Raw genomic sequence first — 144,179 nt, 5'->3', positions numbered from 1 at the left:
GTACTATTGGCACTAGATAAAATGGATAAGAAGTGAGCGCCAAAGACAACTAGCAGCTAATGCACCAAAGGCAACCTTCAAATACCTCCTAAAACACAAATAAACATGGAGGTGCAGCACTAAATAAATATAATAAAAACAAAACAAAAAAAAAAAAAAAAAAAATATATATATATATATATATATATATATATATAGCTATGCATAAATAAGTAAAAGTGCCCATATATAGTACAAAATAGCATAAATAAAAGTGCTGTGCATGCTATGATGAGGAAGATATATATCACACACAGCTCTCCTGTTAGGAGACAACGTAACAGTTCAAGAGATATAAGTGACTGATGTGATCAAAACAGTCTCTAGGTGGTAATCCGTGTGTTCATGGACATTCACTCAGGTGATGTGTCAAAAGAATTGTATGAATTGCACACTCACCAGATGGCAAAGCATAATACGCAATGTATATGATAATAGCCGGAGGTCCCCCTTAAAGGAGGTAAGCAGCCTGGTCTGGTCCAAGAGATCTCCTTCCTCCCTGGTACTCTGCTACTCAGCTACCGTCCTGCAGGAATGGGCTCTAGGTTGGTGTTTGGCTCATATAGAGCCAAAAAGAAGAATGCCCATAGTGTAGTATTTTCCAATCAAACACATTTATTGTGGGTGAAATAACAGCAAAAAACAGCACAGGAGTTTAACACTGACCATATGCAAGATGGCCGCCAGACCTCCTCGTGGTCACAGCGGCGTGACGTCACCACGTATGGCTCCTCCTCTACGTGTTTTGTGCATGAGCACGTATTCATGAGGGGTATGCACATAGGGCAGGAGACGTCAATGAATTCCCTTTATAGGCAAGGCGGTGCGTGCGCATAGACGTACTATTGGCACTAACTGGGAAAGGGGTTAAAGGATAAGTTCACATTTTGACCAAAAATAATAAATGCCCATTTTTTTGCAGGTAAAAATATCTGCATTTAATATTTTGGTTTGTAGAAGCCTATAAAGCATTGCTCCAGCGATCAGCAGATCGCTGATGCCATGCAGGTTTCCTGGAGACCTGTCAGTATATCTGCTTTCCTGTACAGGATGAACTACTACGGCGCTCTCAATGAGAACTACAAGCCAAGAGCAGCCAAGACTGTCGGAACTTGTAGTTCATTCACAGAACACAGAACAACTGTCTCGACCATGTGGGTAGAGCCCCGGACGGCCGCGTTGTTTTTAAAACCTGACAGCTAGTATGGGGAACTTCTCTCTGCACTTCTATCACAGGGAGGAGGGGGGATCGGGCAGCAGCTGCAGCACTGGGAACATGTTATATGTTCCACCCTAAAATCGGGGGTAATCTGTTACCAAAGGTGAGCTACCCTTTTGCTGCCAGAGCCGTTTTTGCACACGTATGTAAAAAATCATTTTAGGCCTGCAGATTACACAAAACCCCCAAACATTATATTTTTTTTGAAAGCAGACACCTTGGAAAACAAAATAGTGGTCGTTCAAATTTTTTTATGTCACACAGTATTACAGAAAAGGTCCAAGAAATGGAAAATTTCAATAAAAAACACACTAAAGTGAATTTTAGGGCAAGCACATGCAATCTGGCAAATCAGGTCTGAAGAAGAAGCGGAAGCTTCAAAACACGTTAGTGCCCGCGTTTACATCATTACGTTTCCACGTTGGTGTCACGTCTGGTCCGGCGCCACCTTGTGTTCTACGCTGGCTATCGTGGCGGTCGGCCACTCCTGGAAGCTCCAGCGTAACAGCTCAGAGATGTGGAGACTACCCTCACCACCAGGAAGCAGGAACCAGCAGGGTATGACTTGTAGATATGTCTGCCTTTTTTTTTTTAACCTTCTAGTGAGTTGCTTATTGTATGTGTTCAATAAATCCCATTAACTTTATGCTGCACTTAGTCCGGCACCCCTCTGTCTCCATATTTCCCGCCTCTTAAGGGTGCTGCTGCGGATGCTGCATTGTGTTCATTCTTTTGAACTTCTACATGGACTTTTATTAATTATAACTAACAGTCCTCCAGCGCCAATTTATATATATTCTCTTCTGTTAAAGCTGGTGGAGACATACTCAAAAAGACTTGCAGCTGTAATTGCAGCGAAAGGTGGTTCTATAAAGTATTGACTCAAGGGCTGAATGCAAATGCACGCCACACTTTTCAGATACTGATTTGTCAAAATTATTGAAAGCCGTTTATCATTTTCCTTCCACGGCACAATTATGTGCCACTTTGTGTTGGTCTATGTGAAACATTTCAAGGAGTATGAATACTTTTTCAAGGCACTGCATGTACTGTGGGTGGTCTTAAAGCAGTTAATTGAAATTGTTTGCTGCTGCTGCAGTTTTTTTTTGTTTTTTGATAACTTTTTTTGGTAACTTCTTATCATTCTTAAAGTGATTGTAAAGTCAGATTTTTTTTTTTTAATTTAAATAGCTAACATGTTACACTTGCCTGCAATTCCACTGCACAGAGTGACTCCAAACCTCCTCCTTTTAGGTCCCCCACTGGTGCTCCTGGCTCCTCCTCTTCTTGGTGGTAGCAACCTGCTTCCTATGGGGTACCACCTGCGGGTTTAACCACTTGATGACTGGGCTATAGCCGACTATGGCGCGGTCATCTAGTTCTGGGAGGGCGTCATATGATGTCCTCCAGAACCGCGCCTCCCACACACCCCCGGCGTACCCTGTGATTGCTGTGTCCTTTGGACACAGCTAATCACATGACATGGTAAAGGGCCAATCACAGTGCCCTTTTACCACGTGACCAGCTGTTTCCAATGACACAGCTGATCACAATGTAAATACAGTTGCCGGTTATTGGCTGCACTTTCCTCACGCTGTCACAGCATGAGGAGAGACAGTAATCTGCAACTATATTTACACATCAGAGTAAATCAGTGAAGCCCCAGGGCAAACTCAATGCAGCCCAACAGTGTCCATCAGTGTTGCCAGTCCTTGTCCCAAGCCATGCTGTCTGTGTCCATAGACACAGCGAGTGTGGCTCAGCCCCGCCTCCAGCTCCCTCACCACAGGATATGACTGACAGCAGCGGGAGCCAATGGCTTGCTGGAAGCTGCTACAGATTGGCACATCAGGTAAAGATGCAGGTCAGGATAGGGGGTTGGGGTTCAGGAAGTGATACTGCTACTTAAACATACTTTACCTTAATGCAGGGAACGTATTAATGTAAAAAATATTTAGGCTTTAGAACCACTTTAAAGCTGAAGTTTAGGTATGGCAATTTTGCATCGCTAGAGGTCCAGCTTGGATATATGTGTCATGGAAATCACTGCAGAAGGCACTGCTACTACAGTGACTGCCATTAGCTTCTGGGCCCTGTGCCAAGCGGTTGCCTTGCTGTATTGTGCCCACAGGAGGTCACTGACTTGGCATGGGAGCCATTCAGAGAAAACTTTGCATTTTCTCAATTATTAATTTTTTTGGATTGTGGATGGGATTGGATGAAATGGGGCAGCAATAACTTTATTTATACCTTGTCCCAACCAGAGAACACTTTGCATTCATTGCGAAAAAGCAAAGCATTCCCTGAATTTTGCCTATGTCAAGCGAGCTCCTGTGTTAAGTAAACGGTGGGGCAGCCACTCGGCAGAGGTCACAGAAGTTGGGATCTTCTGGTACTGTGGGAGTTAAAACAAGCCCTGGACCTGTGACAGGCACTCAGCAGTTAAACTATGCCTACATTTTTCAGCCCTTTCCTCCATTCATAGAAACTGTACTATAGCCTCTATGAATGGAGGGAGGCAGACCTTTTATTAATTCGCTCATCCTCCATTCAGAAACCATTTTTCATTTAATCTTGATGAGTGACAGTCACAGCTCCAGCACTGGTATTAGCCCCCGCAGCACTGCAGGATACGGGAAGGGAGCAGAGGTTTTCAGATTTTCACTTTTGTTACACACCAGCACAAAGGACACATTAATTGTAAGTAACATTATTTTTGCTGATTTGTTAAAAAATAAAATAACCGTAAATGTAGGCTTTACACTTACATCAGGCCAGCTTGGTTATATGTAGTTATCTATGGTATCACATTAGGTGGGAGGCTGGGGAAACAAAAATTTACTGAGTAGTCTGTGCTGCATACAGTCAGTCCTGTCCTGTTTCAGGTGCTGCTAATTGTAGTCTGTATACTGAACATAGGAATTCACTCACTTAGTACTTCCTCCACTTAGAGAATATCTTGTATTTTTTTTTCAATAAACACAAGGCGTTCTGTAATTGGACAAGGTGGAGAAGAGAGGGGTACGATATCAAATTCAATTAGAGAATGCACTGTATTCATTTTAAACAATGCAACATGTTTGCCAAATGGTGGAGGTTTGGGAGTAAGCAACCCCGTGTCCAGTATGCAGACGACAAGTTGTTCAATAAGCAGCACCCGGAAGAGAGTAGCACTGACTACTAGAGTGAATTTCTGTAGTAGTTAAAGCTCTTTTGGCCCTCCTTCTGTGGGTTACAGGAGTTCACTTAGTTCTGCACTCCTGTGACCCAGATTTAGCTGACAGTGGGCTAAACTCCTCTGTCAGCTGATGTCACGTAGCCACTCCATACTCTTTAAGGATCCCAACTTTAATGTTAGGAGCCACTCGGATACCTGGACCAGAACTGGGTCAACCTCTCAGTGCACTACTGGGAGCCTGAGCCAGCTGCTGTCACCCCCTCCATAGCCCGGTGGTGAAGTGAGCGCTGGAGGGGCAGAGCAGAGAGCCGGTGACTGTCAGTCACAAACTCTCTGGTCACTTAAGATCGAGAACTGAGGGATCTGTGGTCTTTCATTGCTCAACTCTCAGTCTTTGAGGTGGGGGGGGGGGGGGGCAGCTACAAAGACTGCAAAGAGGCCAAAGGAAATCTGCAACATTGATTTGCAACAAAGGATGGAAAACCATTGAAAACAAGCCTTCCTCTCCTTTTTTTCTTTATAGTGCACACATGCAAACAAAATGTCATTCAGCTGTGGTACAGACCTACTTTATGCAGGGCCATTGTCAGCATGCTTTTATTAGTGTCTTACCAGTTTTGTAGTTTTACTGGTACTGTGATATGTGCCGATCAACTAACAATAAACAGCTTGTTTGTAAGGGATCTGATGAAACACATCTTGGCAAACAGCAGAAGCCACACTGAAAAAAAAAATCTTTTAGCCCCCACTATATGGTGTTCAGTTACACCACAATAAAAAAAAAAAATTGGGCCCAGATACGGTTCAATAAGCTACAGTTGTGACCAAAATTATTCAACCCCCACTGAAATTGAGTGTTTTGGCCAGTTTGACATTGCTTTTGATCATTCAGTCATCTTGCTTACATTTACATTAAAGAGGCACTTGTAGGTCAGACAAATATAACATAACAGTTATAATGAAATAACCACAAATGTCTTTTCTGTGCTCACAGCATTATCAGTTTTATTCAACCCCCAAGTGACATTCAATCTTAGTACTTAGTACAGCATCCTTTTACAGTTATAACAGCTTTTAAACGTGAAGCATAGCTTGACACAAGTGTCTTGCAGCGATCTACGGGTATCTTCGCCCATTCTTCATGGGCAAAGGCCTCCAGTTCAGTCACATTCTTAGGCTTGCGCACTGCAACTGCTTTCTTTAAGTCCCACCAGAGGTTCTCAATCGGATTTAAGTCTGGTGACTGCGATGGCCACTCCAAAATGTTCCAGCCTTTCCTCTGCAACCATGCTCTAGTGGACTTGGAGGTATGCTTGGGATCATTGTCCTGTTGAAAGGTCCAACGTCTCCCAAGCCTCAGGTGTGTGACGGACTGCATCACGTTTCCATCCAATATCTCCTGGTACTGAAGAGAATTCATGGTACCTTGCACACGCTGAAGCTTCCCTGTACCTGCAGAAGCAAAACAGCCCCAAAGCATGATTGACCCTCCACCATGCTTCACAGTAGGCAAGGTGTTCTTTTCATCATAGGCCTTGTTCTTCCTCCTCCAAACATAGCGTTGATCCATGGGCCCAAACAGTTCTAATTTTGTTTCATCAGTCCACAGAACACTATCCCACAACTTTTGTGGTTTGTCCACATGGCTTTTGGCATACTGCAGTCGACTCTTCTTATTCTTTGGAGACAGCAAGGGGGTACGCCTGGGAGTTCTGGCACGGAGGCCTTCATTACGCAGTGTGCGTCTTATTGTCTGGGCTGAAACTTCTGTACCCACATCTGACAAATCTTTTCTCAGTTCCTCAGCAGTCACACGGGGACTTCTCTCCACTCTACGCTTCAGGTAGCGCACAGCAGTCGAAGTCAGCATCTTCTTTCTGCCACGACCAGGTAGCGTTTCAACAGTGCCCTTTGCCTTGAATTTGCGAATGATGCTTCCTAAGGTGTCTCTTGGTATGTTTAACATCTTTGCAATCTTCTTATAGCCATTGCCCTTCCTGTGAAGAGAAATCACCTCTTCTCTTGTCTTCCTGGACCATTCTCTTGCCTTCACCATGTTTGTAACCACACCAGTAAATGTCTAGAAGGAGCTGAGTATCACAGTCATTTTAAAGCTGCCTAATTGGTGCTTATTATGCTTGATTGCTGCTCGGTGACATCCACAGGTGTTTTCAATACCTGATGGAAAGCACCTGTATGAACCTCTGTTCTTCAGAGTGGTAGTCTTTAAGGGGTTGAATAATTGTGGCAATGAAGAAACCACATAAGAACCATTTACTACTGTATTACATAAACAATTGATGTCATTTTAGTTGCATTTGGGTAGTTACAACGTCCTTGTAGGATTTGATTCTGAATACAATTCCAAATGTACACTATAGTCCCTAAACCCCTTTACAGCATTGGGGGTTGAATAATTTTGGTCACAACTGTATGCTTCTTTATAACCACAAGATGGCTCTGTCACATAGCAACTTTTTCTGCAGAGCTTCCAGAAAAACCATTAGGCCTCAAACACACTGCAGCTCAAAGAAACTGCTCCTACAGAGGTTTGAGCTGTTTTGATCCTTTATTTTTCTCTGCCCGTTAGCTCCCCTCCATGTTAGCCTATGTGTCCATGCACACTATAGGTGCTTTCAGGAGTTTAGTGGCAGGGGGGTTTACAGGCAGAAAAAAAAGAATCCCTGCATTCAGGAGAGAAGCTTTTTGAGCTTAAAAACTCTCAAAAGCGGAAAAAAAAAAACACGTTAATGCAAGACACGTTAACTAGTGTTCCCACATTAATGCATTCTAATGACCCAAATTCTGCCCAGAAGGAAGACCCAGAGAAAATGGAAGCACCCACCACGGACAGGAGCTCGTTTGATGCTGCAGCACAGGAGGAGATTGCTTGCAAGATGAGTTTGCCATATTGTGTTACTATGCTGCAAATACTATTATATTACGGCTAAAAGTTCCTGGAGCCCACTTTTTAAATAATTTTTTGAGGTTTAATTGCACTTTAAATACAGAGATAAATTTGCAAACCCTTTTTTATTTTTTTTTTTTTACTATACCGGCCAAAGGGATTTGTAATTGTGCTCAGCCACCATTGTCATGCATGTTGTCCTGCCAGACAAACCACCCTGCTGATATATATAGGCGTGCATACAATACTTACACAGTATATTAAATACAGTATATAAGTATATGTGTAAAGCTTTCTAATGACAATTCCAGTAAGGGATGGGATTCCAAAAATAAATGCAGCTCTTGTGACCAGTCTGGGAAGGATCCACTCACATGGTAGAAAAAAGAACACAAGCGGGTTGCTGGGGTTAGTAATATCAAAATTGTACCATTTATTGAAAAAAGCACACTTGCATGTAAAAAGCTCTATCCAGCTTGGGATGGAGCTAGGAACAGGCAGCAAACCACTGGCATCAATGCAGACTGTGGTCTATAATACAGCAGTGGTGGTATATGCAACGCTGGAAGGAGTTGGGAAGGCAGGCAGACCAGTGGTGTCTATGGCCACAAGCAGGGACGGCCAACTGTCAAAACTGGAAGGTGATGTCAGATGTGGGCGAGCCACAACACATTTTAGGGGCTGCTACTTTGCCAAGCCAGACATTTCAAGAAGAATTCCAGGCAATGGCAGGGGTGGACTAACAACTCATGGGGCCCCTGTGTCCTCGCCCACACTCAAACCACACCCAAAAAAGCCTATGAAAGGTACCAGGGCATCTTATGGGGCCCCCTACTGACCCCGGGCCCTCGGACAGACAGTGCCCGAGTGCTTGAATGGTCAGTCCTTCCCTGGGCAACTGTATGCTATACATAGTTATGTTGGTCCAACTTGGACCAATCTAACACATGGCTGATACCCATGGAAACTGGATATCACTGAAGTAGACATTGCTACTATTTTCACTTGCTTCATGCACCTTGCTGAGTTGCTGGCCTTGATGTCTTCTGAATACAGGTGGTCAGCCTTTTGGCCTGGGCACCATTCAGAGAATGATTTGCATTTTCTGAAAGCATGCAATGCCTTCTCTGGTTAGATGAGGTGGAGAGGCAGGGCAGTGTCATCACAATGCAGGAGAGCAGCCTTGCGGCACAGGACACAGAAGCAAGGGAAGATCATTGAGGTAGTGGTGTCTACTTGATTTCTATCTTTCAGTAGCATTAGCCAAATAGAAAATATATTTATATATACTATGTGCATGTGTGTCTGTGTATACTTTTATCTTCTTAGAAGTAATTTGTATTAGTTTGGTAATGTTTTACAGATTTGTTTGACCGCAAAGAGAATCTAAGGAGTTAGCAATCAGTAACGATGCTGAGAGACACCATGAAAACGTGGAATGAAAGTTCAGATATATACAGCAGTGACCAAGAAGAGGAGGAAGAAGAGATGATCTTTGGAGAAAATGATGATGATCTTGAAGAACTAATGGATTTTAGTGACCTTCCAACATCTCTGTTTGCATGTAGTGTTCATGAGTCTGTCTTTGAGGTAGATGAGCAGAAGGTATGCAGGACCTATTTGTCATGTTTTAAATGTACAGTAAAACTAATCAGACGTTTTGTACATTAAAAGTAAAGTTGAAAACATTCTAAAGTAAAACTCTAGTTTTGTTAAAAAAAAAGATCCCTACTAGGTTTGCTATATGTCAGCTTTGTCTGTCGTGCACATTTTAACATAGGCTATAGGTACACTTCCATAATCTGTAAGTGCTAAGCAGAGCATTCCCGGGGGAATTAAAAAATCCTCACCAACACTTTTCTGATGCTGCGGTCCTTTAAAATGGTTTTCACCAGTTTAAAAAATTCCTGCTGCCCGCTTTGGTAACTTTGTTGACTTGTGGTAGATTTGGGTAGTTCTTAATCGTGCCACTTTTCCCAAACTGCACTATTAATGCACCAAAGTCCAAAATAATTATGCTTGTAGATATATGGAGGTAATTAACACCAACTGTAGGTTGGCATACAGAGAGAAGATTGGCTGTTCCTTAGCAGTGTAAAAGAGTGACACATGTGCCACCCCTACCCTCCCCTGTCACTGGTTGGTAAGGCTTTACAGCTTCCAATAGCCAATGTTACTGCAGTGGGCAAAGTCTGATAGGGAAGCTGAGACACTTGTTCCCCATGAAGTCTGCTCTGTTTTTGTGATTGACAGCAGGCAGTGGGCAGATTCTATAGCCACTAGCAGGCAGTCTATTGGCTAAGAATCTGTTCACTTCTTGCTGTTACAAAGGGACCAGATCTGAATGGGAAACTAGTGTCTGCTAAAATTCATCAGGCCCCACTCACCCAGATGCAAAACTTCACGCCAATGCACTGTCTGTGTAAAAGTTGCAGCAGACTGAGAGTACAGCTGTATTGAGATCAGAGTTTCTGTATAGACATTCCGGCATCAATGCACCTCCCCACTCAGTGCTTGTCCCAGATTCATATACTTATTTACAAGTACATGAATCTGTCATGCGCACCGACATTTGTAACGTGGTGGCACTATGGAATTCTAGAGCGTAACTGTGATAATAAGATCGCTTTCAGTTATTTAGATCTATAGTTTATTAACAAAGCTGAAGCTCCTGTGCAGTATACCTAAGAACATTGCTGGGGATGACTGTAATGTAATCTCATGATCTGTGAATACATTTGAGAGAGTGGCACAGCTATAGCAGACTTTTAACATTTGCAATTATTCTCACACTTCATCTTGCATAACATATACCTTATATACTTATTGTGCTTTTCGTGTAGGTTACCGTTAATGAGGTCCACATAATCTGTGGGTGATACATCAGGAAACACAAAATATTTATTCCAGAATATGACCATTTCTTCTTCTGAACATAGGTCTAAAAATCAGTCAATCAATTCCCTTGACATGCTTTCTGTCCGCTTTTTATTAACCAATAGTAGCACATACTGTATGTCTGTACCACTATTCTAAACTGAGAAAATGGAGCAGATCTTTCTTTGGGGTGCAAGTCCAGCAATCTGCTCCCTGTTCTATGCTTTGTCTGTTACAGACACAGCACAGATCAGTTTGCCTAGAACTGCATGCTCCAAACCCCCCTCCTCTACATTCCCTCCTTCCTCCCACCTCCTTGCTAAGCTGAGTGCGGGAGGCAGGAGGAGGGTTGACTGCTCGAGTAGAGAGAGGAGTGTGAGCTGTCTGCAGACAGTTCACATATTTCTGACTTATATACTAAAAACTGCTGCAATCCATTTGTTACATAAGAAAGGGCTCTGCGCCAATTTTTGTTATACTCCAAAAAAAAAAAACTGGCCTGGGTGGGGCAAAGATACCTGAAATAGGTCTTTCTGGTTACTTAATGTGGCCCGCACCACAGATGCTAGTTTCCTCCGTCATTACATTGGTGCATAAACCTTTGTTAATATCCCTCTAGGGTGTCATAGACTGAATACTCGCTCCATAGCCTTTGCAAAGAAAGGACATGCCAGACTAGAGGTTATTTTACATTGCTTTTTTAAAGAAAGTAATTTAATTCCCAGTTTCTTTGTTTCCTTACAGGAAAGATTCAAAGCTCTCTTCACTATCTATGACCATCAGGTCTCCTTTCAGCTGTTCAAAAGCTTTAGAAGAGTTAGAATAAATTTCAGCAATCCAGAAGCTGCAGCTAGAGCGAGAATTGAGTTGCATGAATCTGACTTCAATGGAAAGAAGTTAAAGTTATATTTTGCACAGGTAAAGCATACTGCATACAACTTATACTTATATGTGACTTAGAAGAGATTTAGAAAAATGCTTTAAAATACATGTGCAAATCCTTCAAAATCCAGTCTCTTATTACCTGGCTTTCTATAGAATTTCCATCCCTCCATTACCTAGGCCTAGGCCTAAAAACACTACTCCATTTTTAGTTGTCAATCTTTTGACAGCCCTATGTTACTGTAAATTTTAATGGCAATATACAAAACATTCAGAATGTAAGGCTGTGTAAGTATTACTATGTTAATTTCTGATTCTAAACTCTATCTATTGAATGGGTATTTGTGAATGAAGATGTTGCAACTTTGTTTTGGTATTTAGACAGAGCTCAATTTTAACCAATTTTTTTACTTTAGTTGGAGTAGAGAATAACAGTAAAAATAGACAGAGGTTTCCAATTCAACCCCACTCTCAAAACAAACAAAAAAAAGTTTTTGGATTGACATAAACTTTAATGTAAAACTCCTGCTTTGTTCAAGCATTTACAGTGCTGATCTGATCTGTCATGGTTCAAAGATGATAGCCTTTGTTTTGTCTTATAAGCCCCAGTTCACACTGTCACATCGCATGTGAATCACACAGGAATCACACCACATTCCTGTGCATAATTACTTGCCATTCTGTGTGTTGCGAAAAGAGCCCATCATTATGTATGGCTCATCAGTGTGAACCGGGCCTAAAGCAGTTTCTAAATGTCATATTGTAAAAATATCAAAACTTGCAAACAGGAAACTGTTCTGAGATAAAGTTGGGTAACTTTCTTTACATTATTTTTGAATTTAGAACCTGCTTCTGTGAACATGTAATATCTATAAATCACTTATGTACTGTCCAGTAGATTTTTGCTGAATTACGCTGTCTGAGTTCAGTCAGGGCTTAAACTTCATTTTTTGAGGTGTTCTGTACTATCAACTGTGTACAGAGTGTCTCCAGGTTGCCATATTGTATTTAATTTTGCATAAAATTGCAGCACAGCAGATTGAAAGGGAAAAGTAATTTTTAATAACGTTAGATTAAAACCTGGCCATATACTGTATATATGTAAATATTATATTTTTTTTATATAGTTTTTCTACGAAAGTTGAGTTACCCTTTAAGCTGAGCCTTTAGCTGAGCTGCCTCCTTTATTGAATCCTCTATGCAGCTGAACCCCTAGATGGTGCAAAGCAAAGAATTAGTCTATGGTGCTCATTTGTCAACTGTTGGAGCAGCAAAAATTCATTCAAGGCAACTGTTTCTGTTTTTTAAAAAAGACTTTATAAATAGTTATATTTTCTTAAATCGGTAGTAATCCATGACCTTTAAAAAAACAAATCCTTCAAGACAATGGCATAATGTGCTAGTATGCATCGCACATTATGTGAAACCTACCTAAAACAAAGCCCTCCTGCAGCAAGCTGTCACTGCTGCCAGGGCTCCCATCTTCACCGGGTCCTTCTTCCAGGTTCGCAGGCTCTGGCAGCTTGAATGGCCGAGTCACAATGACTTCAATTCCGCGCATGCGCACCGGAGTAACTTTTTACAGCTCACAGCTCCGAAGGAATGGCAAAGGCATGCCATTCCTTCAGAGCACATGCGTCGGTGTTCCTTTTACAAGTAGATAGCTTCTGAACAGTGCACGTTTAGGAGATAGTTGCAGTACCTACAGGCAAGCCTTATTATAGGCTTACCTGTAGGTAAAAGTGAAAAATACAACCTTACTACCTCTTTAACAAATACATTTATGTGAGGTTGAACCTAAGAATGAAATTAGAACAGTTATGATGAATATTGCTGGTGGCTTTGATTCCACTTGATTTAAGTGTTCTTGTTTCTTGAAGAAAATCCCAAATCAGCACCATGGTAAGTTACTAAAACAGCATTAAACATGGGGGTTGATTTACTAAAACTGCATGGTATAAAATCTGATGCAGCTCTATATCGAAACTAATCAGGTTCCGGGTGTTTGTTTTTTTTTTGTCAATGATCAAACTGAAATTAGAAGCTGATTGGTTACCATGCACAGCTGCACCAGATTTTGTACTCTTCATTTTTAGTAAATCAACCTCATGGTCTGGTTCTTTAAAGTGTTCCACTTCTCCGAATAAATGATGTACAGAAAAAACTGTCCAACATGAACTTGGCATATCAGAAAGTGGCATTTTTTTTAAATGGTGCTTTTTTCATTTTGTGAACAATTATTGTTGAAACAATTATTGACATGGTAACACCTATGCCAAACACTACAAAAGTGGCATAATTTTGTTAGAATTGCAATATTCACCTTTTTTAAAAAGGTGAAACTAAATGTCATCTTGAAAAGTCACAAAACACTCTAGTTCTGGCATTAAACGGCTTTCTGCAACTAATTGCACCAACATATATGGTTACTTGTGGTAATAGTGGACTGCAGAATTTTTTTTGATAACAGATGGGCAGATCTTGAGCATTTAAATCATATGCATGATAAGTTTAGCCAGCCTGGTTGTGCGAAGAAGACGATAAAGGCATACATTTATAAAGGAATGTATATAGATAAATAATCCAGCAAATTACCTAACTTGTATTTGGTATGGAAAACTCCCCCTAGGTCATTATGTACTTTGGTATTGAACCAAAGGTATAGAAAGTCTGGAGAAATGAGTGTACATGATTTGCATGTAACCATTGTAATTTCTGTTCTATTTGGCACTAAATGTCCAGATCATAGATTCACTATTCGTGTGTTTCTGATAAAGGTTTAGCTGCCTAAAAGCCTTTGCATTCAAGCCAGACCTGTGGATTGCGACCTTCAATTTGCACAAATTCATGCCAATTTATGAAAACTATGATTTTAATTTAGATATGTAACATTTTAAGCTATCACTTGTTTTAAAAACTAACAGAAATCTTAATATATAACAGAATAAAAAGAAGCTATAGGTTGCATTGACATTGGTTTGTAGCTTTTCTCTTATGAGTCAGAAATTTGGTGGGGGTACTAAACATCCATACCAGTTAGATGTAACCATAATTGTTCATAACCAGTTGTGTTAGAGGTCTGTTCTTTTATGTGTTATTTAAACTTTATTAGGATATAGTGTCAATTATCATTATGTATACAGTGTTTTTTTCTAAGAGCTTGCACTGATAGGTGGGTTGATATACAGCGGGAAAAATAAGTATTGAACATGTCACCATTTTTCTAGGTAAATATACACTGCTCCAAAAAAATTAAAGGAACACTTTTTAATCAGAGTATAGCATCAAGTCAATTAAACTCCTGGGATATTGATCTGATTAGTTAAGTAGCAGAGGGGGTTGTTAATCAGTTTCAGCTGCTTTTGGTGTTAATTAAATTAACAACAGGTGCACTAGATGGACAACAATGAGACAACCCCAAAAACAGGAATGGTTTTACAGGTGGAGGCCACTGACATTTTTTCCCCTACTCCTTTTTTCTGACTGTTTTTCACTAGTTTTGCATTTGGCTATGGTTAGTGTCAGTACAGGTAGCATGAGGCAATACCTGGACCCTACAGAGGTTGCACAGGCAGGCCAACTCCTCCAGGATGGCACCTCAATTTGTGCCATTGTCAGAAGGTTTGCTGTGTCTCCCAGCACAGTCTCAAGAGCAATGAGGGGATTCCAAGAGACAGACAGTTACCCTAGGAGAGCTGGACAGGGTCGTAGAAGGTCCTTAACCCATCAGCAGGACTGGTATCTGCTCCTTTGCGCAAGGAGGAACAGTATGAGCGCTGCTAGAGCCCTACAAAATGACCTCCAGCAGGCCACTGGTGTGAATGTCTCTGACCAAACAATCAGAAACAGACTTCATGAGGTTTGCGGTGTCTCCCAGCATAGTCTCAAGAGAATGGAGGAGATTCCAGGAGACAGGCAGTTACTTTAGGAGAGCTGGACAGGGTCTTAGAAGGTACCTAACCCATCAGCAGGACCAATATATGCTCCTTTGTGCAAGGAGGAACAGGATGAGCACTGGCAGAGCCCTACAAAATAACCTCCAGCAGGACACTGGTGTGAATGTCTCTGACCAAGCAATCAGAAACAGATTTCATGAGGGTGGCCTGAGGGCTCGACATCCTCTAGTGGGCCCTGTGCTCACTACCTGGCACTATAGAGCTCGATTGGCATTTGCCATTGAACACCAGAATTGGCAGGTCCACTACTGGCGCCCTGTGCTTTTCACAGATGAGAGCAGGTTCACCCTGAGCACGCGTCAGATGTGGAAGGGTCTGGAAAAGCCATGGAGAACGTTATGCTGCCTGTTACATCATTCAGCATGACCGTTTTGGTGGTGGGTCAGTGATGGTCTAGGGAGGCATATCCATGGAGGGACGCACAGACCTCTACAGGCTAGACAATGGCACCCTGACTGCCATTAGGCATTGGGATGAAATTCTTGGACCCATTGTCAGACCCTACGCTGGTGCAGTGGGTCCTGGGTTCCTCCTGGTGCACGACAATGCCCGGCTTCATGTGGCGAGAGTATGCAGGCAGTTCCTAGAATATGAAGGAATTGATTCCATTGAATGGTCTCCACGCTCGCCTGACCTAAATCCAATAGAACACCTCTGGGATATCATGTTTCGGTCTATCCAACGCTGCCAGTTTGCACCTCAGACTGTCTAGGAGCTCCCTGATGCCCTAGTCCAGATCTGGGAGGAAATACCCCAGGACACCATCCTTCGTCGCATTAGGAGCATGCCCCGATATTTTCTGGCATGCATACAAACATGTGGGGGCCATACAAACTAATGAGTACCATTTTGAGTTGCTGCAATGAAATTTCAGCAAAATGGACTAGTTTGCTGCATCATTTTTTCATTTTATTTTCGGGGTGTCTTTGAATTCAGTCCTCTGTAGGTTGATAATTTGCATTTCCATCAAACGATAGGGCATCGTCACGTTCCTAACACATTACCCAGTCCATATCAGTATAGATATCTAGCATGATAATTTTTCCCATTGAGATCTGATGTGTTTTCAAAGTGTTCCTTTAATTTTTTTGAGCAGTGTATTTCTAAATGTGCTATTAATATGAAATTTTCACCACATGTCGGTAACAACCCATGCAATCTATATATACAGATATCAAAACAAACTAGAAAAGCTAAAAATTCTGTGGAAATTGTGTGAAGTGTTCTTGCCTCCACCAGTAGTCTACAACTCACACTCTAGCTTTTGTCTCTCTGCTGCCTGCTCACACACCTGGGTTCCTATGGCAACTCACTCTACAGCAAGGGCAGAGAAGAGCGGTTAAAAACAAACTGCTCCAACTTACTTCACTGGCGATGTCATCTTCAAACGGTTGTAGCTTAAAAATGATAAATCCTACACAGAAGAGCTTTATATTGTGAGAATCACAAGACCCAGACCTACATTTTGATGCATAGTATGTCTCTGAAATATTAAAAATGAAGGCACAGTTGCAGTTTAGAAATTGCCCTTCAAATTTGAGATGGCTAGAGTGCAGTTTCAATGAATGTCAATGGGCGGCTTGAGTTGCAATCAAATGGTCATATTATGAAAACTATGAGGACTATGGCTTAGCCGTGGACATTTTTAGTGGCAGCAGGGATAGCTGAACGTTTTCATATGTGATTTGTGTAGGTGGGCTTGAAAATGAGGGAGTGATGGCAGTTTAGAAATCATGTCCTGATTTTTCAGCTCACACTCTAGCCTTTGTCAGCTCCCACTCTAGTTTTGAACATTCTGTAATTCATTCCTATGGGATCAATTTCACCACAAAAACGCCGATATTTTGTGAAACGTTCCACAAAGTAATAGCACACCGATCGGGAACAATCTGCACGTTTCGGTATATTACTGTCTATGTAGTGTAAAAACTGTGGGAGGAGTTAGGGTGGTATATTTGGCTATAATAAGAATATATACAGTGGGGCAAAAAAGTATTTAGTCAGCCACCAATTGTGCAAGTTCTCTCACTTAAAAAGATGAGAGAGGCCTGTAATTGGCATCATAGGTAGACCTCAACTATGAGAGACAAAATGAGAAAAAAAATCCAGACAATCACATTCGCTGATTTGGAAAGAATTTATTTGCAAATTATGGTGGAAAATAAGTATTTGGTCAATATCAAAAGTTCATCTCAATACTTTGTTATATATCCTTTGTTGGCAATGACAGAGGTCAAACGTTTCCTGTAAGTCTTCACAAGGTTGGCACACACTGTTGCTGGTATGTTGGCCTATTCCTCCATGCAGATCTTCTCTAGAGCAGTGATGTTTTTGGGCTGTCGCTGGGCAACACGGACTTTCAATTCCCTCCAAAGGTTTTCTATGGGGTTGAGATCTGGAGACTGGCTAGGCCACTCCAGGACCTTGAAATGCTTCTTACGAAGCCACTCCTTCTTTGCCTGGGCGGTATGTTTGGGATCATTTTCATGTTGGAAGACCCAGCCACGTTTCATCTCCAATGCCCTTGCTGATGGCAGGAGGTTTGCACTCAAAATCGCACGGTACATGGCCCCATTCATTCTGTCCTGTACATGGATCAGTCGTCCTGGTCCCTTTGCGGAGAAACAGCCCCAAAGCATGATGTTGCCACCCCCATGCTTCACAGTAGGTATGGTGTTCTTTGAATGCAACTCAGCATTCTCTCTCCTCCAAAAACGACGAGTTGTGTTTCTACCAAACAGTTCTATTTTGGTTTCATCTGACCATATGACAATCTCCCAATCCTCTTCTGGATCATCCAAGTGCTCTCTAGCAAACTTCAGACGGGCCCGGACATGTACTGGCTTAAGCAGGGGGACACGTCTGGCACTGCAGGATCTGAGTCCCTGGCGGCGTAGTGTGTTACTGATGGTAGCCTTTGTTACGTTGGTCCCAGCTCTCTGCAGGTCATTCACTAGGTCCCCCCATGTGGTCCTGGAATTTTTGCTCACCATTCTTGTGATCATTTTGACCCCACGGGATGAGATCTTGCGTGGAGCCCCAGATCGAGGGAAATTTTCAGTGGTCTTGTATGTCTTCCATTTTCTAATTATTGCTCCCACAGTTGATTTGTTCACACCAAGCTGCTTGCCTATTGCAGATTCAGTCTTCCCAGCCTGGTGCAGGTCTACAATTTTGTTTCTGGTGTCCTTCGACAGCTCTTTGGTCTTCACCATAGTGGAGTTTGGAGTGTGACTGTTTGAGGTTGTGGACAGGTGTCTTTTATACTGATAACAAGTTCAAACAGGTGCCATTGATGCAGGTAATGAGTGCAGGACAGAGGAGCCTCTTAAAGAAGAAGGTACAGGTCTGTGAGAGCCAGAAATCTTGCTTGTTTGTAGGTGACCAAATACTTATTTTCCACCATAATTTGCAAATAAATTCTTTCCAAATCAGCCATTGTGATTGTCTGGATTTTTTTTCTCATTTTGTCTCTCATAGTTTAGGTCTGCCTTTGATGCCAATTACAGGCCTCTTTCATCTTTTTAAGTGGGAGAACTTGCACAATTGGTGGCTGACTAAATACTTTTTTGCCCCACTGTATGTGAGATAACAGTAAGTGGTCTTGCCATGCAAGAACACTTAATAAGTTCAGAAGTTAAGTTATGTGTAATAAAATGGAATAACACAGGGAAAAAGTATTGTACACATAAAGAAAGGAAGGTGCAAAAAGGCATGGAAAGCCAAGACACCAGCTGAAATCTATCAGTAATTAGAAATCAATCCTGCTCCTTGTCAGTGCAAATTAATATCAGCTGGTTCAGTCTCAACTGAGAGGTGTCTCATTACCAAAGTGTCATACAAGAAACCTTTCATGATGGGTAATAGCAAAGAGCTCTCTCGAGACATTTGCAACCTTATTATTGCAAAACATACTGATGGCATTGGTTACAGAAGGATTTCTAAACTTCTGAATGTTCCAGTGAGCACTGTTGGGGCCATGATCCAGACATGGAAAGAATATCATTACACAGTAAACTGGCCACGACCAGGTGCTCCTTGCAAGATTTTTGACAGAGGAGTGAAAAGAATTATCTAAAGAGTTGTCCGAGAGCCAATGACCACTTGTGAAGAGCTTCAGAAAGACCTGGAATTAGCAGTTACAATTATTGAAAGAAAACAATAAGTAATGCACTCAACCGCCATGGCCTGTATGCACGCTCATCATGCAAGACTGCATTGCTGAAGAAAAAGCATGTTGAAGCTCGTTTAAAGTTTGCTGCGCAACATTTAGACAAGCCTGTGTAATACTGGGAGAATATAGTCTGGTTAGATGAGACCAAAATATAACTCTTTGGATGTCATAATACACACCATGTTTTGAGGTCAAATAGCACTTCACATTACCCCAAAAACAGCATACCAACAATGAAGTGTGAAGTGTGGAGTTGGGAACATCATGTTGTGGGGCTGTTTTTCAGCATATGGTACTGGCAAACTTTATGTCATTGAAAGATGGATGAATGGAAAAATGTACCAAGACATTATTGATAAAAATCTGCTGCCATCTACCAGGATGATGAAGATGAAATGAGGGTGGACATTTCAGCAAGACAATGATCCCAAACACAAAGCCAAGGATACTCTCAACTGGGCTCAAAGAAAGAGAGAAAATACAGTGTATAGTCCGTAGGGTGCTCCTGCTGGAACCAGAACTCTGTAGCCACTAGGGGGGTGTGCCAGAATGGATATCAAGGATAGGGAAACCAAACAGACACTGAGGCAGCTCTCCAGAGTTGGAAACAAAGCTCTAGTGAAAAAATACAGTTGTGTTCAAAATAATAGCAGTGTGTTGAAAAAAGTGAATAAAGCTCAAAATCCTTCTAATAGCTTTTATTTCCATACACACAAATGCATTGGGAACACTACACATTCTATTCTAAATCAAAACATGAAGAAAAATATATCAAAATTGTGTTGTTCCTCTAAAAAAAATTGAAGAGAATATGAGACTGTTCAAAAAAAATAGCAGTGTTTGTATTCTTCTTTACAAACTTAAACATTCACTATATAAACTGAAAAATGTTTGAAAATTTTGCTTTCCTTTGAATCACTTAATGAATATTTAGTTGTATAAGCACTGTTTCTGAGAACTGCTGTACATCTGTGTTGCATGGAGTCAACCAACTTCTGGCACCTGTGAACAGGTATTCCAGCCCAGGATAATTGGACTACATTCCACAGTTCTTCTCTATTTCTTGGTTTTGCCTCAGAAACTGCATTTTTGATGTCACAGGTTTTCTATTGGATTAAGATCCGGGGATTGGGCTGGCCACTCCATAACGTCAATCTTGTTGGTCTGGAACCAAGATGTTGCACGTTTACTGGTGTGTTTGGGGTCGTTGTCTTGTTGGAACACCCATTTCAAGGGCATTTCCTCTTCAGCATAAGGCAGCATGACCTCTTCAAGTATTCTGATGTATTCAAACTGATCCATGATCCCTGGTATGCGATAAATAGGCCCAACACCGTAGTATGAGAAACATCCCCATATCATGATGCTTGCGCAACCATTCTTCACTGTCTTCACAGTGTACGTTGGCTTGAATTCAGTGTTTGGGGGTCGTCTGACAAACTGTCTCCGGCCACTAGACCCAAAAAGAACAATCTTACTTTCATCAGTCCACAAAATGTTGCGCCATTTCTCTTTAGGCCAGTCAATGTGCTCTTTGGCAAATTGTAACCTCTTCAGCACATGTCTTTTTTTCAACAGTGGGACTTTGTGGAGGCTTCTTGCAGATAGCTTGGATTCACATAGGTGTCTTCTAAGTGTAACAGTACTCACAGGTAACTTTAGACCTTCTTTGATCTTCCTGGAGCTGATGGTTGGCTGAGTCCTATTGACTGCTATTATTTTGAACACAGCTGTACATGTGTTCCACTTGCGTTCCACGGGTCACACTGCCGCTGGACAGCCGGGCAGCCCTTAACGGAATAGAAAATCTATGGAAAGAAATAAAGATCAGAGTTCATAGAAGAGGCCCAGAGAACCTTGAAGATTTGAAGACTGTGTGGAAGATTGAGCCAAAATCACACCTGAACAATGCATGCGGCTAGTTTCTCAATACAGAAGGCATCTTGAATCTGTCATTTCCAACAAGAGATTTTGTATGAAGTATTAAATTTCAGCTAGCATGTTCAATATTTTTTTCCCTGTGTCATTCCATTTTATTACACATACCTTAATTTCTGAAGTTATTTGTTTTGATTTCTTTGTATGTATGGATTGCATGGGTTGTTACCGACATGCGGTGAAATTCTCATGTCAATAGCACCTTCAGAAATATATTTGCTGAGAAAAATGGTGACGTGTTCAATACCTATTTTACCCGTTCTACAGTGTGGAAAATAATTAGATAATAATTTGATCCCCTGCAGATTTTGTAAGTTTGCCCACTTACATTTTTATCATAGGTGTATTTTAAATGATTAGGACAGAATATCGACCAAAAATCCAGAAAAAACACATGATACAAATGTTATAAATTGAGTTGCAATTCAGTGAGTAAAATGTTTGATCCCCAAGCAAAACATGACTTAGTACTTGGTGGAGAAGCTCTTTTTGACAAGCACAGAGGTAAGACATTTCTTGTAGTTGGTTACCAGGTTTTTTGCACTCATCTCAGGAAGGATTTTGGTCCACTCTACAGATCTTCTCTAAATCCTTAAGGTTTCTTGGCTGTCGCTTGGCAACCGAAGTTTCAGCTCCTTCCATGAATTTTCTATAGGATTAAGATCTAGAGACTGGCTAGGCCACACCATGAGCTTAATGTGCTTCTTCTTGAGCCACTCCTTTGTTGCCTTGGTGGTATATTTTGGGTCATTTTCATGCTGGAAGACCCATCCACATCCCATCTTCAGTGTTCTGACTGAGGAAAGCAGGTTCTCATCCAAGATTTTACAGTGCATGGCCCCGTTCATTGGCCCCTCAGTGTGGCAAAGTCGGCCTGTACCTTTAGTAGAGAAACAGACCCAAAGCATGATGTTTCCACCTCCGTACTTCACTGTAGGGATGGTGTTCTTAGGGTCATAGTCAGCATTTTTCTTCCTCCAAACATGGCAAATCGAGTTAATGTCAAAGAGCTCAAGTTTGGTCTCATCTGACCCATGGTGGTGCCCAAGAAAGTGACTGTGGACAGGTGTCTTTTGTACACATAACGAGTTGTCATTAAGAGCACCTTCCTAAATTGACAGGACTAATCTGTGTACCACAACAGCACATAGCCAGTCTGCGGGAGCCAGAATTATTGTTGGTTGGTAGGGGATCAAATACTTATTTTACTCCTTTGAACTGCAACTCCATTTTTAAAATTTGTATCGTGTGTTTTCTGGATTTTTGGTTGATAGTCTGTCTTTGTCATTTAAAATATTCCTATGATAAAAATGATAGACCCTTCATTTCTTTGTAAGTGGGCAAACTTGCAAAATCTTCAGGGGATCATATAATTATTTTCCCCACTGTATATTTCAGTAAAAGCACTATTCAGTAAAGACAGCCTTAGTGGCCCTTGCGTGAAGGAGACCTGTCGTGCAGCACCAACTTTCATCACAGAAGATGCCAAGCGATACGTTACACAATACCTTAAAGTTATCCTTGCATCTGCAGTTGACCTCTACAGCAGCCACAAATTATAAAGACCTTCTTGTCTCAAGGCAGAATTTTAGTACATTGTATAATTCAAATGCAAAGTAGATGTTAGTTTGACATCTATAAAAAAAAAAAACCCTGCACATTTACAGAAATAAGTAATTTCCCCAAATTGCCAGAAGTTTTAAGCATTGGGGTTGAATTACTAAAGTTAAATAGACTGTGCACTATGCGAGTGCAGTTGCTTCAGAACTTAGTAAATGGGCAAAAGCTCTAATGACTTCCATCATCTAATAATGTTTAAGCAAAAATGCCATTGTTTTATTTTCCTTGCATGTGATTGGGTATTCTTTGCAAAGTGAAGCTTTACCTCATTTACTAAGCTCTGGAGCAACTGCATTTGCAGAGTGCACAGTCTATTTGCCTTTAGTAAATCAACCCAAGTGTTTCTTAGTACAGTCAGTCTACACAGCCTTTCTGAACCTTTTTACCCCAAAGGAAACCTAGAAGTAACTTTGTAGTTTCAGGGAACTCCTAAAACCAATTCATTGAGGGTCAGTTGGAAAAATGCCACATATATTGGTGACCAGTTGGAAAAATGACACATACATTGGTGATCAGTTGGTAAAAATGTACACCTTACAGTGGTGGTCAGAATGCCCACTTACAAACAGATAAAAAGATCATTGGTGCGATGCAATGGCTTTGCCAAGTGGTGTTGGCCTGGAACTATGCAGAAGCCATCAAATTGGAGATCAGTCAGCCACAACTCAATGAATCCCTAGCAACCTCTGGAGAACCCTAGGGTTCCATGGAGCCCTGGTTGAGAATTGCTGATCTATGGACATCTGCAGATGGTATAAAATTGCCCAATTTGTTTTATGTGTGATTTACAAAGCTCTAAATGACTCTGATCCTTTTTTCATTTTGATATTGAAAACATCTTGACAAAAGGATGGAAGGTATATTAAATCTTTTGAATAATGTATGATTTTCGAATATTACCACTAAGTGCCACTGCCCGTACATGTACAGGTGGTGAACAACAAATGGAAATACACGGGTAATGAGTGAAGTGGCTGTTGTCACCCCAGGTGAGTTTAATGCATTCATTTGAATTGCACTATATCTCCTATCTTCCTTGCACATGAAAATGCATGGCTAGTACAATTTTTGGGTGTGATATTACATAGTTGTCATACTTTGCCTTATGCTCTCATAGCACCATCATACATTATCATTGATGTTGAAGTAAAGATAGCATATCTGTTTTGGTGAATTAAGAGCTGGAACGTCACACCCAACAATGGCTCCTGTTCAAAACCATTAAGGCTTTATCTAATAGCCTCAACAATAAGTTTGCCTTACCATTTCTAAAGCCTTGCCTTGTGCATGCTGAGATGCTGTTTTTTCCTGCTTCATATCCTGAAAGCAGCCTTTTTGTAACTATAATCATCAGTGACATTAATGTGGTGCCTTAAAATATGTGTTTGCAGCATAAATTACTGAGTATTTTAAGGGAGGAGCGAGCAGAAAATAGATACTGGTTTTATCTACATAAAGGTTGTAGTGTATTTACGTGAGGTGATATTAATCCCTTTCTACTGTAACATAAAGGTGGATTTCTTCACATTCCCATGTTCTTATGGTAGCTCTGAGGTGGATAGATTGTTTGAAAGTTTGATGCCACTTGTAATATAGCTGTAAGATGTTAAATAATGGCTATACCTATCATACCCAATGTTACCATGCCAGATACTGCCTTGGCAACAGGCAATGGCATGACACGCAGGACTTGAAAATACCTTAAATATATATTTTTAAAAAAAACCCCTAAATCTTTCCATAATAGAGGAGCCAGTTTGTGTCTCCACTTCGTTCCTTCTTTACAGCATTATACTCACTGGAATCCAATTTGTGCATTATGAAAAATTATTTAAGCTGTACCTTACGTGAAGAAAATCAGGGTGCCTTTGTGGAATATCAGGTTTTTAATTTTTGGTTTGGAGTCGTGAAGGGTTAAAGCTGCTTTAATATTGTGTTTTAGCAGACTGTGTTGCATCTGGACAGGGTCCCCTTTATTTCCAGTCTCTTAAGCCTGGTACACACGGTACGTTTTTTTTTTTTTTTTTTCCGTTCACCCTCACAGGCTGAATGGGAAAAAAACTGAGAAACTCAGGAGGAGGTCACTGTACTAATGATGCAATGTTAGTGCAGTGATCTTACCGCTGAACTATTGTGCTCTGACAGGGGGACTGTTCCCTCACCAGAACACACCAGTCAGTACTCACAGCCATTGGCCGGCAGAATGATCGGCTTCTGTCAAATTAGGACTTGTGCACACAGGCCAAATGTCAGCTGGTATCTAATGTACCAGCTGATTTCCACAGATTTTCAGCCTATGTGTATGGGGCTGTAGAAAGAGCACAAAGTTAAGCTGGCCATTGATGGATTGAATCTTGGCTGGTTCAGCAGAGACCAGACGAGATTTGATCCTTCTATGAACAAGCTGGTTGTACTGAAGTTGATCCATCGATGGATTTCAGGACAACCAGCCTATCATTTTTCTTGCGTGTGATTGCTGCCGGTGGATATAGCCACCAGCAGTAATTGTGTTCTGCCAGCACAGAAGGCTCTCCATTGTCAAAACACAATAGTGCTGCAGGAGGGATTCCCCCATCAACACTGACTGTGTTGATGGGGGAATCGAGCAATATTTTTTTCCAGGAGAGAAAATCGCATCATCTATGGCTTGCCTAAGAGAGAAAATCTCTTAAGTGAGAGAGTCTCTACTGTACAGTTGTCACTGGAAGGAACAGGTATTCCCATTGGAAGATTTTTTTTTTCCTGATCTGGTGGAAAGTGTAAAATTTTGGATTTCCAATTACATGATAGTGGTCATCAGGACAAATGAATTTTCTCACTGGGGACATGGACTGCAATAAATTACCGAGGCTCTAACCCTTCACTTCTCTTTTAAAGACTGGCTTTAGATACAAATATAAAGCTAGATCCAGTGTATCTAGCACTTCATCTACCCAGTTTAGGAGACTGATCTCTGTCTAATCCTAGATTGATCCTAGTCTGAACAGCTATAATCATGCAAGCGCAACTACATCATCATGCACATGTCTGACCACATCATGCATATACACTAAACCTTGTATTTTCAGAGAGGACAGAAACAGCTGATACTTAAGACACATAAGTGCACGCAAATCTTACATCAGATGTTGAGCCAACAGAATCTGGCTGTCATTAAGGCGCTAGAGCCTAGCTATAAAACCCTAATAACACACAAAACACATCAAAGCTTTGCTGGGCAGACATTTGCTGTGAACTTTACAAAAACAGTGGCAGCAGAGGATTGCTTGGCTTTATTTTGCTTTTGGATCTTTTTATTTGCTTAAAGTGGTGATTGTAGGTATTAAGAATTGCTGATCACATTATGTATAATTACTCCTATACTACCGCTTTACTTAATGTACATTTGTATTAATAACATGCTCAATGTGGTTGACATATGTAGTAAAATGTAGCCTATGTCTAGGAAATGTTGACTGTTTGAAGTGACTTTGTGATGGTGAGAAAAGTATACAAAGGAGAGATTGTATATTTGTTTAACTAGCTTTGTATTCAGTGATGTAAATAGAGCTCTGTTTTTCCATAGGTGGTCTACATATCATGTATAGTTCACAGAGCTGTGGCACAGATCAGCATGTACTGTCCTAGATAATTATACTGTGGCATGAAATCAACATAGTTTCCATTATATTTTTCAGGCTTTTGATATTTCTGACTGCATGAAAAATGCTCCATATTTTATGACATTGATTACAAATTTTAATTGACATAGTTTGTTACATCATCATTCTCTCATGAAGCAAATACTGAAAATGTGTTTTTATTTAAGTTTACATAACAAGGCCAAATGCCTAAATGCAAGATCGCATAAAGAAGGGGGGAGGGGACTGCTGGATTTATGTGTCCTCATCAGCAGACCCAGCTGTGAACCCGCTGGATTATAACTGTAAATGTATATGTTTGCCCATTGATTAGGGTGCTTTAGTAGTATGAATATATGTATATCTTATAAAATCTTTATCCGTAATTTAACTGCTCAAAACTATGTAGGCTGCCACATTGTTAAAGTATTTTTTTTCTTGGAGTACATTCATTCATATCATAAAAATAATGGGAAAATATTATTTTCCCAGGTTTTCCTAGTTCCCAATCGATTAGCATGAAATTGCCTTTAAAAGTGAATTTGACTTAGCTAAAATTCTTTCCAACAATGCTCAGCAAGTAATTGTGTTGGTCTTCAACCCAATGCCTTGAAATCCCCTTGAATCCTAGGCTCAGCCTAAAGCCTCTAGTTCTGACCTGGCCAAGTCAAGATAAAATCGAACCCTGTTTGCAGTAGTACTAACTAAAAATGTAATAAAGACTCCTGTATGGGAAGAAAAGTATCTTACTCCATTTTCCTACAGGGAATGGAGAGTACTCCAAGCCTTGTGAGATAATGATGTAGCACAGCGCTGGTAGCATCTTCTCAGCAATGTTTGGGCTACTCTACATTCCCCAGATCTCATCGGAAGAAGACTGCCACCCTCTTCTAGGCAGCATGGGGGGAACCCAGAGGAGAAGTAAGTCAGTGAGCTCTTGATTAAAGCCACCAACATCCACGTACTTTTGAAATAGCAGTTCAGTGAATTTATTCTGACTGGGAAAGTATGCATGTTTAGTTTCTACAAATTGCTTTGCATGTTGAGATTTATTTGGATGAAATCTATGCATTGATGGAAAGCAGGATTGAAATATTTGCATTTTATGTTTAAGCAAACATTAAACTGGTCTTTCAAAAGCACAGGTTTAGTTTAATGCTCCTCTCCCCAGCTGCACATACTCCTTTTTTACTTTTTCCCCCCCACCCCTTGGTTCCAGGTCCCTCCAGTCAAAGAAAGTCTCCCCCCATGTGACAGCAGAGGGTCATTTACCTGTGAGAAGGAATTATTCAGTTTTTCCATACGTGGAAGTACTGAGTTTTTTTTCCTGAAGGGTCTGTTGTAAAGGAATACTGCAGACACCTCTTGCTGAGGAGGGGGACATTAAAGCAAACCTTTGCTTTGCCCCGCTTAGTCAAAGCTCAGTTGCTTACTTTAAGATACAGTGCTGTTCTGTGGGGACTATTATATATGAAGGGAGCCATGTAAAACAATAGGAGTTCTTTAGCTGTTCACGGCTTTATTCTACATTGATGTATCAGAGAAGGATTTGCTAAACAAGTATGCAGGGGTCATCAAAGAGGGGCATATGCCCTAGTCCAGTACTAAGAGACTTTTCAGGCCATTAAAACAAAAATTCCCCAAAGAGTATATGTCATGAAAAACTCTTTTGACCCCTCTTTGAAATAGGAATTTTATTTTTTAAACATAAAAAAATGTTAACTACTCAAACTCTGTGTCATTTAGTCCCTCCAAAGGGCAGAAATTAATTTAAAGTGTATTTTTACTTTTTTCTAGGTTTAGATAGAGCAGTGTAGTTTTAGACCCTCTGTCAAATTTTTAATGCTGTATGTGTCCCTATTGAGGAGCTTCACTCCTGTATTTGTCCTGGTGACCACTATTGTAGGAAAAGAAAGTGAGGGGAAAATTAAAATTTTAGCGTTGTCCCCAGAACAAGAGGTGAGGGAAAATCGTCCAATGGTGATACCTGACCTGGGGACAACTTTACAAGAGGGGAATTCCCCTCACTTTGGGAGATTCTCTCTAATATCATTTTGCATTTATAAGACAGAAGTGAAGGGGACATTTCCCCAATGGAACTTAAGCAGCAGAAATTTAACCAAGATGATTTTTTTACCTTCCCTTCTCTATCCAAAACTATCCTTTCCCTTAAAAGCCTAGTAATTATAAACTTGTATTATTATTGCTTGTGTAAGCAACTCTTCTTCCTTCCTTCAGGCCCAGGTGTCTAATGAGGAAGGAGAGAAGTCTTTTCTGTTGCCTCCACAGCCAGTGAAGCAGTTTCTAATCTCCCCTCCAGCATCTCCACCAGTAGGATGGAAGCAAAGTGAAGACCCAACTCCAGTGATCAACTATGATCTTCTGTGTGCTGTGTCAAAGCTGGGCCCAGGTACGTCGTCATAGATAAAAAATGCATACAACCCAGTCCATTTTTGTAATTTTTTTTTTTACTATTGAAGGAAATGTTTACATAGCAAAGGTACAGAAAGACATACCTAAAAGACATAGAAGTAGGGGTATGCACATACATGACATCATTCCTAGTGATACTATAGGACAGGCTCAGTTCTTTGTTTTTATTTTGTGGTTTTTTTTGGGTTTTTTTTACACATTTAAATGCAATCGTAAGCAGATCTCAATCTGGATTGATGGTAAACAGTGTGTAAAACACAAAATACAAGGTTAAATAGTAGAAACCATGATATCCGAGAGCTAAACAGGGTGAGTAGATAAAGTTTTATGGTGGGTGTCAGGTATATGGTGGGGGTTTGCTGATGGCGTGGGACACATGGGACAATTGGTAAGGGACTTCCTAAGAGTCAGTGGCTCCATCTCTTCATCAATCCATAGTTGGATATTGTTTTTTATGAGTTTGCATAGCAATCTGTCATCACCTGGTTTTAGTGACCGCTTGAACCAGCTGATGATGGATTACTGTACAAGCTCGCATCAACATTATTGAACTATTAAGATTGATTTTTGAGTCCACATACACTGTTTAATTCTGGGCAAAGTCTGATGAAGGGGTCAGAAATACAGCCCATAAAACAACATGTTGGCTTTGGATACATGCTACTATTTGAAAAAACTTTTTCAAAGCGTGTGGACTTGTATATTACTGTGTGACACTTCAGTTGCTAATTAATCATCATCTATATCTACGGCAATGATGGTCCCTGCAAGGTTTTTTGTGTTATACCATACGGAATTCTTAAAAACTGAGACAAGCTGTTAATTTGTGTTTTTCCAGTCTAGTTTATCTACAGTATGTGGATAAATTTATAGTATGTATAAAGTTTTTTGTTTTAGAAGGGTTAGGTAGTAGCCAATTACGTAGAGTACACGATTTAGCCACTAGTATACAGAGATGCTAAAACTTTCTAAGTAGTGTTAGAGTCTTGAGTCTTATCTGGGGCTGAGTTTGCAGTTGTTTGGAAAAGGACAAGCATAGGAAGAGCTTTCTTTTTTTTTCGAATTCTTTATTTATGAGTAAACAAAGTCCCATATACATCAGTAGAAAGTAGCCTAGTAAATATTATACAAGTAAGCAATAACTGTGTCCAATCAAGCAGTTTGTCATATCATTTCTACATAGATGTATATATGGTTAGCTTTAATTGCAAAAAAATGACACATATATATATATATATATATCTATATCAGTAATTTTTTTTGCGATTAAAGCTAACAATATATACATCTATGTAGAAATATATATACTTGCAATCCAAGTACATCCAGTACAGTTGTGTTTTAAAGCAAAACAATTAATTTGGGAGTTGGGTTATAAACTGGGGAAGGGGGGACCATCTGGGGGTTGTCCTAGAGCTGGTATTTTCAACACTCAAGCAAATAAAGAGGGAGGGAGAAATGGGGCAATGGAAATAAAAGGGGGGGGGGGGGTAGGTCACTCAGAGGAGTAAGCGTTAGATAATAACAGTATAATAGGAGGGTTGCGCATTTGCTGGAATGGGCAATCAATGTTCATTCAGCTCCAGCTTTCCTTTCCTCTGAGAATATGAACCTGTGCCATGGTCACTATATTTTATGAAAGGTATCCAAGGTGTTTGTTTATGAGTGGATTTATTTCTCCATCCTTTTTAGGTTTTATGCCTTATTAAGCCACATCTGAATGGACGGAAAGAGGTCTTCTCGCCAAAGGGCAGAGATGTAGGCCTTGACATAATTTTATGAGGTGTCTTATAATCAATTTTGTTTGGGAATAGCGTTGTGATGGAGGAGAAAGAATTTGGTGTAGTGTTCAGCTCCCTTTCCCATGTCGTAATAAATGATGAATGAGCCTTGCTTTGGAATGATTTTTAGAGAGGATACTGTAAGTGATACCCTCTATAATGCTTGGTGTACTAGGAGTCAAACTTAATTTTGCACCACCTCTTTGCCATGCGCAATGATGGCCTTATCACAGTAGGTTGTCCCACTGGCCAATTGAGAGATACAATGAGTGGGAAGGTTCATGGCCATCTTTGATTTTTTTTTTTTTGCAGAAGTAGAGATTTGAATACCACCTTGTAGGTGTTGGGGCTAAAGGAGCAATCGGGTAGGGACCTAAACATTCCTGCAAGTGCGTAAATCCATATTAAACCCAAAAGTAAATATTTGTTATATTGCAGCTTACCAATTCATAGATGTGATTGCTGATTTATTTTAATTTTTTAGGCTTTCTTTCTTTTTTTTTTTATTTGGTGAACTGGCCAGTAAGTCTGTTTTTTTCAAAAGAACAAACTGTCCTGCAAATGCTCAGCTTTTATGTATATATGTCAAACATTTACCCCAAAAGGAACATAACTGTAACTGCTTATAAAGTGTTAGCTGGAGTTTGGATTCAATTAGTTAGTGTGTTTAAATTTGCTGGTACTAAGACTCCACTCCCCCAAGTGGGGGCACTCTAATACAGGAGGTATGTTACTGGCTAGATCAACAGGTGAAAATAGAGGGGGAAAAAAAGAATGCAGTCTATTGATTGGAAAGCTGCAATATATTAAATGTTTAAGTTTTGGGTTTCATACCATTTTAAGGCTATAAAGAGAAAAACAAAACCTTGCTGAACATGACAATTTACTCAAATCAACGCCCTCTCCATTTTCAAAATTTCACATATTTAGTATGTTTTTGAAGGAGATACACTTTAAATCTTTAAGACTTCTCAGTAGTACTGGTTAAACTTATGTTTTGATACCGAAATAAGTTGAAAATGTTTTATAAACTGTAACCACTTTTTCAGTAGATACAGCTAATTGGGTGGTTGATAAATGTTTCCGTACATGTTGTACATATGTTGTAAACATTAAATAATAGTTTTTCTACTATGCACCTTAAATTAACATTGCTTGTTTGAGTAAGACCTGTAAAATATATTGCTTCTGTCTTTACAAGATAAGAATGTGATTATGGTCTATTTAATCCCTTTATTACATACATAATATTTGGTTCCTCTATTTACTTCCGAGATCGAGCTAGTTTGGAAATAAGCTTCGGTTATTACGTAATCTGGGTTTTACCAGAAAATTTTGCAAGATCATGACATTTGTTTTTTAATTTCCTGTTAGAGGATTTGTCTTAAAAGTGATATTACAGTTATAGGTAGAAATCTGCCTGCAAAAAATCCAACTCCGCTCCTGTCTACCTGGGAGTTTCAGGTGTTGCTTCCCACCTTTGTGTCCTCCAAGATTTTTTTGCATAAAACTAATTAGATTAAAAAAAAATCCATCAGATAGAGTGGGACCCCCTCGTTATGGCCATAGGTGTACAAACCTGGAACCATAAACTCAGAAACCTCACCAATAGAGTGTGTGAGAAATATAGGACATTTTCAGGAGGCTTAAAATGTTACTAGGCCCACATCAGTAAAATCATCTGTATATGCAGTAAAGCACGCTTGTTATACTCACTGTGGAACCTAAGGAGTTAATCCTCTGCATTGTGCAAAAAAGCTGTTTGACCCTGTCTTCTCTGACCCTCCCTTTCTTCCACAGTCTCCAATGCATTTGCTGATAGTACAGAGTTCTAGGAGTCACTCAGCACATGCTCAGTTTAGTGTGTATTTCTAAATTTTTCTTTTCTTTGGGAAGGTGCATGTAATCAGCACTGGGCCAATCAGCACTGCCCAGAGAGAGGGTCAGGGGTTATGCAGCCTCATAGGACAGTCAGAGCAGAATAAAAACTCCTCCTACAAGCTTTAACCAGTGCTCAACTGAACACTGATAGAAGTCACAAGACTGCTATATACTGCTGATGAGAAAAGGTATTTAGCAGTTTATAGGTACTAAAATAATTACACTTCCATTTTCTGTGTACTGTAGGAGACCAGAATGAATGCAAACTCCTGGATTTTGTAACGCTTTAATTCTCTTGCATCTATTAAAACCTAATATGTGAAGTTTGGGTGGACTTACCCTTTTCATAATGCTTGGTAGTGGTGAATAATTTGATTGTGAATGTGGCCTATCTGGACTGTGTATAATAGGTGCATGAGCGGGGATAAAAAGCTACTCAAATGTGTGTTTTTAATTAATTTGATGGTTTGTTGTGTGTGAAATGCACAACCAACTTTCTCGGCTGTTACTGTACACACACACACAACCGATGTGCAGTGCACTGTGGTGCAGCTAAATTTTTTTTATTCCTGAGATTGTGTAGGTTTCCTCCGGGTTTCTTCTCAAACTCCAAAGATATGCTTGGAAGGCTAATTGGCTCCTGTCTAAATTGCCCTTAGTATGTGTATGAATGCATGTGTGAATGTACAGTATGTAAAGCGCTGCGTACATTGGTGCTGTAAAAGTATTTATAATAATTAAAAATATAATAACTGTACAGTGTAAATGGCCACAGGTGTTGCATTAAGTAACGTGAAACAACCAAGCTCTCATATATGTGTGTTGCAGCATGGTGACCATTTCTTTGGGGCGAGCAAGCGCACTGCGTTCAGGCACACACACCCGCATGGCTGTCAAATTAGGACCAGTGACTGTGTCTGTGCAGCTACAGCATCCCAGTAGGTATGAATGGGACTGCCTGCATGTGGGTGCATGGAAAACCTGTGCTTCCCATGCAGGTATGAACGGCCCTTTGCAAGCATGTATGCATAGGTATTGCCTATGTGAGTCTTTATTGTATATGTCTTCTGTATAAAGAAGCCCTTATTATCTCCTAGATTGTAAGCTCCAAGGAGCAGGGCCCTCAAACCCCTCGTGTATCGCATTGTATTGTTATTGTACTGTCTCGTGTATTGTCTCCCATTGTAATGTACAGCGCTGAGCGAACTGTTGGCGCTATATAAATACTGTGTAATAATAATAATAATTTTTGTTGTAGACCATTACTATGTTGCATTCATCTCTTTTGTTTCTTCCTAGGAGAGAAGTATGAGCTACATGCAGGGACTGAGTCCACTCCTAGTGTAGTTGTTCACGTATGCGAAAGTGAAACTGAGGAAGATGAAGATGACATGAAGGGACCAAAACAAAAGATAGTTCAGACAAAGCGCCCTTCGCTTCCCTCAGCCATTCTAAACTAGTATGTCGCCTTTTTTTCTGTAAAAACTAGATTTGAAAACACATATCTTCAAAGGGAAATGTAGGTCTATTCACTATGTATATAGCTAATGACAATCTAGGTCATGTATTCAGAAGCTGTCTTAAATGCTGTCATTATTTTCTTTTTTATGTTTTTCCTACAATGTGCGTGTTCTAATTAATCAGTGTTTTAACTCTTTTGCTATAAGCAAAATGTTTTGACTGCAGCAGAATATAGCTTGTAGCCCATACCGTTGATTAAAATGCAACAATCACATGAAGAATGGAACATATTCAATATATAGTATGCTGGTTCATCAGGACAGTAAATATTTGTTGTCCTCTTTCAGCTAGGGCTAGATTTAGGGTTCACATATGTGTGGGCTGGTTTTGACAGAGCAGTTTCAGCCCCCTCCGGTGCAACTTTGTTCAGCAGTTCACGTGCGAAGTGTATGAGGTTGCACCTGAGGTCGCACCTGAACCTGGCTCAAATTTGTTCCGAACTGTTATTGAAAATGCGCCGCAGCCAGCCCGCACATATGTGAATTGGTGCCGTTGAAAAGGCTGCAAGTTCACGTCATGCGAATAGGATGCACTGCAAAATGCATGCAATTTGCATATATGTGAACTGGGGCTTAAAGCGATTCTAAAGGTTCGTTTTTTTTTGTTTGTTTTGGAAAATAGCAAACATGTTATACTTACCTACTGTGTGCAGTGGTTTTGCACAGAGCAGCTTGGATCCCCCTCAGGCTCTCCTGGCCCCTCCCTGCTGTCGGCTGCCCCCACAGCAGGCAGTTTGCTATGAGGGCACCCGCTGCTCCGTATGTCCATTCACACACACACAGCCGCGGCTTGGCCCCACCTCCTCTCTTCCCTCATTGGCTGACTGGCTGTGATTGACAGCAGTGGGAGCCAATGGCTCCCATTTGCTGTCTCAGCCAATGAGGAGGCAGAGACCCGGGACAGCCGAGGCTGTCATTCACATCGCTGGATCGAGATGAGGCTTAGGTAAGTATTGAGGGGGCTGGGGACACTGCTGCACACAGAAGGTTTTTTTACCTTCATGCATAGGTTGCATGAAGGTAGAAAACCTGCAGCCTTTACAACTATTTTAAATAATTTGGTTGTAATCCTAGGGTAATAAAATGCCCCAGGACAGGTACAAAAGAAAACATGGAAAACTAGGCACAAACACAACAGGTTTTCTGTACAAGATTTTTAATAGCATAGAGTGCACCACTGACCGCATGCAAAGGGGTTAATGGGGTTTACTCTGCAGCCCCATGCTGCTACTTTCTTCCCTTTCTCCTCCCCAATAGTGCATGCTGGGCAGGACGTGAAAGCCTGCCCTGGCTATACCTAACATACCACATATGAAAGTTTTTACAAGCTCAGTAGAATACTAATATTTCATTAGAACAGCACTGGAAGACAGCTGAAGAATGTCTGTTCAGTTAAAAAAAAAAAATGTCATAAGCAATCCTCAGAAGCATACACCAACCCGCACATACTCTCAGACACTTTAGACCCACTGATAAATGACAGGCTTGGGTGGTTGTAGTCTAAAGCTTCCAGTAGTCCATTAAATACTCATTCATTTGTGCTGATCACAAAACCGCATGAGATAAAAAAAAAAAAAACACCTTACCTTTATTGCTATCTCTGTGATCAGAAATAGGCACATTGCTGTCAAGTGTAAATGACAGTTTGGAAGGATGATGAGGGCAAGGTGTGGGAGGTTGGAAGCACCGCAGCACTGACCTTAGACCCTTTGCTACCTATGATTTTCTTTTTTTTTTAATCTGATAGGAATTGCTTCTCTATGCAACAATGGCAAATGAGTTTCTAACAAATGCTTGTTTGTTAAAGTGTATCTAACCCCCAAGAACCAAAATTGTATTTTTCAGCTTACCAGTTCTTAGATGTGGTGGCTGCAGTAGCTTTATTTTTTAAGCTGTTTTGGTTTTATTTTCACCTTGTGTTCCTGCCAGTAACACACTTCCTGTCTTAGGGTGACAACGCTCACTCTCTGTACTGTATCTGTGGAGGTGCAGCATTGTTACCCTAGAACAGGAAGTAGAACACTTCCACCTGACCTCATCTCCATAACATGGGAGGGGTGTTCTTTTTTTGCTCAGACTGATAAAAAATATTTGGGATTTGAGTGCAGTAGGGTAAAAAGTGCACAGGACCAACAGGCATTTTTCTGGACATGCAGCATTTTTAGAGGCCACATCATGGGAAACATGCCTGTATTGTTTAGGGGGATTTTTAATTTTTTTTTATCTCCCCTAGACACTTTAAACCATAAGGCCCCTTTCACATGGGGCAGATTCCGTTCCAATCAGCAAGGGGATCTGCGCACAGATCCCATGCTGATTGGAGCAGAGCAGGTAGATGACACATCCATGTCTACTCTGTTTCTGCAGAGCGGACACCAATGGAGCCTGCTCTGCTCTATAAGCGACTGGGAGTAAATAGACTCCGCTGTCCGTTTACACCTGACTACCCTCTGATCTGATTCATCTAAGCTGAAGAAAGCTGATCCCCTTCGGTTTTTTGGGGGTTATTTTGCAGACCTGATCAGACCCGAAAATAGGTGGGTGTAAACGGATACTAGTCCATTTACACCCGCCTGCCCATATGAATGCATAGACCTTCTGATCAGATCTGCCTGAAAAACTAACAAGCGGGCATAATCGGATCAAATCCATAAAAGGGGCCTAAGAAAATATGTATCGAATGCTTGAAGTGTGTCTTTGAAGGACTTTAGGTGAAGGAAATTGCAATCCTAAATGATAGTAGGTGAAAACAGTTATTAATTATTTTACCTTGCAAATATTTAGCCACACACATTTATATAAGGTATATATCACATTTATATAAGGTATATATCACAAATATAAATAAAATCTGAAATCTTGAAACTGCAGGAATAGATCACATCATGTGATTGGTGATCAGTTAATGGATGTTTTGTAAAAAAAGAAAAAAAAAAGAGCGAGAGCTTGTTGAAAAAGCATCTCTACTAGCGCTAAGCATTTCAGAATCTACTGAACTCACTTATTTTTTAATAAAAAGATGCCTACATTTCTGTTACACTCTTATATTTTTGAATGTTTAAGGTTTTACTAACTGACATGTATGCAGGAGTGCCATCTTTTCTTCAAAATTAGCTGTCCTTTAAAAAAAGGTAATTAGGAATATTCATATTCCCCAAAAGTAATGTAAAAGACTTGCCAGCCATTTGAATATCAGCCTATTACAGTGTTATGATCATATTACTCCGACTCAGGTGAGAATAGGAGATGTGCCCCAGAAAATGCAGACTTCCCTGTATGTCAAAGTTCAAGTCCATTGTGTCTTATGCAGGCCATAGACGGTTTGTTTTTCGGCCGAATTTTCAGCTGAAAAACGAAACATTGGTCGTTCTGTTGCCACCAATGATTACGAAAATTGGCCGTTTTTCGTAAATTTTCCAGCATGAGCGATCAAAGAAATGAGGAGGAACCGCAAAAATCGGCCAATGACATTGCCCCACTAAAGGCGCGAATAATCAGGCGATTATTCTTTCGGACGAAATTCGGCTGATAAAACGTCTATAGACTGCATAAGTTTAAGAACTAAAATTACATTAGCAGCCAAAAGACCAGTGTACTTACTACATCATTTAAAATGTAACTATCATGTGCTTTGTTGTTATCCCTGTTGACCAATATGCAGTTGGAGAGTGCAGGTACTTGAGTACATGTTATGTGCCTGTAGCACCTCTTTCCTGGCCTGTAGGGTACTGCTGAGTCTGGCACACACAGGTTGGCAGCAAGGACTCACCAGGCCTGAACAAGAGGAGCAGCTGCCCACGCAGGGAAAGCTGTTACACTATTCAATGACTGTTACAATGACTATTAAAAAGTGCACCCCATATATATAGCATGTGTTTTAGGTCTGAAGGGCTTAGAACTTTTTGATATTTGGCAGAGAATTTACTTTGCATGTTAGCATATAAATGACTTTTGCTGGCGTTCTTCTTTAAAGACCAATTTCCTGCAAAATTTGTGTAATAGTTGTACATAAAAGTTGTGCTGTATCCTCAGGCCTATTCATGAAAACTGGAGAAAACAAAGCATGCACAAGTAGAGCTGTGTTTATAGTGACTGATTGGAATTTTTGTTTAATGTAGAATTCCAGGTTTCAATGCACTTTACAAAGTATTTGTGGGCCAAGCTGGCCCAAACAACCTGTTTCCATTGCTAAGCAATGCGGCCATTATGTGTGATGTAAATATACTATAATAGCATTAAAGTGGTTGTAAACCTCAGTCATGAAATATCAAAAAAACATATCCCTATATAGTGTGTACTCAATTAAGAGCATTAAGTGTTATTTCTGTCTGCTGCTTCATTCCTCTGCAATCAGCATGAATCACTTCTGACAAGTTTTCCTGACACCAAAAGAAAAATGATGACGGGAGGGACCTCCGGCAGATTGACAGTCTCAGTTCTTTTCCTGTGAGCTGTGTGGACGGAGGTGTGTCCCCTCACTGAGCTCTGAAGTGTGTAATTTTAGCTGTCCTTCTTTCTGAACTCTTTAGACAAGCTTTATAAATTCAGCACTTTAGATGTAGAGAAGACTGTAGGTAAACAGGTACAACTAATGTAGGAGAATTTGTTTCATCTCTGCGTATCACCTGAAGCCAGTCATTTTGCTGGTTATATGTGAGGGTTTACAACCACTTTAATTACATACAGTGAGTGGCACTGTGTTTCGTCAGCAGTACAAGTGATTTCCAGTCTAAGTGAGTTGGGCTGAATGTTTCTCTGCCATTCATGAGTAGGTTACATTTTTATCAGTTAATACAAGGGTTCCTCTTGTTGGCTGATGTGGAAATTGTGGCATATTCCCACCTCTCCACCTCGGCCAGTCAGAGGAACTTTTAGCCCAACTCTTTTTAATTTTGGCAGCAGACAGGTATTCGCCCATATTGCTGCCAGAATACAGCACCACATGCTGTATGTATTGAATACCACTACAATATATTAAAGCAGACACCGCAGCCACATAGTTATGTAATCAAAATAGTTCAGTTGGGCTGGCCTGGCAGAAAATTGGGAACAACACTGTACCCACCCCGCAGGTTTCTGCTGTACGTACCTCAGATTGACAAATTAGAATAGCTCTGATCCATCCTGGAAGTGCTGCAGAAAGAGGAGACAGAAAAGCAGGGATTTCAAAACCCCTGCCGTTCACTGACAGCTCATCACCTATGGAAGTAAGTACAGTGGAGGGTGTACGGTGCTAGTTCACCTTTTCGTTTTTGCTGAAGAGGTCAACTTACACTTTAAAGCACATTAAAACCTGGAATTCAGAAGGATGAAAGGTGATGCCTGATTGGTTGCTATTAGCAACAGTTCCATTTGTGCTCAATTGCTTATCTCCTTTTTTCATGAATCTGTTAATGAATTGGCCCCTGGTATCGTATATCTCTTTAGAATTTTGGAATTCCCCTGTAATTCCTCCCTCCTTCCAGTAGGTGCCCTTACAAAACCAAATGGTGGTGTTGTGCTCTATGGATGACCAATTATGGAGAGTAAGTAAATAAGGGGTTTATGTACTAAAGCTGGTTCACTCAGAATCTCGTGCACTTCTGCTTAGAAACCAATCCGCTTCCAGGTTTTATTGCTACAGCTTAATTGAACAAGCTGAGATCAGAAGCTGATTGGCTATCATGCACAGTTGTACCAGATTCTGAGTGAACCAGCCTAATGCAGGCCATAGACGGTTCGTTTATCGGCTGAATTTTTGGCCGAAAAATGAAAAATCAGTCGTTCTGTTGCCACCAGTGATTACGAAAATCGCCCGTTTTTCGTAAATTTTTCAGAATGACCAATAAAAGAAATGAGGAGGAACCGTGAAAATCGGCCGATGACATTGCCCCACTAACAGTGCGAATATCGGCCGATTATTCTTTCGGATGAAAATTTGCCCAATAAATTAACCGTCTATGGCCTGCATTAGTAAATAAACCCCTAACTATTCAATTCAGCTGGCAAGAGAGTGACACCTTCATGTTGGTTAAACACGTTGACAGATGAATAAATGTGTATATATACCCAGTTTTGGATGAAACTGGTGTTTTTAGTGTAAATATATAAGATCATCATAAAAGAGTAAGAGCCTCACATAGATATTTGTTATTCAATGAACATATTTGCAACACCATGAGGTGATCATTGTATTTTGCAGAAAAATGGCTGCAAGTGTGTCTTATTTGTTATAAAACTCTGCCTTGTTATTAGTTTAAAATTTGAAACAATATGTTACCTGTTGCACATGTGTCGTAAAATACAGAAGAAATAATTGTATTGGAAATGGGAAAATATGAACTAGCACGCCTTTCCCATTACTGTGAATGTATTTCAAAGCCGAAAAATATAAGATTCATCCTTTTTAAAAGGCACTTTACATTTCTTTTTTTTTTTATGTATTACAGCACTAGTATATAAATGACAATAGCCTAATGTTTTCTGTGTTTAGACAAGCCATATTTGGTGAATATTATGTCTTGTATTATGTTGATTGTAAGACGTGCAATGGCTTTAGGGAGAATGACACTCTTATCTGCTTTTCACTGTAGAGTGAGTAAATAAATGGTTTATGTAATACAGAAGAGATTATTATATGTATGTGAAAAACTGATTATGCTGAAAAATGAGGTTCCTCTCTGCACTGACTTCTGACCAAGATGGAACAGAATAAGCTTTGCATTAAAGCAGATCCAAATTCTTCTATTTCCCTTACACCTGCTGTTCTCTACCCTAAACTAGACCAAACTCAGCTGTACTGAACCTTCGAGCTTACACTGTCAACAGCTGGTGCTTCTAGGACATGGTTGGGGGCAGGATCTGACCCTGATCTCTAAGGCTCTGTCCTGGAAAAACTAGCCAACTGATAACCAGGCAAATGCCAAAACTCCCACAAGGTAAAGTATACCTAAACCCTGACTGGATGCCATTTTTTTCCTGTGCACTGTGTATCATAATTGCTATGTTTTCGTTTTCAGAAAATACTGTTTTTAACTTTTTATTTTAATCTTTATTTTTAATCTTAGTGCTGCTTATCTCCATCAGCCTCTTTTAGCCACTTACTGTCAATATCCTGTTGCTCCAGTGATGGCTGTACAATATTGCACTGGACCAGCTTCCTAATGGTGACAGTAATAAATCATGCTTGTGCCATGCGTCAGCGTAACTTCATATGACATAGTGATAACACAGTAGCACAATTGGGAATCAGTAGTCACCCTATGACAGGAAGGGGTTTATTTACTAAACCTGGTTGACTCAGAATCTTGTCCACTTCTGCATAAAAACCAATCAGCTTCCAGGTTTTATTGCTGAAGCTTAACTGAACATGCTGAGGTTAGAAGCTGATTGGCTACCATGCACAGGTGCCCAAGATTCTGAGTCAACCAGGTTTAGTAAATAAACCCCGAAATGTCTGAGCAAAGATCTTCATGGAAGGATCACCAGGTATTAATAAAAAGCTTAGGATTTAAAAAGATTAAACATTACTTTTGAAATTACAATAACGTGCTAAATGATTGGGTTTGGCTTTGCTTTAAGGGTCCATTTAAATCTTTCCAATTTGGTATGTTATGTTGCCTGTTTATGTGCCTTGCATTAAGGCAGCCCATTCAATTGAACTGCCTGCCAATGCACCATAATGGATCAGAAAATGAACCTTCAGTGTTTTTTTCCTGCCATGTTACACCAAAATTCACAGCAGCGCTTTACAATGCATTGTGGTATGCTGCAGCAGAGGTACATCAGAGATCCATTCCTTTAGAGTGCTGGGGTGCTATTCAAAATAAATAGTAGTGCTCTTGATATCATAGTAGTGATTAGATTAGGTTAGGGAACAGCAGGTGAAGATGATAGAGCTAAAACTCGCTCAAAGGTTTGGGTCCACTTTAAGAGTTGATTGTAAATCCCTACTCGCTTCTTCTTCTTTATGGAGATTTCTGCATTGCTTTTTTTAAACAGCTGAACCGTTTTTGCACTGTTAAGTCAGCCATACATGGATCAAAATTCAGCCGATTCGGCAGGGATTGGCGGAATTTAGATACATGTGTGGGCTGGCTGGTTGTACAGAAGTTGATCTACCAACTGACTTCTGTATAACCAGTCTGTAGGGTTTTTCCCAGACAATCAATGGTCACCAGCTGTAGCCGGCAGCACTGAGGTGTGTATTCTAATTGCTGGGAGACATAATAGCACAGTAGAAGTGATTCCCCCTTCCACCTCGAATATGTGGATGAGGGAATCAGGTGATTTGTTTTTTTTTTTCCTCGTTCAACCTGCCGGTTGAATTAAAAAACAATGCTTAATGTATGGCCAGCTTTAGTTTCATTATACATTGGACTGACCTCCATGATCCTTGTTGCGTTGTACTTGAAATTGGAGATACTTCCCAACCACCGCCAGTCAGATTAAAACCTGTACTTGAAGTTTGAGTCTGAAAAAGCGATTGTAGACACAAGCAGAAATAAAAACCTCACAAAAGGTCTGACCCTTCAAAAGTGTAAAGTTTGGGCTTTGATGCAATATAAGGTTACATTGGGAAATTGCATGAGAAAGGGACTTCTCCCTTTGCTAAATGAAGGATTAAAGTTGGATGTACAATTTCTATATAAGGGGTCTACTGATGGTATATTGACTGATAGGGGTGGTGCTTCATCATATCCCTTGCCATCAGTAAGTTGAATAGAGCCACCAGCCAGTTTTTTGCTTGCGACTGCTCTGAGCTGTTCAGCTTTATCCTTTGAAACCAAGTTTAGGCAGTGGATGATGATTATCCAAGCCCAGGCCAGGTGTCATGTTGGAAAAAGCCAATCCACTTGCAGAAGCTTTATTTCTACAGGGGTATGTGCAGAGCTACCTGTAGGGGGCCTTATTACACACTGTTCAGAGAGGATTTTCACCTTAGACAAATGTGGAAATCTCCTTTTTAAAGTAAAAATCCCAATAACATGAACAAAGACAAATCATGTTTGGATACCCACATCGGTTTTGGCTAGTTGCCGTGGGTTGATGCATGTCATTGCTTGCTGCCCAATGTTTTAACTAGAAGCTCTGAGTGTAGAGAGGAATTGTCCTCTCAGCTTACAAAAAGTAGCAAATTCATGTTCTATTGTGTCCTGTTATGTCCTGTTAAGTCCTTATATGACAAATGTTATATTTTTGAGAATATGGCAAAATACTATAATATTGGGTGCTATTGATTTACTATAAAATTATTTTGATGTAATGCCAGACTGCTGTCATCACCTGTATTCACTGTTAGATGCTGCTGTTTGAATATATTGTTTAAATATACATTTCTTGTCTTCTTTATTATATGTCACCGTTGATTTTTCACTTTGTTTATATATATAGCATATTTTGCGGTACAAGTCTATACATTTTATGTGCAGGTAAACTTTGAATGGAGTGCTACTACTAGTAGCCTTGTTAAATGATAAAATTAAAGGGATGGTAAAGCAGCAGAGCAGAGATAAAAATGGACAAGGGTGAATTCAATTCCCTGTAAGTCAGATTGGTTAGTGCAAAAGTTGTTTGAATCAGTAGCCTTTTAAACCTATGGGGTACAGGGAGAATTGATGTGGTTACCTACCCTCTAAAATCAAAACAAGGTATTACCTTGTCACAGTCAGGGTCCCGGATTTAATAAGCTGCAAGATCCAAACATTTGCATGTGTAAGAAAAACTTTGCTTGATTCAAGAAAGTTGCTAAAGCTCAATGCCATCTTCATTGTACCCCCATATCCCTCCCTCAACCTTAAACAAAAAAAAAAACACACACACCCCCACACACCATTGGGAAACCCCTCCAAATCATTGGATTCAGGTGTTCACCTCCATGGCCACAGGTGTATAAAATCAAGCACCTAGGCATGCAGACTGCTTCTACAAACATATGTGAAAGAATGGGTTGCTTACAGGGGCTCAGTGAAAAAAAAGCATAGTACTGTGATAGGTTGCCACCTGTGTGATAGGTCCATCCGTGGAATTTTCTTGCTACTAAATATTCCACAGTCAACTGTTAGTGGTATTATAACAAAGTGGAAGCAACAGGGAACAACAGCAGCTCAGCCACAAAGTGGTTGGCCACGTAAAATGACAGAGTGGGGTCAGCGCATGCTAAAGCACACAGTGCGCAGAAGTCGCCAACTGTCTGCAGAGTCAATAACTAAAGACATGCAAACTTCGTGTGACCATCAGATTAGCACAACAACGGCGCATAGAGAGCTTCATGGAATGGGTTTCCATGGCTGAGCAGCTGCATCCAAGCCTTACATCACCAACTGCAATGCAAAGCGTTCAATGCAGTGGTGTAAAGCATGCTGCCACTGGACTCTAGAGCAGTGGAGACATTCTCTGGAGTGACGAACCATGCTTCTCTATCTGGCAATCTGATGGACGTGTCTGGGTTTGGTGGTTGCCAGGAGGACGGTACTTGTCTGACTGCATTGTGCCAAGTGTAAAGTTTGGTGGAGGGGGGATTTTGGTGTGTTGTTGTTTTTCAGGGGTTGGGCTTAGCCCCCTAGTTTCAGTGAAGGGAACTCTTAAGGTGTCAGCATACCAAGACATTTTGGACAATTTAATTCTCCCAACTTTGTGGGAACAGTTTGGGGATGGCCCCTTCCTGTTCCAACATGACTGCGCACCAGTGCACAAAGCAAGGTCCATAAAGACATGGATGAGCAAGTTTGGGGTAAAGGAACTTGACTGGCCTGCACCTCAGTCCTGACCTCAACCCGATAGAACACCTTTGGGATGAATTAGAGCGGAGACTTTGAGCCAGGCCTTCTCGTCCGACATCAGTGCCTGACCTCAAAAATGCGCTTCTGGAAGAATGGTCAAACATTCCCATAGACTCACTCCTAAACCTTGTGGACAGCCTTCCCAGAAGAGTTGAAGCTGTTATAGCTGCAAAGGGTGGGCCAACCCAATATTGAACCCTACGGACTGCTGCTCTGTGTATTATCCAGGACAGTCTGCCACTGGGAGAGGACTGAGGATAAAGAGTACCCAGTGCTTAACATGGTCATCCAGAAGATATCAGAAAAGGGAAAGGGGACTTTGGAAAAGTAGAGCATGGAATCCGGAGTTGAGATTTAAAACAGCTAAAAGCTAGAGTTGGGCTTTATTTTATCATAAAGATATTCTCTTTGCAGTGTCACATTATCAATGAAATGATTATTCACATTGAGATCACTCTTTGTCATCCTTTTCTGAAGAAACCTAATACTTCACGTCCCGGTTTCTTGATAATAATCTATGTTGCAACATGGGCAGTTGCAGGTACAGAATTGTGTTTGTTGTCCAACTTCCTGTTACCTTCTCTGTCACATAAAAAAAACAAGATAGTGATGTTTTTTTCAGATTTGTCTAGAGCAGCCCTCACTAAATGGCGGTCTGTGAACGGCACCAGCAGCGCTGCCCCCCGGACCGCCAGCCTGCCATGACAGATCTGCTGCAGAGCAGGGTGGTTTTCACGGCAACGTGACATCACATGTGCACCCCTTTCACTGTTTCTCAAGCTCCAGTGCCGTCCTGTGCCACACTGACAGGTCTGACTGGCACCTTCTGGGAGTCCGGGGCTGCCCCCCTCCAGCCACACTGACAGATCCGTCCCTTTCACTGCACGGAAAACGTCCATGCCGTCCTGTGCCACACTGACAGGTCTGACTGGCACCTGCCTCCTGTGGAGGAGGAGGAGGGGCGAGCTGAACCATGCTCAATGTAGCTAAGGTGAGATCACATGCAGAGCACACACTGGTGGGACCTTAACCCCCACAATGCCGATGGGGGAGGCAGTTTCCTGCACTAATGTCACTTCACTGCTGATTTACTATCCCAGTGGCTTCCATTCTAATGTCATCCTATAAAAACAGGGGCCCCTGGACTGGAGGTAGCAGTCCCTCTATGGAGGGGCCCTGGAACCCTGAACTGGAGGTAGCAGTCTCCCTACTGAGGGGCCCCTGAACCGCATGTATCAGTCTCTAAAGAGGGGCCCCTGGACTGGATAGCAGTTTCTCGGAGTGGAGAGCCTCCATAGAGAAATTGCCTCCTCCATTCTAGAGGCCCCTCCATAGAGAGACTGTCACCTCCAATCCAGGAGTCCCTTCATAGGGAGATTGCAACCGCCAGACCAGGGGCCCCTCAAAAGGGAGACTGCTACCTCCAATCCAGGGGCCCCTGCATAGTGAGACTGCTACCTCCAGTCCAGGGGCCCCTCCATTGAGATATTGAAACCTCTAGTCCAGGGGCCCCTCCATAAGAGAGACTGCCACTTCCAGTCCAGGGGCCCCTCTATAGGGAGACTGCTACCTTCAGTCCAGGGGCCCCTCCATAGAAAGATTACAACCTTCAGCCCCAGGGCCCCTTCATAGAGAGACTGCAATCTCCAGTGCAGGGGCCCCTCCATAGAGAGACTGCCATGTTCAGTCCAGGGGCTCCTTCATAGAGAAAGTGCCACATTAAACTCCAGCACCCAATAAGTAAGTGGTAATGATGAACAGTAACCAATCAGTGAGTGGTAACAATGTGCAGTAACCTCTAGCAACCATCAGCAAGCAGAAATGTGCTGGAACTTCTAGCAACTAGTGAGCCATAATGTGTGCTTTAACCTCTAGCAACCAATCCGTGAGTAGTATTCATATGATGTCAATCAACCGCAATCTCTGCCTGATCTGCTACAGTAAACTGATTTTGAGTCTGGCTGCTATTTATTGTATGTCTCAGAGCAGGTGGAGAGCAAAATTGCAATGTGGGGGGGCCCAAGAAAACAGCTTCCCAGGGTCCAACCAATATTAAAGACGGCCCTGTCCGGCTCCTGCTTCCTGCCTGTACACAAGCATCCTTCAGAAAGGATCCCGGCACAGCTCCTGTCTGCCCTTAAGGTAGGGTGTAGTCTTACAGGGGCACTCTGATGGGCACAAAATAGAATGTGCCCCTTAACATAACATGTATCCATCAGAGTGCCCCTTAATATAAATGTGCTCATCAGAGTGCCCCTTAATATAAATGTGCTCATCAGAGTGCCCCTTAACATAAAATGTGCCTATCAACATGCCCCTTTTTTATGTTAAGCGGCACTCTGATCTGCACATTTTATATTAAGGGGCACTCTGATGAGCACATTTATATTAAGGGGCACTCGGATGAGCACATTTATATTAAGGGGCACTCGGATGAGCACATTTATATTAAGGGGCACTCTGATGGGCACATTTTATGTTAAGGGGCACAAATGGGCACATACTTTGGAAAGGGGCGCTCTGATGGGCACATGTGATGGAAAGGGGCACTCTGATGGGGAAATATGATAGAAAGGGGTACTTTGAGTGTAAGGGGGCACTTTGACAGGAATACCTGATATAAGGTGGCAATGTGATGGGGATACCTGATGTAAAGGGGCACTCTGATGGGCACACCTGACGTGATGTGAATACATGATGTAAAGTTGCACTCTGATGGCGACACCTAATATAAGGGGGCACACTGATGGGCACACCCTATTTGAACCTTGGCCTGAAGAAAATTTTAGTGATCGGACCTCCTTGAATTTTAGTTCAATACTCCTGGTCTAGAGCCTATCAACCTTTTAAAACAGTAGCAGACGAGTCAGTGGGATGCCCATATACAGACAATACTTCACCTTAATAGTAATAATACAGGTCTGCAATTAATCTGTATTTTAACATAAAGTCCTGTAGATCATGGCTAATGCACAATGTTCCCTATACATAAAGCAATAGGGTGTGTGCTGGATGATGGTAAGGACATCTTGGTGAAAATTTGCAGAGATTGGACCTGAGGAAAGGAATCACTAATCCCACATGGGTAGTGTACACTACTACAGTCAGGAATTCTTGTAGTAATGACACCCTAGATTGGTACACAGGTGTGTTAGAGGTGTATCCAATGTTGGCAGGGCCAAGGTTACAGCATCAATCTCCCCAGCAATGACAGATATTCCTGCTCAGTTGCCCTCTGCTAGTATTCTCAAACTAAAAAATGAAAAACTTTTATCTATCGAGAAAAAAGCTTACATTCTACAGAGAATTTACAGCTGTTAGTATTCTTAGGATATCATAATTCATGAACATTCTGATATTAAACACCAGAAGAGGTAATAGAAAATTACTTACAAATTCATTATTGGTTAAGCAGACTCAAATTATGCTGCCCATTGATCCCCCAATCATAGGGCCTTGTTTACACTTATAATCAGGGAACAGTAAAAATGGGGTTGAAAAATACTGCTCCCCCTAAAACTGCAAAGGCAGCGGATGGGTGAAGGGCACCTATATAAAGGGGCTCTGTTGCAATCACCTAGCATGTGGCTGTAGCGTGGTGGTGTAGGTCTTTCAGGGATAAAATAGGCGGTGAGAGGACAACACCTTTTTACTGCCAGTCAAACTACTGCAAGTGTAATTGAGCCTTTATGGTCAGGAAGATATCTTGCCGTCTCTACTTACTTTGATTTCACTGCATACTGTGTGCTTCTCCCAGTGTGCATTAGAAGCTTCAGCAAGTCTAATAGAGCCTTCCTCATTTCCTGGTGGGAGGACACCCAGCATTATCGCTTTTTCTCCCCACTTTGACTGTCACTGACCCATCCCTTTCATTCTTTAGATTTCTGTTCTTTTTTTATCTTCTGTTCTTTCATGTTTTGCGTCACATATGGGTGTTACCTAAGGAAATTTACATCCAAATGCAGCCTACCTAGCAATACCCATTCCTATAAACCAGTGTTTCTCAACCTTTTTTCAGTCGAGGCACCCTTTAAAATTATGGACAGTCCTGAGGCACCCTTTAAAATTATGGGCAGTCTCGAGGCACCCCATTCTAAAATGTTAAAAACTATTCTAATAGTTTTATAGAACTCAGCAACATCCACACATGTAGGACACCCAACATTAGAGGTGATTTATGCTTCCAAAGCAAAAACACTTTTGCACACTGGTACTGAGTAGTATTCCAATGTTTCTTTTCTCCCTCAGTTTTTCTCCATCACTGAGCTAATGTGACCCCAGCACTGATGGAGAGGGACAGGGAAGGGTCAAACTAGGATGCTGTGCAGGCAGCTGACATCCTCCTTATCAACTGATGATGTCATTGGTTGTCAGGATGCCGGCGGCTAGTAGGTCGTGATGGTGCACAATGAAAACCTAAGGCTTTGTGTAACTAAAAGGTAGGCTTGTTCCATCCACTTGTATACAAGTTTTGGGCAATTTTTAGACATTTTGCCAAGGCACCCCTGAAGAAGCCTGGGCACCCTGTTTGAGAAAGGCTGCTCTAGACTGCCAATCACCTATCAAGGTGCTTTGATAGTTATAAAACTCTACCCCAAAGCCAGCTCACTGCTTCCAAGAGGACACTTGAGAGGAGTACTGAGGCATGATATTGTGATGTTTTCAGGAAGCTATGTACAGCACCTTGCTAGCCCCTCCCACCAGCCATAACCTGCCTGCATTGCATAGAATAGCAAAGAGACCAGTTCCCTGGCTTTACATCCCCCAACATTTCTGAACAGTTGTGTATGTGCAAGCTGGCCTGGAATATATTTTTTTATTGTAAAACCCAATAAAAACATAATGAAATGAGCAGGCAGACCCCTCCCCCCATGACATCACTGGGTCTACAATAAGGTATGTAAGGACAACAGAAATATTTTATTTATGAAAATCATTACCATGTTGATGAATGGGGAATAGAGGAACCATAGAAAGCAAAATATGAACGTGTTAAACTTTAACTTTAAATCTGATGGTGACCCAGCAAGCATAAAGCTAGCAAAATGTACTTCCCAGTGGGAGATTATCTGTGAATTTTGGCTGCAGTGGATTCCATAAACCCTAAGAAAAAAGTAAACAGAATAGACTTCCTGAATTTAGCATAGCTGGGGTTTTTCCTGGGCTGCAATAGCAGCTCACCAACTGGTTTCACATGTTTCCTTGAATTGCTCTTTAAATACTTCCACAGAAGAAAGGTTGTTTCAGGGATATGGCTGATTGCCCTTTGCATAAACTATTTCTGTGGTTTCAAGTTCTTGATCCATAGTAATTATCCAGGCATCTGAAAGAGATACTCCATCGTAACTGCTGAAAAACATACTTGTCATCTCCAGCTAATGTTAGGTGGCAAAACACGTTAGAGCACACCTGTGATCATTTTCTTTAACTGGACAGTTTACCTAAATAAGAAAAAGCACACATGGGAGTTGGGATCAGATGCCCAGGCTTTGCCCATATAAAAGTCCCTGTTTTCGCCCCTGCATTTGGTGCTTTGCCAGCCTGAACAGGCAGTATGGTTCATTTCAAACCTGCATGGAGGCTTTCAAAGCTGACCTCCCCATCTGAAAATACTATAACTCAAGCTATCATGATGATCCATAGGCTTCATAACTTTCTCATTCCCTGACCTGAAAGTATGCAAATTCAGAGCTCTGATTTTCAGAATATGCATACCTGTTGCAGTCAGTGCCTGACAAAAGATTGAAACCAGCCAGGCATATAGTATTTCCAGGTGATCAGCAATGACACACTGCTTATTCCACTACAGTCAGGTCCATAAATATTGGGACATCGACACAATTCTAACATTTTTGGCTCTATACACCACCACAATGGATTTGAAATGAAACGAACAAGATGTGCTTTAACTGAAGACTGTCAGCTTTAATTTGAGGGTATTTACATCCAAATCAGGTGAACGGTGTAGGAATTACAACAGTTTGCATATGTGCCTCCCACTTGTTAAGGGACCAAAAGTAATAGGACAGATTAATAATCATAAATCAAACTTTCACTTTTTAATACTTCGTTGCAAATCCTTTGCAGTCAATTACAGCCTGAAGTCTGGAATGCATAGACATCACCAGACGCTGGGTTTCATGCCTGGTGATGCTCTGCCAGGCCTCTACTGCAACTGTCTTCAGTTCCTGCTTGTTCTTGGGGCATTTTCCCTTCAGTTTTGTCTTCAGCAAGTGAAATGCATGCTCAATCGGATTCAGGTCAGGTGACTGACTTGGCCAATGCATAACATTCCACTTCTTTCCCTTAAAAAACTCTTTGGTTGCTTTTGCAGTATGCTTTGGGTCATTATCCATCTGCACTGTGAAGCGGCGTCCAATGAGTTCTGAAGCATTTGGCTGAATATGAGCAGATAATATTGCCCGAAACACTTCAGAATTCATCCTGCTGCTTTTATCAGCAGTCACATCATCAATAAATACAAGAGAACCAGATCCATTGGCAGCCATACATGCCCACGCCATGACACTACCACCACCATGCTTCACCGATGAGGTGGTATGCTTAGGATCATGAGCAGTTCCTTTCCTTCTCCATACTCTTCTCTTCCCATCACTCTGGTACAAGTTGATCTTGGTCTCATCTGTCCATTGGATGTTGTTCCAGAACTGTGAAGGCTTTTTTAGAAGTCTTTTGGCAAACTCTAATCTGGCCTTACTGTTTTTGAGTCTCACCAATGGTTTACATTTTGTGGTGAACCCTCTGTATTCACTCTGGTGAAGTCTTCTCTTGATTGTTGACTTTAACACACATACACCTACCTCCTGGAGAGTGTTCTTGATCTGGCCAACTGTTGTGAAGGGTGTTTTCTTCACCAGGGAAAGAATTCTTCGGTCATCCACCACAGTTGTTTTCCGTGGTCTTCCAGGTCTTTTGGTGTTGCTGAGCTCACCGGTGCGTTCCTTCTTTTTAAGAATGTTCCAAACAGTTGTTTTGGCCACGCCTAATGTTTTTGCTATCTCTCTGATGGGTTTGTTTTGTTTTTTCAGCCTAATGATGGCTTGCTTCACTGATAGTGACAGCTCTTTGGATCTCATCTTGAGAGTTGACAGCAACAGATTCCAAATGCAAATAGCACACTTGAAATGAACTCTGGACCTTTTATCTGCTCATTGTAATTGGGATAATGAGGGAATAACACACACCTGGCCGTGGAACAGCTGAGAATTTAACTGTCCCATTACTTTTGGTCCCTTAACAAGTGGGAGGCACATATGCAAACTGTTCCTACACCGTTCACCTGATTTGGATGTAAATACCCTCAAATTAAAGCTGACAGTCTTCAGTTAAAGCACATCTTGTTCGTTTCATTTCAAATCCATTGTGGTGGTGTATAGAGCCAAAAATGTTAGAATTGTGTCGATGTCCCAATATTTATGGACCTGACTGTAGATACAATTTTCCCACACTGAGCAGGGATTGTTCTATTAACATCTAGAGCATGGCTTGTACTGGCCACACTGTTAGGCACTTAAAGTGAATGTTATGCATAAGACTTTTTCACTTTTTTTTAAAGAGTTATGAAGAACTGTCATGTTTTTACAGCTATTGTTCTGGAAACTAAGAACTGCAAGTGTGATAGCTGTAACTGCTCCAGTTGTGCCAAGATAGCTGTAACTTATGGCCCCAGTAGAATCAGCAGTGACTCGATCCAAATGACATCCTGCAGATTGTGGAAAGCTTTTTAATCCAAAAACTTGTGCAGATCATAACATATGAACATCAGGTAGGTGGAAAAAATCATATTGTGTCTAGCTCCAGCAGAATACAATACATATGATGAATGGAGGCTAAGGCATGAAAAAGATAGTAGGACTAACTACATAGTGCACTCCCCAGCTATGGAGTGAGGTAGGGACAAATTTTATTTAAAACAAGCAACAATGTGTATGTAGCATAATAACCATCCAGGACTCCATTAGAGAAATTTCTTATCACTTCTGATAATAATTTCACCAGACATGAATGAAGGAAAATCTGTAGCAGGGACACAGACAAATAATTTTTCAGGGATTTCAGCCTTCCCCTACTCTACCAAAGAAAAGTATTTTTATTTCTGTCTGTGTTACGAGTTCCCCTCACTTCCTGCCTAGTAAAATTTTTACAGGAAAGGAAGATGTGATAAATATATTTAACAGCCTTGAATTGCGTTCAGATCTAGCAAGGGGCTCTATCCCTTCCTCGCTCTATCCAAAACTAAGAAAAAAACGGCTGTATATACACTTTTATAGACACAACTCTTTTCAAAAGAGAATCTCCAGGAATGAGGGAATGGAAGCTAACCTACGTTCAGTCGTGTATAGGGGAATTTAAAAATAAAATTGAAATCTCTCCTAAACATGACTGATGTATGATAAAAACATAGGTTACTTCATGACACTGAGGAACATCTAAAGAGGAGTGAGCAGGTGATCCTGAGCAGCTGAAGGAGGGAGAGATCCATTCAGGGATAACGAGTGTATAAGGAGAGAAGCATTGTGGAGTACATAGGAGGTATCCAACATCCATTCCATGCTGCAGCAAATTCTAGCAGGTTCCATGTATGTGAACAAAAAGTGTATTAAGCCTGTCTGTTAGGCATGAAAGTGTATTAACCTCCCTGACGGTATTCCCGAGTGTAGCTCGGGGTAAAGTTTCAGTACCAAAAGCGGTAACCCCGAGCTACACTCGTGCTTACCATGCGGCGCTGCTTCGGCATCTGTTCCTCACTTACCTTGTCCTGCGCTCCCGCGATGTCCCTCCTGCAGTGATCCCGGCAATGTAATCCGGCGGATGCCGGCATCTGTCATCTGGGTTCTGTCCCCTGCAAGCGTCAGGACGTACGAGGGACGGAACGGCGGGAAAATTTAAAAAAGTGACATTCGCTAAATACACTAAAATCACATAGTAAAACATCACTGTATCAAACCATTTCACATATATTTTGTCCCTACTGCTTTGTCCTGTGCCCTGCCTGCATTTTTACTGTTCTTTCTGCCTGGAAACTTAGAAAAGTCCATGGCGTCCAAAAAGCGTCCCTTTAGGTCAAAATCGGTTATAGACCAGCTAGAGAACAGCGATAGTAAATTAGAACCACTTGCAGAATTGAGTGATAATGATTCGTGGGGAAATTGGTCATCAGACACTGAAAACGATTTTGCGACTTTGCTCAGTGATGTGCAAACTTGGCGCTCTATTTCAAATTTCAGTGGTTTGATTATATTATTGAATTAAATGTATTATTATTATTTTTTATGATTATTAAATTATAATTTATGATTTCGTGTTTAAAATTTTATCATACCCAGGATGTTTACTAGACTCTTGTTCGGACAGATTTCAGTGAGTTATTCCTAAAAATTACAGGCCTACAATAAAAAAAATACATATTTCCATGCAAAAAAATGTACCGCTTTGAGCACAGAAATATGGACATAATCAGTCCGCTAGGGATGTTAAGCCTATCTGTTAGGCTTGTAAGGAGGTGAGCGCACATCTTTAATGATTTAAGGATTCACGAAAAGTCACAATTGGTGTTTGGATCACGTCCTCACAAATTCCTTTTTTTGGACTATTATTTGAATAATGGGACTGATATATATTTTTTTTATTTTTATTTTATTCACTTCACATTTAACTTGATATTTATTTATCTATGGTATATTGTTTGATTTTTATGGATGTAATTTGAAGACATTAATTTATCAGTTGTTGTAGGAGATTGGGAGTGCAACATTTTTTTGTTCTATGGTTTTTTAACACAGTTTGAGTATGTGATTAATGTTAGCGATCCAGAGGAATTATTTTAGTGGCTTGCAAGTTACACACACATATTTTTTGGTTTATTTGACTCATTTACTTGCTGGTAGACATTATGGAGGTATTCACTTATCTAGAGAATAGACACTGAGGAACATCTAAAGAGGAGTGAGCAGGTGATCCTGAGCAGCTGAAGGAGGGAGAGATCCATTCAGGGATAACGAGTGTATAAGAAGAGAGGCATTGTGGAGTACATAGGAGGTATCCAACATCCATTCCATGCTGCAGCAAATTCTAGCAGGTTCCATGTATGTGAACAAAAAGTGTATTAAGCCTATCTGTTAGGCATGTAAGGAGGTGAGCGCACATCTTTAATGATTTAAGGATTCACGAAAAGTCACAATTGGTGTGTTTGGATCACGTCATCACAAATTCCTTTTTTTGGACTATTTGAATAATGGGACTGATTTTTATATTTTTTTTATTTTTATTTGATTCACATCACATTTAACTTGATATTTATTTATCTATGGTATATTGTTTGATTTTTATGGATATAATTTGAAGTCATTAATTTATTAGTTGTTGTAGGAGATTAGGAGCGCAGCATTTTTTTAGTTTTATTGTTTTTTAACACAGTTTGAGTATGTGATTAATGTAAGCAATCCAGAGGAATTATTTTAGTGGCTCGCAAGTTACGCACACATATTTTATAGGTTCACTTCAGTTTAGCAAATCCCCCGAGTAGGTACCTCTATACTGGCAAGCTAGATGTTCCTCTTATTAATGACAACAGTGAAATACACTTCATATTATTAACAACAACATATTTATATATTGATGTTATTATTACTAGTATTATTGTTATTAATACATTTAATTGGTTTTTAAATTATTAATATATTTTATTATAATAAGTTATTTATCAATAGCTACAGTGACATTCTGTAGCTCAGGTTAGGGGAGGAACTGGTTATTCTTTTGTTATAATATGCAGTTTACTACTTGTGTACCGTATATCATAGTAGGACATTCGGACATGTCTTTTAACTACTAAATCTTTTGCAGTGTTTTTCATTGCAGCACACGGGCAGCACAGTGGCTAAATGGTTAACACTTCCACCTGGCAGTACTAGGGTTGTTGGTTCAAATCCCAACCACGGAACCACCTGCCTAGAGTTTGCGTTTTCTCCCTGTGCCTTTGTCAGTTTCCTCCGGGCACTCCAGTTTCCTCTCACACTCCAAAGACATGCTGGTAGGTTAACTGGATCATGTCTAAACTGGCCCTAGTATGTGCATGTATGAATGTAAGTTAGAGACCTTAGATTGTATGCCTCTTGTGGGTTATGGACTGATATGAATGTGTAGTATGTGTGTGTGTATGTATATATATATATAATGCCACGTAAATTGACAGCACTATATAAGTACCTGAAATAAAATAAATAAATTGCCAGCATAAAGGCAACATTCTTGAGATATTCAAGTGTCATAGCACACAATCAAAATTTCAGAGTTTTAAGCGCCGTTTTGAAAATATCCCTGAATTAAGCTCTTTCATGAGCCAGAAGCTTTTGAGACCCATTGCTCAAGCACTGAATGAGTTAAACTTTCGGGTAACAAAGCTGTTTTCTAAACTGGAACTGCTGGCTCCAGTCGCCCTTGTTCTAAAAATACATACGGATGGTTTCCAGATGAATGTATAGCACGTGCAGAGCATAACATTATAGGGTGGTAAGTATAGAAACTACTTTTGTGTCACCTATCAGTCTTTTATTCTGCTTCATCACATACAAGCAACACCGTGTGGATAGAGTTTAAAGCTTACAGCCTTTTATTTTCTGGTTGTGAATATATTGTTTATTACACAGCATCACATCTTTGATCGGATGGGAACAGCCACTATAGCAACAGTATCATTCTACAGTATTTACAGAGGCTTGCTTCTACTCATTCCAGAAATATCAATGCAGCATTAAAAAAAAAAAAAAAAACGCACTTTTCAGTATTGCTAATAACATCCATTCAAAATAAAGTAGTTATAATCTTCATTGTAGTAGCTGCTTAGGAGCAGTAGCTAGCTAAGGATTCTGGGAAATTCAGTACTTCAGCTGTAGGAGTGTCAAAGGCCTAACCCATGTAAACATATCCGAGCGGTTATCAGAATCTGGTTTATTAACTTTGTGAAATGTATAGAAACTGTGAACCAAAATGTGAACTGCTTTATTCATGTTCCTTCCAGAAAAAGTCTATGCATAGCTCTTGCTCATAGTAGAACACTGTTTATGATAGCCATTAAAGGAAACCAATACAGAAGGCACTATTGTTGACTTTCATCGGAAAAATGCTAATTGCTTGGCTGACTCTGGCTTCATTACATTCAGGAACTCTGCCCTGGAACAAGAAAAGTATACAGAAATTCTGAAAGTGCCAAAGCCATTAGGTCAAGAAGACATTTTATTATTATTATACAGGATTTATATAGTGCCAACAGTTTACACGGCACTTTACAACGCAAGATATCCTGTGATCTTATATTTTCAGATGCAGAGATCAGCAATGGCAATTTTATAGTACAGGTTTCCTTTAGGGCCCATTTAGACAGTTGCTTTGTGCATGCAGCAATACACATATTACATGGGTGGCTGCACCATTAATTTAGCATGACATCCGAAAGGCAATACACCTGCGTAGTAACATGCCACAGTGCATAATAGTGAATTGTGTTGCCAAAAATGGTGCATGCCTGCTTTTTGGAACTTTGGGGTGCGTTGATAGCTCATTCATTTCAAAGGGCTGAGTTAACTCAACGCATGTTATTGCACTGCAGAAATGTAAATGGGCACTTAAACTATGGAAGATATGTAGATAAGACATTTGCAGCTTTTTTTTTTCAAAAAGGCAATACAAAGTCAATAATTCCATTGAAACCATTATGAACTCACCTTTTACTAAACATAAGTTTACATTTGATTGACTGATATGGGTTACTGCATTGCATTCGGCCACTATGGCATGACTGCGTCTTACTCATAGATGGTAGTATTCCAGGGCAGAAGAAGTTCCCCCCAGTATTCTCAATCTCTGTTTAGTTCTGGTGCATACAGCCTAGGACAGTCCAGGGATAAGTACAATCTCCCATTTACAGAAAGACAGACAAAAAAAGAAAAGTTCCAACATTCTATACATAGCATCTTTTCTATATAAATATAAATACACACACATATATATAAAATCCAGGATGAGGTTAGTGATCAGTCCAGTGAATATATGCAGCAACAACCACAGTGAGTCACAGAGGCCTGTTGGCCCTTAGAACATGGATACATTCTCATAGGTTTGCCTAGATGTGGGACAGAGGAATTGAAAAGGATGCCTTTTGTAATGTCCATGGAGAAGCGTTACTAGAATTCTACACAATGGTTGCTTGCTCATGCAGGGTAACTGTTCACTGTTCTTCTTCCAGAAAGTCTCTCTAAACACAGGGATTAATAACTGTCTCTAAAATAAGCACGTTTTCTCACATTTCAAAACAAGGCACATTCACGTGTTCGGGTCAATGTCCTAAAACTAACTTTAATCACCAACCAAAGAATGACTTCATTTTTCCAAATCCGGGTTGCTCATTAGGATCATCTGTTTTCAAGGTGGATGTCTGGTGGGACTGATGTTAAGGATGTTGGTTGGCTGATGGATCCGCCAACCCGCGTGCTTGGTGTGTTTGTAGTTTTGGTGCTTTTCATGCCCAGTTCCCTCTCTGTTCTTGAACGCCTGTTACATTATAAATAGAGTAAAACAATGCATCAGAATATATATAGGAAATCGTATATGTGGTGTTTTCACACATTACAATGAAACAAAGAAATTTACTAAATATTATGAAGAATTTGAAAAATAAAATCCTGTAATACAGTTTAGAAATCATTACTTTTTTTTTTTTTAAATGCACATTATAAAAAGACATCTGTACTAGAAATAACCAATTTAAGGACTTGCACACACAGATGTTTCTAGAATCATACACTTCTGGCTTCGTTGGATGCAGTGGCACCCCTAGGCAGGTGCGGGGGGTGCGCGCCGCACTGAGCGACACCTACCGCATGGGGTCACACCGGACCCGCGCCACGAAAAGGTAAATTGTAAAGCAAGCTGACGATCCCGCAGGATGGATTGGATCTGCGGATTGAACATAATGGATCGGACTCAAATCCATTATGCTCAATCCGTAGATCCGATCCATCCTGCGGGATCGTCGGCTTGCTTTACAACTTACCTTTTTTGTGGTGCTGGTCCAGTGTCACCTCGTATAGGTTGAATGCCGACAATCCCCGCAGGATGGATCGGATCTGCAGATTGAGCATAATGGATCGGAGTCAGATCCATTATCTTCCCCAATCCTCAGATCTGATTCATCCTGCGGGGAATGTTGGCATGCAACCTATACGGGGTGACACCAGACCCGCTCCTCGAAAAGGTAAGTTGTAAAGCAAGCCGATGATCCCCGCAGGATTGATCGGACCTGCGGATTGGGAAGCATTATGCTCAATCTGCAGATCCGATCCATTCTGCAGGGATCCTCGGAGGGGGTGTCACAAAGTGTTATCGAACCGGGTGACAAGAACCCTAGGGACGCCCCTGGGTGGATAAAAGTGTATACCTAAAGGAAAGCAGACCTCTTTCATGGATTCTGGTGTCAATACTCATTAATACTTAGAATGGGCACCCTGATCGGTGTGTATGGATACGCGGACCCACAAGCTGCTTTCTGCTTTCAACACAGCTTCAGGGACAGCATGCTTACTTTCTGATTTATATATCCCACTAACTTTCAAGTACCATTGTAACAAGGTGATAAATGTTATTCATTTAGGCTTGGTTCACATATATGCATTTCATGCTTTCTCCAGTGCTTTTTGCAGTTCCTGTTGCGTTTTTCTGCATGCTGTTTTGATGCCTTTTTACCGCGTTTTGTTCATCTTTTTTTTTTTGGTAAAGTCGAATTTTTTTTTGTTGCTGGGCAGAATAAATATTCAAAACTTGGCAAACTCTATTGTACCAAAAATGCTGCTTTTTCCTTTTAAAAAAAAGTCCCTGGTCCTTTCCAAAAACATAGCAGCTCAAAAAACCATAGATGTGAACATGTTCTATAGTGAACTGAGTCTTAACCTGTCAGTAGTCATAAAGTTAAGACTAATCAATGTAGTTACAATGTTGCAGTCTAATCGCTGGGAGGAGACTAAGGGAATGTTTTCCCCTGCCTGCAGCAGATAACACCAAGCCTCTAAGTAGAGCCCAAGGATTACTTTTAGCAATAACATTATTTATTTAAAAAGGATTCTGTTGATGCACTGTATATTGTGACCTGACAGTAATGAACTAATGCAGACTTGTACAGATACTAAGAAGTCCACTTTAAGATCAACACAAAATAGGCAGTCTGCAACTTTTAATGAGATTTCATAGCTGTAGTGTTTTTTTTTTTTATGGTAATATATAATTAATGCTCTTAAAACCTGTGGATTATTTTATTTGTGAAATAATTACCTGTTATACATCTTGAGGGTAATAAGCACCAGTGAAAATATAATAATTACACCAACCACAATAGCAGCAACTATCGCCCCAGCACCTGAAAGATACATAGAAACAAACCAAGTAAGCAGATTACATCCTTATTAATAATGAGTTCTTTTAAATGAAACAGTTAATAATTTAGGTATATGGTTAGCTGTAACACTGGGAAAGAATTAGGAGATTATTTGTATTATCTTATTTTTTTTCAAAAAATATGCTACCCAATCTCTTTCCAATTACATAGTTACATGCATGGGCTGTACACACCAACAAAGCTGAGTTTGGCAGGTATGCAGGGCTGGGCGCACAGACTCCAACGCAGAGCCTGTGCGCTCCTCCCTGTATACCTATCAAACTAGGCTGTGTTGGTGAGTGTGTACATCTGATATGTGTCCATTCACTAAAGGGCTCTTCACTTGTAGGAAGCTGAGTACCCAATTGAATGAGCCCTTAAAATATAATTACAAACCATTATTTCCCCTTACCGTTTATTTCTTGTGACAACTGTAATCATTTAAATTTCCTATTATTTTCTGTCCTGCTAACAGTTGCCATCAGGACAAAGAGAGGTGGGACGATTATGCCTAGTAGGGATAGACAAAGCAATAAAATCCTCACCTAATCCTTACACTTTCAAGCCAAAAAAACCCAACACATTTTAACGGAATGTTTTGATTGCCTGGCTTAGAAGATCAGCTAATCAGTATAACTCACAGCTTCAGAAAGTGAGATACAATTGTAAGCAGGGAAGTGCCTTGTCATCCTAGGCTATGGGGCTGTGTGTTTCTATTGATGCACACAGTGTATGGAGACACAAATTTAGTCTCTAAATTGAAGGAAAGCTCCATAGGATGCTACAAGAGAAAGGAGACACCCTGAAACAGGACAATTGGGGCAGCAATCATGGCATCAGATTAAAATGAACATAGGCAAGGATTAAAAGATGAAGAAGCTACATGAGTAAGCTAAGTGAGTAAACCAACTGCTGAAAGTGCCTGTAAAACTGAGGATTTGATATCACTTTAAGTCTTTATTTTACATAGTTTTGCAGACACTGCTCAAAAAAATTAAAGGAACACTTTGAAAACACATCAGATCTCAATGGGGAAAAATATCATGCTGGATATCTATACTGGTATGGACTGAGTAATGTGTTAGGAATGTAAGGATGCCCCATCATTTGATGGAAATGATAATTATCAACCTACAGAGGACTGAATTCAAAGACACCCCAAAAATCAAGTGAAACAATTATGCAGCAGGCTAGTCCATTTTGCTGAAATTTCATTGCAGCAACTCAAAATGGTACTCAGTAGTTTGTATGACCCCCACGTGCTTGTATGCATGCCTGAAAATGTTGCTCCTAATGAGATGACGGATGGTGTCTTGGGGTATTTCCTCCCAGATCTGGACCAGGGCATCACTGAGATCCTGGACAGTCTGAGGAGCAACCTGGCGGCATTGGATGGACTGAAACATGATATACCAGACGTGTTCTATTGGATTTAGGTCAGGCCAATGTGGGGGCCATTCAATGGTATCAATTCCTTCATCCTCCAGGAACTGCCTGCATACTCTTGCCACATGTGGCTGTGCATCAGGAGGAACCCAGGACCTACTGCACCAGCGTAGGAGCTGATATGGGTCCAAGGATTTCATCCCAATACCTAATGGCAGTCAAGGTGCCATTGTCTAGCCTGTAGAGGTCTGTGCGTCTCTCCATAGATATGCCTCCACATACCATCACTGACCCACCACCAAAACAGTCATGCTGAATGATATTACAGACCCTTTCACGTCTGTCACATGTGCTCAGGGTGAACCTGATCTCATCTGTGAAAAGCACAGGTCGCCAGTGGCAGACCTGCCAATTCTGGTGTCCAATGGCAAATGCCAATCGAGCTTTATGGTGCTGGGCAGTGTGCACAGGGCCCACTAGAGGTCGTCGGGCCCTCAGTCCACCCTCATGAAGTCTGTTTCTGATTGTTTGGTTAGAGACATTCACACCAGTGGCCTGCTGGAGGTAATTTTGTAGGGCTCTGGCAGTGCTCATCCTGTTCCTCCTTGCACAGAGGAGCAGATACCGGTCCTGCTGACAAGTTAAGGACTTTCTATGGCCCTGTCCAGCTCTCCTAGAATAACTGTCTGTCTCCTGGAATTTCCTCCATGCTCTTGAGACTGAGCTGGGAGACACAGCAAACCTTCTGGCATGCTGTGCCATCCTGGCGGAGTTGGACTGCCTGTGCAACCTTTGTAGGGTTCAGGTATTGCCTCATGCTACCAGTAGTGACACTGACCCTAGCCAAATGCAAAACTTGTGAAAAACAGTCAGAAAAGATGAGTAGGGAAAAAAAGGTCATTGGCCTCCACCTGTAAAACCATTCCTGTTTTGGGGGTCATCTCATTGTTGCCCATCTAGTGCACCTGTTGTTAATTTCATTTACACCAAAACAGCTGAAACTGATTAAAAATCCCCTCTGCTACTTAACTGACAAGATCAATAGCCCATGAGTTTAATTTACTTTATGCTATACTCTGATTAAAAAGTGTTCCTTTAATTTTTTGGAGCAGTGTAGTTGGCAAGGTTGAATAAAGGCTTCAAGTTCAACCTGTGTGGGTGTGTATCTAGGTCTCTATCAAATCCCGTATCCCTGTATATTACCTTTGCTAAGATGTCCATCAAGAGTATTTTGAAATTATTGGCACTTCCCACTGCCACCTCCATTTTTGGACCGCTCTGACAATAAAAAACCCCCTACACAATTTCAGGTTGAACCACTTCTCCAATTTTACTGAGTGGCCACATGTCTTCTTAAGTTCCCTGAGACTGAATAGTTTCCTCCCTATGCTAGAATCGCCATTGAGATATTTGTATATCGCTATCATATCTCTTCTCAAGTATTTCTTCTCCAGGGAGAATAGGTTTAATGCTTGTAGTCGTTCCTCATAACTGAGGTCCTCCAGTACCATTATTAGCTTTGTTGCCCCTCTCTGGACTCTCTCCAGTTCCGGCATATCCTTCCTGAGGACTGGTGACCAAAACTGGATGGCATACTCAATGTGTGGCTGAACCAGAGTTTTATAAAGTGGTAGAATTATAGTTTTATTTCTTGAGTAAATACAGTATGCAAAGTGGTACGTTAATAGTAAGCATTTTCACAAAGTCTATTTGAAACATTGTAACAACAAAACTGGCATCATGCCAAACTAACAATTACTGATTATACTCACTTTGATAAAGAATCTGTTCTTGTGACTTGGTTGTTATATTTCTTGGCGATAGCGTTGTATTCAATAGTTGAGGTGTCGTTGCCATGACAACTGTTTAAAAAAGAAAAGATAACATTGAATTAACCAGCAATCAAATAAAGTGTTGGCTTTACAGCGGTGAATGACTAACTTCATTGGAAAAAGATTATTGGCCTTCTTGTTTATTATCATTTTTGGCAGAATAATAACTGTATTACAATACCAATTAATGGTGTGAACCCTAATAAGGGTTCTAAGCAAAAACCAGCATGGTCTAGCTATGCAACCCATAGGTCAGAGCCCCAAATATTCTTTGTTATGTTCCCATAGTATGGATTTAACAACATCCTGTTAAGATAGACATAAATTATATATGGAACCTCCATACAGAAAAGAATGAACACCTATGCTGTGTGGTTTCATCTACCCCATGCTATAGAAAAATATACCCAACATTTGCTTCAGGAATGCCCAGGTTTACCAAATCATTGTCTTTGTTGTATTAATAGGGTTATCTTCCAAGAGATATAAATGTCTATAGAATTGATTTAATAAAGGAGAGAATAAAATTCACTTTGTAGAATGTGTTGTTTACTGTAAAAAATGGAACAGCTTTTACTTCAATCATCAGAACACATGCAGGCTAAATCCTATTTTATTTCCCTTGCATATGAGTAAATATTCAAAAAGAATACAACATTTAGTATTCCTTTAGTAACTTCAAATTAGAAAACTCAGTACCTTCTTCAGAAACAATAAGCTCCTCCACATTATACATTGTAGCCTTGGACTAAAAATAATTTACTGGTTTTAAAGCTGAACTATAGTTATGTAAAAATGCCATGTAATGCAGCTGGACTATTGTTTATATATATATACAGTATATATAATGTCCCCCTGTAAATTCTTTACCTTTTAATTGCTTTGTTTTCTATGGAAGAATTGCGTCCTGTCAAGATGTGGTTACAAAGTGGTAATACAGGCACTAATCTGGGGGACAGATTTAGGAGACCATGCTCCACCCACTACACACACTGTACATGTAATCAAAGGTTGAGGCATGTCGTGGCTGACATGTTCTATCTGATAGGAGCTGTTGTACACCATGGCCACCATTATTCCCTGCTGTACTACATGGACTATCAATAGGAAAACTTCCAAGTGATTTCACATATGAAATCTTTAGAATTCACAGATAAATAATTTCACACTAAAATCAGGCATATGAAAATATAACAAAATATATTAGGATGGTTAGAGATCAGCTTCAAGATAAATACATTTTTAGTATATGGAGTATTTGTTTGTTAGTCCTCTTTAAATCTTTTTTCTGCTTCTTGATTCCCCTTTTACCTTTTTACAACTTATGCCCAAGAGCTCTAATGCCATAGTCAACATATTGAAGCACAGTCCAGGAATTCTCATTATTGCCAACCCTCATAGGCCCTGCTTGGCTCAATGTAATTATTCACAATTATTCAATCTAGAAGATCATTGAGGTAGCTGAAAGTAGTCACTCTAGTAGACGATGCTACATACAGTGAATGTTGTCATCTTCCCCTGCACACTGAACACTGAATGTTACTTGTCCCACGTGCAAAGGGGAAGATGCTTGAGCAGAACTTAGAAGATCATGGCTATCACTGTATGTAACATGGGCTACTAGAGTTGTTTTTAGCATCCCCAGTGGCCCTCTAGATATATGATATGGAGAAATATATCATGCTAATCTGGACCAATGTTCCTCTTTAACAGAATAGTTAACAATTGAAACTAAAGGCTTCACAAGAGATCAATTTTAATCTTATGACCAGAGATTTGCACATTTTAGAATGCCTAAACCAGCCTTTTTCAACCAAGATGCCCAGGCATTCTGGGGTGCCTTGAGGTTTCTTCAGGGGTGCCTTGGTAAAATGTAAAATAAATGCCCAAAAATTGTATACAAGCCAGCGGGTGGAAAAAGCCTGCTTTTTTGTTAAAGCCACACGTTTTCAATGTGCACCATTACGGAGGATGTCAGTTGCCTGCACAGCATCCTAGTTTGACCCTCCTCTGCCCTTCTCCGTCAGTGCTGGGGTCACATTAGCTCAGTGATGGAGAAAAACTGAGGGAGAAGAGAAACATTGGAATATTAGTCAGTAGGAGTGGGCAAAAGTGTATTTAATTTGGATGAATATAACACCTCTAACATTGGGTGTCCTACATGGACATACATGTGGATGTTGCTGTGTTATATAAAACTATCAGGATACTTTTTTACATTTTAGAATGGGGTACCTCAAGACTGCCATGATATTAAAGGGTGTCTCAGGACTGTCCATAATTTTAAAGGGGGCCTTGACTGCAAAAAAGGTTGAGAAACTGCCCTCCATACCTGAGGATCACATAGTTCACATCTTGTTACACTTTCTACAAGTAATTATACATTTGTGGCACAGTAATTAGAAAGGGAAGAGAAGGGGAACACAACAAAAGAGGTTCCAATCTATCTGGAGAACTGAGACACTTTGGGGGCACCAGTGAGCTGCTAGTTCTGATGTGGTCTGCAGAGCTGGAGGTTCACATACACAACACAGCCGTGGCCTGGGGCTCCGTGATTATGAGGGGTGGCACACAGCCAAAAACACTCTATATTATTGTCAGTAATTTTTATTTATTATAGATGTTTATATTGTGCCGACAACAGTAATGCATTCTTGTGTATAATAATAGCTTCCTGACTACTAGAATGTTTGTCTGGTAGAGCAATCCTACAGGCTTCTCTACTTTCCGTAGTTGGAATACTGTACACTGTACTTACAGTTTACTGCATGCACAGTGCTGGAACCAAAATGGTGAGACTGCTTGTGCTACCCCTTTAAGTTGTCAGTTCTACACAGAATAGTCATCCTGCCTCGTTCAGGTTCTCAGCCTAGGTGAGCGTGTACATCCAAAGGCTAGGCCAATGGAAAATAAAGCACTTTTCTGTTCTTCTGTGCTTCTATATATTAGAAATAGATAGATTGATTTTTTTAAAGTAAATATATACACACTCACCGGTCACTTTATTAGGTACACCTGTTCAGTTGCTTGGTAACACAAATTTGGTAATCAGCCAATCACATGGCAACAACACAATGCATTTAGGCATCTAGACATGGTGAAGACAACTTGCTGAAGTTCAAACCGAGCATCAGAATAGGGAAGAAAGGGGATGTAAGTGACTTTTATATGTGGCATGGTTGTTGGTGCCAGACAGGCTGCTCTGAGTATTTTAAAAACTGCTGATCTACTGGGATTTTCATGCACAATCATCTCTAGGGTTTACAGAGAATGGTGTGAAAAAGAGAAAATATCTAGTGAGTGGCAATTGTGTGGACGAAAATGCCTTGCTGTGTAAGAGGTCAGAGGAGAATGGGCAGACTGGCTGCTGCGACATTCAGATGGTAGGGTCAAAATTTGGCATATACAACATGAAAGCATGGATCCATCCTGCCTTGTATCAACGATCTAGGCTGGCAGTGGTGGTGTAATGGTTTGGGGGGGATATTTTCTTAGCACTAGTAAGGTGTACCTTATAAAGTTGCCAATGAGTGTATATGTACACTGAATATAATATATATATATATATATATTATATTCAGTGTACATATACACTCATTGGCAACTTTATAAGGTACATCTTACTAGTGCTAAGAAAATAAATATATATATATATATATATATATATTATAACTATATTTACAAAATAGAGGAATATAATATATTAATATACTGTATTTTCCAATATTTATATGAATATTTTTCAGATACAATTACAAGTCAAAATTGTGTATTTTGTTAAAATTGTGTACGCTCTACAGAAGATAAATGAAAGATGTACCATTTGGAACTGTTCTGATTGCCCAGTATGACCAATCAGAACCCTTGCTTCATTTTTTAGACCTGGACTGCACACACTCTAGGTCTGATTTTAAAAATTGGAGCAAAGAAAAAAAGAGTTGCTCCCATAGCAGACAATCAAGGATTTTTTTTTTTTTGCAAAGATTAAACATTTTACCTGGTAAGTTCTTATTGGCATTTATTCTTTCTACCTGTGTTTCAGTTTTCATAAATCAACTCTTCTGTGTCCAATACACTTTAAACATTAGAATCTCAATTCAATAAAAGTGGCATCTTTCCTTTATGGACAACAATATAGTGAATCAAATGACAATAGCAATCAATGGCTATTTCAGAAGATAGTGCAATATGAGAAAGATACAGTGCATGATATTTTTAGTTCCCATTTCAGAACAAAGCAGCATTTAAATAACAACTATTGTATTGATATTCTTTGAGTAAATTTAGCGCTAGGGGCCGAAAAAAACTAGACAAAAGAAAAATTAGAACAACATGTGGAGTTTATGCTTATAGCAACCAATTAAAAGTCTTAATTTTTTTTATTTTATATACTTTTTTTGCTACATGCACACAATGCCTGTTTACAAATAAATGGCTAAAACGCAAAAAAAGAGTTCCAAGATCTACTGACTGCTAAGTAATCTCAGGAAAACAAAGAAATGGAACCAAACCAAAATATTAAGGTAGAATTAAACAGGAAATTTTTTTTTAAAAAACTGCTGCAAAGTACACAAAGAAAGTCTCCTGCTTCTTCTGGCTTCTAGCAGGATTTTATATAGTGTAAACGTCCCCAACTCATCACTGCAGAGTTTCATTGTCACTGAGCGCCCAGTCACTAATGAAAGTATAGAAACAGGACAGGGAGAAGCAGTTGGATGGATAAAGAGATGACTTGCCATTGATAGAAAAGCACAAACTCACTTGTAAAGCTGGCCATACACATGTAGATTGTCGTCCGAGAATATTCGTAAGAAAAGTCGTACGAAAATTCTTTGAACATTCGATCAATGGACGAATGTTGTTCGAAAATTGTCTTTTGCTTTTTTTAACGGTCGACTTTAAAATGAATGTAATTTCTGAACGATAACCACATATACTGGCCAAAAATTTGTTTGATCAAGAAAAGCTTTCCTTCCTGCCCCTTAGAATTTTCCTGTCACTGCGGTTGAAAACAAACGTCAATCTGACCCCCACAAATGATTAGAAAATCAAACGAATATTTTTGAAACAAAAATTATTGAACGAAGAGCTATACGTGTATGGCCAGCTTTAGTCTGCCCTAATTTGCAATGCCACGTACTACCACACCCTCCCTCCCCACCAGAGTTCAATACAGATTTGAAAGAAAATTGACCCATAACAATTATAGTTTCCTTTTTAACAAAAATGCTAGAAATGTTAAAATTTTGAATGCAGAGATTTCTTTATCCACTAGAGGGCTACATACTCTTGTACTCTAAAATGAGACCACCAGCTTGTAGTGCTTATGGAACTATATACATTCAAACTTGAAGAAGTTATTAAAGAAAAAAAAATCTTATTTTTTTCCCCCAAACAAAAAGTTCCTGTAAAGTAAGAGTTTATATTTGAGTTGCCCAGCACCCCTTCATGGAAACTTCACTCTGCAGGAGAGATAAGCTGTCCAGAGAATCTTTACATCCAACATACTTCTGGAAGTGTCAGATGCCTGTGCCCCCCTCCCCCCCCCCCAATGTATCAATGTATGTTGGATGTAAAGATCTCTTTTCTTTTATAGGAGCTTCTTGTTTAGATTTATTTCCAGTGATAGGGTTGTTTTAAAGCTGAGCTCCAGATATAATTTTTATTGCATATTATTGGTCCAGTGTGTAAGTATGCATAGGTCCTACCTGTGGGACCACTGTGAAAACAGCTGGGTTTTTTTCAGGGGGAACGCATGGGAACGCAGTTCCGGCACCTCCAGCACTGAACGTATGTAATGGCAAGAGGTGTTGGGGTGTGCTGGAGGGTCTATTGATGCTGGCTGTTGGGGAATCTATTGTCACTGGAGGGAATCTATTTTTGCTTGGTGATTTATTGTTGCTGATGGGGAATGTATTGTTGCTGGAGGGAATCTATTTTTCCATGGAGGTCTATTATTGCTGGAAGAGATCTACTGTTGAGGGAGGAGTCTATTGTAGCTGGCTGCTGAAGAGTATATGGAGGCTGGCTGCTGGGAGATCTGTTGTAGCTGCTGGGGGTCTATTGTTGTTGGGGTGGTATTTTGCTGCTTGGAGGGTTTATTGCTGCTGGCTGCAGGGGATCTATTTTTCTTGTTATCATTAACAAATTCCATACAAAATTATACTTGGCTGTGTATTCCCTAGGAATGCTCTATAAGGAGCGATACTGGGAGGTGGGTAGAGTTGGAACTAAGGACTGTGCTTGAGGGTGGAGACAATAAGTGATTCAGAAGAGGGTAGTTCCTGCACCAAAAGCCCTGGAAAACAGAATATCACTGTAGTAGTCACTGCTGCTACACTGGTCGCCGCTGTCTTCTGGGTCCTGTACTAAGCAACTTCCCTGCTGCATTATACCAGCTAGGCTTGAGTGCCATTCACAGAACGCCTTGCTTTTTTCTCATTAAGTACAAGGTGTTCACTGATTCGATGAGGTGGTAACAGCCTACCTCTCCACCTTGTCCAATCAGAGAACACGTTGCATTAAGAAGAATGCACAACATTTTATGCATGGTGCCATTATGAAGAATATGAAGTGAGTGACCCCCTGTGGTTGCTGCGCAGCAGGACAGCTATTTAGCACAAGACCAAGGAGACAGTGGCAACTACTACAGTGACTCTCCTCTTTCACAGCGGTCCCACAGGTAGGACTTATGCATATTATTATTATTAATATTATACAGTATTTATAAAGCGCCAATAGTTCGCTCAGCGCTGTACATTACAAAGGGGGACAGAACATGTGACAGAACAATACCAATACAATGCAAAACGTGAGGGGATCGAGGGCCCTGCTCTTTTGAGCTTACAATCTAGGAGGGAGGGGATGGTGGCACAGGAGGAGATAGCTGTGGGGGATGGGGTGGTAGGAAGAGTGGAGGAGGTTGGCAAGTTAGCAGGGGGTCGGGTAGGCTTCCCTGAAGAGGTGGGTTTTCAGGGTGCGCCTAAAACAGAGGAGAGTAGGTGATAATCTGATGGGCTGGGGCAGGGAGTTCCAGAGGATGGGTGACACCCTGGAGAAGTCCTGGAGGTGGGCATGGGAGGAGGAGACCAGGGAACTAGAGAGAAGGAGGTCTTGTGAGGAGCAGAGTGTGCGTGCTGGGCGGTACTTGGATATTAGGTCAGTGATGTAGTTCAGGGCAGTATGGTGGACGGCTTTGTACGTCAGTGTTAGGATTTTAAATTTGATCCGTTGCGCATTCGGAATCCAGTGGAAGGATTGGCAGAGGGGGGTGGCGGAAATGGAGCGGTTGGAAAGGTGAATGAGTCTGGCAGCCGTATTCAGGATCGACTGAAGCAGGGATAGCCAGCGGCGAGGCAGGCCAGTGAGGAGGGAGTTGCAGTAGTCGAGTCGTGATATGATGAGGGAGTGGATGAGCTGTTTAGTGGTTTCTGGGGTTAGGAACATGCGTATTTTGGCGATGTTGCGGAGGTGGAGTCTGCACGAGCTTGTTAAAGATTGGACTTGGGGCTGGAAGGATAGGTTGGAGTCCAGAATGACACCAAGTACTCTGGCCTGCGGGGCGGGTTTGATGGTAGCGTTGTTGGATGTGATGGAGAAGTCAATGGGGGCTGGGGGGAAGACAAGAAACTCTGTTTTGGAGAGGTTCAGTTTAAGGAAGTGGAGTGACATCCAGTCTGATATGTCGCTCAGTAGGTGTGTGACTCGGGCGGAGACTGAGGTGGTGAGGTGGGGGGTTGAGAGATAGATTTGTGTGTCGTCGGCATATAGGTGGTAGTTGAAGCCGTGAGAGTGTATGAGTTGGCCAAGGGAGGAGGTGTAGATGGAGAAGAGAAGGGGCCCGAGGACGGAGCCTTGAGGGACCCCAACAGAGAGGGGGAGTGAGGGGGAGGTGGTAGCATTATAGGTAATGCTGAAAGAGCGTTGTGACAGGTAGGATGAGAGCCAGGAGAGAGCAGAATCTCTGAGTCCAAGGGAGTGTAGTTTTTTGAGGAGAAGGGGGTGGTCGACTGTGTCGAAGGCCGCATAGAGGTCAAGGAGTAGGAGCACTGAATAGCGGCTATTAGCTTTGGCAGTTAGCAGGTCTTTGGAGAGTTTGAGTAAGGCAGTTTCGGTGGAGTGTAGGGGACGGAAGCCAGACTGTAGGGGATCGAGGAGGTTGTTGTCGTTGAGGTGAGAGCTTAGGCGGGTGTAGACTAGGCGCTCGAGGAGTTTGGATGTAAATGGGAGCAGGGATATGGGTCTGAGGTTGTACGGGTCATTGGGGTCCAGGGAGGGCTTTTTAAGTATGGTCGTGATGTGTGCATGTTTCAGAGGGTAGGGGAAAGTGCCGGAGGAGAGGGAGAGATTAAAGATGTGGGTGAGGGAGCGTAGGATGGAGGGGGAGGGAGGTCGTAGGAGTTGTGAGGGGATAGGGTCGAGGGGGCAGGTTAACATTTAATCCAAGCTGAACCAATACTATGATCAAATCCATACCTGGAGCTCAGCTTTACCTGTTTCTAAAATATAATATGGATATGGATAAGTCTTCTTTTTTTAAAGAAATCTGCTCTAAGAGGCTGCCATTGCTGACCTCCTTATGGCATTATGAGAATGCCAGTTGTCTGATATTCTTTGGCCTGAACACATTCTAAATCACAAACCCAGAAAAAAAATGCAGCTTAGTGAGGTTAGAGGACAGTCAGAATGATTGATCTGCAAACTTTTTGTGAGTCAGTGAGTAGTTATTTAACCTTTTGGATCAGCATAACAGCCAGGCAACTAGCATTTAAAAAAAACAGACTTCAGCAGGGGCAGCCCAGTGATTTTTCAGTACAGATTTACTTTAATGTTGTGACACCAGGTGAGATTATTGTACTACAAAAAGTATACCGCATGATAAAAATCATATCTTATCTAAATATCATGTATTTTGTTTTTTTTTTATATAAATATCAGTCTAGAAATGCTTTTTAAGATCAGGCAAGTTGCTGCTTACATTATTGTATTATTACTCAATGGCAGGAAAGGCAATACAGCAAACATGTCCTGTTGGTGAATTATTGCTTACAGGCGGCAATAAGAGGTTGTTAGTCACATGTGAATGATGATAGCCCTATGTACAAACACTTCACTCCCATTGTAGTCATCTTTGTTTCATAATACCACAAACATTAATATTCGGATATGTTGCAAATGTCAAGCTAAGTATGAATAGCTTTCTTGGATAAAAGAGGCAAGAAGCAAGTGTTGTAATCAGATCTGAGTCATATATTTCTGAGGACAGATTCTTGACTCCTTGCTATATTGGTATCCAGAAATCACACTGCGCCAATAATCAAACTCCTGCACAGTGTAGCTGTCCGGGTTTTTAACAGTTGGCCAAAAAAATAAAAGGTCTACACATTTATCAGCATAATATATTGGACTGCTGATAGTGATCAATTTGTCTAGCTAGAGAGTTGATATTCTATTCATGACATTTTTGTCATATATTGAACATACGGTGTGTCTTTCAGTAGTAAGGTTTAAAACTGCATAGTGTAATACACCACAAAAAGCCATATACAGTACATTGTTTGGGGAGGCAACAAACATGCTTTCATAGCTACATCCCACTGACACATAAGGGATCTCTTTTACCTGCCAATAAAATAGTATTTCTGTTCACCCAGTCCTGAGATTTACACAGCTCTGCCACACAGCACCACCATGTCTGGCAGATCAGGAGACCTGATATTTCACTGTCGCAGGTAAAGTGTTACTAAACCCTCAACAATAAAATCAGTCTGTATATACAGTAAAGCATGCTTGTTATACTCACTGTGGAACCTAAGAGGCTAATCTTCTGCATTGTGTAAAAATTCTGCTTGATCCTGACTTCTCTGATCCTCCCCTTCTTCCAGTGTCCCCCTCTTATCTCCTGATAAGACATGTCGTGTGGAGACACTCTGCACATGTTCAGTTTGGTGTGTATTGCTAGAGAGGTTTTTTTTTTTCTTGGGACAGTGACTGTGATCAGCACGGGGCCAGTCAGCACTGACCAGACAGATGGTCAGGGGTTCTTCATCCTTAGAGATAACTCCTCCTACAAGTTTGGCATTGTCACAAGACAAGTCACAAGACTGCTCTAACTGCTGATGAGAAAAGGTATTTAGCAGTTTATATTTACTAACATAATTGCATTTCCATGTTCTGTGTACTGTGGGAGATCAGATATAGTGTTGCAGGGTCCCAGGTTTAGTAACACTTTAGAGCGGAGTTCCAGTTGATTTAAAAAAAAATAAAAGTCAGCAGCTACAAAAACTGTAACTGCTCACTTTTAAAATACAGCCACTTACCTGTCCCTCGGTCCAGCGGTGTCCTCACCATGGCTGGTTTCACCGGCTGTCTTCTCTCCCTGGTGCCGGCATCTTCAGTGTGGGCACCCGGCTGTGACAGCTTGGTGTTCACATCCAGGTGCCCACTGCGCATGCGCGAGTAGCACTGTGCTTTGTGAATGGTCCCGTAGTCTTCTGGGACCTGTCACATGACTCAGAAGACTGTGGGGAGGGAGGGGGGAGGCCAACATCTGCTTTAGTTCACCATAGGTGATTGCAGCAGAAGTGGGAGCGGATACCAGTCAAATTCGGGTACCCTCTCTCCAAAGGTGCCAATCCTTAACGGGGATCGGGGGACAATGCATTAAAGCGGAACTTCCCCTTTTCGGTGGAGCTCCACTGTAAGTAACATTTGGCCCCTTTCACACGGGGCAGATTTCATTCCTATGAGAAGGGGATAAGTTCAGTTTCTGCAGAGTGGACACAGAAAGAGCCTACTCTACTCTAGGGGTGGCTGGGAGTAAATGGTCTGTTTACACCCAACTACCCTCCGATTCGATCTACCTAAATGGAAGAGGACAGGTCCCCTTCTTTTTTTATTTAGGGGATTGGATTGGACCCGGAGGCCGGCAGGTGTAAATAGACACAAGTCCATTTACATCCGTCTATCCAAAGGAATGCATGAACCTTCTGATCAGGTCCACCTGAAAATCTGCTAGGCGGATAGGGTTTCCACCTCATCCCTTTAAAACCAAACACATATTAATTACACAGGTTCTGAGGCTAATTTATTGCAGATAAGGCACCAAGTAAGTTTAATTACCACCTTAATCAGCCACAGAACCTGTGTAAACAATATGTGTTCAGGTTTAAAGGGATGAGGTGGCAACCCTAATTGGATTGGACCCAGAGGCAGGTGAGTGTAAATAGACACAAGTCCATTTACACCTGTCTGCCTATAGGAATGCATGATCCTTCTGATCAGGTCTGCCTGAAAATCTGCCAGGCGGATAGGGTTGTCACCTCATCCCTTTAAAACCGAACACATGTTAATTACACAGGTTCTGAGGCTAATTTATTGCAGATATAGCACTAGGTGAGTTTTTATTGCCGCCTTAATCAGCCACAGAACCTGTGTAATTCACCCCATTGGCCGGCACCTTTAAGAGTTTCAGAAGTCAGGAGGCGGGGCAGGGTTTTAGGGTCATGTGACCGCTGTGATTCGCTGTCACATGATCGGAAAAGGTCCCAATTGCAAGGGGAGATCGGGACCTTTCCGTGAGTCACAGACATATGTGCTGGGAGCGCGCAGGGCGTGCGTTCTCAGCACATATGTATTTTCAAATCGTGCACAAATATGCGGCCACTTGGCGTCAAGGCCCAGACACCAAGAGGCCGCATATTTGTGTGTGCTCAGCGACTAGGGGTTAATATGAGTTCGGATTTAAAGGGATGAGGTGGAAACCCTACAGGCGGACCTGATCAGATCATCCATCTCTCTCACAGCCTGTGACTGGACAGTGAAAGGAGAAGAAGCAGACAAATAAGCTCCTTTCTCTTTCACTCTACACTTTCCTCTCATCAGCATACCCCTTGTTAAAACATGAGCACTACAACACAACTGATTGCTTTTCTGTGCTGCTTCTCTTTCCACCATTCTTTGCTCTGTTGTACAGGATAAATTCAGGTATTTACACCGCTTATATAAAATTTTTTTTTAAAAAATACATAATTGAGAATCACAGAATTGCATTTGTTTGTGTTTTTTATGCCGGAGTTGAGCTTTAAATAGGATAAAGACTGCATGGAAAAAAATACCACTGTGTACCCTTTTTTAAGACTTCGCAGATGACATTTAAACTGTTGTGAAAAAAAAAAAGAAAGAGGTATAATACCTACTGGTCCCATTGCCCATGCTTCTGATCTTCAATCTCCTGAAAACTACTCTAGCTGCAGAAACTTCAGTATCTGGCACACTGTTGGGAGAGATGGATGCTTGGACCCTGACGCAGTTTGTGGTTCCACCCACCATGTACTACATTACTAATGTAACTGTAGTCAGTGTACATTTTATACCGACTATCTATATATTACTGCCTGGCATCCCAGTCTTGTCTTAAAGCAAGTGGAGATGACTGTTAGTTGAGATGCTGTAAGTCTTGTGATACCTCAGTGCAGCAGCCGCCACTAGGCCAAAAATTAAAGAAATTACCCTGGCTGTCAAAAAAAAATCAAGGTGAAAGTTCTAATTAATACTAAAACTCCCCTATCTTCAAGAATAATGAGCATGAATCTCAATGTATTGAGTATCATTTCAAATATCCATTATTATGATTTGTATGGCCTCGTTAACATGGGACATTTTATTCCAGGCCAATCGGAGCCACCTTTTACATGTTACCAGCTGTGTCCATTCACAGTTGATCACATGTAAATAGGAAATGATGGTTATTGGCAATCCTCTCCTGATGCTGACAGCGAGGGCAGGAGAGCCGATAAGTGGCATTTATTAGTGCCCATCAGTACCCTGATGATCATTGTAGCCCCATCAGTGCGGCCAATAGTGCCCATCTGTGCTGGCTTTCAGTGCCCATCTGTGCTGGCTTTCAGTGCCTCCTCAGTGATGTCTGTCAGTGCCCATTAGTGCTACCTATGAGTGCTGCCTATCAATGCCCATCAGTGCAGCCTCATCAGTGCCCATTAGTGCAGCCTATCAGTGCTGCCTCTCAGTGCCCATCAGTGCCACCTATCCATGCCCATCAGTGCTGCATATCAGTGCAGCCAATAGTGCCCATCTGTGCTGGCTTTCAGTGCCCATCTGTGCTGGCTTTCAGTGCCTCCTCAGTGATGTCTGTCAGTGCCCATCAGTGCTACCTATGAGTGCTGCCTATCAATGCCCATCAGTGCAGCCTCATCAGTGCCCATTAGTGCTGCCTCTCAGTGCCACCTATCCATGCCCATCAGTTCCACATATCAGTGCAGCCTCATTAGTGCTTCCTCACCAGTGCCCATCAGTGCAGCCTATCATTGCCCATCAGTGCAGCCGAACAGTGTCCATTAATGCAGCCTCATCAGGGCACATCATTGAAAGAGAAAAATCACTTATTTTTGGTCTTTTGTTGTTTGTATAACAAAGAATAAAAACCCCAGTGGTGATTAAATACCATCAAAAGAAAACTCTATTTTTTGATGCTAAAAAAATTTAATTTGGGGACAGTGTTACAGGACCGCAAAATTGTCATTAAAATTGTGACAGCGCTGAAAGCTGAAAATTGGCCTGGGTAGGAAGGGGGTTAAAGTGCCGGGTAGGAAGGGGTTAAAGTGCCCGGTAGGCAAGTGGGTAATTGAACAAGCTGAAGTTAGAAGCTGATTGGCTACCATATACAGCTGAACCAGATTCTGAGTGCACCAGTTTTAGCAAATCTACCCCCTATGTGAACAAAGCTTTAGTGTATATAACTTCTACATCTTCAATTACTCTCATGAGCATAACAAGAGCCATAGCAGACCATGCAATAATATAAGAGCTGGTTCACACCAGCAGCCACATTGTAATGCTGGTGTGCACTGTAGAGTACACATTGTCAATGTGTTGACTACAGAGCATTGCACTGTTTACTTTTTTTGTCTTTTTTTTTTTTTCAATTTTACTGGAATGTCACAAAATGACATTCCATTCATTTTTATTCACTGCCGCATGTTGCAATGCAGTGTATTGTGTTGCCACATGCTGCTGTGAAAAAAGCACTGCAAGTACTCATATCCTACTTTTTTTTTCTTCAAATATCACCACAATACAGTGATGTAAACAAAACATATTAATCCTGTATAATAATAATATTGGACATAGGGCATTTACCTATGTCCATGCATTGGGACTGCACTAGGGCAAGGTTGCCTACAGCAGTTCAACACACTGGAAGTTAATGAGCCCTAAGGTGTTGAGCATAGTCCACCTATATAATGATTTACCTTGACAGCAACATTATCTGACAAATACATTTCAGATTAAATAAATGTCTACTATACCATATACTATAGATCCCACTAACAGATCATTATGCTAGCATTGTATGCATTCCTAGATTGTAAGCTCCAAGGAGCAGCGCCTTCGAACCCCTCGTGTTTTGCATTGTATTGTTATCGTATTGTCGCATGTACTGTCTCCCATTGTAATGTACAGCGCTGAGTGAACTGTTGGCGCTTTATAAATACTGTATAATAATAATAATCAGGGCTCATGCAAACATACGCAGACCTGTCCTCAGTGCTGAGCTGCTTTTTGCTGCATCTGCATTCATCTAGGAGCTGCGTGCAGGCAACCCAAAGTGGATGCAGATGCTGTGGCTGCACAGATGCATTCACATGTCAAAATTTGACATGCAGGCAGGAATGGGTGCATAGATACAAACGCAGACACTGTGCATTCATATCTATGCATCAGCTCCTACCTGCATGTTACATTTTGACATGCAACTGTGTCTGTGCAGTCGTTGTGCTTGCATCCACATCTATGGGCTGCCCGCTTGCAGCTCCGAGGTGGATGTATATGCAGCAAAAAGTGGCTCAGCACGAAGGTTGGGTCTCTGTGCCTGTCTGAATGAGCCCTTAATAATCATTTTTGTAGAAGAACGCCAACTCTACTACATCCCTCTGTAGCAGAATTGCTTTTTTTTGGTTAATAAAAAGTTTGCTTATTATGTTGCTATTACGCCCTCACATTATTAGTTTCCCCTTTTTAATTTTTTTTCTTTTTGTAGTAACAATATACTCTTGGAAAAAGTGCATGAATTTCTGTCAAAAGGGCTTCCAGATCTACAGTATATCAGTTTCATTAGTAACCTACAGATCCTTAAAATGTATTGAAATCCAACAAAAATGTAATACTGTATATTTCAGCTCAGATGTGGCAGCTTCATTTGTTTTCTTTTTTCAAAATAATTACATTTTCTGGAAGTAAAGAAAAATACTACTTGCTCTTTGCAGAATTCTAGTATTCTTATAACTTTCTGTGTACTAAACAGAAATATCAAACATTTCTATCATTTTTCCCAGCTAATGTTAATTACAGAACACTTCATCCTTATGTAATGGATATAAGAGGATGAGGTGGTTGTAGTTCACATCAGGAGAACTGCTAACAATGACAATGCTAGTGAATGTTGTCACCCTAGCACAGGAAGTGTGTTACTGACAGAATCATCAGTTAAAAATAAGGGAAAGAAGCCTAAAAAAGAAAACGAATGCAGATACCGCATGTAAAGACTGGTAAGATTAAATAGATTATATTTTTTGTTCTTGGGTTAAGATAAGCTATAAATCAGCATCTCTCAACCTTTTTTCACTCAAGGCACCCTTAAAAATTATACACAGTCCCGAGGCACCCTTTAAAATTATGGAAAGTCTTGAGGCACCCCACTGTAAAATGTGAAAAGTTTTATATAACGCAGTAACCGCCACACATGTAGGACACCCAATATTAAAGGCGATTTATTCTTCCAAAGCAAATACATTTTTGCACACTGGTACAGAGTAGTATTCCAATGATTCTCTTCTTCCTCAGTTTTTCTCCATCACTGAGCTAATGTGAGCCCAGCACTGATGGAGAGGGGCGGGGGAGGGTAAAACTAGGATGCTGTGCAGGCAACCGACATCCTCCTTATCAACTGATGATATAATTGGTTGTCAGGACGCCAGCAGCTAGAAGGTCATAATGGTGCTCAATGCAAACCTGTGGCTTTGTGTAACTAAAAGGCAGGCTTTTATACAAGTTTTGGCCAATTTTTAGACATTTTGTCAAGGCACCCCTAAAGAAACCTCAAGGCACCCCAGGGTACCCTGGTTGAGAAAGGCTGCTATAAATCACAGATTAGCAGTGCATTTGCTGGGAAAAAGTTCAGTACATTTCTGCAATGTTTGATTCTTTTAGAAAATTGCTGTGTTTATCCATCTACAGGCACCTTCTATCATATTTGTTTACCAGCCACTTCCAAACTTTTATAACATAGGACACAGCAAGGAAGCCAGGAGAGCGCTAATCAAGCATAGTTTTTTTAAGGAAAGTACACTTTCACAAAACTGACTGCTGTGCTACTCGCAGGTCCATAGTGCAATGCTAACTTCTATGAATAGCTCATTATATTTGCTCAATAACATACAATGAAGCTCTGTATTAAAGCACACACCAGTCAAGAAACAGCAGCTATAAAACACTTCATATCTGAGTGTCTCTTGTACAAATATGATTTGCGGAGAGGTATTTTCTACTCTCAGTAAATAATACACAATTTCCCGAATTACACCATTAAATTTCAAATTAAAAATGGTGATGTTTAAATAAATAGGTAAGTTATGTTTTACAATTTTATATTTGTTCTATGCATACAAGAAAGCAAACTAAAAGCTGGCTTTAAAGCATAACGGTAATGTGTAACAGTATTGATTTAAAAAAAAAAATAGAATTCTGCACTTCAGCAGCTACTGTGCAAAAGTCTAACTTTGCTTGAACACTACTTATACCATAGCTACAACCACAATTCAAGCTCAATTTTAGGTGTGTCAATTTTTACATTGGCCAACCTTGGAATATGTATGTACCACACCCGTGGGATCCCCTGGAAGCTGGAAATCACCAAGACACTGCTACTACAGTGATGTCTACTAGCTTCTGGGTTCTGTACCGGGGAACTATTCAGGGGACACTTTGCATTTCTCAATAAATGCAAAGCGTTCTCCAAGTGGACAAGATGTGGGGGTGATGTATCCACCTCTTCCAAACATTCATTTTATTTGGGAAAATGGAAAGTGTCAGGGGGCAGATCTGAGTTCACTAAGACAGGGGCCTGGAAACTAATGGAGATCACTGTAGTAGCTGTGCCTACTACAGTGATTTCCAGCTTCAAGGGGGATCCCAGGGGTATGGCACATACAGTATATACTTACATTGGTCCAAGGTGGACCAATATAACTATGTAAAAATTGCCATAACTAAACTCCACCTTTAAAGTGAATCCAAAGACCAGACTTTTTTGTTTTACATTTTTGAATAAAGCAGGCAATGCTGTCCCATTGGAAAGTTTTCTTCATAGCTTGTTATGTGCACACAGTAGAAAGTAAAAGGAAATTTCTGTAATGTAGGAGAAATCCCCGATTAGCTGTCATGGGAAAATTGAGAGTCCCAGTATTATTAGTCAAACAGTAAGCAAGAAAAACTTGACAGAGGTTCTAACCCTCCTTAGTTTATCCAAAATGAAAACAAAAAGTAACGAGAGCGCACTGGCATAGTGTAAGATCCCCAAAAAATCTTTAGTTGGCTAAAAAAAACATATTGTACTCACTAATGTGGTATAAAGACACGCTTCTCACATAATTTCCATAAGGAACATCTCATCCATCCATTATGGTTTCATTCAAAGACTGACCTCTAATATTCTTGCTAAGGTGTTTCGAGGCAGCACCTCTTCATCAAAGCCATCAGAGGAGCTGTATTGTTAGTCCTACTACTGGAAAACTCACAGGTGAGACACTTTATTAGATTGAGCTGCTATATATCCAAGGGCGGATTGCATTGAATATTTCCTTATCGTGTAATGCATTAATTTATCAGCGATGACTTTGAGGGTGTTTTTATAATTGCAAATAATGTTGGGACTAGGGGAATTTTTTCTCTGAATCTTCCTTATTTACATACTACTTGACATTGTAAAATCAGCCGACAAACAGTATACAGCCTGGTTACAGCACAGCAAAGCAGATGCTTGAATGTCAAATTTAAAGTGATAATAGAGGTTCATTTTCTTTTAAATACCTTACGTAAAAAACCTTCAGCCTTGACAACCATTTTAGGTCAGAAAGCCTGTCCATCGTTAGACACTGGTAAAACGTCATGATTAACCACTTGACCTCCAGAGGATTTACCCCCCTTAATGACCATGCTTCTTTTTGCTACTCGGCGCTGCACTAATTCAACTGATAATTGCGCAGTCATGCAATGCTGCACCCAAACAAAATTTACGTCCTTTTTTTCACACAAATAGAGCTTTCTTTCGGTGGTATTTGATCACCTGTGCGCTTTTTATTTTTCACGCTATAAACAAAAAAAGACCAAACATTTTGAAGAAAAACAATATTTTTTACTTTCAGCTATAAAAAATATATAGTAAACTCAAAGTTGGTTATAAATTTAGGCCAAAATGTATTCTGCTACATGTTTTTGGTAAAAAAAATCCCAATAAGTGTATATTGATTGCTTTGTATGAAAGTTATAGCGTCTACAAACTATGGTATAGATACTGCAATTTACGCCATTTTTTTGCTATACAGCGCTACGCTAGTTTAACGGACAATTGCGCGGTCATGCAATACGGTACATAAATGAAATTTACATCCTTTTTTTCCCCACAAATTGAGCTTTCTTTTGGTAGTATTTGATCGCCTGTGTGGTTTTTATTTTTTGCGCTATAAAAGAAAAGGCTGACAATTTTGAGGAAAAAAAACAATATTTTGGACTTTTTGCTATAAAACATGTCCAGTAAAAAAAAAATTTAAAAATCAAATTTAGTCATAAATTTCTGCCAAAATGCATTCTGCGACATGTCTTTGCTAAAAAAAAAAACCCAATACGTGTGAATTGGTTTACGTGAAAGTTATAGCGTTTACAAATGGCGGGAAAGATACTGAGGTTTTTTTTATACTAATAATGGCGGCAATCAGCGACTTATGGCGGCAATCAGCGACTTATGGAGGGACTGCGGCGGACATTCTGACATTGGGGGGTACTGACTTGGGGTCACTGACATCCCCAGTGACACCAATACAGTGATCAGTGCAAAAAAAAAACCACTGACACTGTACTAATGGCACTGGGGAGGAAGGGGTTAAGTTTATTTTTCAGGGAAAGGGTTAACTGTGTGAGGGGAGTGTTTTACTAGGGGGCGGGGGTGTGTACTGCAGGGAACACCGCTGATCGCGAGAGAGAAACTCTTCTGTCCCGATCAGCGTGTCCTGGAGCTGTCAGGGAACTGACAGAAAGCACAGCTACTGCAGCTGTGCTCTCTGTCAACGATTGCCGCCGATCACCGGGACATAGCCGGTAATGACCGGCTGTGACCCGGCGACTGACATCCGCGGCTGTGATCGGTGGGACAGGTAGGGCGGCGGCGCGCCTCGCGCGCGCCCCCTACCTGTTTACAAAACACACGTTTTAAAACGTGCTTTTGCCCAGCCATGCCGCCCTGCCGCCGTATTTATACAGTGGCTGGGCGGCATGTGGTTAAGAGGTAGGCAATATAATGGAAAATTGAATGAATGAGTGAATAAATAATATATAATATAAATACATTATTTATATGTATATATATATATATATATATATATATATATATAATTATTATTATACAGGATTTATATAGCGCCAACAGTTTGCGCAGCGCTTTACAAAATGAAGGTAGACCTTACAGTTACAATACAATTTGGTACAAGAGGAAACAGAGGGCCCTGCTCGTTAGAGATTACAATCTAGGACCGTTGCTTTCCGTATGTTATCTTTTTGTATGGCTTCATGGTGATCCATGGTGATCCAATGGCTTCAATATTTAACTACTTACTGAGCAGAACCAGTATATAAAAGAACAGACTTGACTTCACTTATTGCTAAATTGTTTAGTGACCCACAAAGTATTAAACCCAAAGACAGCCAGACACCTAGCATATAAACCTATATTATTATTATACAGTATTTATAAAGCGCCAATAGTTCGCTCAGCGCTGTACATTACAATGGGGGACCATACATGAGACAGTACAATAACAATACAATGCGATACACAAGGGGTTCGAGGGCCCTGCTCCTTGGAGCTTACAATCTAGGAGATCATTCTATCAGTACAGGTTTGCTTTAAGGACCTAATAAAAAACAGCTTCATTCTTTTTTGGAATACTGTTATATAAGAGTAACACTGCTTGAAGAAGGATTCTACACAAATCTTCCAAAAGATGAGCCTCCAGTTCTGTGATAAAGGAAGTGAAGGTCTACATTGTACTCTGTGTTTCAGAGCTTTCCAAAGCACTTCAATAATATTTAGCTGTGATCATGGAGGTAATAAGATTATTCTTTAAGTTGTTTAGTATAGTGGGGAGAGATAATCATCCTAAAATAAGGGATCTTTAAGAGGAACAGGTCATTGTTTCATAAAGTGAACCAGATCCAGTACAATGATCACATACTCAAGGGTCATTATGTGACCATGCTGAGCAGTCATTAGACCTAAAGACTCCCAATAGATGGCTGTTCACACTATTATGATACCACCAACTTGTTTAAGAGCTGGCCATACACATTGTGGGCATAAGGCATCTTGTGACTTTTTCCAGATGTAAACTTTTTCAGTATGTAATATATTGGATGATAGATGACCCCCTCAGACCCTAGTAATATTATGTTTTTCTGTTGCCCGGAGGTCCCAACCAAAGTTACACCAAGTTGCTGGTTCACCTATATTACAATGGTTTTCCAAATGATAGACATGTCATTAATGTTACTGTAAAGCCTTTTTATTGAGGATAGAAGGCAAACTGTAATATAAACAAGTCTGTAAAGATTGTAAGGTCATACATGAAAGTATTCGTGAAACACGTGTATATAAAACAAAAAACAAGAAGAAATATTCACTGGCACCCAGCTGACATCTGGAGTGTCAACAAGAGCAAGAGGAGGATTAAAGGTGGACCAGGGGATTATTAGAAAGAGTTTTAAGTGTTTACAAAGAGCTTGAAGCAAAGCTTTGTATAATCTTTTGATTGGTCAGAGTTGGTAATGTATCAATTAACAACTGCCATGTTGAAATATAATTTTTCCTTAGTGCAGGAGGGTCTTCTGGGGGCAGACAGGAGCAAACTTTGTAGGAGACTAACTAAGCACTTGTGTCACTTTGAGCATTAGAGCACTGCAAGTTATAAAAGATGTTTATTCTACTGAGACTTGCCTTGAGCCCCCATGTTAGAAATGCTTCCTTATGAGGATTGTTTGCTGACAAGTTATGTTAAAATGCAACCTAAACTCAAATGGAAATTCAGTGTCTGAAGTGTGTCGCGATGAATGATGAGTGAGACAGCAAATGGACTCTATGAGGAAGGAGTAGTTAGCCTATACAAGGAACATAGATGGAGTAAGACTCTTTGGGTCCTTTATTAGTTGAAGCTGATCAACCGTTCAGGGCTGCAGCATCCCAGTTGACCTTGTGGAGAGTTGTCCCCTTGTACAGTGACTGAAGCTACTTGGCCTAGAGAGGCCTCTGGAGTCAAGAAGTTCCCCTTCTGATGTTGAACTGTATATGTGTGATTCGTACATACGGTCTGGTTTACTGACTCTCCTATATCTAAAGTTTCTGATTAGCCGAAGCAGGATTCTGAGATTTAAATGATTTTGCTGGAAGGGTGATTGCAATTCTGACATATCTCAGAGGAAGCATGGCCTTAATAATCTGTTGGCATAGGTTACCTTCCAAGTCTCTTAATTCACATGCAAATCCCTCCTTTCTATTGGCCAGTTTCTGGATGGCAAGCAGGAAGATTGGTGGACTTGAGTTTCTAATGTTAACCCATTTCTATTTAGATATTGACAACCCTAGTGTGTTCAATCCTGAAAAGTTTACACTTAATCTTGAGGCATTCCTGATAAAATTCATACATGCATGCTGAATATAGGAAGTGGACAGTTATTTTTGGAGCCAGTTAATACTGTACATAAATCCTTAGCTATAGGCATATCATATGCAATCATCATATTATTTCTTTAAACTAAAACCCTTCCTTGAAAAGCCTATTGAAACATCTCATCTACTACTACCTAAGACTTAATTACTTGTGAGATTTTATTTTACTTGTAAGGCATTAACCCATTGCTTAATGCTAAAAAACTGACATCTATTTGCTCCATCATACATGGAAATACTAGATATATACTTTGTCTGAACAGAATGGTGGGGAAGTGAAGTAAATGTGGGCATGGGCTTGCTGGGGGAGGGGGCATTAAAGTGAACATGTTGGTTAGCTTTCCATTGTCAAAGAACAATTGACTCTCTACTTAGGTTCACTTATAATTGTTAAAATAAGCTGAGACTAACAAATAATATTTCTCTTAAGGCATATGCTTAGGAGTATCAAAGGATTTTCTGTGTATGTTATCACACAGTAAGGCACCTGATACAGAATGACTACCTTTCACCCCTGCCTCATCAGGGAACTGAGTTGTCATATAAGTACACCAAAGGTTACTACTTCCACACACTTTGCAAAACTGAAGTATAGAAATGGAACTACCACGCAGCAATGTAGTACTAAACTGTGAAACATATGTGACAGTATGACAGACTATGCATTAGGTAAGGCATGTAGAGTCACCCTTGACATGAATCCGTGTCAACAATATACAGAAAGAATCTTATAACATGCTATGTTCCTGACACTTAAATAATCGGCATACATTACTCACACTTGAACTTGTGGAAAAGCAACTAAAGCCTAGTGCTGCAACACTTCAGGGCAATAGCAGAATGCTTTCTGTTTCAAGAGCTCTTCATTTTCAACCAGGGTGTCAAGCAGGGGCGGACTGAAAACTCGTGGGACCTTTGGGCAATAGGGGATCAAGGGGCCCCTGTGTCCTCGCCCTCACCCAAAAAAGCCTATGAAAAAGACAACGAAAGGTACCAGGGGCATCTCATGGGGCCCCCTACTGACCCCCGGGCCCTCGGGCAGTGCCAGAGTGCTCAAATGGTCAGTCTGCCCCTGGTGTCAAGGCACCCTGGGGTACCTTCTGGGTTCTTCAGGGATGTTAACGAAATGTCTACATATAGCCCCAAATTGCCTAAAAATGGTCAGCAAGCATATGTGAATCAAACCTTGCTTTTTTGTTACACCAAAGGATTTTTATTGTGTAGCACCACAACCTTGGGCACCATGCGAGCCAGCCACCAACTTCCTAACAACTGATGCCATTATAGGTTTATAAGGGGGACATTGGGCACCTGAGGACGTCCTCGTATGCCCCTCTCTATTAGCACTGGGGTTATGTTAGCTGAATGAGAGAAACTGAGGGAGCAGAGAAACACTGGGATACTAATCAATTCCACTGAGCAAACGTAAATTGCTTTGTAAAAACAATCACCTCTAATTTTGTGTAGAGGCCTCTGCGTTATGTAAAATTACATTTAGTTTAGCTTTTTACATTTTTAGAATGGGGTGCCTTGAGATTGTCCATCATTTTAAACGTGCCTTGACTGAAAATAGGTTGAGAAACACTGCATTAAGCGGTAATAAACCTAAAACCAAAAATGTAATATATTGCAGCTTACCAAGCATTAGATGTGGTGGCTGCATCAGTTTTCTTTTTTTAGGTAATTTCCCTCATTTTTTATCTGGTGATCTGGCCAGTAATATACCTCCTGTATTATAGTGCCCCCACTCTGGATGAAGGGACACCTTTGGACAGAGGCATTGTCAGTCTGGGGGAGGGGAGTGTAAGATTACATAGTTAGTCTGGCTGAAAAAGACAAAAGTCTATCCAGTTCAACCATTAAAAAAAAAAAAAAAATAGTTATAATCCTATACCCACAGTTGATCCAGAGAAAGGCAAAAAAAACCCAGCAAAGCATGATCCAATTTGCTCCTGCAGGGGAAAACAATTCCTTCCTGATCACCAGAGAGCCAATCGTATATTCCCTGGATCAACGTTACCTATAAATGTTAGTTTCCAGTTATATTCTGTGTATCCAGGAAAGAATCCAGGCCGTTTTTAAAGCAATCCACTGCGCTGGACAAAACCAACTCTTGAGGGAGTCTATTCCACATTTTCACAGCTCTCACTGTGAAGAAACCTTTCTGTGTTTGGAGATTACATTTCATTCCTCCAGATGTAAAGAGTGCCCCCTTGTCCTCTGTGATGACCTCAGGGTGAATAACTCTACACCGAGTTCACTATATGAACCACTGATGTATTTATACATGGAGATCACATCCACTCTTAATCTCCTCTTCTCAAGAGAGAATAAATTCAATTCCTCTAATTTTTCCTCATAGCTGAGCTTCTCCATGCCTCATATCAGTTTGGTTGCCCTTCTCTGCACTTTTAGATGAACTAGCAGATTTAAATACACTACCAAATTGAAGCCAACTCCAGGTAATACTTTATAAACGGTTACACAGTTTTTTTCCTTTTCGTAAAACGTTTTTACACAAGTAAATAAAACCTGATCATTGCAAGCACCCCTGCCAGAGTTAAATGGTTTGTCTCATCTCTGTAACAGATACATTCTGCTGTAGAGATACTTATTTTGAAAAACAACAGACTTACTGGCTGGGTCACCAGATGAAAATAGAAGAAAGAAAGCCTAAAAAAGAAAATGAATGCAGCCATCACATGTAACATATGGTAAGCTGCAATATAATAAATGTTTGCTTTTGGGACTAATACTGCTTTAGCTTACCAAAATGTTTTCACTCATGCATGTGATAACCCTTCTTGTATGATTCCAGTTGTTGGGCATTGAGTACAGACACAAGCCTGGTATCACAGAGGCATCAATATTAATGTGGCTGGAGGGGGGCATAATTTAACTACATGCCAACCACACTATAGCTGAATAGATGGCTACATTGCAGTCAGCTAGTTCTGGGAGGGCGTCTATTGATCAGGCATGATCTGTGACTGCTATGGCCTTTGGACATAGCTGATCACAGATTGCGGTAAAGGGCCAATCACAGCAGCCCTTTACCATGTGATCAGCTGTGTCCAATCACAGCTGTTCACATTGTAAACAGATTTGCTGGTTCAGCAGCCTTTTCCTCATACAGTGTGAGGAAAGGAGAGCCGGTAACCAGCAATTCTGACAGGGAACATTTACACTGATAATCAGGGCACTGATCATCAGTGCCCTGATTATCAGTGCAGCCCAATCAGTGCCCATCAGTGCAGCCTATGAATATCCATCATTGCCGCCTGTCAGTGCCCATCATTGCCACCCATCAGTGTCACTTATCAGTGCCCATCAGTGCCTCCTATCAATGCAGCCTCATCAGTACCACCTCATCAATGCCATCTCATCAGTGCCCGCCAGTACAGCCTCATCAGTGCCCATCAGTGCAGCCTCATCAGCACACATCAATGAAGAAGAAAAAGTATTTATTTGCAATATTTTAAACCAGAAACTTAGGAAAAAACATTTTTTTCAAAATTTTCTGTCTTTTTTTGTTTAGCAAAAATAAAAAAAAAATAAAATAAAAAGCTCTATCTCAAAAAAATAATAAAAATAAATTTGGGTACATTGTTGCATGACTAATTGTCATTCAAAGTGCAACAGCGCTGAAGCCTGACAATTGGGAAGGGGGTGATAGTGTCCGGTAGGCAAGTGGTTAAGTATTCACAAAGTACATTATAACCACCAAATACTTTTTGGGACTACGTACTGATTTTTTACTTTGCTAAAATAGCTGCACATTGCAGTATCTATTCAGTTTAAAAATGCAGTTTCTTTTACTCATTAGACATCCCAAGCTAGTCTATCCTTATTTTTCTGGCATTACTCAGTGAAGCACTGATCAGTAAATCTTTCTTTGCTTCCCTGGCTACATAATTTTTTTGGGTTTCTGACTAGCTATTCAGTGAAAGAACAATGAGGGTAGCAACTCTATAGAATATAATGTATCTACCGTATTTTTCGCCGTATAAGACGCACCTGACCATAAGACGCACCTAGGTTTTAGAGGCAGAAAACAGGAAAAAAAAAATTCTGAACTAATGGACTGCAGACACAGTACAGGAGATGACCAGAGACTGCGGACAGCACAGGGATGACCAGAGACTGCGGACAGCACAGGGATGACCAGAGACTGCGGACAGCACAGGGATGACCAGAGACTGCGGACAGCACAGAGATGACCAGAGACTGCGGACAGCACAGGGATGACCAGAGACTGCGGACAGTACAGATGACTGCTGACCTTTGGGGAGGTGGGGAGCGGGTACCTGAATTTGACAGGTACCCGCTCTTACTTCCGCAGAGTTTTTGTTTGATCTTACCTGTTCCTCGATCCAGCCGCGCGCTGTCTTCCCGGCTTCTGTAATGGCGCTCGGCATGACAGCCGGGTGCCAAGTGCGCATGAGCGAGAAGCACTTGCGCTTTGTGATTGGTCCGGCGGCTTCTGGGATCTGTCATGTGTCCCAGGTACCGCCTTACCATTCACAAAAAGCACCGCTTCTTGCGCATGCGCACTTGGCACCCGGCTGTCATGCCCAGTGCCCACACTACAGAAGCCGGGAAGACAGCACGCCACTGGATAGAGGAACAGGTAAGGTCCCGCTGCAGAGCTGAGCGGCCGGCCCGGTATTCTGACTCGGCCGCGGTGGAAATACCGGACCGGCCGCTCCATATTCGCTCCATAAGACGCACTGACATTTCCCCCCCAGTTTTGGGGAAGAAATGCGTCTTATACGGCGAAAAATACGGTATATACTGTATAGGCATGACTACCATTCTTCTAAGATAGGAAAGAGGAACATGTTTTAGCAAATTTTGCGAATGGATGTACTCCTGCCATGTCCCCAATCATGTGAACCATAACTATCGGTAATTAAAACGCAAGAACAAGAATGATCGCTTAATCCAACTGGAGTTTTCTTCAGCACTACTTTTCCATTACATTACCATTTTAGAAATAACCAATGCAGTGATATAAGGGATCAGTGAAACCTTTTTACCATATATACACCTTTTTTTTATAGATCTCTACAATAGAGCCAAGAGACAGATATTTCTGGGAGAATGAGGGGCAGGAAGGCTTGGTTACAAAAGAGGAACAGTTTGAAACTATTGATATGTACTGTGTATGTTAGATGTCGCTCACAGGGACAACGTTTGTGCTCAGCCAACATTCCATTCATCGGAGCAGCTTCTGGAAAACCACCCTAACAAGGTAGAAGTGCCACTACATTATTATACAGTATGCCACCCCTCCAGTAGAAGTCCTTGGGTAAAGCAGGCCTAGCTTGGATAGCGCCTTACTACAATACTGAGCGAAATGCTGATACCATACTGTGGAATTGCCGAGTAATCCTCATCTGATCCACTGTGCCATTAATGACTGTTCTATTGTGTTGTCTTAATATCCGCTGTGTTTTAAATGAACTCTATTGTCTGCAATTGCTAAATGCAACTAATCATATCACCTAAAACAAGACTTCATATCACATCTCGGTCTGTGTGAGTGTGTGCTCCCTTTCAACTGGGTACCCAGCCCCTGGCCCCTCCTAACCGTATTTTGGGTGCTGTGTATTAAAAAAAAATCCCACTTGCTGGATCTTTGCTGCATTTTCATGAAAATACAAGTTATATAAAGTTCAATGGCAATGTATCTAAAATAAAAGTAAAACACACCTATAACGTAATGCACCTAAAACACACCATGCAGATGTGAATCAGCCCTAACATAATAGCTTTTGTTTTTTTAATTTACATTAATAAACTTGTTACCAATTTGGTTGCAAGGACAAAGCCTTAACTGTTCGTTTCTAGCTGTTTTTGTGAAAAAGAAGCCAAGGCATCATTTAACTAAATGGGATTTTTATAAAGACACATGTCCATACGCAAGTAGAATTTTCTTTGATAATTTTTCTTTTTGGAACTTCTGTTGGATTTTCTAATGGTTAGTGAGGTCAAATTGATGGTTGTTTTTTTAATGCAATGGTGAGACAATTCTAAGGAGCAGGATGGAAAATTTTTCTTGAGCAAACAAAATTCTAACTAAGAATGTGTTTTTCATTGTAATGAAATGTTTAATACATTTAGAATTCTATTGAAATAGAAGCTCTGGATTAAATTTTAAGGACTTTCAAACTAAATTGGTTGACTCAATTACAAGAAAAAATATTCTGACAAATGATTTTTCTTTACATAGTTACATAGTTAGTTAGTTTGGTTGAAAAAAGACACAGATCCATCCAGTTAAACCAATAGAAGGGAAAAAAAATTATACAATCCTATATACACAATCCTATACCCACAGTTGATCCAGAGGAAGGCAAAAAAACCCCAATAAAGCATGGTTCAATTTGCATCAGCAGGGGAAAAAAGTATTTCTAGATCCCCAAAGAAGCAATTGAATATTACCTGGATCAGCTTTACTTATAAATATTAGTATTCAGTTATATTTTGTGTATCTAGGAAGGAATCCAGGCCTTTTTTTTAAAACAATCTACTGAGCTGGCCAGAACCAACTCTTGAGGGAGTCTTTTCCACAGAAGAAGCTTTTCCATATTTGGAGATTAAATCCCTTTTCCTCCGGACGTAAAGAGTGCCCCCTTGTCCTCTGTGATGACCTTAAAGTGAATAACTCAACACCAGATTCACTATATGGACAACCTATGTATTTATGCATGGTGATCATATGCCCTCTTAATTTCCTCTCCTCAAGAGAGAATAAATTCAGTTCCTCTAATCTTTGCTCATAGCTCAGCTCCTCCATGCCTCTTATCGGTTTTATTTCCCTTCTTTTCACATTCTGTAGTTCCTCAATATCCTTTTTGTGAACTAGTGCCCAAAACTGAACTGCATATTCCAGATGAGGTATTACTAATGATTTGTACAGGGGCAAACCGATGTCTCTCTCTCTCTCTCTCTCTCTCTCTCTCTCTCTGCAGTCCATACCTCTCTTAATACAAGAGAGGATTTTGCTCGCCATTATTAAGCTAATGATCTACCAGAACACCCAGATCCTTCTCCACCATTGACTTCCCCAGCTGTTCTCCTCCTAGTGTGTATTATGCATGCATGTTTTTAACCCCCAAGTTCTTTAGGTAGGGACATGTGAATAAAGCAAATCTGCTTAAAAATTCTATATGGTTTTAATACATTGTTAAGCCAGTGAGGTAAGAGGGTGTGAAGAAAACAGGTTCACATACAAAAACTAATAAACTACTGGTAATGATGATTAAATCTAAGTCACACCTTAAGTTATGTCAAATGTGTACATAGTATATGCTCCAAAAAGTGTGAGGAAATGTGCCTGAGGGACACTTCTAGATGTTGTTCAGCCACATTGGAACAGTAGACATACTGATAGTACTTCTTCTGAACATTCCGTTATTGATATGTCATTTATTGCACTCATTGTTTTTATTTTCCATTACGGGTGTCTGATAAATTCATATGTATCCCACCTAAAGACATTTAAGACAGAATATAAAAGCACACTGCTAACAGTTCTCCATATATACTGTATACTAAGAGAACCCAAAGGCCAACAGCAATAATACTGCTCTTTGTGCATTCTACAAAATAAAATAGCATTCTTTCCAGGGAGGAAAAACAGGGAGTTCAGCTCACTGTAAAGTCCTGGGTGTCATTTAGACAGAAAGTTAGAAAAAGCACAGCCTTAAGCTGGATACACATGGTCTGAATATCGGCTGGTTCAGCAGGAACCCGGCCAACATTTGGACAATATGTACCGCTGTCCTTCCAATAGACGCCAGTCTAAGGACAATGGCCAAATGGCCATTGGCTGCAAGTGCTAATTATTGTGTTCTGCCAGGTGGGGGGGCATTTCCCTGTTAGAACACATAGGCAAAGCGGGAGTGATCACTACACTAACATCGATTAGTTAGTTCAGCGCTCTCTCAGCTTTTTTTTTTAGTTCAGCACATTGGGTTAGAACAGAATAAAAACTTAATGTATGTACCAGGCTTTACAGAGAATCTAAACCTTCTTTGTTCTTTGTGAAACAAAAATAAAACACTTTAAATTAGACCTAACCTCATATATTTGTATATGCTTAGTGTGTGCATGATAAGTAATGTGAAGGTGTAACATCTATATTAGCTCTCACAGAGGTCACAGTTCTGCCCCTTACAATGCCTTCTTTCTAGAACTGTACCATCATAGATCAGAAGCCATCAGTGCTTCCACATCATCTAGCCATCTCCTACATTGTGCAAGTCTGAGATGTCAACCTTACATCTCAGTCCTGCAGTTTGCAGAGAGGGAGTTCGGCTCTCCCTGTATAACCACTGAAGCTCCACTGACAATGTGACAGCTGCCTCTCTGACCTGAGGTCTCCTGATAAAGCTCAGACAAAGGCTGTCAAAGTGACAGTGGAGAACACATGATTACACAGGGAAATCAATTTTTTCCCAGTGTAATTTGCAGAACTGAGTTCTCAGTGTGACAGTGGAGTCCTGCTCTTCACTCATTTTTTACTCACTGTGGAATCTAAGGAGTTAATCCTCCTCATTGTTTAAAAAGGCTGTTTGATCCACTCATTCCTCCACAGTTCCCAATCCATCTGCTGATACTATCAATCTCTAGGAGGCACATGCTCAGTTTGGTGTGTATTGCTAGAGAGGTTTTTTTGGGGGAGGGGGTGCATGAGATTGGCACAAAGCCAATCAGCACTGTCCAGACAGAGGTTCAGGGGTCATGCAGCTTCATAGGACAGTCAGAGGAGAATTAAAGCTCCTCCTACAAGCTTTAACCAGTGCTCAGTTGGACACCGATAGTCTCAAGACTGCTATATACTGCTGATAAGAAAAGGTATTTAGCAGTTTATATTTTCTAAAGTAATTGCATTTTCATGTAGAGTGTACTGTGGGAGACCAGATATAGTGAATGCAAAACTGAGCTCCTAGTTTTCCCCCCAGCCCGTGCCCCCCCCCGACTTCTCTGTCAAGACCAACACCACCATCAGTCCCTCCCCTCAAGCCAGCGTATTAGTTGTCATCCTAGACTCCAATCTGTCCTTCCAGCCCCAGGTCCATTCACTGACTTCACTTCTGCAACATCTCCAAAATACGTCCGTTCCTAACCCCGGAAACCACTAAGCAACTCATTCACTCTCTCATTATATCACGCCTCGACTACTGTAACTCCCTCCTCATCAGCTTACCTCACCGCAGGCTTTCCCCGCTTCAGTCTATCTTGAATGCTGCGGCCAGACTCATCCACCTTACTAACCGCTCCGTATCCGCCACCCGTCTCTGCCAATCCCTCCACTGGCTTCCGATTGCCAAACAGATAAAATTCAAAATACTAACATTGACGTATAAAGCTGTTCATAATATTGCCCCAAACTACATCACCGATCTGGTATCCAAATACCACCCAAAACGTACTCTCCGCTCCTCAAAAGACCTCCTACTCTCTAGTTCCCTGCTCTCCTCCTCCCATGCCCATCTCCAGGACTTCTCCAGGGCTTCCCCCATCCTCTGGAACTCCCTACCCCAATTCATCAGACTATCACCTACTCTCCTCACTTTTAGGCGCACTCTGAAAACCTATCTCTTCAGGGAAGTCTACCCCGCCCTTAGCTAATTACTGAACTCCTCCACTCTTCCTACCACTCCATCCCCCACAGCTATTTCCTCCTGTACCACTATCCCCTCCCTCCTAGATTGTAAGCTCCAAGGAGCAGGGCCCTCGAACCCCTCATGTATTGAATTGTATTGTTACTGTACTGTCTCGTGTACTGTCTCCCATTATAATGTTATAATGTACAGCGCTGAGCAAACTGTTGCCGCTATATAAATCCTGTATAATAATAATAATAATGCAGGGTCATGGGTTTAGTAACACTTTAATTCCTAGATTGATTTGAGAGCTGGCCATAGATAGTTCAAACCTCTGTCGGTTCACCAGGGACCTGCTGAGATTCAATCTATGTATGGACAGGCTGTACCCATCAATCGACGTGGGTACAACCAGCATGTCAGTTTTCTAGCATGCGATTATTGCCAGCGGCTATAGCCACTAGCAATAATCACTGCATCATCTAAGACCTGCCTTAATGGAAACCTGGCTCTGTTTTTAACATGCTGATTATGATTAAATCACACCGGTTTAAACATGTCAAAAGACTCTTTCATTCTATTTAGTTTTCTTAGGCCCTAAAGGTGGTAATCCAAGGCCAGAGTAGAGTGGCCTTTATTTCTGCACCGTGTGCTGCCCAGCCACTGTATATGCGGACATGCAGGCTCCAGCCATATTAGTTTAGGGGGTTGGGAGCAGACTTGGTAAGTTTGCTTTGAATGCCAGAGGACCTTGACCAGCAGACACCCCTGGCAATGGTCTTATGTCAGCGAAGCAAACAGATCACTAAGGAAAATTCATGCTAAGAAGTCAGTAAAGTCAGTACACTAGGGGGTCTAGGAGGGCAATGCAATGGTTTTCAAACCCTTAGCTCAAGTCTATGGATAACCAAACACAGTGAAATAGATTATTTTCTTGTAATAGTTTGTATAAGCAGTTAATTAAAGTGGATATTGTCCTGAATCCTCATTATACCCAGGAAACCATGATTTTCAGGGCTAGCAAAGGGTTGATTTTTCTTGCTGTCTTGCTCAATTACTCTGAGGATGCAAATGTTTGATTAAACATCCGGCCGCTGGGCTCTGCGCTCCTGCTAATACCATGTATCTGTTTGTCATTTCACGCAAGTTGGTTTCAGCTGCAGTATAATGGAAACTCAATACTGATGTCATGTCAAGCATGTTTTATACTCCAAGTAATTGATTTATGTGTTATTGACCATGTCCTCCATATAGATTTCTTCAGTCAATTGTTTCCTGAAAACACCAGTTTACATACAGGGAATGCACACAAAGATGAATCAAATACTCCCACAAAGCAAAGTCCAAGGAAGGTCCCTAGTGGATTGGCAGCTTGGCTCAGAAGGAGCGATATATGCTACAGCTTCTACATCAGATATGGGACCGATCCATTCAGCAAACATGTAAAAGAACACAGCAATAATAGCATAGGTATCAGTAGGAGGTACCAATTTATTTAAGAAAATGTAGCAGACTTACATAATGGTTGCCTGTGTACAGCTTAGAATGCAGAATAGAATCATGTAATCACTGCCAGAGTGATGTCACAACAGTGAATCAGTAACCCTCATGGGAGAGAGTTGGACCCACCAAAGGATGACAGCCGATGTGCACAGAAAACAGAGCAAACCAGCATCAGCACAGTGGGCAGACAGCAATGCACTTTAGGAGCCTGTTCCCCTTATCAATGCCCCTGAAATGCATTGCTGCCCATCCACTGTGCTGACTACAATGGCTAATCAAAATCTACCTTGGTATGACCTCAGCAGAGGGCACCTTGATTAGTTTCTATAGGCTACCCCATTTAAAAGTTATACATAACATACATACAAAAAATACTCTTTATTGAATCGGCATTAGTGACCAGTGGCACTGTTTATTAACCCCATCATGCTGCATTAGTGGCCATTGGCAGTATTAATTAATCCTTTTGTGCTACATTTAGTGACCAGTGGCACTGTTTATAAACCCCATCATGCAGCATTATTGGCCAGTGGCACTGTTTATTACCCCATCATGCAGGATTAGTGGCCAGTGGCACTGTTTATTAACCCCATCATGCTGCATTAGTGGCCAGTGGAAATATTTATTAATCCCATAATGCTGCATTAGTGGCCAGGGTCAGTATTTATTAACCCCATCATGCTGCTTTAGTGACCAGTGGCAGTGTTAATTACCCCTTTGTGCTGCATTAGTGGCCAATGGCAGTGTTAATTAATCCTGTCACACTACACTAGTGGCCAGTGGCAGTGATAATTAACCCTGTCATGATGTGTAAGTAGCCAGTAGCAGTGTTAAATAACCCCTTATACTGCATCATAAAAGAGTTAATAAACACTCCTACTGGCCACTGATGTACCATAAAGGGGTTAATTAACACTGCCACCAACCACCAATGGGGATGCATGATTTAAATCGCACTGCCACTTATCATCCACGTATCACTGACCACACTAATGTTACATGAGCTGCAGATCTGAAAATGATTCCAGGTTTTCCCTGAGATGTTAAAATTTTTGCCCAGGGTTTCTCAAAAGTATAAAAAAGTTGAGAAAGGCTGACCTATAGTGTAGACTGCCCAGGGCCTCTGTCCTGAAATCTGCCTAATTCTTTAGAGTAGGATCAACACATACGCACTGTAGCTACCTTTTGGTATAAAGGAAAGCCTTTCTTTTGAGCCTGAATCCTATACAGTCCCACTTTGCAGCATAAACTGAGATACTAAGTAGTGTTTATTATGCCTGTCAAGCACCCCCAACTGCCAAGTTAAAAAAATTATACTGCACTCAATGGCTCTGTCAAGACAACGTCTGTATTTGAATGTTGTCGGTTTGCACTGAAGCCACACACCAAATGTTGCTTACTAGAATTTTTATTGTGCAACTGGCCATCCTCTTACCCCAACTTCACCTTCTGACACATTTTCCCTGAAAAGGGACTTAGTGATAGAAACTATTAACTGGGAATGTGGCTATACCTTCACTGCCACTAAAGCAGACCTGTTCTAAAATCAACACCCCATCACTCTATGCTGACCAAATTTCTGGACAATACTAATATCTGATAAATTAGGTGTTTATATACTTACCTTTCATGAAATCATGTGACCTCAGCCAAAAGAGGAAGATAATAGGTCATTGGTACTGCCTGAACGTTATCCTTTGATTGAGATCACATGTAAATGTGGAAACGAGGAGCTCCAGTTTCTGCTTGCTTGTTCAAAATTGCTTGCTGTTCACATTTCAAAATAAAAACACAGCTTTTGCTTTAGAAACCACCTTCAGGCTGGCATGGTCCACTCTGTCCTGCCCTTGGTCTTCCAGGTTAAATAATGTCCAAGGTCATTCAACCCATTTCCATTACAAGCTGTTATTGATATGCCACCTGGAGATACATCGTCCTGCAGTCTGGGCTCTCAGCACGCCCGGACTGAGCAACACATGTGTAAGTATCAAGAGGAAAAGGCCACCCACCACCTCTGCCGAGGAAGAACCTGTGATGTCAACAGACTGGCCTGAAGAGTGCAGGAAGAACTGTATGTACAAACATTGTTGTTTTTTTTTAAACAGAAATACTGAAAGAGGATGCTAATATATCATCAGTTCACTTTAAAGGGACCTATAATGTAATAGGAAGCAATAGAAAACAATAGGAAGCAATTACAAATATTTTTAAAGTGCTTGAACATATTGTACTACTATCTGTTTGCTGCATCAGGAAACTAAATGATAGACTATTTCATTATTAAGATGTAATCAGTAAGATGTCTTACAGGCATTTCAGTAACTGCTTCCATTGTTGATTGAGTGCAATAGCTCTGATAGCAACATGCTCTGTCCAGCCACACCAATTGCAATGCATAGTTAAGAGATTATTTGATTGACTGTGTGTAGTAGTGACATTTTCCTCAACTGTTGTTTAGGTATTTGTACCTTTATCACTCCTGCATGAGTCATAACAAGATTATGAGCTTTGCCAAGATTACTAGGAAATTGGTGGATGAACTCTTGAGTCCTAGAATCACCTACACTCTCCTGAAGATTAGTGAATTCATCTCCCAGCTGATACCTTTGATACCTTTGTTTTTTAAGAATTTCTCTGCTACTAGAACCTTTTATATGTTAAGTGATGCCAGTCGTATGATGTAACTCTGGCATAAAGAGTGTATGTTCTTGCCAAGCACATAAAAGAGCTTTTATCATGCCTACTTACAGACCCCTCTTTAATCCCTTACCCAGGGATATTAAATTCCATTCTCTAATCATACAATGAATCCAACTTGAAATATCATCCCTTTCGTTATTATTTTATTTTGGCCATTGCCCTGAAATTGTATAATTAATCTTTGATCTGTGAAAGGGCCAACAGGGAAACTTAAGTGATGTATGTGGGTAACAGCCAAGTCATTCACTTTTAAGGAGCCACTGCAGTACAGAACAAATGTATTTAAACAAAGAGAGAAACTGATCACCTTCACGGAAATGGCCTTTTTTTTGCATTCACCTGCCCTTCAAAGAAACCTGTCATGAGAGATATGTAAGCTACCATTGTCAAGCCCTTCTGAAAATATTTTCTGAGTCACTGGCCAAGAACACGTATGCTAAGCAGTTGTTAGAGAACCAGCAAGACTACCATAGAATTAGCATTTTCCGAAGGAAGTGTTTCATGTATTTCAACTTATTTCATTTCAATGCCATTTCAGATTTCATTTAAATATACATATATAGAGATAGCAAGAAAAGTCCACACTTTCATACACAATAGTCAGACCTATACGTCCCCAACAAGTAAGCAGTGACATTAGTGCCAATAACCTGTATTAGTGTAATGTGTTAGTAACAAGTTTGTATATTCTTTGGCATTATTCTATATTTGTTCACTGGTAGTGCATAGGTCCACATTTTCTTTAAAGAATTATTGTCGATTCAGCACATGGCTATATGTTGAAAAGTGCAAGGGCATTATAGGGCTTCACTTTGGACTAACATAAAATGTATATGCTTTCATATACGGAAATAAATGCTCATTCTGCTGAAACTTTTATTTAAGTTTCTGGAGGATGTGGGAAGTTAGATCTCTTACCAACTGCCTATGTTTCCCAGGAACTCTGGTAATAGTGAGTTCTCAGGTCTATATACTTTCATGGTAATTACAGAGTACCCTATTGCCACTTTTGGACTTTGTTTTATAATGTATAAAATGCAGCAGGAGGATTTAGAACCATTCTGTTTTAGCAGGAGGACTGAGACTCCTAGGCAGATGGGAGCAAATTCAACAGCTATTTAAGATTTCCCTACTGGTACCTCAGGGGACTTAAGATGCCAGCAGTCACTTAGCCCACCATACGTTTCCTGTAGTTGAAATACAAATTTGGGTGGACTGACCTTTTTACAACAGAAAATGTAAGACATCAGACTGCATTCCTATATTCATGGTCCTGGTCATCGAAAAAAATGAGTGTTCTTTTCTGAAAAGAACATGGAAGTTGCCATTGCTAATTTCTTGTTCTGAAAATAATATTTGGCTGCCAAGCTCGCATTTCAACTTCAATACTTTTTGTCTCTGTATGCCTGTTCCAGATCACTGACTCAAAAGTATTGAAGCCATAGGATCAGGATAGTAGTCAGGCAACTATTATTGTCAGGTCAGCAAAGGCAGCCCCGTAGTTTCTCTTAAAGATCTATTAAGCTACCCATTTGTATTTGACATTAGAAAACTATAAAAATGCAGCAAGATCTTTCTTCTGACAAAATGAGTTTTACATATGACTTCTGAGGTAATCTATGCTACCCCTTAGATATCCTTAGCACCAAACCATAGGATAGACAATAACCTGATGTACATGTTATGTTCCTGGTATGTACTGTACATTAAAGTTGAACTTCAGACAAGCAACTAAATACTCAAATGAAATACTGTAGGTATAAGTCAGCTGTTTTACCTGCTAAAGTAGCAGTATGTGTAATTCTTTCCATCCAATCCAGAGATTTACCTAGCTCTGCCACACATTACATTTCTGCCTGACAAGGAAGGGGACCCGATTTTTGCAGCAGAATTAGGTTGCTTTTCTCCATATAGTTTTTGCCTAAGCATATTCCTCTTTATCATCACTAAAAATAGTAAATTCATACAAGCTTATTTACACATTGTCATATTGTTTTAAGACAGATCAGGACCAGTTAAACAAGAAACTTCTTTGCATAAGGACTGATCCTTGCACTGGGGTATTGCTTTGGGCGCCAAAGGTTGTGTACCTATAGGCTTTAGTGACGGAAATCCAGCCCTGGGCTTATACATTGGCAATTCTAAATTTTATTCATGGCTTTCATAAGGCAACCTTTTCATTTTAGTTTTAGTGGTGTTATAAACTGAAAATTCCAGAGTATACCAATTTCATTTCCTGGCAAGTAAATTTAATGAGCCTATATAATATAAAAAATGGCTTTATGTTTGTATCATATCCTATGCAGTTGTGTGTACTGAGGTTCTATGGATTGCATTAAGAGACAGTGAATTAAAGGTTGAGGGATTATGTCTCAGTCAATATTTTGTTTCTTTTCGGTGGAATGCAGATAGGTGGACAGGTATTTTTTCCTCTGACGTCTTTCTGCCGCATTCTTCGTCACCGTAAGCAAACAGCCCAGGCTGAGAACAAAGAACCATCGCACTGAGTGGGTAGAAGAAACCTACTCTTCTCTTCCTGTGTTAATTAGGTAATCTGTTGTCCATCAAAAAATATGATATACGCATTGTTCAGGGAAACTGGATTCCCATTCATAGGAGCTGTATATTTTACTATACAATGCATAGTCCCTGATTGTAATAAAATACATGGTTTTATTGGGAAGACTAATTGGGGAAGAGCAGTGATGTCCAGTACCCATAAATAGGCAATACTAAATAAGCTCTTCATGGCCTGAACAGCTAAAAGCAGATCTGGCTAAATCAGTTAAAGCCACACTTTGAAGGCTAATTAATAAGACACTGCTACCTGTCCACATCTCCCTGGTAAGGTATACCCATTCAACTGCACTCTTTTGCCACTTCAATCCAGCCCTTGCTACATTCCTCTAATGAACCAGGGTTTCATGGTAAGGAGGACCATGTGACTTCCCAATGTGAGAGTATTCAGACCTGTCTGAATGTTCAGTTCTCAGGCCTGAACACTGTCACGTAGAGGAGGCAGTGGCGTCACCCTCCCAGCTTTGCTCCAACAACATCCAACTTTGGAGCTTACTCAGGCTGGATTCCTGCAGAAGGGAGGCAGTGAAGAAGTATGGATCAGTGAGTATACCTTGATGTGGGCATGGCTATTAGGGGGCCCCGTCCTTGTTCCCTGAATTGACACGTGACATTGTATCTTTAGGGTACATGTACATGACCATAATGAAATTACTGATCATCTACACAGGATCTTGCTGGTAGAAAGATCCTGCATAAAAAAATGCATGAAATGGTCTCTAAAGTGCTTGTGTTTATATGCATATAGATGTGTAAATGTCATATAGTGTTTACACATGTAACATTCTTCTACTCCATTAAATTTATGTGTGTGCCTATGTTCACACATGATTATATGCATACACATGTAAATTACTGACCTCGAGCGCAGATTTTTCTTTTTTGATTTTACAGATCTGATTGCAAAACAAGTTTAATGCCCTTTACACACTTTGTGCGTGGGCCCATCCAAGGTGGTATCAAAAAGGTTTGAGACTAGTTTTTTAACACCCCAACAGATGGCAGCACAAGACTGCACACATAATCACAGGGAGCACCAACCTTCATAAGTCAGTGTGCCACAAGACATTGTCCTGTGTACATCAGCAGCTGTACAACTGGTACTCTACTGACCACGTGCGTTACCATGTCTGCTATATCATCATGGACAGCAAGATAGAACAAAGAGCAAACGTTAAATTCTGCATGAAACTGGGAAAATCTACCACAGAGATGTTTGACATAATTCTGCCAGTTTCAGTCGTTTGAGGTGTTTCAAGAGCAGAAGAACATCACTGGAACATGACGAGAGATCAAGAAGACCTTCAACGAGCTGAACCCCCGAAAATGCCCTCTTCCATGAAAAACCAGCTCAAAGTTCGCTGTTTTGACAACATTGCGGAGTGTAACGTACATGTAAGATTTGAGTAGCTGAGATGTGATCTGTAGAAGTATGACAATGTAGGTTTAGCTTCAGTCCATGTTATAATAATATAAGATGTGTTCAGAATTAAGTCAGAGACATATGATCACCAATTAGCATCTGAAGGGGCAGAGCATCCTCTAGATTGGAGGTGACACCTGGATGCCAATAAGATTTGTCACCTTCTGGAAATATGGAAGGAAAAGACTCTAGACAGTTCAGCTTCATGACACAGCGGGAGACCAGAGGTGGTTCCTATGTGTCTGGGAGCTTTGATGTATATGCACAGATCAAAGGAATATACTTTATCTCTCATAAAAGCTAAAATATTAGTTGCAGAGAGATGAAAATACTTCCTTCTGATTGGACACACTGTAGGCTACATCTGCATGTAAAACTGTATTTGTAGCCTATGTAGAATCCCAGAGAAATGCAGAAAATGGTTATATTGTGCCTGATTGCAACAGCTGAACAGTGATTGGTACTGGCGCGATCGAACTGATGCGCTGGTGTCGGAAATTCAATCCCTGACTTGGTGATTCAAACCGTTCCTGGTTCAATCGACTTCGGGCATTTCAGTACCCAGAATGTCCTGTGGGCTGGTACAGGAACACCCCCCCCAGAGTCGATTGGCCAAGGGCTAATGTCCAGCCTACGTCCATATTCCCATAAATTGAGGACCTGGGATATGAACAGTGTGATTCGTACGAGTCAGTTCTATTGACTGGCGGATCGCGGACTTTCTCTGACTTGCTCCAGTCGCAGGATAACTCTTGATAAAAGTTTTCTGTTTTATTCCCTTTTATTTTATAGTCAATAGCCAATTGTGTGTCTTCTTGTATTTCTTGTATTTTCTGTAACTTTTTATACTTTGTACATATTTTATGCACTGCCCACTTTCGGGATATTAAATCATAAAATTAATAAGTGACTTCTGTGTACTTAAACTCGGGCTCATAACTCCAGAGAGATTAGATTGTATTGTATTGCAGTGTTCTTATATGCTTTGTCAAGTTCATTGCCAATCTGTATGCAATTACACTGCGTGTTGGCAGATTTCATGCAGATTGTAAGGGTAACAGATCTGCCAGACGGAGATCTGTGTGTGTGTGTGTGTGTGTGTGTGTATGTGGTGGCCCAGCAGGCCAGTTTGTGGCTAAAACTGTTGGGTGGTGGCAAGCTACCGTTTGTGGTGTGTCTGGTGTGAGGGTGTATGGACAGTGGAAGAGTGATTAACACTGGGGTTCTAGCTTTTAGGATAGCTGGAGGAATCCTAGAAGGGTGTGCTGATTGCTAGACTGCTCCTCAACCCTTAGCATGCACCAGATTTATATATGATTCGTATCTGCCTGTGTGTGGTCAGCCAGCTGGATTGGAGTGGAGTGTCCCTCTAGTGGTGGCCAGAGGTAGTGCGGGCTGTGAAAGTATATTACGGTTGATCTTATATATATTCAGATTAAGTCCCCCTTATTCTCTCTTACCCCAAGTTACGGCCGCACGTGCGCGCCTCGGTTAGCTAGTCGCTGTGGGCGTGTGCATGGCATTTCTATTGCTTGACCCCATATTAAGGTTTTATACAGTTTTACACTATGGGATGTCTGGTTTTGTTTTGATTTATGCTGAAAATATGAAATGCTGCCTGTGGAGGAGGAGTTGCCTAACATTGATGCAGATCTAGTGGAAAGTTATTGGTTACCACCAGCAACCACAGTTATAAGGGTGAAGGAATATCGGCCATCAGGACTGGATTGCATACTGGGATAGTCCCAAAAAGCGAGTGTGACTTACCTAGAGATAAGTGGTCATGAAATGATGGTGCGTTTACATCTATGTGGGGCACCAATGTGAACACAGTGAAGCACTTGTCATTTCAGTATGGAGTATCATTGTTAAAGATATAGCACCGTCACAACAATTATTCACATGTTGGGACTGAATATTAATATTTTATTTGTATTTTGCTCAGTGTTATCACTTTAAAGATTGCACAGTTTATTTTGTCTATTTGTGACCTTAGCGCGGTCCACTTTTAAAATATATAAGATTTTGTGTTTAGAAATTCACATTTAGGACTGCTGCTATATAGGTTTCTTATATATAGTTAATTTTTTCACATATATATTAATTTTTTTCCTAAGCGCAACAGCACTCCTTTTTTTACAAACAGCTTTATTATTTTGCTGTAAACTTTTCTCTCTTTAATGATCTTTGGCTACCATATGTACATTAACCAGTTATACAACACAACATTCACATCATATTTGCAAATGATATAAATGAGTCCCCTCATTGCAATCATGATAGACATAACACTACTTCTGAAGTCAATGATCTACAATTCTATGTAAACATTTCAGTACTGCATTTGCAGTCCCTCAAGTCTTATCTCTCATCGGTCCAAACAAGTCAAGATATAAAATGATTTAGCCCATGAATAGGAACCCTGTTATACTTCTTAACCAAGGAAGTAAAAGATTTGCTACTGAACTGAGAAAACGCAAGTTTGTTCGCAGGGCAGGAAAACATTTTTGTATTATGTTTGCATCAAATTTCTTGGATTTTTTTACAAGTGGGTTGAGAAAGACACACAGCAATTGAATACAGCTGTGGAGCCCGGTTTAAATAATGAATACTCTCTCTGATTTGGCAAAGAATTGCCTCCCTGTAATATTTTGACAAAAAATACAAGCCTCTCTTTAGAACGGCTCTAAAGTTGCTAAAGTTGTTTGTATTTTCGGTTCCTTCTGTAAATTTACATGAAATCTTGTAATACCGAGTCTAATCCTGATAAACATTGTCTGCATAGTGTTAGCCTGAAGAGAAGTGTACATTAATGAAATAAAGCACACTGAAGGCACAGATAGGAGTGAAAGGCTATCAACACTAGGAACCTAAAATGAAGACACCTAGGTGCTCCCCAGTCAATTGAAAGCTACATTTGCAGGGCAGGGCACAAAGATCAGCTGCTTGGGGGTTCAGTGTTTCATTTAGGCATAGCTGTGCTGCACCAGTTCACCCTAGTTCCTTTATTGGCAATCTAGTGATTTGGAAACCCCTTTTGCTTATTTGTTTGTAATGCAGGAGAGATACTCCCAAACGCACCCATTATAAAAAATAATGATATATGGTGTTAAGCTGGCCATAGATGTATCAGAAATTCAGCTGGAGTGACCAAATTGTGATCTATGTGTGGTTGTTTCTTCTTGACAGAAGTCGATCTAATGATCGATGTCTGTCAGACAGGCTTGTAGGAGAATTTTCCTTGATTAGTTGGATCAATGTATTCTGACAGTGGAGGAGAAGGGAGTATTCCTTCAACCACCTTGATTGTGTGGATTTAGAAATCCATCCAGAGGGCTGAAAACACAAGTCATCTATGGATAGCTCACAGTCACACCTCAGCATAGCATATTCCATGTAATTTTGTAGTTTTTTTTGTCAGGTGTTTTACAAGCATTTTACAAGCATTTTTGCACATGTATCAGGCATCAGAAGTTTGTTTCCTGAGCTGGGTACATCTTTAGGAATAGAATTCTTCAGACATAAAAAAAAACCCTGCACTAAAACACTCATAATGCACATTTAGCCCCCATTCATTCCTGACCACATTTCTCGTTGCTCGTTTCCCTATGCCTGACTACACTTACCTACTGGTTAACATGCAAAATCCCATTAGAATCGTCACTGTTCACACTCAATTGCCCTACACTCTGCGTTCTATGCTCAAAAAAGTTTGGTCCCATAGACGTCAATGAAAGCACCTAAACACGTGATTCACATGCAAACATGTTTGTAAAACACCTGAAAAAATGCTTCAAAATCACCAGGAATACATTCTGCCCAGGTGTGAATGCAGACATACAGGTATTCCATCTATGGGACCAAATACACCTAATCGTACTCAATGAAAAGCTCATGTACATTTTAGAGCATAGGACATAGACAAATGTGACAAGGGACAATTAGAAAGAATAGGATTCTGCAGGTTGACCCTACGCAGGTGTAGGGAAAAGAGTAGAAAAGTGTGAATGGGGCTTATGGCTAAAAATTACTCACATCAATCAATCATGTGCAGACCTGTCTTGGGAATTTGAATGGGGTTTGCAATACATTAGACCAAAAGATTATCTCTCAGAGCACTGGCTTCGAGGAGCAGACCCACTTACTCCACATGTGTGGCGCTCTATAAAATTCACATGCAGTACATTTTCTTTAGTATTTAGCTAAATACAAACATGTGCCCCCTAAAAATGCTTTGAATCTCCTCTACAGTACTAAAAACCTCAGTAAAGTGGTAAGCAGCTCTCATCTCATTTGTTTTAGGCTAGTGAAGTTGCTTATTGCAGTAATGGGCCAATAGTAGACAGGTAGCAAGCTAGAGACAAAGAAACCAATCACTGTTTCCATAACAGAGGCACACAGGTTCCTAAACACTCTACAGGAGATCCAAACTGACATCTAGGCCCCCTTGTGCTTGTAAGCAGGTTGAAACTGCTTAGGAAGTCAGTGTTTGGCCCAGGCTGGGTTGGGAAGAGGTTTTCTAATCCTGGTGCGTGGGATTTTTTTGGGCTTCAGCCAGCCCACCTGTGATATAAATTTGGGGATGGCTGAGGTCCGAGAGCTCTGGAGTGCAGCTATTACTGATGTTCCCACAAAACTCACCAGGTATGGATTTTGCCACTATGGACTTCCACCTGTAAATGTATGCCTGGGCTGCCGAACAGTTAGTCATGTTGGGGCATGTTTTGAATTACACTTACTTTACTGAAGCTAGTCAGTAAAGAGTGTTAAATGTTTCCGTGAGCCTGGTCTGAAGTTACTCCAAGGGGGTATATACTGAGGTTGGCATATCCAAAAAGAACCTGGGCCTGTATAGCACTATTGTGGTATGAAGCACACCACACTACAGTGACAAGCAAGTATATTAAGGAAGGTTGTTACTACAGATAACTAAGCACACAGCTAAAGACACAAGGCAACCAGTCGAGCTGTGGTACCTGGGTAAGGTGAGATGTCCTCTGGCAGTGAGGGGGTTACTATTCAGGCTCCCTCCCTAGCGGTCCATCTTCCATATTGGAGGCCCTCAGCCTAACTGCACAGTACAGAAGAGGAAGAGTTACCACAGGACTCGTGTTAAGATCTGCACTACTGTACTGTATGTGTCCGTCAGGGTCCCATTCTGTTACTGGGAGCGAGGTAACAAAGGTATGCTGGCTGGTGGAGGTAGCGTTGCTTGGCCCGTTACTTTGAATGCAAGATATTCAAGTCACTGTGTGCAGAGCTATGGGACAACACTACATAGAGATGAGCTGACACTGCATGCAGTAATGAAGGCAAATTTTTCTAAGTCTGAAGACTGCCTTAATGTTAGACTGTTTACATGACTGCAGTTCCCGCCTGGTGCCAGGCATTGGTGAGCGTGGCGTTGGGCAAGGGTACCCCTAGTGCGCGGGTGCGATAGGCCCTGCCCACACGTTGCCCACCATTTGAAGCATCAGTCGTTTTTTTTTTTTTTCTAACTTAGCTCTTTGCATATTGTACATTCACATCAATCTCTTCCCTCAAGGAGCTCACAGTCTAAGGTCCTTATGTCACATGCATACATACTCACATACACAATTTAGGGCCAGTTTGGATAGGCGGCAGCTGACCTACCATCATGTGTTTAGATCGTGGGAGGAAGGTAGAGTATCTGGAGCACCCCACACAAGCACAGGGAGAACATGAAACTCCAATAAGATACTGTCCTAACCAACATTTAAACCAGGGACCACTGTGTACAGTTTGTTGAAGGAACACATGCAAACTCTTTTTGAGCTCCCAGAGCACCCAAAAATGTGCATCCTTTTTGCATACTGCTCTGTCATGAATTCTTAATTGCACCTCAAAGCATCATAATAATGCTTTAAAAGTACCATGCATTTTGGTGCAGTACGATCTAAAAAAAAACCCACACTTTTGTTCAATTTCTGTGTGTATGACTGCCCATTGAAATTAATAAGATGCCCTTGATGTGATGCACTAAAATGTGCAAAAACACTGGCGCACTATTGCACCTGCATAACAGTTAACATTGTTTAGGAATCACTTCTGCTGTACTAAACTCATTTTTTCACTTGTTTCTCTTTTAGATTCAATGATATGACAATACAAGTAGTCCACTGATTTCATAATTCATTCAATAGGGTTTCCATAGAAAAGTGAGTGCTGATGAACCCTGTAGCCCATTAGGCTGCTAGGGATTACTTTGAATGATTGTGTCAGTACAGAACTGATTCTGCCTCTGCAGACATATTTATGGTTCTTTCAGTATGGTACTGATTATGTTTCTGAGGACACATATCACGTGTCAGTACATTATTCATTGTGTCTTTGCAGATTCATTTTTATTTGTGTTAGTATGATATTGATTGCTTGCTTCAGTGGGGTATGGATTCTGCTAGTCTGGTGCTATAACCAAAAGACATGAAATATGACTCCCCTGATCCATTTGTTTTCAGAATTTGGTAAAGACCTCATGGCTGGCCACTAATATTCCCTCCTGAGATAAGTGCAGAATCAGTAAATGTTTAATAATCTTGGTAAAAATGTGGATGGAATTCATAAAGTGTTTTGTGTACATTCTAAAAGTGGCCCAACATTCATGTACCTGTCTAGAACTTCTACTTTAATTTGGCACGCGGTATGCCACTTTTAGAATGCACGCGAGACACTTTCACAAAACCTGTCTATGCCAGTTTCTCTCTGTGCAACAAAAGATAGTTGGTCTTAAATCAGCTCTGTTTTAATAACATACAAAATGTTGGTGTTTTTTTATTGTTAAATTGGCACAGTCATTGCGTCACAATGAAAAAGTGGTGTGTTTTATAACTACCTGAATTTAGCGCATAGAGAAAGGTTCAAAACACCACACATCTAGCAAAGACACTAGTAAACAGGTGAAAGCAGCCTCAGCCAGCTTCATCCAAAGCCATGCCCCCTACGCGTTTCACCCTGCCCATGGGGCTTAATCATGGAGGTCCTGAACCTGGAGGTTCTTGAATTTGGCAAATGAGTCTCAGTCAGAACTGAAAGTGTCATAGATGCTTCATGAATTAATAAGTGGGATTAAAACCAAAAAAGTGGTGCAGAAACTTTATTGATTTCCTTCAAATGTGTTTTGAGGGTTCAAGGCTCCCCCTGCATCAGGGCTGACAAACAAGAACATATAATGCCATATACAAGTATATATAAACCATACTACTGTATATGTACAGTATAAAAAAAACTATGAGAACATAATAGATATGGTGTACTAGAAAATCATTTATCTGACCTTCTAAAACCTCTACCTGCGTATCATAAAAAGTTTGTATCATTAGGAAATAAGTATAAATACACAAATAACAATATTACATCTATTCAACTAGAATGTCTACTTGTGTCAGTGCATTTGGACGTGACCTCTGTATTGTATGCAGAGTTAAAGGATGATCAAAAACCATACTACCATAAATTCACCCCATGCTGTAAAAATCACAAAATGTTCCATATACCAAACTGATCAAGAACCATGAATGCTAGGAAGCCACTACCATAGTATACATCAGGCATCACTAAATGGCAGACCGAGTCACTATCCCATGCGGTCCCACTATTTAGGAGCGTTTTCTTCCCACAGCCATCTCGCGATCATCCTAACAGAGCTGACAGCTGGAAGCAGGATATTTCTGGATGGAGGGCGGGAGCTGCCTGAGGTTAACCACTTGCCTATTGGGCACTTATACCCCCTCCCTGCCCAGGCCAATGTTCAGCTTTCAGTACTGTCGCACTTTGACAATTGCACAGTCATGCAACACTGCACCCATATGAAATTTTTATAATTTTTTTTAACACAAATAGAGCTTTCTTTTGGTGGTATTTAATCACTGCTGGGTGTTTTATTTTTTGTGCTATAAACAAAAAAATAGCAAAACATTTGAGAAAAAAAGTTTTTCTTTATTTCTATTACACAATTGCGCAAACAGGTAATTTTTTCTCCTTCACTGATGTGCATTGATGAGGCTGCACTAATAGTCAGCACTGCAGGGCACCGACTGGCGACACTGCTGGGCACTGACTGGTGGCACTCCTGGGTGGCACTGCTGGGCACAGATGGGTGGCACTGCTGGGCACAGGTGGGTGGCACTGGTGGGCACTGATCATCAGTGAACCAGCAAACACAAATGCTCCTGCGCTTGGGGATGGACTCGATGCAGGCTACAACCACATTAAGAATGTCCTGGAACATGCACAACTTGCTGCCCTCAAATAGACCGGGGAAATCCAAATATACTGAATGAGGAAAGAACAAACAGAGGGCGCACAGGCCTAGTGCATTATCATAAAAAATGTTTAATAAGAAATAAAGTAGGTGTTGTACTCAAAAACGACAATAAAGTCAAGGCACATCATAAAAGAACAGCTGGGTCAGCACCGCGCTGAGTAACAGTCCGCAATAGGGAGTGTAGACATGCAATAAGTTGACGCGTTTCGAGGACTTGGCTCTTCCGGTATACATAGAATAGTTAACTTGTATTTAGCTGATCTGGTAATAATATATATATATATATATATATATATTACATTGTAATCAGTAACATATTCCCTGAAGATGGAGTGAGGACAATGGGGCTATAGAGTAAGTTAGTTCATCATAAGATATATTTCCCATAAAATTCCATTGACACTATTAAGCAGACAGTAACCAACACCAGTGGTATACATATTTCTAATAACCTCCATAACTGGACACACAACCATAAGGCAAGATTTGACAGGTGCAGCCAGTTTGTGATTACACTGCCGCCATTATGTAAGCATTGCGTCTATACTCTCCTGGCAGTTTGCCATTTTATGCATACGAGCCATTACAATGTTTTATTCTGGCACAATGTTTCATATGAACTATCCAATTTAAGACGCTCATCACTCTTGTATCTGCCACCCAAAAAGCTGATGTTTATTCCCAGTACATATCAATCCAGTCAATTATACTACTTTCCTCACAGGTGCTTCTTTTATCAGAACTTGAGTTGCAATTACAATTGTGCCAGGCATTAGCTTCTACTGCAGGGGTGCCAAACTCCAATTTAATTGTGGGCCGCATCAACCTTATGGTTGCCCTCAAAGTGCCAGTTGTATCTATAAGACTAGATGTCCAGAGCACCCCACCCCCCCTTACATCAGATGTCAAGAATCCCCCCCATTATCAGAAGTCATGAGTCCACCACCCTCCTTTACATAACAGTGCACCCCCTTACCTTGTGCTGCTTCCAGGAAGAAGCTGGGGATGGAACTGGGAAGCAGAAAGTGAAGAGTCTGGAGGAGGACCAGAGAAGAGCTGGAGTCAGCTGCCAGAGTCTACTGAATGCTGAGACCAGGGAAGGTGGAGACGAGGGGGTGCTGCAACTGCACAGAGAGGCAAAGGATCTGTAGGAGAAGGGCTGTCCCCCTCTCTGCTTCTGACTGCTGAGACAGAGGGGTGCAGAACACAAAAGCACAGCAGGGGAGATCGCTGTACTAACATCAGATAGTTAGCACAGCGACTCCTCCTGAGCTGTCAGTTTTTTTTCGTTGCAGTCCGCTGGGTTGAATAAAAAAAAAAAAAATGTGTACCAGGCTTTATGGTAATACGTTTTTTTTATTATCCTATAGCTCTGCATACAATATAGCGGTTACATCCAAATGCACCAACTTTAGTAGGTATCATCTTTTGACACAAGCAGACTTTATAGATGAATAGATGTAATAAACAAATAAAGTTTCTTAGTGATACAAACTGTTTTTATGATATGCATACAGAGTTTTTAGACGTTCAGATATACAATTTTTAGTACACCATAATTATTATGTGCTGACAGTTTTTTGCCAGTCTCCTAAACTGTATATGCTCCAACTTGGAGACTCTCAATCCTATAGAGTTAGGACCATAGTATACAGAGGAGCCTTGACGTGGGCACTTCAGCTTCCATATGTTTGTAAATGTGTGCAGCAAAACCCTCTTTGTTTTAAAGTGAATTGTTGAGTGTCAATATTGTTTGTTTGCAGGCTAGTTGGTAAGAGTGCTGGGAAATTGTTGTTTGTGATGTGCGCTGCCTTTCCATGTGCACCTTCCTTCAAAGGCTAGTTATAAATTAGGGTGGTTGCCATATTTTTGTATCGTCTGTTCGCTGATTTAGTGTGGGGACGCATTTGATGCCTTCAGCTGCCATTGTGCTCTTGCTGGGTGTCCAACGTGTGCCCATTCCTTTAAGGAGAAGTGGACTGCCTCCAGTCAAACCTGCCCTTAATTTATCCACTGCTATATATGCTCCAACTTGGAGACTCTCAACTATTAGGACCGCAGTATACAGAGGAGCCTTGATGTGGGCACTGTTGCTTCCACACAAATCTGCCAGTAATGAAACCCTCTGTTTTAATGTGAATTTTTAGACAGGGTCAATTTGGTTGTTTGCAGGCTAGCTGGTAAGTGTACTGGGAAATGTTTGATTATTTGTGAAAACTTTTAAGCACTTTTGAAAGACATTTATCATGACTGTTGGCATTACTGAATGTACTGAAAAGAGTTTTCATACAAGGGTTTTTACTAAAGTCTACCAGTTTATGGCCAGATTTAGACTTTTCAGCCAACCCTCAGTAATGCCCCACATAACACAGAGCTGTGTCCCTTGAACTGGAAATCAAATGTGTTTTTTCTTTTTGAATCCAGTGCTTTTAATACAGCTATTGCAGTACCCCTGAGATATGTGACACTGGCAGTGTTTGCCTCTTTCACTTATCTCCTCTCCCACCTCTCTTCTCTATTACAAGTGTATAATGGAAGTTTTTCTGTCTTGTTTTTGTAAGGGTATCGCAGAGACCCCTGATGGGCCCCACTATTTGCCTTGAATTCTATTCCCTACTGGACACACGCAGCCAGGCACACAGTAGCTTCCTAGGCTGTCAGCACAATAACCAGACAGAAAGTGTCTGATAGTAGCTAAACCTTTCAGGATAGATCGCTTGTGCAAGATATAGTGGACCTACAGCTCAGGGGACTCTCACTCTGCAAAAAGTCCTGAGCCAGCAACTCTGGAACAGTCTTTCCAATTTTAGTGCACAAAGTAATAAAGGACAAGATCTGCCTTTTTCTCTACTTATTAGGATAGCTCTCCTCTTGCTTAATAATAGAAGAGCTGCAACTCAAGGACTTCAGACACAAGCACAGTCGATAATCAGCTACTCTAGAGCAGATGCTTAAAGGGTTAAAGGAGCAACAGTGACTAGGATCTTTTATCTTCAGGCCTTTACTCACTGTCTCCCTGTGTACTTTGTTGCCTTCTTCCAATACCAGCCAGACACTGTACCGTGAGCCTCCAGGCTAGATACTCAGTTGACTGCCCTTGAATATATTCTAGCTCTTTTCCAAAAGCAGGCCTCCCAGTTCTCCCTGAGCTGGGACCTCAATGAACTCCTGTATCAGAAAATAGCCCCCCCCCCCCCCAGCTAGCCCTAGTTGGGACCTCTGTGGACTCCTGAAAATTTCAGCTGACTTACCCAGAAGGGAAAGCAGCCCTTCCAGGCGGGGATCTCCCCCTGCTTTTCTAAGTCCTAGATTATTTATGCACACCTCAGCCTCCTGCTGGTCATTCTCTTGACCGCGGTTTGGCTAAGGTTGCAAGATTATTCATCCCAGATTCTGCCTTTTCCAACTCACTATGTTCCAGAGCTTACCTGAATATAGGGGAGTAGTCGAGCTTGCAACCAGCAGAAACAAGAACAGCCAAAAACAATATAAAAATGTGTTCTACTGGCTACAGAGGAGCAACCTAACTAGGAGGGTGCTACATAAGGAAGAAATCTGGCCATACATTAATAGATCTAACAGATTCCTCCATCCATGCTATTCAGTGTGGACGAAGAAATTTGCAGTGTCAGCTATTGTATTCTGATAACAGGCACCAACAGCTGTCAGAATACCCAAACTGTAGCTGTATTTGACTGCATGCAGCTACTGTTTGGGTGACAATTTCCCATGGGAAATTTCACGGTTCCTTTAATTTTTCAATCAAGGGATGTCAGGTGGGGGCCTATAGAGCCACCCACACAGTGAATTTTAGGCAGTAAATTGCTAAATGTATGGCCAGCTTAACATAAAGTACACAGGGGCAATATAAACTGAATGTTGTCTCCCCCCCATCTCATTTTGGATATACACATTTAAAAAGAAACTGTTCAATTTTCTAAAACCTTTACAGTATACAGACAACCTGTACCAAAGATTGTTATGATATTATTTCAGTTGGATTATTGGACTCAGCACACAATTCTAACCTGTTAATTATTCACTGTAATCAGATTTAACTTGCAGTGCACTTTAGTAATAGCTCCTATGTGATAATCTCAACTAGCCAGCTTGTATATTAACTCACTACAATGTTCCCTTCAAATTTCTTTGGATTGTAAATTTAACCTCTGATAATGTAAGCCAAAGCAATGGAGTAATGGCATTTTATGTTGCAAGACCTGTAATGCAATGATAACCTTCTAACTGTATAATCGTTGATTCTTTCTTCACACTAATTACTTAGCTATTCTTTAACCTGTGCTAACTGATAATGTCCTGAGACCTAATGCCAAGTACACATGATGAGAAATCAGATGTAAAAAACATTTTCGGAGCAATCGTCTGATAATCGAATCGTTAGTACGCAGCTTTCGAGAGCCGATCACGACAGTTCATGTTGAATCATCTGAAGGGACAAGCATGAAAAATTTTCTCAGAAAATCACTGAATTCTTTTTTAATCAGTAGAGTATTCTTCAGTAAAAAATCAAGTGACCAAGCCTGAGAATGCTTGGAAACGATACATTGCATCATCACAGGAAGTTGTATTCTATTGCATGAAAATTTTTGTAGCTCTAGTAACCTAATCGTTTTTGACAAGAAGCTAGCATGAAAAAATAAAACAAATGGATGATCAATTATCCAATATTTTCATTGTGTGTACCAGGCTTTAATGTGACCAAACAAAAATGGATGAACATTGTCAATATTGGCCATTCATTGTTTATCCAATCACAATGTCTTTCTTTGGAGATAGGTTATCATTAGTATGGCAATAGGATTCAAGTGGCTTCAGCAACAAGATCACAATAAAACTTGGCATCTATCCTGTGATAGACACTATAGAACTCCTAGGGATCCCAAATGCCAGGTATGTTTGGTAAGGGACAATAAAAAGTGAGGGCTGATTTTCCGCAGTTAGGTGTGACACTTGACCTGCTCCAGAGTTGGAGAAGCTGGTCCTTTGGCAATGTGGGATGGTCAGTGGGCACAAGCTTTTTCTCCTTGCACAGAGCAGCAGAAATTCTTTCTAATCAACCCATTTTCCAGAGTTCTTGTACTATGATCTTCTGATCTTTGCCCTTCAATGAAATGCACAGGCTTACTTAAGATAACCGTGTCTTAGGATGCTGAAGTACAGTGAACATAACCATTTCCTTAGACAGTATAATATCAGCTTTAGACTTAAAACATAAATGCAACCCTGTGGTGAAATTATGGATATTCAATTATTTACAAATTTTTTAAACCCCCACTGACATCTGTAACTGCAGGCACCGAGGAGAAAGCGATCCTCATAGTTCACAGGAGAAGGACTATAATCATCCAAAGAACTTGTACAAAAGCTCAGTTGCTGTTTGTCAACAATATGTAAACACTTGAATGTCCATAGTTCGGCCACAGGTTTACTTTAAAGTATATTTTGCACTCTCACAGCCAAATTAGGATAGCACTTATTTTACATTTTTTACATGTCCCCATTCACGAAGCATAACTTAAAAAATATATAACAAATTGCAGCTTACCCTTTAATATGCTCTATTATGGACCCTCCAGCAAGGAAAAATGCTACCATAGTTCTCTTTGTTTATGAACGTGCTGGGCAGCTGTGGTTGCTACACTGTGCAAATCTTCATTATCATTTGTAACTAGATTTGAACACTTTCTGTCCTAACAAAGGGTTACAAATGTAGAAAGCACCCTTTCTGCATTGTATGCTAATAGATGGATAGAATTTTGAACAAAAATTCGTAGGAAAAGTCTAAGGAAAATTCGTAAGAAGATCCTCGGAACATTAGTTGGAATGAATGGACTTTACTGAATGAAAACCACATACAATGTTCAAAATGTTTTCCATGCTGCGCATGAGAATTTTCTCATCACTGCGGTCAAAAATTAACTTCAATTTAATCCACTAATGATTTTAAAAGTGAACTAATTTTCTTAGAACCTTCTTTTCCTAAGAACGTTTGTTTGAAATTCTACCAATCTATGGCCAGGTTTAGGACAGACTCACTCAAAATACCTTGCAGTCAGCCATGACACCTCCTCGTGAGAAGCATCTAAAAGGTAAGAAAATGTTCTAAAATAGTTTTTTCAGTGTGCTGTGTAAATGGGAAGACATAAGAAAAATATAGTGGGGTTTTCTCAAGTTTTACTGCAAAAGTGGAAACGTGTTTTAAAGTGCCTGCTGACATAAAATGACAGTCATTTCCAACTAATGTTCTTGTGAATGTTCCTGTATAAATATTCATAAAGGGCCAATCATTATACCCAGTTATGGCTTTATTTCAGTAGTGATCAACTAGGAACATCTAGCCTATGCACTCAACTATCACTAGTTAAATGGGTAGCTTGGTGTGCCTACAGATAGCATACTGCTCATAGATTTGATCATCTCCAAGATCCATTTCAAATTTGCCATATTGTGTGGCAGTTATCCTATGTTCGTGACCATATTTTCCGTACTTGTCCTTGTGTAGACATAACAAGATATTAGTACCTCGTACTTGTGGAGACATAACAAGACATTAGAAGAAATGTCTCTATAGTGAGTAAAATTACACTCTTAGACGGTTGTCACTGGAACAGATATCCCTATTGGAAGAGTTACTTTCATTTCTTGTTTCACAATTTAAAGTAGTTTTAAAGTCTAAAGGTAGATTCACCCTGAGTTCAGTACTTTTTGAAAACATGGTGCAGTGCGAGGCAATCCACTGCCTCACACTGCACGGTGGCTAATTGAACTGTAAGAGATGCCTGTGTGACATTTCAATAAAGTTCATAAAAAAAAAATGAACAGTGCGATGTGCTGAGATAAGCAGAGAAGCGCTACACTATTCTTGCCAGGCCGCAGTGAACATCACGTTACACTGCAGTGGCTGGTGTGAGCATATCCTAAGTGCAACCTCTGCAATAAGTTAAAAAATGCCCCACTACCTGTCCTACATCTCCCACCCCCCTTTGTCCCTAAGCACTTTCTTTGCTCCTGCCATGTTTCCAGTACTCTGGCTCTGGTGTCGCTCCCCTCACTTCCTGCTTTCACAGAAGAAGCTGAGGGCAGCGAGAGCAATAGGCCCCTCCTGTCACCAGTTCAAATTCCTGTGGTGGTAATTAAAATCAGCTCTGAGCTGGCATACAGAGGTACACCAGTACTCTGAGTGGGCCATAGCTGTACTGTAAAGTATCTTGTATGTGATGGCTTCCCATTCAGTACTGCATCTTCGGCCTCATTCAGCTGAAGGCAGGGGGATGTAAACAAAGGGAATGTGGATACAGGCAATGTCATTACTCAAATACAGCAATATCTATGTTTGGGAAATGATAGGGAACCAGTCTCCACAGTCGCAGCAGCTGTTGGCTGGGCAGAGCCTGCAGGGGAGCTAGTAGACCAGTTCCCCCTCAGGTCCACCTTACTTTTGATCTATAGGGGGTGGAAGTTGGTGGATTTGAAAGCTGTTATTGGACTGAATTGCAATTATGGATCCACCCACTGCTGTGTGATTTCAATCAACAAAAAGACAGACCTGATAGAAAAACAGTCTCTCCACTCCCCATCAGGCTTTGCCCACCCAACTACAAAACTCTTACTCTAGGTTCACATCTGTGTGGGTGGTGCCGCTACAGATCCGCACGAAAATTTGTGCAGCCGCACCACCCGCACAGAGAAATGCGGACCCGCTCACACAGGAAAACGCAACCGTACTGGGAAACAAGGTACCCGTGAGGGCTGTGTTTTCCAAAGAAGTGCAGGGACTTCTTCCCTGTGTGTCATGGGCATGGGAGTCCATTCAAATGAATGTGCAAAACACGGCCCGCACGGCCCCATATATGTGAACAGCGTGTCAAAGTGGAACTTTAGTCAGAAAATTAAGTCCTGATACATCACTTCAGGCTGACCTTTTTGCAGGTAAAAGCCAGTAATGCACCCTGCTCTGCACATGCTCAGTTGCTCTCTATTCTCAGCGCTGTGCTTAGAATTAGAGCCATTAGAGGTCGATTTGCTGACAGCATAAAGATTTACTGTTGCTGAAGGGGGAAGAAAGCAACAGGAATGATACAGACTGTGTGGAGGGAACACAGATTAGGGAGGGAGAAAAGAAAAGCAGGAGAGATGACAGGAAAAACCTCTGCTGGCAGGGAGACACAAAAGAGTTACACTTAAGAGGACAGTGTCTTACCTTATCTCTCTGATATTCCCTCTTTTCTCCCTCATCAGCAGCCTGTGAAATTCTGCACTGTAAAGCTTCTGTCAGCCTTCCTCTCTAACTGAGCCAAGACATACAATCAAGGCTGGAAATACACATATTTTAATTACAGAAAATGACATAAAGTTTTTGAGATCAAGAAGAGGGAAGAGTTTCCAAAAAGAAAGTGACTGCTCTGGGTTTCAATAAAATGATAGCCTCTAGCAAAAAGAAACAGGAGCAACGCTGGAGGCAATTTACAGTACACACTAATTTTGGTAGCATAATTATTAATGTGTAATGTATGATTTTTTTTTTGTTAAAGAACATTAATTATCAGGTTTTTATGTGTAAAATTCTGCTTTAAGCTGTCTGTCTGTGTGATAAGCATAGTGGCCAGACAGGAGGGGAGCACACTGAGGTAGTGTCCAGTATAGACACTCCTGCTTCAGTGACAGGTTCCAATACATTTATGCATTTGTCTCTGACAAGTTCATGAATTGGACGCAAGTACCAACAATTTCAGTGCAGCAGCCTGATGGAATTCTAAAGGGTGTCTGCAATGAAGCGTTTAATATGTGTGGTAAAAAAAACTGCTCAAAGGAGAAGTGGTTACAGAGGAACTCTGGTTGTTTTTGAAAAAAAAATTAAAAAATAAAAGTCATCGGCTACAAATTCTAAAACTGTTGACTTTTAATAAATAGACACTTACCTGTCCAGGAGTCTAGCACAGTCTTCACCATGGCCGGTTCTTCTCCAGTCATGGGACAATCTTGGCTGAGGGAAGCCAGCCGTGACTTCCTGGTGTTTCATAACTGGCTCCCCACTGTGCATGTGCAAGGCTGATCCAGCAACCTCCTGGGACATGTGTGTGTTTTTAACACTTTGCATTATTTTGTTACTATTTTTCTGGATCCAGAAATGATTTGACAAACTGGATAAAACTTAAAATGCAGCACCCTGTTCAGTGTCCACATTCAGATTTATGTACTAAGATGAAAAAAGCTGTATATAAAAATAATCACTTTCAGCCAGATCAACGTTACAGTGGAAATATTATAAGCCAGAAGGGGCTTTTATTGGTGTGGAATGCTTTCTAAGTCTCTGCCAGAAGGAATTCAGGCTGCCTTGGACAAAAATTAATGCAATGTACAGTTACAAATAAATCAAGGAATCTGAACGCTGACAGTACATCAAATGAAGCTGCCACCAGCATTGCTAAGGCATTACACAAGGCCTTTGTGTATAATAATTATTAAAGAGGAACTAAGCTTCTGTTTTCATACTTCCTGGAAGGAACCAAAGCAGAGCAGTGTAAGCATATTACAAATTCTTCTACTTGGAAACAACTTCTTTTCTTTTTTGTGAAATGTGGACAGTCCTGTTTGTCACATTCAGGTCTGGTCTGTGATTATACTTAGTTTATATTGATACAAGATGCATGATATTAGGCAGCTACAATGATCCTTGGTCCTGCATTAATACAATGGTCTGTGGAGGGAATATCAGTGAAGTCTGTTTCTGGTTATGTGAATGCTTCGTACTCCTTGTTTAGCCAGAACATACAGTACATGCTACCATTCCAATCACAGGCTGTTATCCTTTCATGGTGGTTAGATGGGCAGAAAGGGGAAAAAAAGCACACACACACATATTCAGAAGTTATATATTTTTTAAATCATATCATGACATCAAAGTCCAGTAACAAGACTCAAAAAACTGTCTGAGATAAAGTATTTATTCATTCTGTCAAACACATTGCCATTGTAGTACTACCCTGTTGAGGGCCATTGAGTATTTTTGGGTTCCCTGTCTGTCCTGAGCCTGTTTTGGATGTACAGACCCTGTTGACACCACTGTGAATCTTTGACCATGAGTACTCCCTAGCGTTGAACCATAAAATAAACGCACAGTTTAAAGCGAGCAAATATTCTGGTTATATTGAGGTCAGAATATAAAGAGTGCAAGCACAACAAGGATGACAGTAGATCTGCATAAAAGAAAAGTTAAACACTCTAAAAGGTTCAACAAAATACTATAACACAGTATGACTTTTAGAAACCCCAAATGTCCTGTAGGATCCGAATTTAAACATCAATTCCAGCTTCCGAGATATCTTCTGAGCTCAAGTGAGCTATCAAGATGTCAGGTTAACTCACTTTTGGGTTTTCAGTCGCTAGTAACTGAGTTTAACTCAGATGAATACTTTTGTTATGAGCAATAGTGTCCCCTTTTTGTATCTCTATAATTGAAGGCGTCCAATCTTCATGGGGCCCTAGCTGGTGCACATTAAAGCTCAAATCATTTCTTGTGCCAGAGCAAGATTTCCTTAAGATGGTATACTCACAGAAAAATTCCCTCTTGGAGTGATGTTGAAAGTGGGGAAGGTCTCTTTAACACAGAGGATGAAGGCAAGATGTAGCTAAGGCTGTAGAAACTTCAGCAGAGGTTGAACCCCTAAAGATGGTGAACTAGTCTGGTGAAGCAAGTTCCTTTGGAGTTGGAAGAGGCTTGAAATTAGATAATAATATAATCCTGTCTGCAGGGGGCATGTGCTATAGCCAGAGTCCTGTGGCTTCCAGATGTTAATGAGACAGTAAGTAGTAGGCTATATTACAGAGTGAGCTAGGCAGTCTGGGCCCAATTGTAATAAAGCTGTAATGTAAGGTGTACTGAACTGAACAAGTGAAATTTAACACAGTCACTTGCAACTTGTGAGGATGTGGGTATGGAACCCTCTCACCCGGTTTAAAGACTTTGCAGGGTAAGAGGTAGTCTCTCAGTTGGGGGGGGGGGGGCCCTGTGTTCTTTTAGCCCCTCTGCTAAGGAGTGATGCTGATGACAGCTCTACGATCCACCTGCCCGCAGGATTGACTGTTCTGCTCATCAGCGATACCAGCGGTCTGCACTCCTTTCCTGCTCCACTTAATGACCCGATCCAGCCCGGATCTCCGTAGTCCTAAACAGCCTTCTCTATACACACCCATCCTCCGCCTCTCTCTATCTACTTCCTGTAAAGTTCCCAGGCTTCTCAATATACATTTTATTGCCAAAAGCATTGGGACACCCCTCCATATCATTGGATTCAGGTGTTCCAATCACCTCCATGGCCACAGGTGTATAAAATCAAGCACCTAGGCATGCAGACTGCTTCTACAAACATTTTTGAAAGAATAGATCGCGCTCAGGAGCTCAGTGAATTCAAGAATGGTACTGTGATAGGTTGCCACCTGTCCATCTGTGAAATTTCCTTGCTACTCAATATTCCACGCTCAACTGTTAGTACTATTATAACAAAGTGGAAGCAACTGGGAACAACAGCAACTCAGCCGCAAAGTAGTAGGCCATGTAAAATGACAGAGCGGGGTCAGTGCATGTTGAAGTGTACAGTGTGCTGAAGTCACCATCTGTCTGCAGAGTCAATAGCTAAAGACCTCCAAACTTTGTATGGCCTTCACATTAGCACAACAGTGTGTAGAGAGCTTCATGGAATGGGTTTCCATAGCCAAGCAGCTGCACCCAAGCCTTACATCACCAAGTGCAATGCAAAGCATTGGATGCAGTGGTATAGAGCATGCTGCCACTAGACTCTAGGGAAGTGGAGATGTGTTCTCTGGAGTGACAAATCCTGCTTCTCTGTCTGGCAATCCGATGGCCATGTCTGGGTTTGGCGGCTGCCAGGAGAACAGTACTTGCCTGACTGTATTGTGCCAAGTGTACATTTTGGTGGAGAGGGGATTATTGTGTGGAGTTGTTTTTCAGGGGTTTGGCTTAGCCCCTTAGTTCAAGTGAAGGGCACTTTAATGGCATCAGCATACTAAGACATTTTGGACAATTTCATGCTCCCAACTTTGTGGAAACAGTTTGGGGATGTCACTTTCCTGTTCCAACATGTTTGCGCACCAGTGCACAAAGCAAGGTCCATAAAGCTTAGGATGAGCGAGTTTGGGGTGGAGGAACTTGACTGGCCTGTACAGCGTTCTGACCTTCAACCCAACAGAACAGCTTTAGGATGAATTAGAGCGGAGACTGTGAGCCAGGCTGTCAGGGCTCCGGGTATGACCAGAGGTGTGTGGACTGACACAGGGAAACGCAGGCTTCGGGTATAGTGTAAATAAGACAATTTATTAAAGACTAAACAACACAAACGCAGTGCAAGGTAAACATAACACAGTGCAAACAACCCAACCTCCAACAGATAACCATATATACAAATCAAACGTAGTCGGGCAGGCCGGGTTGGTAGCAAACAGGGTACCAGGAGCGAGCGGAAGAGTGGTCAGGAATAGCCGAGGTCAGGACAGGCGGAGTTCGTTCAGAGTCAGGATCAAAGCAGAGTCAGGATCAGGCAGGAAGCAGACAGGATGCAGGTACAGGGGCTCATGGGAAACATACACCAAGGCACTGACTGCAGGTCTGGCCATTCCTTAAATACACCTCCTGCAATCAGCCTCAGGTGATGGCTGATTGCAGGAGTGAGCTTCTGGTTGCTGAGAGCACCCACTGGCCAGCCCTGGTACTGCAGCCCACATGGCAGATGAGTCCCACCACTAATGGTGAGTCCATTCCTGACACAGGCTTTCTCGTCTGACATCAGTGCCTGACCTCACAAATGCACTTCTGGAAGAATGGTCAAACATTCCCATAGACACACTCCTGAACCTTGTGGACAGCCTTCCAAGAAGAGTTGAAGAGGTTATAGCTGCAAAGGGTGTGCCAACTCAATATTGAACTCTACAGACTAAGACTAGAATGTCATTAAAGTTCATGTGCGTGTAAAGGCAGGTGTCCCAATACTTTTGGCAATATGGCTCTTCTGGGAAATGTAGTTTCTTTGCTCCTTGTCTGAGCACAGAAGTCCTGCTACCAGCATACAAGTTCAACAAGGCTTTTCTTCAATAGAGTCTGGATAATGTAACCGCAGAACACTGCCATCTTGTGTTTCATTAACATCCTGCAACTAGTAATAATGCAGTGTATTACACCATGCGGACATCTGCTTTTCCCAGTTTCTTCCACTAATACATAGACAGAATCATATTGCTTTTCAGTGATAAATAACAATATTACAGACTTTTTTTCAAGGGCTCATTCACATAGTTGGCCAAGGCACAGTAAAAACAGACAGCTGAGCTGCAGTTTTAGCAACCCCTGACCACCCACCTAAAAAAGGACATTCGGCTGCTCAGGGCTGTACACAAGCTATGGCAGAAATTAAAGCCCATGTTGTGTTCAGCAGTTTAACTGCCTGCTGAATGTGCCAAGTAAGTGGAGCGGTGCCACAATTCATGCAGTTGAGGCACTGTGGTTTGGTCTTTTCAGAGAAAAAACAAGCATGAAGGAGGCAATGGATCGCCTCCCAGCCACCTGTCTACTCGTGCAAGGAGGCCTACAGGTATAGGCTTAAGGAACTGTCTTCTTTATTATTAGGTGCCATCAACTCAAGTCCGAGTCCTAGTGACTTGATGAATAAGAACTCTAAAAAGAAGTCTGCTTTGTGCTATTCTTGTAAGATCCTTCACTGTCATCCCCACAACTGTAATCAATGTATTCAACCACTTAGTAGTTGGTCTCCCTCTTAGACTGGTTCCTTCTATCTTCCCAAACATTATTACTTTCTACAATGATCTCTCCCTTCTGATATTGTGGCCAAAATAGGACAGTCACAACATCATCATTTGGGCTTCTAGTGACATAGCCAGTTTGATTCCCATCCAAAATCAATCTAGTACTTCTATGGGCTGTCCATGGCACACATAATATCCTTCTTCGGCACTAAAGCTCAAATGAGTCGATCTTCTTTCTATCCTGTTTTCGTAGTGTCCAGCTCTCACAACTGTAATTGATAACTGAGAAAATGAGAGCATAGACAGATTTGATTTCTGTTTTCAGTGTAATTTCTTTGCATTTGAACGGTCTTTAATACCCAATAAGTAACTGACCTAATCAAGAGTGTAACCAATGAGGTCTGCAAGGTCTCAGTTTATGTTCTGCATGATTGTTTTAGCTGAATGATTCACTAGGTATTAAAGCTAAATCACGATGCCCCAGAACCAACACTCTTTAGAGTACAGATACAGTATATCTTTGTACAAAAAAAAACGTACATGTTCCCCCAGCTTCCCGTATCTATTATATACTGCCAGATTCTCTGTTGTTGTGGGCAGTGTGTCCACTTGATTTTCTCCTGGTGCAGGTAATCCTTTGCACAAGTGCAACTACTAGGTCTAGAAAGATGAATGGAGGAGCTGTGCTGGGAAAGCTCAACTCTGCTGCATAAAAAACATAATGCATATGGTATTAAAATAATTTTCATTAAAAATATATTTACGATTTTTATTATTGAGATTACATTTTCAGTTCACTAAGGGCATTACTATGCAGTTGAATTTCTGCATACACATTATTTTGTAGAAATTACAAACATATATCAGCTTGTAGCATGGGGTTCTTGTGAACAAATGTTAGCAGAGCAGGTTGGTATATTTACATGGTTTAGTCCAGGGCTAATGCAAATTAATTTTTCCAAATGACTCTACTGTACAGGTCCCTGGGGGAAACTCAAACCCCAGGACCAAACAAAAATCTCCTGACCAATCTATCTGGAGCTCTTCACACCCTGAACCAGGAATTAAATATCCCAAACACCAAATGCTGTCACACAGAGGGCACTAATGTAGTGTTCCATGCCTTCACCCTAGAGGAACATGAGCACCATCAGCATACCAAATTCAGACTAGTCTACACCACCATACCAAACCCACTCTATAACTAACAGCTCCACTTTCCACATTTTACAGGTTCTTGCATCTGAAAAATCTTCTGAATAACAGGAATGTCCAGACCAGAAAGAAATCAACCATGATATTCTTTACTTATAGAAAGTCTGATATACTAAATGCAACATATTGGTATTATTCCTTAACAGTGTTGCAGTATATCCTTTGGTCACATTTTAACAACACAACTGTGCCATTACGAGTCAACAGGATGAGAACCTTAGCACCCACACTTGGCATTCACAGAAGAAATTCATGATATCTGGCATCAAAAATAAGTATCTCAATCTGCCCGGGATAAACTCATCGCTTCTTCTAAAGGGGCAATCGCTGGTCAACAGGTCGCTTACATGGTGGTACAGAGAGGTGTTATACTCACTGTGGAACCTAAGTGGTTAATCCTCCACATTGTGTAAAAAGGATGTTTGAGCTGATCCTCCCCTTCTTCTACTGTATCCTAAATATCTCCTGATAGAACAGAGGCTTTGGAACACTCTACACATGCTTTGTTGTGTATTGCTAGAGAGTTTTTTTTGGAGGGGACAGTGTATGCGATCAGCACAGAGCCAATCAGCACTGTCCAGACAGAGGTCAGGGGTTCTGCATCCTCCTACAGGAGAATGAAAACTCCTCCTACAAGCTATAACCAGTGCTCTGCTGGACACTGATAGAAGTCACAAGACTGCTATATACTGCTGATGAGAAAAGGTATTTAGCAGTTTATATTTACTAAAATAATTGCATATCCATGTTCTATGTACTGTGGGAGACCAGATATAGTGAATGCAGGGTCCTGGGTTTAGTAACACTTTAACTACCACAGGGAAAACCAGAATAATGAGCATACCAGGCTTCCTTTGCAACATGCTGAGGGAGCCTCCCCCAAAAAAGGACATATACCCTGTTACAAGCTGTATTATTAAAATCTCTACACACTGCTTCTGGATCTGGATCTGTACAGCTTCTGCGGCCATAGCCAGGAGTTATCACTCTCTCTTGTGATTGTTTTATGTTTTATGATTGTTTTATGTATTTTACATTATGGAAAATGAATAATGAGGAACTAAAACACACAAAGGTTTGCACATTAACAGGATCAAGAGAAGGCATGGCAAGGATATCTCACTATTGGGGTATTCAGGATGTATAAGGCTCACCTATGATTAAATTACAACTTTTGGAAGGAGTGACCCTTTAACAAGAAAGAAAGATATTTTAGGAGGAAAGATTTTTAGGAGCCCAATACAACCCTGGCAATGATTCACTGGTAGCGAGTATTCCATAAAAGGTGGCTTTCAATTCTACAAAGGAGTTTTAAGAGGGAAGTGGTTTTCAAGAGCATCAAAATGTTCAGATTCATATCCCATGCTATACAAGTTGTTTTCCCTCATGCAATTTCCCCTCTCAATAGGACCACTTAATAGGAAACATGTTGCATGCTAAATATCTTCAGATGAATTTGGAGGCTCTATGGGTTAAGGAGAAGTCTTTTGGGTGCAATCAAAATCATTGCCAGCTGACAGTTTTCTACTCTATAAATGGTAAATGAAGTAGTTACAGTAACTTAACTCTCATGCTGCAAAGCTAGTAGTATCAATAAACTTCAAGCCATTTAGATAAATGATCCATAATGCTCTTCATTTCAGTTTTAGAAGCAACAAGCATAGAATTGAAAGTTTCATGTGGTGAGGACAATGTTTCGTTTCCTGCTGAAACTCTTAATGTACTTTCATCCCATGTCTTCTTGTTGTGCAACACTGAAGGTAATTTAAAATGGCTACCTAATGTAGAAATACAATTGCAAACACATATGTTAAATTGACTAGAGAAAATGTCATGCTAGTCTTTCTTCCCTAGCTTTAGTAGAAAGGTCTAGACAGGATTGCACTAGGGGAGGTGACTTATTCATTAGTGATGAGCAAATCGGGTAATTTGCAGGCAGATTTGCCCAGACTGCTGAAAACCAAATGATTCCTAAATGACGATAGTTGGATTCCTGAACTCTCTAATTCTACTAATATTAGATCTGCATTCAAAAATAAAGGCAAAACAATAATTAAAAAACCAAGTGGTTTTCTGATTATAATTACAACGTATTGCTCATGGAGCAAACATTTCAGTGAATGTGAATATTTATAATGACTGTCAGTGCCGGTGAAGCAATAGCCCAACAAGTGTGGACATTGTTGACAAATTCGGAAAGAAGAGCTCTGCTTAGAGGTGGATCACTGATGAAAAAACAAAATTGCCCCATGCCCATAGTAACATTTCTGCACAATAAGAACAATCATGAAAAAATTCAGCTGTTGTCCAATAGTTGTATACTTTTTATGCTATATGTGCCCCCCCCCCCCAAATCCTATCTCCCATTGGTGTCCCCTTCACTTACAAGAATCTATCGACAACAATTCGTTTGAAAGTAAGGGCCCAGTGATGCATAGCATCCACTAAAAAATGAAACTACAGGACGTGCAGAATGTAGAATTCGCTAAGATGGATGAATTGTTCATACAAAGGCAGCCAATTGATGTCTTTGCCTCACAGGGACTTGTTCTTTACTGCAGCTAATAATTGAGGCCCGTTCACATCAGGGCAGTGTGTTTAACACATGTGTGTCATGTAGTGTGTTGTGTTAAGGCAACCCATTCATGTGAATAGGCTGCCAAAGCCCCCCAGTGAACCAAAGATTGAACTTGCTGCAAGTTTGTTGTTTACAGCACACAGTAGGGCATTACAGCACATTTGCAGTGTGCTGCAACATTGGTACTTCAGGAAGCTGCATTGGGGTGCCATTCACAATGTTTATGCAATGCAGTGTGTGAATAGAACTTAGTAGAAGTGAGGGCATTGGACAACCCCACTCCAAAGGAGGGGTAAGTATTTGGTACAGCCATTTCATAACATCTGAAAAAGGAAGCAGCAGCCTTAAACTTCACTTTAGGTGGTTTAACTTTCTACATAATTTCTTGTCTTATAGAGAACATCTTGAACGTTAATTGTGCCTAAACAGTACCCTGTTAGAGTTACCTTTTGTCTTGAATTTAAATTTGCTAAGAAATTTGATGAGGTTACTACTGTGCTGCTCACTGTTGCCCTGAGGGCTTGAAAGGAGAGAAAGCTGTACCTGAGAACCTGCATTACAAGAATCTCCCTGCTTATGCTTCATTTATAATGTGGGTATGTGCTTCCTGCACCTCTTCTGCAGCTTCTTGCTCATTCCTTTAAACAGAACATGGAATACATTATTTTCAGGAAGTCTACAGGCAATACTGGTGCCTGCCTTTTTTGGGTACAGCTTCCACAACACAAGTTATTTTTAAAGGCATAATCCACCTTTTGCAAATTCTATACACTGCACAAAAAATTAAAGGAACACTTTTTAATCAGAGTATAGCATAAAGTCAATTAAACTCCTGTCATATTAATCTGGTCAGTTAAGTAGCAGAGGGGGTTGTTAATCAGTTTCAGCTGCTTTGGAGTTAATGAAACTAACAACAGGTGCACTAGATGGGCAACAATGAGACGACCCCCAAAACAGGAACGGATTTACATGTGGAGGCCACTTACATTTTTTCCCCTACTCAACTTTTCTGACTGTTTTTCACTAGTTTTCCATTTGGCTAGGGTCAGTGTCACTACTGGTAGCATGAGGCGATACCTGGACCCTACAGAGGTTGCATAGGCAGTCCAGCTCCTCCAGGAAGGCACATCAATATGTGCCATTGCCAAAAGGCTTGCTGTGTCTCCCAGCACAGTCTCAAAAGCACGGAGGAGATTCTAGGAGATAGGCAGTTACTCTAGGAGCGTTGGACAGGGCCATAAAAGGTCCTTAATGCATCGGCAGGACCGGTATCTGCTCCTTTGTGCAAAGAGGAACAGGATGAGCACTGCCAGAGCCCTACAAAATGACCTCCAGCAGCTCACTGGTGTGAATGTCTCTGACCAAACAATCAGCAACAGACTTCATGAGTGTGGCCTGAGGGCCAGGTGTCCTCTACTGGGCCCTGTGCTCATGTGCTCACTGCCCAGCAACATAGAGCTCAATTGGCATTTGCTATTGAACACCGGAATTGGCAGGTCCGCCACTGGCGCCCTGTGCTGTTCACAGATGAGAGCAGGTTCATCCTGAGCACATGTGACAGATGTGAAAGGGTCTGGAGAAGCCGTGGAGAATGTTATGCTGCCTGTAACATTGTTCAGTATGACTGTTTTGGTGGTGGGTCAGTGATGGTCTGGGGAGGTATATCCATGGAGGGACGCATAGACCTCTACAGGCCTGAATGCCATTAGGTATCGGGATGAAATCCTTGGACCCATTGTCAGACCCTACACTGGTGCTGTGGGTCCTGGGTTCCTCCTGGTGCATGACAATGCCTGGTCTCATGTAGCAAAAGTATGCAGGCAGTTTCTGGAGGATGAAGGAATCGATACCATTGAATGGCCCCCATGCTCGCCTGACCTAAATTCAATAGAGCACCTCAGAGATATCATGTTTCAGTCCATCCGATGCTGCCAAGTTGCACCACAGACTGTCCAGGAGCTCAATGATGCCCTGGTCCAGATCTGGGAGGAAATACCCCAGGACATTATCCGTCATCTCATTAGGAGCATGCCCTGATGTTGTCAGGCATGCATACAAGCACATGGGAGCCAAAGAAACTACTGAGTAACATTTTGAGTTTCTGCAATGAAATTTCAGCAAAATGGACTAACCTGCTGCATCATTTTTTTACTTTGATTTTTGGGGTGTCTTTGAATTCAGTCCTCTGTAGGTTGATCATTTTCATTTCCATCAAATGATGGGGCATCCTTACATTCCGAATACATTACCCAGTCCATATCAGTATAGATATCCAGAATGATATTTTTTCCCATTGGGATCTGATGTGTTTTCAAAGTATTCCTTTAATTTTTTTGGGCAGTAAGCATACACTCACATTAATAAAATAAAAAATGTGCATTTATTAAATATATGCATTGGAGCCTGCAGAACATTGCAACCACAATCAGTGTGCATCATGGGTGAAAAGCACAGGCTTCTGCAGACCCTCCAATCCCAGGTCAATACAGAGGTTATGGGGTGGGGGAAGTAAACAATGGATTACAAATGCAGTAACATCACTGCACTTGTGCTCCATTGAGATCTACATGTTCCACTGCCATGGTGGCAGATTGTACTAATTAAAGGTCTGAAGGGATCTGTGAATGGATGACTTGAGGGTTTGGGCAGAGCCACGCACAGCCGTGCTGAAATTAAAGTAAAACAAGTGTTTGGTGGGAGAAGAACCCTATGATTCAAATAAGTGGAGGGGTGGTTTGACGGTGAAGGGCTGTGGAATGTGACCATGCTATGCCTTAAATATAGGTGAAACCTGTTCAGAAAGGTGGACTATGCTTTTTAAATTAAATTAGAATAGGAATTAAATAGGTTATTTTACATTGTTAAATAACTATGTGTGTACATTTACTTCAATTCAAATGTATCAAATTTTTACTACTTATTAATAGTCATTTAATAGAGAATCATTTGCATCTTAATAGAAGAGATAAAAAATTATAATTAAGGCTCATACTGTGTGTGTGATTTTATTTTCTTGGACGTGAAATTACCACATTTTAAAAGGATCAAAGTCTGGGACAGAGAATTGCAGCTTGCTTGTCCTTTGTCCTAATGTACTTTATTGATTACATTGGTGTTTAATAGCAGAGTCATAGTGGTGTGTAAAGTTCGTTTCCCCATCACTCCAGAAGAGGCTTCCAATAGACGTAAGATAGCAGTCTGGAGAAACAGAGATCTCAAAATTTTGTCTTAGGAAAGGTTAATTAAGATACATCTTTAATTTTGCAGCTTGTTAAATAAATCTTTCCATTCAGGTTCCATGGGTTCTTTTATTGTGCCTATTTCCCAAATGATATCCTTATGCTCCAAAAATAATCCACACACATCCACCACTCAATGGCCCTGTAATCTAATTTTCATGAAATCATTTATTATCGTGTCTTTGTGCTTCCTTGTAATGTCCTCCATGAGCTCCCAAACCTCTCTTTTTTTCCTCTTACTTCCATTTGTTTGAAACAAGCAGAGAATGTTAGTGGCAGGCATGTGCAATGCTCTATGCCCACTACAAATCCCATAGCCCATTATTCATAGTCCACTAGTCCACCTCGGGAGTGAGTAAGAGAAGGTGGCTATGTTCTGAACATATAGTGGGACCATGGAAAATTAACATAGCCACCCTCTAACAGGAAGTCAGATCAGATTTGGAGATTTGGAGATGGCTGAGAGCAATAAAAGGTGCTTTTCTGAGTGTAGCACTACCAAAGTCACTAAGGAGATTTGTGTCCCCCTATAGTCCTGCACAGCGAGGCATCACGCATCTTCACACAGGCTTGCATCCAGAGTCAGAAATCAGTCCTTGAGCTTTGGTTGTGCTGTTTTATTTAAGGGATTTAAACTAGGATAGGGTTAGGGATGTACAGGATGCCCAAGGGTGTTGAAAAACTGAGGACAACTTCCTGGAACTTCTCTCTGATGGACAGCTAGCCAGAGTCTCCTTAGTGTACTACCCCAGACCCTAGATGAACTTCTCCTCTTCACCCAGCAATCTGGAGGTATCCCTGAACAGAAGAAACGGTTCCTGTCACTTAAAGTGTTGAATAGTCACTGGTAAGTGGCTAATCTTGTTTTCCACCTTCCTTCGCCTATCCACCCAAGGGGTGCAGGTGTACTCACTCAGATCCTCTCTTGTACCGCTTGTGGGTTGGTGGCTGCTACCAGGCCTATCAGCTGGGCCGCTCTTTCCCTCTCTCCCAGGGGGCTGGTGAGTTCTGAGCTTTTCTCCATTCCAGCTTCAGGCTTGCAGATAGTCCCCATTCCACTGGGCATCCTCACAGCCTCTTTCCTTCAGCCTCACATCTTCCACCCAAACTCTCCCTCTGCTCTCCTGCAACTGAGCAGGCTCCAACACTTTTAAGGGTGTGCAGCCCCTTGCCAACCTCCTGTTGAGGATTAGCTAGGAAGCCTCTGGAGTGTGATCAGCCACTCTTCAGATCTACCCACTGCCTCTAAGGCCTTCCTCCAGAAACCCTAGAGCAGGGGGAAATTCCAGAGGGGCTGGCCTGTAGAGCCTCTCAGCCCTGACCACAATTTGACCCCTTTTTGACTATTACACCTGGGCTGCTGCTCAGCCACCGTCTAACCATTGGAGTCTAGCTCCCCCTAGCTAAACTAGGAGGGTGCTACATGAGTTAAAAATAAATATTTGCATAAAATATATTTTTTTAAACCAGAGTTTAGAGTAACTTTACTAATTCACCCAGAAGTTGATCATACATGATGGATTCTGAACATTCAGACCCTCAGAATATTGTTTCCAATTCGCACGCATGTTTATTGGACTGTGCATGACACAGGAACATTCCAAAGGATTTAACAAGTCGCTCTGCCTTATATTTGATAATGTATCATAGAGCAACGCCAAGCCAGCCCAATCAATGCTTTGTTGCTTGGGGGAAAATTACGTGTGACTCATTTCACTCAACACAGTTATGATTAAGTAGTATAATTTCACATATCAGTACCCAATTTCCCAATCACATACGATACAGAAGTTGCAAGAAAAGGCGTGTGCGCATTCACTTACGTGAACTGCAGTAATGTTACAGCAATGTTTTTTATTGCATGAGTATATGTTCAATGCAGTACACTGCCATTCATCCCACATACTACACACTAAAATGCACCTGTATTGTATCAACTGCAACGCACCTGTGTTATAGTGTGCCATACCACACAGATGTAAATACTTTGTGTTCTCTGGTGTGCTGTGTTGAAAAAAATGGTGAAGATGCAGTTTTTATGTGCGTTGAAATTCATTGGCAGCCCACGGAAAATAGATTGCCTTAACACAGCGTATGATAATGTGTACTGAAGTATATGTATTAAAGGATTGCAACAATGTGAATGGGGCCCTTGCTTCCTACCCTGCAGCACTTTGTCAGTAATGTGTGGTAGCTAGTAGTCAATGACAGGGACAGTAAAGGAAAATATTCACTAAATTGGATTCTACTAGCTAAATTATTTGGTTAATTCTTTTACACTTGCTTACTTTTTCTTTGTTGTCCCTTTTTTCTCTCTTTTTGTGTTTTTTTTCCCCTTTAGCCTTTTACAATAAAGTATTCTGAGCAAAGTATCAAATGTGAAGCCAGTCATTTTTTTTTAAATGGTAGTAAATTCTTGCACAAACGTTAAAAAGTGCCCCTTGCAGGTTTAAATCATAATGTACTAGAAGGCACTGCATACTAGCACATTATGACATAAATACCTCAGGGCTGCTGTTAGAAACCACAGGGCCCCATACATCCAACCTGACAGCCCCCCCCCCCAAAAAAAAAGCCCACAGTTTACTAGGTTTCAGTTATGAATGAACACAGTGAGGGATTGGTACTGATCATTCATTGTGTTCATTCTGGAAAGGAAGGGCTGGTAAATGTGGCATATTTACCGAACCCTTCCCCTACTCTCCATCCTGAAGGATTCTATTGTGTGCTTGCACTGCACGGGTGGGGGCATACAGGGGGGCCTGGGCAGCAGGGAGAAATGTATGGTGGGAAAGGAGAAGAAGCCAGCTTTCAGCTGCTGCAGAGAGAGTCATACAGGGTATTGGGTCCAGTAATTGCTCCCCACCATGCCGATTACTCTGCCGCCCAAATCTGATTCTCTCAGCTGCCTGGGCCCCCTTGGTCCAATGCAGGAGGACCCCCTTACCCCCTCATCCATGACCCTGCTTACCTGCAAACTGAGCCTCCAGTGCTGCTCTGTAATGATTCCCTTGGTGCTTCCATCGTCACATTTTTTTTCTGTACCTTCAGCCTTTTAAATGTCTGGGGTGCGCTGACATCTTTCCAGAGCATGCACACAGGAATCACATTTTCACGGCACACAAAGCAGGTCATAAATGTGGTCTGAGCTGTGTATGCGTGGCTCAGATCACACTTACCGCTGACAGGCAGGGGGGACATTTATGACAGAAGATACCTCTAGGTTCTCTTCTGTTACAAAAATCCTGCCTGACAGTAGTTTTTAATAGTTTGACTTTATTACCACTGTACTGGGGACTGTAGGGAGCATGAATGCTAGTGATTTCTAACAGCCCTATTTAATGTGTCCCCAGTTCCTGACTGTCTCTTGTAGCATTTATGCAGTCTCTAAACAGGCCTGTAGCATGTCTGCAGTCCTTGACCACATCCTGTAGCATGTCCTCAGTATCTGACTATGTACTGCTATATGTCTAGTCTCTGAGTATTTACAGTACCATTAAATACACTAAACATTATGTGTGGCCCTCTATGTGGGGCTCCACTGAGGACCCCTAATTAAGACAGGTTTACTGCCACGGGACCAGACCAATGTCAAAGTTTTTATCATATATAAACAGACTCCCTTTTTTTTTTTCTTTTTTTTTTAAATAAAAATATTGAGAAAAAAAAAATGCAATAAAGTTATGCAATACAAAGTTATCATTGTTATATCACTAGTGAGAATTGTACAATATCTGGTCTTCCTAAAGCAGCATAGCCTTTATCGAGTTACAATGACACAGCATAGCCCTGACCTAATTACTCTTCTATGGCATAGCCCTTTAACAGATCCCTTACATTTCAGACCTGCTAGGGACCTATTCATTAAAACTGGCAAAAAGAAAATGAGCTCAAAATTAGGCATTATAGGCACTATAGGCACAACTCTATTTTTAGTAGCAGAATCAGCTGTTTTCTCCCTTGATTTTATATGCAAAAAAGTAATCTTATGAAAAGAATTATGATATAATTATTTGATGAAACTTCAGTATATTATACAACAATATTTATTGAACATATTAGTACTTTTTCATTAAAGCTTATAACCTGGCCATCACAACTCTGGAAAACGCATGCAAGCCTTTTTAATTAATTACGAGTATTTGCCCCAGGACAACCAGTGTAGGGGGCCCACAAAAAAGAATTACAGGCAACAGAAACTGACTTCAAGAGGTTGTAAATGACCTCATACCTCAACCTTTTGGGTCTCTACAAGTGAACTTACTGTAAGCATGATATGCTATGAAGTCAATGTAGTTGGCCAAACAAAAATGAACATAAAACATAATACAATAAACCTCTAAAACCTAATTACACACATAAAAGGTATCACTTACGAAGCTATTATCAACCTTTATTTGAGGAGTCCAAAATTGTGGTCTATGACAAGAGCCCATTCCTACCTTCAAGCAGCTCTACCTACAGATGATAACAAAAGATCTACAATGTTTCGACCACACAACAACCATACATGACCACACTATTATCCACATAACATAGTTTGAGATCACAACATTAGTTTCACCTTGTCATTGAAATGTATTTACAATGAGCAAGTGATTGTCAAATCTCAACTATCCAGTCCCTCTATTCTTTTCTCCTTACAAGAAATGTAAAGTTACTAGATACTGTCTTCTGTATATGTCCAACCTAATGTAAAGTGTGATATTTAGACACATGACAAAAAATTGTATAATATTTTCAACCATAAACATCAGGGGTAATCTAGACCTTACTACAGCCTGGGCACATTTTCTTAACGAGGTTTGTAATTTTAGAAAATAATTAATCAATTCATTTTATCAGGACAGTAAAAACTTTTACTGTACAGCAGAAAAGCACTGTAACAAAAAACAGCAATCACTACATTCTCTTAGAAAAAGTGTAAAAGAGCAAATTACAAAATTACAAAATATTCAATAAATATGCTTGATTAACTTTAGTGAAATGAAAGTTAAAAGCCATCAAAAATTGTAACACAGCATGAATAAAGTTACTCACCTCCACTTCCAGCAATCAGGCGTATTGGTCTTCTTCGCCCCCTGGTTAGAGAGATTTTTATTTCGCCTTAGATCAATACCACTTCTTCCTTTTCACCATGATGGTCCCCTGGTTTCAAGCCTTATGTAGCACAGTGATGGCAAGCTCTCAATTTCAGAAGAAAAAATACTAAACCTCCTTTCACAAGAGTTTGCTAGAACGCCATATTGAAACTATAACGTGATCCTGTTTTTCAGGCTCAACCACTCCTTGTTCAGGTGTACTGTGACTTTTTTTTTTGCTGTTTATTAATCTCTCTCTCCTCCTCCTTCACTCCTGTCCAGTGTGTATTCTGTAAATCAGTAGTTGCAGACAGACGGCTGATTCTACTCCCACCTCCCTCTGGGTAATTGCCATGAACCACAGACCCACCCCATGCCTCTTACAGTATCACTGCTCAACTGTCATGGTTTGTTCAACTTTCTGCAGTTTACTTACTCCGTAGTCCATCGGTTATGCTTTTAAAACACTAAAATCCTCAGTTACTATAAAAGGCGGTACTATAAAAAGATTCTTAGATCCCTTAAAACTAATATGAATGGCATATTTCTAAACAAGACTCCAGATGAGTAGCTGAACAAAGAGTATGTTATCTCTGAATTCCAAATGAAATCCCTTTTACTAGGATTACAAACATAAAAAAAAAAATCTGTCACTTGTCAAGCAAGATCACAGGAAAAATGAAACAGTGAAGAAAATGCTTTTCATTCTTACATTTTTGCTGCTGTTGCCCGGAAATCAGCAATAGAAAATCGTCAGGTTTAGTACTCTTATGTCACAGGGAACCTGCAATTAATTACGATAAATATGTGGCTACAATTGCTCCCTATCTGAAAATGCTACTTGCCTGGCTTTAATTTTTTTTTGAAAGGTCTAATCTGGGACAAGTATGCAGATCAAAGGTCTTATAGTAAATGCCTAATAGAGTAATCCTCCTCTGCTGCTATCACCTATTCTTTTCTCAGCAAGCCAACAATCCTATGTGTTCACATAATACACCAGTATTATTACCCCAATAAGTGAAGCGCTTTATCTCCTCCCTAACTACAACCCCAATTCCAGAAAATTTGGGACACTGTAAAACCTACATAAAAACAGAATGCAGTGATTTGGAAATTTCATAAACCCATATTTTATTCACAATAGAAAATAAAAAACATATCGAATGTTTACATTGATAAAAAAAATAAGGTAATTTGAAATAAGGGCAGCACAGTGGCTAAATGGTTAGCATTTCCACCTGGCAGTACTAGGATCGCTGGTTCAAATCCCAACCCTGGCACCACCTGCCTGGAGTTTGCATGTTCTCCCTGTGCCTGCGTGGGTTTCCTCCGGGTACTCCGGTTTCCTCCCACTCTGCAAATACATGCTGGTAGGTGAATTGGCTCCTGTCTAAATTGGCCCTAATATGTGTATGTATGGATGTGAGTTAGGGACCTTAGATTGTACACCCCTTGAGGGTTAGGGACTGATGTGAATGTACAATATATATGCAAAGCGCTGCATAAATTGACAGCACTATATAAGTACCTGAAATGAATAAATAAATAGATGGCAGCAATGCATCTCATAAAAGTTGGAACAGGGGAACAAAAAGCTGGCAAAGTAAGTGGTACTGAAATGGAAGAAAATTTTTCAACTAATTAGGTTAATTGGCAGCATGTGAGTAACATGATTGGGTATAAAAAGGGCATCTTAGAGAGTCAGAGTGTCTCAGAAATAAGTCACCAATCTGTAAAAAACTGCATCTAAAAATTGTGTAACAATTTCAGAATAACATTCCTCCACGTAAAATTGCAAATAGTTTAAATATATTAGCATCTACACAAGAGATAAGGCCATAACGTAATATGGATGCCCGTGAATTACAGTGCCCCCAGACAACACTGCATTAAAAACAGGCATGATTCTGTGACGGACAAAAATCACTGTCTGTGAACACAGTTTGCCGTGCCATCCAAAAATGCAAGGTAAAGCTCTATCATGCAAAGAGGAACTCATATCTGAATATGATCCAGACACGCCACCGTCTTCTCTGGGCCAAAGTTCATTTAAATGGTCTGTTGCAAAGTGGAAAACTGTTCTGTGGTCAGACAAATCAAAATTTGACATTCTTTTTGACAACAATGGAAACCTTGTCAGCTGATAACTTCCTGTGCTCTCTTGTCTATGCACAAGAAGGAGTTATGATGAGGAGGGTGAAGGAGGCAAGGAGAGGTCTGTGTTATTTGTAATCCATCAGAAATGAAATAGGCAAGGCTGACACCACCTGCTTAATAATTTAGAGCAGTGCTGTCAATCAGTCAAGGAGAACGTTAAGAACACACTACATTTTTGACACATCAACAGTCATTTTTCTATACTTGCAGTGTGTTTAAAAGGTATAAAACATGGTGAAATGTGAACGTATTCTAGAGATATACTAAACAAATATTTTTTTCCCCTTGACATACACTTTAAGCAATACAATCTGGTTACCGCTTGCCAACCTGTCCACAGCCTGTGATTGAACAATGAAAGAGAAGCAACACATTGATGAAGTCACCAATCTGATCTCTTCTCCTGTTGACAAATAGCACTGTGCAAAGCAGTAGAGCTCAAACTGTCCCTGGCCATACACTTGGCTCATCTACACGTGCTTCAAAATGCTTTGGACACGTGTATTTAAAGCACTTTCAATGCCAATCAAAGCCCCTGTTCACACGTTGGGCTTGCTTTGCTTCAAAAATGTTACCCCATGTCGCTTTCATGGTGCTTCGTAGCGTCTTCAAAGCCTCCATAGAAGTGTATGACAAAGCTTGCTTATAGAGCCTGCAGCTTTTGAGAGGGTTTTATTCAGTTTTAGCTTCACTTTGTTTTGTGCTTGAATATCTTTTTATTTGCACAATTAAGATGTAAAATATTCCAAACATTGCTAACAAGAACAGGTGTACATTATTACAAGTCAAAGAAACGTGTAAAATAGTCACAGAGTGAACAAATGTCATTTCTCAATGCCTAACGCCCAGAGTGGTAGAATGAATTCCAAGTCACTGAAATAGCAATGGATGTGGAATGTTAGCTTTGTGTTGTTTTGGAGATATTGCAGGTATGAGATATCCCAGGATGCACTGGGAGACCAACAAGTGAACTAGACAGACGTCATCAGCAGTCACTTCCGGTTCATGTGTATTTATTCTTGAAGTGTCTGGTGCAGATATCACATGTGGTGTACAGCATGGAACAGCAGGAAGGTAAGCAGGGTCCAGACTGGTGCAGAGCAACTAGCCGATGGCACACATGGTGTGCAACATGGGAATGCTATAACGGTAGGTGAGCAAGGACTGGAGAGAGAGAGGAGGATCAGCAAACCAGAGATTCAGCAGAGCTTCGGATTACTATTAAGGGTGGGATCAGCAGAGCAGGGGGTTACTACTGAACTAGGGATCAGCAGAGCTGGGGACTACTACTGAGCAGGGAAACAGCAGAGCAGGGGGTTACTACTGAGCAGGGAAACAGCAGAGCAGGGGGTTACTACTGAGCCGGGAAACAGCAAAGCTAAGAGTACTACTGAGTGGGGTATCAACAAAGCTGGGGGTATGCAAAAGGGGGGTACCAGTGCTGAACAGGGGTACTAAGGAGCTGGGGATCTGCTGAGTGGGTGTAGTACTGAGCTGCAGTTCTACTGGGCCTCTTTAAAACAAATAAAAAATCAACAAACACCCAGGGCATCTGCCAAGCTTCATTAAAGCTTCAAAAAAGCATCACTGAAGAATCAAAAACTCATAATAAAATATGTTGAACGATATGCACTTTAATGTGTGTTGAAGTCTAAGCATGTGTAAGTGAGCTCGTAGAATTGTAGATGAATCAGAGGATGTGTGGTCCTGCCTTTTGTCGAAAGAGCTAGGCTGAAAATTGTCAGCCAAACAAAGTCTGCAACCAATCAGCTGCAGGCATTGTTAGGGTATTCTGACAGCCAGAGTTCACGGCTGTCAGAATAGTCCAGCAGGGGTGATTCATTAACCCATGCTGGCAGGCAAGGTTGTCCGGCATATTGTCACACAAGAGAACACAAGGTAGCAAACCTTTGGATTAAATAAAAATTTATATTTTTTTGTTTTAATTTTTTTCCCCCTCTTCCTGCGCTTCCTTGACCTCATTCCGCAATCCAGGATTGGTATTTATCAATTGGAGATAATTGCATCAACAGATTCTATGTAATGAAATTGATGGTTACTATTGTTTGTAACGTTTTAACTATTATATGATTTATATAGAATAGGATCTCAGGAACAGATACATAGTTATACAAAAAGGGACATAATGTTCACATATTTTTAAGACTACAATCTTTTATGATGATTTTTTGTGATATATGTATAATACATCAATAAAATATGTTTTTCATACACTGCTCAAAAAATTAAAGGAACATTTTTTAATCAGAGTATAGAGTCAAGTCAGTTAAACTCCTGGGTTATTGATCTGGTCAGTTAAGTAGCAGAGGGGGTTGTTAATCAGTTTCAGCTGCTTTGGTGTTAATGAAATTAACAACAGGGACACTAGATGGGCAACAATGAGATGACCCCCAAAACAGGAATGGTTTTACAGGTGAAGGCCACTGACCTTTTTTCCCTATTCATCTTTTCTGACTGTTTTTCACTAGTTTTGCATTTGGCTAGGGTCAGTGTCAATACTGGTAGCATGAGGTGATACCTGGACCCTACAGAGGTTGCACGGGCAGTCCAACTCCTCCAGGATGGTACATCAATATGTGCCATTGCCAGAAGGTTTGCTATGTCTCCCAGCACAGTCTCAAGAGCATGGAGGAAATTCCAGGAGACAGGCAGTTACTCTAGGAGAGCTGGACAGGGCCATAAAAGTCCTTACCCATCAGCAGGACTGCTATCTGCTCTTTTGTGCAAGGAGGAGCAGGATGAGCACTGCCAGAGCCCTACAAAATGACCTCCAGCAGGCCACTGGTGTGAATGTCTCTGACCAAACAATCAGAAACAGACTTCATGAGGGTGGCTTGAGGGCCCGACGTCCTCTAGTGGGCCCTCTGTTCACTGTCCGGCACCATAGAGCTCGATTGGCATTTGCCATTGAACACCAGAATTGGCAGTTCCACCACTGGCCCCCTGTGCTGTTCACAGATGAGAGAAGGTTCACGCCAAGCACCTGACAGACGTGAAAGGGTCTGGAGAAGCCATGGAGAACGTTATGTTGCCTGTAACATCATTCAGCATGACTGTTTTGGTGGTGAGACAGTGATGGTCTGGGGAGGCATATCCATGCAGGGATGCACAGACCTCTACAGGCTAGACAATGGCACCCTGACTACCATTAGGTATCAGGATGAAATCCTTGGACCCATTGTCAGACCCTATGATGATGCAGTAGGTCCTGGGTTCCTCCTGGTGCACGACAATGCCCGGTCTCATGTGGTAGGAGTATGCAGGCAGTTCCTTCGAGGATGAAGGAATTGATACCACTGAATGGCCCCCATGCTCACCTGGCCCAAATCCAATAGAACACCTCTGAGCTTTCATGTTTCGGTCCATCCAACGCCACCAGGTTGCACCTCAGACTGTCTAGGAGCTCAGTGATGACCTGGTCCAGATCTGGGAGGAAATACCCCAGGACACCATCCATCATCTCATTAGGAGCATGCCCCGACATTGTCAGGCATGCATACAAACACATGGGGGCCATACAAACTACTGAGTACCATTTTTTGTTGCTGCAATAAAATTTCAGCAAAAAGGACTAGCCTGCTGCATCATTTTTTCACTTTGATGTTTGGGGTGTCTTTGAATTCAGTCCTCTGTAGGTTGATAATTTTCATTTCCATCAAAAAATGGGGCATCCTTACCTTCCTAACACATTACTCAGTCCATATCAGTATAGATATCCAGCATATTTTCCCCATTGAGATCTGATGTGTTTTCAAAGTGTTCATTTAACTTTTTTGAGCAATGTATATTGATATTGTTTGTTAGTGTTATACCTCTGGAGGTATATTCAGAGTCCCAAGTTATATTGCTCTAGACATTGTGGGAACTCGCTTCAAATGGTAGAGCTTCTTCCAAGCACACAGCAACTCGCTTCTTTTTAAGGGCCTTTTTGCCCAATTTTATTTACAAGAAAGTTCAACAAAAATGCTTCCCACGCAGGGGTATCCACCATCAAGCAATACCAACCAAAGATTCAGCCTCCTGGCTTGTACACAGTTCACTGTCTGCCTCCTGCAGACTCTTCCCAAAATATGTCACTAGCACACAGCTAGTCTAGCTTCCACCTGACTCCAAGGCAGAGACCTCCCGTCTGCCGGGGTGGAGCCCTCCTGACTCAGTTTGCCGGGGTGGAGCCCAGAACTATGGTTAGGACCCTATAAAAAGGCCTGTACACACCTGTGCACTCAGTGTGCTGGGGGTTCTCAAAACACGGACCCCGGATTGGAGATTTCATCCCTCCCAGATCTCTTCGAAATCTCCAGGCTCCAGATCCCAAAACAAACTTAATAAATAAATGAGGAAACCGAAAAGTCAGTTTCCTCTGCAATACATTAACTCTCTGGAGCCCCTCAACCTGCCTGGTTGAGAATCCAGGGTTTACAACTTGAGTTTGACCGTGGCAGGACACTGCACTGCCACATATCCCCCCCCTTTGTTTTGACCCCGTAGGGGGCGGAACACACAAACCTAAAACCCTTGCTTTAGACCTTCTG

At 41.0% G+C, this 144,179-nt stretch overlaps 2 protein-coding genes across 3 annotated transcripts in view; one reads left to right on the top strand and one right to left on the bottom strand.

Annotated features, from left to right (window-relative positions):
- Positions 1-43,338, top strand: part of RCAN3 (regulator of calcineurin 3) — a 49,911-nt gene extending 6,573 nt beyond the window's left edge. The window contains exons 2-5 of one of the 2 annotated variants that reach the window (XM_089665143.1): positions 8,690-8,949; positions 10,966-11,139; positions 28,650-28,821; positions 33,806-43,338. In XM_089665143.1, coding sequence (XP_089521269.1) covers positions 8,755-8,949; positions 10,966-11,139; positions 28,650-28,821; positions 33,806-33,966 — 702 coding nt within the window. In that variant the 5' untranslated portion in view covers positions 8,690-8,754 and the 3' untranslated portion in view covers positions 33,967-43,338. The remainder of the gene's footprint in view (positions 1-8,689; positions 8,950-10,965; positions 11,140-28,649; positions 28,822-33,805) is intronic. The other variant, XM_089665144.1, reaches the window with a different exon arrangement.
- A 13,057-nt stretch (positions 43,339-56,395) lies between these two features.
- NCMAP (non-compact myelin associated protein) lies at positions 56,396-137,766 on the bottom strand. The gene is made up of 4 exons (XM_089665127.1): positions 137,429-137,766; positions 63,390-63,479; positions 60,129-60,213; positions 56,396-58,355 (listed from the first exon to the last, which is right to left on the bottom strand). The coding sequence occupies exons 2-4, from the start codon at positions 63,472-63,474 to the stop codon at positions 58,217-58,219; spliced, it is 309 nt and encodes a 102-aa protein (XP_089521253.1). The 5' UTR covers positions 63,475-63,479; positions 137,429-137,766; the 3' UTR covers positions 56,396-58,216.
- Between the last annotated feature and the right edge of the window lie 6,413 nt (positions 137,767-144,179).

Source organism: Staurois parvus, unplaced genomic scaffold, assembly GCF_062004578.1.
Source record: "Staurois parvus isolate SC_StPar_1 unplaced genomic scaffold, SC_StPar_1.0 ptg002140l, whole genome shotgun sequence".
In the NCBI taxonomy this organism is placed as follows: domain Eukaryota; kingdom Metazoa; phylum Chordata; class Amphibia; order Anura; family Ranidae; genus Staurois; species Staurois parvus.
This window is presented reverse-complemented; position numbering and strand designations above follow the sequence as displayed.

Bases quoted from the DNA above. Each gene is read 5' to 3' on its own strand.
- NCMAP (XM_089665127.1), bottom strand. From the start codon at position 63,474: ATGGCAACGACACCTCAACTATTGAATACAACGCTATCGCCAAGAAAT. The intron at 60,214-63,389 runs GTGAGTATAATC...TGTATCTTTCAG, and splicing joins AGAACAGATTCTTTATCAAA to GTGCTGGGGCGATAGTTGCT. The intron at 58,356-60,128 runs GTAATTATTTCA...ATAATGTAACAG, and splicing joins ACCCTCAAGATGTATAACAG to GCGTTCAAGAACAGAGAGGG.